Raw genomic sequence first — 144,179 nt, forward strand, 5'->3', positions numbered from 1 at the left:
TTAAAGAACTCTGCATTGATTCCTTATCTTGACTGTATTCAAATATTTTGACACAAAACTAAAAATGCAAAAACAACTGACTGCATTCTGGTGCTTTATGCAATGATAACATTTATTATGATGCATACTGTTTTACACGCTGATGTTATTGACATACTGTAACCGTGGGAGCTTGTTTCCACCACAGGATAAAAATAAAGGTAACTGCAATTTCTTTATCTCACAATTCTGCCTTTTTTCCTTGTATTTCTGAGAAAAAAGTTGGTATTGTGAGATATAAACTTAGAATTTTGAAATATAAACTCAAAATTCCAGATACAAACTCAAAATTGCAAGATATAAACTCAGAAATATTGAGATATAAACTCAAGAATTGAGAGATATAAATTAAGAGATTTTGAGAAATACAAAGTTTGAATTGTAAGAGAAAAAGTCGCAGTTACCTTTTTTAATGTTTTTATTCAGTGCTGGACGCAAACTTCGATACAAAACAATATTTCTTCCTGTAAAGCTGCTTTGAAATGATGCATATTATGAAAAGCGCTTTACAAATAAATTTGATTTGATTTGACTGTCTGTTTCTAATGAATCTGTAGGCAGTCAATTCTGTTTAAAATTCAATTAGCAATGAACTAGTATTTCATTACGAAGGCAGCGAGTGATTTTTTGACATCATTCACACACGCAGCATTACCTCGACGCTCCCTCCGGCGATCTGAAGCCGTCCTGCGCCGCTCTATTATTACAAGAGCGACAGAATAAAAATACGCTGAATTACGGCGGTCCGCAGGCACCAATCACAGATCACAATCTCAACTATTACAAACATCCCGATGATTTCCAACCTCCACGGCCGAAACGCTGCGGCCCCAGTGTTTTTCTATAATATCAGGTTACTAGGAACAGCTAACCAAAATAACATATTTCATATCGACTAACATTGACCTTGGACACGAAGCAGATTTAGCTGTGGAGCGCAAGCGTGTGTTAGGAGAGTCCTGAAGGACCACGCCACAATTACAGCAAACCCGGTCTGAAACCAACAGCAGCATGAATGCAGAAACAATAAAGAGCCAGACAGAGCCACAGAGACTACAGCAGGACCGGCACTTTCTCTGAGATGCTTTAAAGAACCGCATAAACATCACGCTACAGGGTAAACATTTACAGTAGTACTACGGTACACACCGAATTACCAGTGTATTCCAGCACACAAACAAACTAACCAGTTATGTGCAACAATAAAATCACCTAAGGACAAGTTTCTTATTTGTAATGAGACCAACAACCTCCTGGAGACCTTACATGCAATATCAAAATATAGAGTATAAAAATTAAGGGGGGAATAAAACTAACCAAAGTATAATCATCAAAAACATTTACTAAGCTATTTTAGTATTTTCACTATCATTTAAATAAAAGTTCCAAAATAAAAGTTTTTGTTTACTTAATATATGTGTGTGTACTGTGTTTATTTATTATGTATATATAAAGACACACACATACAGTAAATATTTAGAAAATATTTACATGTATTTGCATGTATATATTTATATTCATATAATTTAAAAGGATTGAGGTTGGTAAAATTATTATTATTTTTTTTAAAAGACGTCTCTTATGCTCATCAAAGCTGCATTTCTTTGATACTACAGAAAAAAATTACAATTTAAAACAGTACACATACAGTTTTCTATGTGAATATATTGTAAAATGTAATTTATTTCTGAAAATTCAAAGTTGAATTTTCAGCATCATTACTCCAGTCTTCAGAGTCACATGATCTTCAGAAATCATTATAATATGCTGATTTGCTGCTCAACAAACATTTCTGATTATTATCAATGTTGAAAACAGTTGTGCTGCACAATATTTTTGTGGAAACCATGATACATTTGATTTTTCTGGATTCACAGATGAATAAAGAGTTCAAAATAACAGCATTTATTTGAAATAGAAACCTTTTGTAGCATTATACATGTCTTATATATATATATATATATATATATATATATATATGTGTATGTGTGTTTGATATATTATATATTACCCATTAATAAAATATATAAAATATTATGCATTTAGCAGAGTAAGCACTTCATTTCCCAGAATGCATTAAATGTATTAAAATTTGTACACATTGCGATTTGGTAAATTGCTCATTCTGTCAATTCACATCTTAATTAAACTCCCTTAGTTCAGTGAAAGGTGTGAGGTGAGGCATTTACAAGAGTAAAATCTCAAACTCTGCTCAGATCCGACCTGCAAATTACAATCAGTCCTAATGACGTGGGCGTGTTTGTAGCATTAGCTGATTTGCATGAATGAATCTGGTGCTAAAACAACACCGATGCAAATAAACACCGCTGCCTCATTCTGAGCGAATCCCTCGCTGTTTATTTCGCCGCTACACGATCATCAATATCCATCTAAACCAGTGTGAAAACACAGCTAAAGCTCTCATCACACTCTCAGCTCCACGGCCCTTCAGGGGCCCCGTTAACACACATTCACCAGATCAGACAGAAGCTGTTTTATGATATTTAGGAAAGCTGGAACGCTTTAAATAACCCCAGCGTTCAGCGGCCGGTGAGAGGGAGGCAGAGGCGACGCACCGCTAATGTATCCTTGGCAGACGCACTGTTTTCCTTTCTTAACATTTTTAGGCAGTCGACACTCCAGACGCTCTCAGACACATTCTTGGGTTTTCTGCACAGCACAGACGGATTCATTAGTGTATCAGAGTACAATTCATTTACTGCTCCATCTGAGTCATGACGAGCAAAACCTCTACGTGACTGACCGCAAACACTGAGATAAAACAATCAACAACAGCCTCTGCAAGATGATAAAAGAAAAACATGATGCATTTCCAAAGGGTTTAAAGAGCAGTTCACTCACAGGTCGTTCCAAACTGCGCACATTTTGTTACACACAGTCATTTTTAACTAGAAAAGCAATGTTCAAAGGTCTTGAAATCGTATTGTTTTATTTTGCACAACAACAAGAAGGAAATGCTTCTGATTAAAATAGTAATTATAAATGGGGTCAGTATGATTTTTCTTTTTCTTTGAAGAAATTAGTATTTTTATTCAGCGAGGATGCATTAGATTGATCAAAGTCTTCAAAATGTTCAAAAGCCTTGACATTTTTATCATTTTATTTTGCACAACAACCAGAAGGAAATGCTGCTGATTAAAATAGTAATTAAAAATGGGGTCAGTAAGATTTTTTATTTTTATTTTTTTTTGGCATTATTTATTTTATTCAGCAACAATGCATTAAACTGATCAAAGGTGATTTTTATTAAGTTTTTTCATCTTGTTTTCCAGTACAAATATCTAAACATTCATAAAATCAACTTGTTTTCTGAAAAAAACTAATATATATATATATATAAATAAATAAATAAAACACACAAGTAAAGTGAGTTTTTGCTTAAAAGCAAAAACTAATATCTGCCAATGGATGGAGTCAGAAAAAGTCACTAAAATCAAAGGGAAAACAAGTTTATTTTTCTGAGTCCTCTGTCAGATATTTGTTTTAAGCAAAAACTCACTTCTCTCAGAAAACAAGACTTAATATCTCATGTCATTTTGCCTTATCCAATAAATGTATTTTGATTTAATAATGTTTAAACATTTGTATTGGAAAACAAAAATATTAAATTAAATTTTTTTGCAGTGTATAATGTTACAAAATATTTCTATTTCAAATAAATGCTGTTCTTTTGAACTTTCTATTCATCTGTGAATCCTGAAAAATAAAATGTATCAGTTTCCACAAAAAATATTCAGCCGCACAACTGTTTTCAACATTGATGATAATCAGAAATGTTTCTTGAGCAGTAAATCAGCATATTAGAATGATTTCTGAAGATCATGTGACACTGAAGACTGCAGTAATGATGCTGAAAATACAGCTGCGCATCACAGAAATAAATTACAGTTTAACAGATATTCACACAGAAAACAGCTGTTTGAAACTGTAATAATATTTCACATTTTGTTTACTGTATTATTAATCAGATAAATGCAGATTTGGTGAGAAGAAGAGACTTACTTAAAAAAATTAAATAAAATAACATTTTTACCAACCCTAAACTTTTGTATGTTCACTAAATTTTTATATTTCCTAAAAATTTTGGACCAACATGACGGTGCGTAAATGATGAACTTTACACTGTATTACACTCAGATTTCATCAACAGAACTGTGTGTCATCATCTAATGAGAGGAAATCTGCAGTGATTTCTGCCAAACCAGAGGAAACTCATCACACACTCACATCGTGCTTCTTAATATCAGAGCTCACAGTGTGTTTTCTCACCGTCTCAGGCTGAAGTACAGTATGAGATCACGCGGTTATTTCCATCTGTTACTGCGCTGCCCTGCAGGTCTTCAGACTGTCATTTCACATTAATGATGACAGACATCTCAGCATGTTTGACGGATGTCCTCCAGTGACTCTCTCCAAAACTACACCCAAACATCAAGAGAGCGGATGTGAAATATTGATGAAGAAGCAGCGCTGAGTTCAGTGAGAGACCGCACCACTGAACATCACTGCCATTTATCTTACTGTACTTCAGAGTTCAATTTAACATTTAGAGAAATCCCTTCATTTCTTCTGTCAAACACACGTGAAAATGTTTAGTAAAATGTTTATGCTGTTCTAACCTAACATTACTTCTAAAGTCTTATGAAATCATATTTTATTTTATTGTCAGGTGGTGACAAATATAAACTTAGTTCTTAAGTCTTAAAGTAAAATAAATAAATAATTTGGAATAATTAAGATTTTTTTAAATGTTTTTGAAAAGTCTCTTCTGCTCACCAAGGCTGCATTTATTTAATCAAAAATACAGTTAAAAATGTGAAATATTATTACAATTTGAAATAGCCATTTTCTATGTTAATATCTGTTAAACTGTAATTTATTTCTAAAGCTGATCCTTTTTGCCGTTCAGTTATCATTAATTATTATTGCTCAGTTATTAATGGTAATGTATGACGGTTTCCACAAAAAGATAAGGCAGGACAACTGTTTACAACATTGATAAAAATCTGAAATGATATATTTTATAATATATTCACATAAAAACAGCTATTTTAAATTATAATAATATTTCGCCATTTTTACTGTATTTTTAAACAAATAAATGCAGCCTTTGTGAACATAAGAGACTTTTCAAAAACATTTTAAAAAGAAAAAAAAAATCATAATTACTGCAAACTTTTGATGTATATTTAAAGGGAAACAAGTGAAAAATGCAAGCAAAAATATTTTGTTCTAATATTAAGAAAGACAATCTTGACAGATCAGTCTGTCTTTTGTGTGACTGATATCAGACTGAAATCAGTCCTCGATTCATATATCTGAGAATCAGAACTCCTGGCTATAAAAACTGACTCTGAATCACTGAATCACACGAACTGACTCTGAATCATTGAATCATACCAACTTTTGTAGTAATAAAATAGTAATAATTTCAAACTTTTGACTGTTAGTGTAATTTGACATCAAGGTGGAGTTAAATTAGGGTTTTGGGGTTTGTCTTAATTATAAAAAAACTAGTAATAAGTGAATAGAAAATTATTTGCCAGCACCTGACCAATTAATACTAGCACTTACCTGTTCTATTCTATTCTATTGTATTTGAAAAATAAAACTCATGTTTGGTGGATATTTCACCTGGAAACTGCAGTAAAGTAAAGCAAACCTAATGTGTTTAATGTTTGCAAAAATGCATGCAGAGTTGTGTAAAGAGAAGAATTCAGAAAAACCCTAAAGACGAAATAAAAGAGAAGTGCGCTGGAGAACATCCTAAATCGATTCACATAAAAGAGGTTTCTTTTTTCTAATGAATGAAAGGACATGAATTAAACACGAGTATCTGCTCCGTCTGTTGCGCTTGCAGAGCGAAGCATCTGATGCTCGAGATGTTTAACGAGGGACTACTCTAAACACGTCTGAGGAGAAAAGAGGAGGCGTATGTGAGCTCCTGCGCGTTTATTTATCCTCCGCTCAGAAACAAAAGTCAGACAAGGGAAGTCAGCGCAGAATCACGAATGTCACGCTTCCTAGAGCAGGAAAAAGACTTCCTGAGCAAAACAAGCCACGGATCAACAGCAGCTGATGGAGGATTTCTGGAGGTTCAACACAACTGGAGTTCAATTTTAAGTCAGAAACCCTGAGTATAAGCTCGGTCACATGACTCCAAGGTCCGAAAACTCTTTCAGTCTTTATTTAAAAACATGAAAGTCTGAGTTAAAATAGTTTGCAAGAGCGTGATTATAAACTCACCGAGGCTGTGAAAGCGACTAGTTAGTAGATGAGCTCATCTGTTCAATGTCCAGACAACATGTTTATACACTTGTTTGCCTTTTTCAAGACAAATAAAACCTTCTTGTTCTTCTAAATATTACTGATGCATTTTATGTCACTGAATGCATGAATATACAGAAACTTCACAGCAACCCGACAAAATAAAAGTTTGGTCTGACTTGAAATCGTGACAGAATAAAATATATTTTAAAATTTTATATAAAATAATTATCAAGAATATAAATAAATAGGATGATCAATTTTAATAAAATGATTAGTAAAACGTTATTTTTAATGAATAATCACACTATTATTCTTTCATGTTTTAATTTTAACAGTAAACCACTTTTGTGCAACACTTTGCCAAAAAAAATTAAAGATTTGTTTAATTTTCATTTGATTAAAAGAGAAATTAAATTAACACTTTGTCTTCATTTGATTGCTAGAAAAATTAACAAAACAAAAAACATTTCACAGGGCACTGTTATTGTAAAAAAAAAAAAAAAAAAATGAAATGAAATAGAATCCAGAAAAATTAAAATTTGAAAACATAGAATTTGGTTAAAAAAAATAAAATAATAATAAATATTAATAATAATTTGTTTTTTGGTTAAACTTTTAATAAATTGTTGTTAAACTGTGTAAGTTTCATGATTTCAGTTAATTAGACATGCTTTTGGATTATTAAAAAGACTATAAAAATAAAAAAGGGGGGAAATGAAATTCAGTAAAATTAAAATAGAAAAAAAATTAATTTGGAATAAATAAATAAATAAAAATGATTTTGAGAGGGGAAAAAAAACGTCATAGGGCTCTACTTAAAAAAAAAAAAAAAAAAAACACTGAATTCAGGGCAGTGCAGCTGGAAATGTTAAAATACAATTAATTTCCAGGTTTTGGTCTACAAAAATACACCATCCCTGCTGCACTCTATGATGAATAGAATTATAGTGTATTGATGAAACTCTGAATTTACAATAATGGAGGTCTGGGAAAGATGCAGTGATCAACACGTGTGACACAAATGAAATCTCTCTAATATTTGAGCTTCTTTACCTAGACTCAAGGCAATTCATCAAAGAGCCAACATTAGTCATAACACACAATACTAGGTTTATTAGACAACTAGAGAAGCATCACTACCTTCACTAGTCCTTCACTATGTGCTACAACTCATCCAGTTTTGTCCACAAAACTCTTTTCAAGCATTTAAACACAAACCTTCAGGAGAAAATCAAACAGATCATGAGAAAGAAATGCAGCGAAGTGTCCAAACTTTGGACTTCTAGTGTAATTTCTCCCTCGTGGCCTGTGAAAGATGTTTGAATGGACTCAGAGGCTGAACATCGCTTTACGACTTTTGGCTCTTGAGCATTTGAGAACTAAACAACAAGTTTCTGAAGAAACTCTACAAGAGCTGTAAAAACACAAAAGCACCGAGAACATCTTCACTCCAGAAACATGTTTCAGTATTTACAGACGCAAAGCATTTCATTCCTCATTACAGAAGACAGCTTTCCAATCAGTAGAACCACTATAATTAATTCAAACAAGACTCGTATGTGTTAAAGTAATGCATAATACAAGCCCTCGCTGCAAACGCAGGTACACCGGAGAAAAACAGTCTGTGCAATTAAAAATGCATTAGCACTGGATTCCCCATAAATCACAATCAGTCTCCTCAGACTCAGTGCAGTGTCTCTACACGCTCCTTCAGTGCCTTTGCTTCTTCTTCAAGAAAGAACCTTTTTGTTGGTTTTTGGTGTTTCTTTACTGGTTCCTCAGATCTGTGTTTTGGAGTTCTTTTTATTTTATTTTTTTTATCTCATAGTCAATTTTATTTATTTATTTATTTTTGAAGCAATACTGGGGGATTGGGTTAATAGCAACTTTTTGTGTTTTTTTTTCCTCACAATTGTAAGTTTATATCTCACAGTATGGACTTTTTGGAGTTTACATTCGCATTTACGAGTTTATAACTCGCAATTATGAGAAAAAAAAAAAAAAGTCTGAATTTTGAGAATAAAAGTCTGAATGGAAAGATAAAAAGTTACAATTACCTATATATATATATATATATATATATATATATATATATATATATACATACACTGCTGTTCAAAAGTTTGGGATCAGTGAGATTATTTATGTTTTTAAGGATGTTTCTTATGCTCATCAAAGATGCATTTATTTGATCAAAAATACTGAAATAAAATTTTTTAAAAAGCTATATTGTGAAATAGTGCATGATATCATTTTGTCTTTCCTTTTTGGAAAAAAAATCAGCAAGGATGTGTTCAATTGTTTAAAATATATATATAGTAAAGACATATATTGTTAGAAAGGAATTCTATTTTAAATAAATGCTGCTCTTTTTAACTTTTTATTAAATCAAAGAATCCAGAAAAAGTATCACAGGATCAAAAAATAAATGAATAAATAAATAATAATAATAATTAATTAAGCAGCACAACTGTTTTCAACATTGATAGTAAGCATATTTCTGAAGGATCACGTGACACTGAAGACTGGAGTAATGATGCTGAAAATACAGCTTTGATCACAGCAATAAATTACATTTTAACATATATTCACATAGAAAACCATTATTATAAATTGTAATAATATTTCACAATATTACTGTATTTTTTTATCAAATAAATGCAGCTTTGATGAGAATAAGATACTTAAAATGAAAAATCTTACTGATCCCAAACTTTTGAACAGCAGTGTGTTTGTCCCTTGGCGGAAACAAGCGTTTCTCTGACATCAGACTGTAAAACTCTGTTTGGATTTAACTGTGACCTTATTTATTATTTTTAAGGCTGCACTATTCCAGTACTGTGGTGTTTCTTGCATGACTTTATTCCCTGGATTAATCACTTCTGCTCTCTCACTACGGATAAAAGCTTTTCCTTAATGAGTAAATGGAAATGTAAAAATAAATCTGCAGTATCTAAGTGATTCGTCTCTGATTTGTGCTCGGAGACATACTGAATACTGATGAGCAAAATAACATGACAGGGCAAAAAAACAATGCATCAATGCATAATCATCCATCACAAACCACTTATAAAACTTCTGACAATAAAATATCATAGAGGCCGGTGCTCACACTTTATTTGATGCGTCTATGTTGCATAAAGACACATATACAGTTCTAAAATTAATTATAAAAATAATAAAATATTACAATAAAATTATTTTAAATAAAATTATTTTTCCAGTTTTCCCAGTCATGATTACTGCATGAAGATAATAAAATATTACAATAAAATTACTTAAAATATATATTTTTTAAATTCCAGTTTACCCAGACATGATTACTGCATTAAGATTTAAAAAAATAAAAATAAAAATAAAAAATAATAATAATAATAATATTTTTTTTTTAAAAAGTCACAAAACACAATTTCTAGTCGATTTAATATTGTAAAGTTGAGACTAACTAGAAATGAATGAGTTTACTTACTTTTAATGAGTTTAATCCATGACTTTTCTATGAAGATTTGACTTAATTTAAATATTTTCTTGACTAAAATCCCCTGCCATTGATAATGAGAACATATTTAACAAAGTCACAGTGACAAGATCACTGAAGTAAAGTGTGAACACGCAGAGTTACTCACAGAGACACCGTGGTGTTGGGTAAAGAGCTGGGCTGCATGGTTTCCGTCAGGTCCGCATCATCACACACAACCTTCACGCGCACGCTCTGCCTGTTAAACTCCTTTGATCTCTCCGCGGTGCAGTGACAGCTGTCAATCATCAGCTCGGGACAGTATCTGCTGCCGCGCGCTACCGCGAACGCCGCGCACAGCGCGAGCAGCACTTTCATCGCGATCTGCTCTGTCACGTTACTTCCAGCCAATCTGGGATCAAATTATCGATCATCTCAGGGACGATCAAACACAGAGGACTAGCGGTCCCCAATCATCAGAGAAGCACCTGGAGAGGATGATGATGATGATGATGATGATGATGATGATGATGATGCGCAAAAACAAAACACACTATTCCCAATTCAAAGCCAGTCCTGCATTATACGCCAGTTTAGATCAGGTTTGCATCCTCACTGCAAGCGCTTCTCTTTATCCTTATTATCCAAAAGTGAGGAAAACTTCTGTCCCAGGGCGCTTCTCCGCGCATTAGCGCAGTTGGCGTGACTTGTGCAAGAGCGCTCTGCTGTCAACAGGTTGCTGTTGCTGGATGAAGTAACTTCTAGCGATGCGCGTCAAGTCTCACGCGTTTCTCCGCCCGGCGTCGCGTCCTATTACGCTGAAGGCCTGCCTTATGAATAACAATGACGCACCGTGTCGTTTCCCAATAAGGCGACCTGATTGGCTGACAGCGAACGCTGGTGAGCGGGAGCTAGTCAGCTGGCCAATTATTCAACTCTATGTGGCGAGTGGCTGAATCATGAATATTAATTAGGCTGAACGCTCCAGAAAGAATTCTAGTCAACGTCAGCACGCCTTCATTAATATTCACAAGCCATTTCTTCGCCATAGTAGGATATAAAACTGTCCCTCGCGGCTGATAAACTTTTCATTGGCTCAGAACTACACGACATGATTATTCATCCTAAAGAGGCCTGGAGATGAGAAATTACACACTATTTAATCATACATAAGTCAGATGATTTATATTAGCAGAGGTCTACATCTATGGATTTAGAAAATCTATCATTTTTCTTTTTATGATTAAAAAAATCTATATATTTTCACCTCAGCAAATTCTTGTTGGGTTTTGTCCCTCATACAAAAGCTATATTTTTTCTCAGATGATGGAACTTGAATGCACTGTTTTCCTGTAAAGAAAGAAAAACAAATAGTAAGAGATGTTCTTCTATAAAATTGTCTCTTTCTGTTACTAGGTTACTGTCTGAAAAAGCCACTCTGAGATGGACGTCAACTAGTTGCTTTGGTCATCAAAGACATAAAAGAGCAGCAGCAGCACATCTCGTCTTGAAATTGCAATGAAATGTTTAACCTTTTTTTTCTCATGTGCATAAATGATCTTCTTTATCCCTCGGCAACTGTTCAGATGACAAAATGACAGAACATCAACACAATCCAGCAGGATGAATAGAGTCCATCTGAACATAAACTGACCGAAGTTACATCCGGTTTACACAATTAACACCTGAAGAAGTGTGTGTTTTGGGGAGAAAACACCATGCAAGCACATAAAAATAAAATTCTTATATGTCACATGGAACTGAATTAAAATGCTGTCGACTTTAACGTCACATTCAGATTTGGTGCATAACATGCACTTAAAACATACAGTATATGAGAACCAATGGTGTTTGGCATCAATGATATAAAGAAATGTGTTGATGCACCATTTTTTATACAAAACCATGATCCGCACTCACATGAAACAGTCTTTTCTTTTCGTTTTATTCTACATTCACCATCAATAGGACAAGGACGCAAACGTTTCGGCTTTCCTCAGTGTGTTAAACCACACAAATCCTCCATCCACTTTTTAAATCACCAATTTGACGTCATCCTTCATTTACCAATGTTCATTCATTAAAAGCTTACGTACTCCATTTCAATATTCAACAACTTGCATTTAAATACCACACCCATATCATAACCACCATTGCATTACAATATACCTCTTATTCGACCATAAATTACCTCGGAATTAATGTGTATCACTCTTGTGTATACTAACAGTTCAAATAAACCATCAGCAGTCTTTACTTTTAACAATTCAGTGATTGAAATCAACAGACATTTCAAATCAATATGTAATATTTTGTGGAGTAGATCTCAAGCATTCAGTGTGAAAATAAGTGATTATTAATGACGACGCATGTCTGTTGATTTCAATCACTGAATTGTTAAAAGTAAAGACTGCTGATGGTTTATTTGAACTGTTAGTATACACAAGAGTGATACAAATTAATTCCGAGGTAATTTATGGTCGAATAAGAGGTATATTGTAATGCAATGGTAGTTATGATAATGGGTGTGGTATTTAAATGCAAGTTGTTGAATATTGAAATGGAGTACGTAAGCTTTTAATGAATGAACATTGGTAAATGAAGGATGACGTCAAATTGGTGATTTAAAAAGTGGATGGAGGATTTGTGTGGTTTAACACACTGAGGAAGGCCTTTGAGCCGAAACGTTTGCGTCCTTGTCCTATTGATGATGAATGTAGAATAAAACGAAAAGAAAAGACTGTTTCATGTGAGTGCGGATCATGGTTTTGTATAATAAGTGATTTAATGGATTGAAACGAAACGAAACGAAAGATCAAGCGACGGAAGAGCGTGGTGCAAACAACTTTTGTGGATGCACCATTTTTTAAATGTTCATGAGGCTTTGAGAGCTTTGATTTCAATCTGTTTCCCACCAAGAAGACAAAAGCTGAAACAAATCCATCAAGATGTTTTTATCTATATTACAAGTCCATAATCCATAATAACGCTTCCTCCAGTTAAAAAGTGCATCTCCTGTCGTCTCTCACATCAAAATCCAGACACATATTTGTTTAGAGCTGTTTTGCTTGATCTGCAGATTTCTCTCCTGATTCAGACCAGAACACCTTTTCACTGGAGAAAGCGTTATTATGGATTATGGACTCACATTTCAGTTAAAAACGTCTTAATGCTGGATTTGTTTCAGCTTTTGTCTTCTCCAGATGTTAACTGATGGACTGGAGTGGTGTGGATTATTGTGGTGTTTTTATCAGCTGTTTGGACTCTCATTCTGACGGCACCCATTCACTGCAGAGCATCCATTACTGAGACACTGATGCAGAGACACATTTCTACAAACCTGATGAAGAAACACACTCATCCTAATCTCGGATGGCATGAGGGTGAACACATTTTCATTTTTGCGTGTACTATTCCTTTAAGTGTGTTGAACGTGTATATACAGTGTATAGCGACAGAAGTCGGTGCAGCTGCTTTGCTCTTGTAGAGCCGAGAGCGAGACGAACTTCCACACTGAATGGGCTCTCATTATTTACACTGAAGGAGACAGAGAGAGGCTGACCAGCCCTGAGTTTCCCATATTTCACTGCATGACAGCCAAACATGAGGCAGCTCTTTCCCCCTCAACCGCCGACAATTTCTCATTATCTCTCCCTTCTTCTCTCTCTGGATCTCTGGGGAAAGGCAAGAAATAAAAACACGGTTGGGTTTTGCGTTCCTTTCAGGTTGCTGCTGGAGAGGTTGTTTAGACAGATGTAGCTTCACCTCGGCGCTGGAACGAGAGTCTTCCCTCGCGAGACCGAGCCGCGCCGTTCTGACATCATCATCTGAAATGATAAATCTCTAGACGGAGAATAAGAAGCAGGCGTGCAGATGCAGTCCGTCTCTCCTGTAATGAGAAGCAGAAAACTTCAGCAGCCTCTTGATACAGAGTAAATATTTTCTCAGTGGTAAAGAAAGAGCGTTCAAGCCTCCCTAAACACCAGAGCGATAAATAAACTCACTGAGGATTACAGACTGAGAGTCGTGTCTCAGATTAAACACATGTGGAGATCCACATCTGAGAAGCTAAAGCAGACACTGTGGCATCATGAAGGTAATTCAAGAAGATTATGAACAGTTACCTGCATCCCGGGTCAAAATTAACATTCCTCAACAAAACATTTGACCAAAACAAAAAAAGTGACCAATAATACATTTTACACATGCATACAATAACATATGCAGTGTACTGGTTTTTGTGGTTTACGGGGACAAAATTTGTATAATGATATGGGTATGACAGAGGTATTACAATTTAAAGGTGGTTTATGAGGACACTGCCTATGTCCCCGTAAAACAAAAGGCTTAAAAAACATACTAAATGGTGTTTTGTTTTTTTAATCTAAAAATGCAGTGTAAGGTGTAGGGTTGGTGCAGGACAATAGCACATACAGTAAGTACAGTATAAAAACCATTACGCCTGTGGAGAGTCCCCGTAAACCACTAAAACAAACGTGTGTGTGTGTGTGTGTACACACACACACATGCACACACGTACATACATACAAATCTGTATAATATAATGAATATTTAAAATATAATATGGAATATTGAATGTATGTGTATACATATATAAATATATGTACATAAACAATTATATTACATGTATAAAATATCATATTGAACAATAGTACACATTTAAATACATAAAACAGTATATTAAATAAATAGAAATGTATATTTACTAGTGCTGTCAAATGATTAATCGCAATTAATCACATCCAAAATAAAAGTTGTTGTTTACATAATATACAGGTAGGTGTGTATTTATTATGTATATATAAATACAAACAGTATATATTTTTAAAAATATTTACATGTATTTACATGCATATATTCATATTCATATAATTTATATTTAAATATATTTAATATAAAAACATAACATATTTTTCTTAAATATATACATGCATGTGTGTGTATTTATATATACATAATAAACATACACAGTACACACATATATTATGTAAACAAAAACTTTTATTTTGGATGTGATTCATCGCGATTAATCATTTCACAGCACTAATATTTATATAATATACATATGTGTGCATATATATATATATATATATATATATATATATATATATATATATATATATAAATCTATATCATTTACATATACTTCATATTAAATGAATAAATATATTGAATAACACAATTAATTATATTTTAAATAAATATTACAAATAATGAAATATATTAACATATTATAAACATTATTTTTATTATTAATAATAATAATAATACATAACTAATAATATTGCATATTATATTAACCAAAATAAAAAAATTATGGTCTGAATTTGTTTCCAGACAATGTTTTAAAACAATGATTGTAGATTTGTAGTCATGAAGGAAAATGAAAAGTTATTGCCTCCAATCTCCTTTACTAAACAGCCATCATATTCTTCTATTGCAGTTTACTGGATGAGAAAAATAATCTGTGATAATTACAAACCCTCATTATGATGAAATTAGGAGGCATTCACAGCAAATGAACAGGTAAACAGCCGTGTCGTCAGCGCAGTGTGGCGTCCTCCCGCGTGTGCACTAATGAGTGCACTTGTTCCTGATACGACACGACATGCACAGTACGTGTGCCAGCAGCGGCTCTGGCAGGAACACTGTGAGCAGAGCAGATGAGCAGCAGGACGTACAAGACTCCTGAACATCAAGAACATTAACCAAGGACAGACAGATTTCACAGTCAACAAGTGAGCTCATAATTCGAAACAAAAACAGATAAAAGTAGGAAAACTAGAGAAGCCTGAGTGTTTTCACTGGTTGAAGGCAGTAAATGTGCTGGTGAGGATGTGGTCCTGGTGCCAGCGACTGCAGCTCAGGACAGAACCAGACCTCAGTCTTCACGCATGCACTGTAAAACAGGGATGAAATAAGGATCACCTGTTTTCTAAATGCTTGTTATAGAGCTTAATGTGTACAATTCATGCATACATATATTTTATATTATGCATTTTGCATTATTACTTATGTTATGTTATTCATATTAATTTAATAATAATAATAATAATAATATATAGCTAATTATGTTTTATATATTATATGAAATAAAACATTTTAAATGGGGGAAACAACCTAGATGTGGCATTGAAACGTTTTGGTTTTCACTGTATTTATATCTCATTTGCCCAAATTTGCAATGGTGCGACTGGTTAAAATACAGATTCTCAATCTTTTTTTTATCAGCCAAACCCCTAAAGCTAATATATTTTCTTAAAGTCTCTCTTAGTGTTATTTTTAGTATTATTGAGATTACAATTTTTGTTAATATTTTGAAATTAGTTTATTAGATATTTACTATTTATTCTTTTGTTTGTTTGTTTGTTCTTTCAATTATTACGTTTGAATAATTTCGTATGTTTTTGCCATTAAAAAAATAAATATGTCTATATAGTTTTTATTAATCTATTTAGTTTAGTATACTAATCTATCTAGTTACTTTAGTAAACTAAAAGAAAATGAGCGAGCCTTGGCAACTAGCTGAAATAAAATACAAATAATAAAAAATATACAGTGGGGCAAAAAAGTATTTAGTCAGCCACCAATCGTGCAAGTTCTCCCACTTAAAAAGATGAGAGAGGCCTGTAATTTTCATCATAGGTATACCTCAACTATGAGAGACAAAATGAGAAAAAAAATCCAGAAAATCACATTGTAGGATTTTTAAAGAATTAATTGGTAAATTCCTCTGTAAAATAAGTATTTGGTCACCTACAAACAAGCAAGATCTCACCCCGTGGGGTCAAAATGATCACAAGAACTGTGAGCAAAAATCCCAGAACCACACGGGGGACCTAGTGAATGACCTGCAGAGAGCTGGGACCAAAGTAACAAAGACTACCATCAGTAACACACTGCGCCGCCAGGACTCAAATCCTGCAGTGCCAGGCGTGTCCCCTGCTTAAGCCAGTACATGTCCGGCCCGTCTGAAGTTTGCTAGAGAGCATTTGGATGATCCAGAAGAGGATTGGGAGAATGTCATATGGTCAGATGAAACCAAAATAGAACTTTTGGTAAAACTCAACTTGTCGTGTTTGGAGGAGAAAGAATGCTGAGTTGCATCCAAAGAACACCATACCTACTGTGAAGCATGGGGTGGAAACATCATGCTTTGGGGCTGTTTTTCTGCAAAGGGACCAGGACGACTGATCCGTGTAAGCGAAAGAATGAATGGGGCCATGTATCGTGAGATTTTGAGTGAAAACCTCCTTCCATCAGCAAGGGCATTGAAGATGAAAGCGTGGCTGGGTCTTTCAGCATGACAATGATCCCAAACACACCGCCCGGGCATCGAAGGAGTGACTTTGTAAGAAGCATTTCAAGGTCCTGGAGTGGCCTAGCCAGTGTCCAGATCTCAACCCGCTGTTGCCCAGCGACAGCCCCAACCATTGCACTATTGGTGGCTGACTAAATACTTTTTTGCCCCACTGTATATACACAAAAATGAAAAAAGTTTTTTCTGGCTTTAGTTTCAGGTAACTATATAACCCTGGTTCCCTCCTGAGATTTTAAAAGTTCATATTTCAATAATTTAACTACACGTTCACATTCTCTGATGTCAGTTAATGGTTCCAGCGCCATTAAGTAAACAAATAATCATATATATATATATATGTATACACACACACACACACACACGTGGTCAGAATTGTTGCTAGTGGCTGATGTGTTTCAGTCTTGTAAAGAAGCCCTTGTTTTTGTGCTCCTCACTGAAGTCAGCTGCTGTTCTGATGTGATTCTCATCAGGAGGATGAGTGTGATTTACAGAGCTGTGTGTGACTCTGAGCCGCTCCACAGCAGCCTTCAGCGGGACGTAACACGCTCAGATCCGGCCCGGATAATCAGATGCTGTCTGGACAGAGAGTCTCCCGTGAAGCAGATTTCATGGCATGTTACACAATCGTCTGAAGGTGAGGAGGGCGAGACAAACTCTATTATGAGGGCACACGAGATGAGATACGTCAGTTTCACAGCGTTTTATTCTGCTCTCCAGCTTTCCCATCACGGTGAAGAAACCTCCTTTGTTCAGTTCAGAAACCTCTTTTCTCCTCTGAACGCACTGTACGGAGACTTTCAAAGCCATACCTTAGCTGGAAATTGTTCTGTCAAAAAGATGTTCAGTAGAATTGTAACACCTTTTGTGCAAGTGTTACACGAAATGAGGGACCAAACAGACCAATCTTACTCATGAGTCAGGTGTATTAAATATAATCACCCAGAACATACGAATTCAATATGACAAACGATTGAGAGTTCAACAGTTAGGACCAGAGCATATTGGCTTGTAATCACTTAGACCTGTATACCTTGCTCAGTCTTTGTTGAAACATGAAGCGCAAAAAACAGTACTTGAATGCCAAGATGATTCCACAGCAGAGTTCAGCCAGAAAAGAGATGTTTGAAGTCCAGCGTTGCTTTTAAGCGGTGGATGTAAGTCAGTTCTCCGTTCCAGACTTCTCAGATGTTTAAGCCACCGATTAATCCATACATGCTCAGAACACAAACCCTCTGTAGACAAACATTTAAACAAACAAACCATAACCATGTGCTACAAACACTTATAACACAAAATATCACGCACAGTTACTTACAGGTGAGCTTAGGACTATAAAGAACGTTCACATTGTTTTTTCTATACAATAAAATGAATAAAGATGGTGTTGAGCTCCAAAACAGATATAAAGCATGCAATATATTATATGAAGTCTTCAGAAGTCATATGATAGATTTGCGAGGAACAGAACCAGATTTCAGTTATTCAATCAAATTATTATCGTTTTTTTACTCAAATCTCATCTGCACAAATTTGCAATGTTTAACAAATTTGCTAAAATACAGATTCCCAAACTTATCTGTCAGACAAACTCCTCTGAGCTAAAATATTTTCTTGAAGTCCCCTGAGATATTAAGTTAATATTTCAATGATTTAACAACATATTTGAATGTTTATGGTTCTCTGGTGTCAGTTAATGGTCACATGACTCTCAGGTAAACTATTAATCAAACATGATTTTCATAATTTTCTAGTGTTTTATTTTATTTTTATACTTTATATTATACCATACTTTAATGTTATATATTTTTTATATATTTTTACATTTTAACTAGTTTTGTTTAGATTTTATGTAATTATTTTTATTGAATTAATATTCAATAATTTAACACATCTACATGTTTACTGAAGCTGGTTAATGGTCTGTTATTTGTTGTTTGTTTATTACTTGTGGGTAAACTAATAAAACAAATAAAAATGTGACCATTTTTAGTGTTTAACTTAACACTTTAACTTTATAGTTCATCACATTAAGTATAAAATGAAGATTATTGGAGTATGTTTTACTCCAAGTCTTTCTAAATTAAAATGTCATGTTTAATTCAATGTGCTACTTCATGATTCTTTGTAATTTGTGAAATTTACTAGCAATTTCTGAGTGAAAATTCCAGTGCATGTTCCATTGTAATAAAATTAACATTAATTAAAATGAACTTTTTCAGCAGCAATTATTCCAGCTTTCTAACTGAACAGACATTTTCCTGAATTTACTGTTTCTGTTAGTATTATTCTTATTTGTGAGTCACTTCAGATAAAGTGATCCAAACAATTCAAATAAAAAACACATAAAAACCTACTGAATAAAAGTTCTGTGGTGACTTGTTTTACTTCATATGTTCACTTTGGACGTTTCTACTGTTGCTGTAGGGACTCAAATGTGGAAAATGTCATACTAAAGACTCCTGCACAGAAATAAGAGGAACTACTGTCTTGTACTAATAATTTCCTTCCTTTCCAGCACTAGATTTATTGTTTTATCATTACAAACGTAGCTCTGTGGGTTGAAGTCGTGTGTTTCCTCTGGTGTGTCATGAGCGCTCGCTGCGTCCCAGTGCTGTCTCTCACACACAGCTGGAGTCTGTCACTGGATCACAACCACAAGAGTCCCTCTGAACCTCCAGCACCACAGTAAACACAGCCGGCCTCGCAATCCCATAATGCAGCGCTGCTACTATAAACCTGCAGTCACACACACACACGTTTACATAGCTTTCTAAATGCTACCTAAATTCCATAGGCGTAATGCTTTTTCTACTGTACAAACCGTATATTCTATTGCCCTACACCAACCCTACACCTAAACCTACCCCTTACAGGAGACTGTGCATTTCAACTTTCCCCAAAAAAAACTCATTCTGAGTGATTTATAAGCGTTTTGAAAAGTGGGGACATGGGTCAATGTCCTGAGATGTCACCTTCAGCTTGTAATACCTGTCATACCTTTGTCATTATACACATCTATGTCCTGACTTTTCACAAAAACGCGCACACTCACACACACACACACACACACACACACACACACACTCTCACTCACTCACTCACACACACACATGAGCTGGAGGCCCAGCGGCTCTAGAGGACACTATAATAAACAGGGTGTGTGAGAGACGGAATCAAAACAAGTGAGGGTGTGGAAGAAATGTGCAAAGCAAACAGACTGAGCAGCAGTAGCGCCGGAGGAAAGAGCAGCTCCAGTGTGTTTGTGCTGAAATACACCTGCTGGACCACCAGAGCAACACACCTGCCTCAATACACCTGCAGGACGGGTCAAAACTAACACTCACACAGCACCAAATCAAGCACAAACCAGCTCTGGCCAGCAAATAAAACTACATGACTTGCCAGTTTATCAGTAACTTCACTAGCAACTGCAACATAATAAAAATATAAATAATACAAATATAATAAAAAGTCACTTTGTATATAAGCATAAATAAATACATGTAAATTTAGATGAAAAAAAACACGTATAATTGATATTGATAAAAAGAAAAACATTGTCAAAAATGGCTAAAACGCACTTTTTCCAGGGAGCACTTTACTGTAAAGTCAAGTAAAGTAAAGTAAAATAAATGCAAGTTATATGTTTTATCAGCTATTCCAGTCTTCTGCTAGTATTGCTGCCTTCTTTGGATTAATTGTTTCTGTTTGAATTATTCTCATTTCTGAGTCACTTTGGATAAAAGCATAAATGAATACATGTAAATTTAGATTTTAAAAACATACAATTAAAAATATAATATTTAAAAAAAAAAAAACCTACCGAATAAAAATTCTATGGTGACTTTTACTTGGGAAAAAAAAAGAAAAAAGAAAAGAAAAAGAAAGTAGACAAATGGAAAGCGATTATGTTCACGCCGGATGATTCTACCTGCAGAAAATGTGGAAAAATTGTCCTATTAGCCAAAACAAAATTACGAGGAACAAAACTGCCATGATGTCTGGTGTTTTTGTACTCTGTTCCACTCATTTCATATATACTACATACTTTTATTTTACCTGACAAGGAAAAATAATCATAAACACATTGCTTTGTAGCGCAAACAGTTGTACAATTTACTGCACCTTGTTTTTTTCTAGTTAATCACCTACAGCGGCTAATGAAAAGACTTGCATTCAAAGATAACAGCTCATCTCCGCATTGCAAAATAAGATGATAAAGCCTCAGATCATCTATTTCTGCAGTGTATAGCATGCATACTGTGCACAGTAACCAAGCTGACCGAATACCACAATAACACACTTCATTTGCCAAAACCACAGCCCTCAGTATCCCATAATGCAATGCAGTCAAGCCGACCATCCCTGTCCATTCTGAGTCCGGCTATCTCTTAATTACCTGGACGGACACAGAGGCATTATGGGAGTAAAGCGAACACAGCAGCACATCAATCAGCTGCCAGCTCACAGCCGAGGGAAAGACTTCATTCAGATGATGTGAATGAAACTCAGCGTGTGGATCACTCCGATGCACTGATTCATATTTATTCATTACTCACAGCTATTATCCTGAAAAAAACCCCGCTTGAATGAGGAAGAAAAATAATCAAATATAGCAGCGATGCAAGTTTCATTTTGATAAAGTGATTCAGTTCTGAGTCTGTCGTGTGCATTTATATCCATCCAGTCTAAACTGCTGCAAGTGACTTTTTAAGAAAAATTACACCTAAAATATCTCCAGTACCTGACAGATACACTGAAACAGGTGCGACAGACCTAAACTAACGAGATCCCTCAGACAAACACTGAACGAGTCAGACAACTTCTCACTTACCAGAAAACTGCTATTTCAAAATCTAATAATATTTCACAATATTACTGTTTTTATCATATATTTGATCAAAGAAATGCCACTTTGGTGAGCAGAAGAGACTTCATTAAAACATTTAAAAATCATGTTATAATCATGTCTATATATGCATCTTTATTAAAACTACATATATACACAAAATCTGTATTTTAAAATATGTTTTTGTAATAATGATTTTATGTTTATTTATTTACTATCAACATGTATTCATAGGTTTTAAAAATGTGTCAAAAAATGTTACATGTTTGTATATGGGCTAGATATATATGTTGATATAAGAAATTGCTCCAATAGGTTTCATATATGTTCATATTTTTATTTCATATTACAATTTATTACTTACATGACAACTGAATATATAAATACATAAACTACATTTGTGTATGAATCCTTAGTTTGCACTAAGGATTGTAATTTCAGTCCGGTTCTCTGTGGGTCTTTACAGACATGCATGGACCGAGATCCAGCTGTGTCAACATCTCTCACACACACACACACACACCTCTGACGCATGACAAAAAATATCATCCTAACTACATACGACCACAGCAGAACTGAAAAGAAAACAGAAAACCACCACGAGTCGTTGTAGTGGAAGTAGAAAGAGGATCTCTTATACTGTACTACATATACACAGCAACACTTCACTGAACAGTTCTAGTGTAATAAATAAGAGCTACTCTTCAAAAAACTCTTCTTCTCTGCTTTTACTGCTTCTTAAATCCCTCTTTTGTTTTAGCTTGTATAGATGATGTTTGAAACTTTAAATCGTGTTATCGCCTCCTTAAGATGAATCGCCTGCAGTATTTCTCATTTGTAAATCGATAAAAGCGTCTGCTAAATGAATAAATGTTAAATACTGCACAGCAGGGACTTGAAGAGGAATTGATTCATTTAAATGAACTATCCGAACATAGCCATTGAAATGAGACAGAAAAAAACTGTGAGCAAAGAGTTTGTTCATTATAATGTGTATGAAATTGTTTCTGTAGAGCATAATTAACCTTCGATGCAATGCAAGTCATTTTGAATGAGCTTTCCTGTAGCTCAAATAGTAGAGCATGGCGCTAGCAATGCCAAGATCATGGGTTCGATTCCCAGGGAAAGCAAGAGCTGATAAAATGTAAAAACTGTAACTTGAATGCAATGTAAGTCGCTTTGGATAAAAGCGTCTGCTAAATGCATAAATGTAAATGTAAAATGAATGAACGCGTCAAATGAATAAATGCTGTTTCAGATGTTCTCGGTTAGAAAAAGCAGCTTACACACTGCAAGCAATGATTTTCTTGCTCAGTATTTTTGACTTGTTTTTCAGTACAAAATACCTAAATATTCTTAAATTAAGACATATTTACCTGAGACACAAAATGGTTTTAGAGATTATGTCTTGTTTTCTGAACAATAAATCAGAAGTGAGTTTATACTTGGAACTAAAATAACTGCAAATAAACTCAGAAAGATTATTTTTATCTGACCCATTGGCAGATATTTAACCCATTTGAGTTAAAAATATTTTCTTGAAGTCTTACCGAGATATTAACTTAATATTTCATTAATTTAATAACACATTTGCATGTTCATGATTCTTTAATGCCAATTAATGGTCACATGACTTGCAGGTGCACAAATAAAATATTTATTAAATTTCTTTAAAAAATTATTAATTATCTATTAGTGTTTTATTATTTATTAATATTATATTTTTTATTTTATTTTAAATTTTTAACTTGTTTTGATTTAACTTGATGTAATTAAATTAAATTAAATTAATATTCAATAATTTAACAACATTTACACGTTTATTAAATTTGGTTAATGTCACATGACAGGTAAACAAATAAAATATAAATAAATATATTTTATATTTTATCATTTTTATAGTGTGCTTTTTTAACTTAAGACTTTGTATGTCGTTCATCACATTAAGTATAAAAAAAACAAAACATTTTCTGAAAAATCTGCAAATAGGCTCAAAAAAAACAAAACAAAACAAAAAAAACAAGAGGATTTTTTCTGACCCCATTGGCAGATATATCACTTAATTTCAATATTTTATTTATTATATTATTTATTTATTTACTTTAGAAAACAAGACTTAATATTTTATGCCATTTCACTTCTCGAGTAAATGCATCTTGATTTAAGAATGTTTAGAAGTTTTACTGAAAAACAAAACAGTAGAATAAGTACACTTTTTAAATTTGTAAAAATATATAAAAAGAAGAAGAAACCATCAGATTGAATGAGAAGAGACAGAAACGACGAGAATCCCTTCTCTGGAGTGTTTCTAAAGGAACGAAACCCTGTGCGCTTCTCTTTCCTCTTCCTCTCTGGCTGAAGCGTTTGGCCGTGCGCCTGGTGAATGCTGAGCTGATGCTGCAGACGTGGTTTGAGCTCAGGACAGCAGCTGTATGGATCTGATGGGTCGTCGCCTCACTGTAATAACACAACAGTTAACGTCCCGAGCACCAGCTCAATGTCACGAATAAAGCTGAGGGTCACGGTTTGGATGGACATCATGCACTAGTTAGAAAGTCTAAAGTAGGCTGTTTAAAAATAGCATTAGTTTCTACATCTGCATCATTTTATACTTACAACATTTGCACTCAACTGTATATGTGACCCTGGACCACAAAACCAGTCTTAAGTGTCAATTTTATGAAATTGAGATTTATACATCATCTGAAAGCTGAATAAATAATCTTTCCATTGATGTATGGTTTGTTAGGATAGGACAATATTTAATATCTTAATGATTTTTGGCATAAAAGAAAAAATGGATAATTTTGACCCACACAGTGTATTTTTGGCTATTGCTACAAATACGTGACCCTGGAGCACAAAACCAGTCTTAAGTTGCTGGGGTATATTTGTAGCATTGTATGGGTCAAAATGATCTATTTTTCTTTTATGCCAAAAATCATTAGGATATTAAGTAAATGTTCCATGAAGATATTTTGTAAATGTCTTACTGTAAATGTATCAAAACTTAATTTTTGATTAGTAATATGCATTGCTAAGAACTTCATTTGGACAACTTTAAAGGTGATTTTCTCAATATTTAGATTTTTTTGCACCCTCAGATTCCAGATTTTCAAACAGTTGTATCTCAGCCAAATATTGTCCGATCCTAACAAACCATACATCAATGGAAAGATTATTTATTCAGCTTTCAGATGATGTATAAATCTAAATTTCGAAAAATTGACACTTAAGACTGGTTTTGTGGTCCAGGGTCACATATACAGTAATGCATCAAAGTGTTTTGTTGCATGCGCATGTATTGCTGATGCTTTCACAAACCCTAAATGTGTTTATATTTAGAGCTGAGGTTCAGATTGGTGTGCATGGGCTTTTAGTGCACTGTCATTCTTCATCGGGGTCACGCAGCCATATACAAACACGGCATGCTGGGATATTTTTATCAGGAGACGTGCTTTCTGTCAGAGTGCTTCTCTCCTGAGCACTTTCGCTTTTACAGAAGAACAGACAAAAGCTTTGGATAAAAGAGAGTGGGCTAATATGTAGATGGCTTTGTTCCGAAACCTAGCGAGCTGCCGACTATTGTTCAAATGTTTGGGATTTTTTCTAAAAAGAAATTAATACTTTTATTTAGCAAGGTTGCATTAAATTGATCAAACATAATGTTATCAGACATAATGTTACAAAAGGTTTCTATCTCAAATAAATGCGGTTCTTTTGAACTTTGTATTCATTTGTGAATCCTGAAAAAATAAAACATATCACAGTTTCCACAAAAATATTGTGCAGCACGACTGTTTTCAACATTGATAATAATCAGAAATGTTTCTTGAGCAGCAAATCAGCATATTAGAATGATTTCTGAAGATCATGTGACACTGAAGACTGCAGTAATGATGCTGAAAATACAGCTGCGCATCACAGAAATAAATTACATTTTAACAGATATACACACAGAAAACAGCTGTTTTAAATTATATTTCACAATTTTACTGTATTTTTGAACAAATCTTTGTGAGCAGTAGAGACTTGTTTGAAAAAAAAAAACATTAAAACATCTTGCAGACCCAGTGTATTTATAATCAACATTTGAGTTATCTTGGGTTTCATCACAATGCATTTTGTTTTCTTGTAAAGCATCGACACATTATTACACGCTGTCTATGTAGGGCACTCACTAGGGTTTTGGACCGGAGCCTGTATTTGTGATTTACACAACATGAGTAAGTGCTGATAAGCCATAACATAATGCTCCAAACATCAGTTTGCCTTCATCTATAAATATTTAATTTGTCTGTCTGGTTTCCTCAATCGCTTTTAAAATACTCATGTGGCGCTTCCGCTCTGTGAATTACTGGATGTTCCCATCATTCCAGACGGAAGAGTAAACACACATCTATTACACATCTTCAGAGCCGCTCTGAATTCAAATGAACATCTCAAACTAAATCACTCAGACTGTAGAGATGTTCACCGCCGTCTAATGACTTTCTGTTGTGCCTCCAGCAAAGTGAACACGATCACACTCCCTCCAGTCTCATGTGTTTATACTGTATGTGTGTGAAAGGTCTGAATACTTAATGAGCTTTAAGAACCGCCCATTTAGACACGAGGAGTTTTAAAGCGGCCAATCAGAGCTCATGTGGTTTTTGCATGAGGTTTAGGGGCGGGATCATCTGAAATATATAAAACTCTGCAGATAGTTATTGATTTCAGCAGAATAAATGTAGCAATACAGCAGAATTTCTGTCTGTCCAAAAGTACCATCTAAATACACATTGATAATAATCAGAAATGCTTCTTGAGCAGCAAATCAGCATATTAGAATGATTTCTGAAGGATCACATGACACTGAAGACTGGAGTAATGATGCTGAAAATACAGCTGCGCATCACAGAAATAAATTACAGTTTAACAGATATTCACATAAAAAACAGCTACTTTATATTGTAATAATATTTCACAATTTTACTGTTTTTACTGCATTTTTATTTAAATAAATGCAACCTTGATAAGCATCTCTATTGTAGCACAATGACCACCAGAGGTCAAAGGTCAAACCAGGCAGTATGAGAGGTCACCAAAAGGTCACAGTATTATTCTCTGTGGAACACAAGAAGAATTTGTTTTCTAGAAGTTTTCTTTTTCTTCTCCAAACAATGGAAGTGAAGAGAGACTGAGGCTTTCAAGCTCTGAAAAGGACAAAAATTAGTATAAGGAATTGTGCTCAATAAGATCTATAACAGGGATTTATAAATTAGATGGGACAAATTTTCATTTGGACTTTAAATTGACGATATATTACCTAAAATGTGTTGAAATAAATATTACAGTCAGAGCTGGGTATATTACTTATAAAATGCAGTCCATTACGGATTACAAATTACAAGACAGTAACGTAATCCATTACATTACACGCTTCAGGTAATATAATCACAGTACTTTCTGATTACTCTTAGATTACTTTTGACTTAACTCGTTTATCGCATTGATTTAATATTGTACCATATTGATACATAAATACAAAGAGAAAGAAAATAAATTCCATTCGTCGGTATTAATGATATGAAGTGCATTAAATATCAATAAAAAATATATGAAATATTATACTTATCTGCATGTCATGTGATTAATATGTAATCATGTAATAAATAAAAAAGTAACTGTAGTCTGATTATGAGTAGTTTACAAAGTAATATAATCTAATTATGAATACTTAATTTTTGGAATCTGATTACACAATCCAGATGACATGTAATCAGTTACCACCCAGCACTGATTACAGTATATAAAATAGTGACATTTTTATGTGTATATATGTATAATGTATATGAAATGTGTACAAAATTTAAATACTATATAAAAATGGTCAAAATGTGCAACTTCCAAACTTTTTTGACTGTATCCTCATTAGTTGAAATATATTTCAAATGCATTTGTGTGCTTTATTGTGTTGTGAATTAAAAACTAGTAAGAAATGTTGTAACCCTAAATGCTCATGATTGCAATTTTGTAACTCTTTTACTCTGAGGCAAACTTTGCCTAAACGGGTGAACAAATTAATGCATTATGAATATCAGTGCTGGGATCTCTGAGGGTTATTTCCTAAAACATTTTGCATAAAATTTTAAATAAATAAAAGAGGCAGATTTTAGATTTACAATGCACTGTGAATGGCCTTTACAGGCCAGAATAAGCTGTAGTTCATGTAGAACTGTGTTGTGTGTTCATACTGTGATTTTTTTTGGATGTGTGTGCATCATGTGTTTCTCTGTGTGTGTAACATCATGTATGACTCATAGCATCGGTGTGTGACGTCACGCGGATCAAAGCCGCATCAATGATTTAGTGAAAGCGGCTGAAGTTCGCACGCTGTTTTCATGCTCTGAACTTGAATTGGAAACTTTTTTAAGTGACTTTAGTGTGCTTTAGGCACAAAACCACACCGAACTCCACCATCATCTTCATCAGCGTCATCCACAGCTCTGACCTCACACTTCCTCAGCTCTGAAATCAGCTTCTCCACAGGGATATTCTTTAATAAATAGCTGTAAGCCTTGAACCGAATCAGCTAGCACTGTGATGAATCTTTCATTTGAAGCAAAAACATACGAAAAAATCAGAAAAACAAGACGAACGTCATCAAATGCATTATTGAATGAGGAACTGCAGGACATCATAAAACTGTGAATGTAATTTCAATACCTTTTGGCCAAAATGATGGTTTTGTATTTTGCATGTTACCTTTTAAATTGTTGTTCCATGAATTTGTCTGTAATGTTGAGATTTCGCAGCCATTTACACAGATTAAAATGACATTTGCATTAAAACATTGAAATTGCATGGAAACGTTTTTTTTTTTTTTAAATGCCTCTAGTGTGCTTTTCAAACATTTTAAATGCGTGACGCACAGAAGTGAGATGTTGTGGAAGATGTTTCATTTCAAACAAAGCCTTTCCTCTCAAATCAGCATCTATAAACAGCAGGTTCCTATTGTGACAACTTACCCCACATACCTGGAGTGTGACAACATGCCTCTGCTTTGTGTTCATTAGCTGTTAGAATGCAAAGTTTGGGTATACTGATCTCTCTTAACTCGAAAAATACACCTTATTCAGAAAATGTTCAGTGGACTAAAAAACAAACTGTGACAAACACCCCCGGTCTCCCCATAATTCATACAGACAGACAGAAAACCTCCTTAATTTTGATCAAAATAATAATAATAATTATTATTATTATTAATTACATGAAATAATAATAATAATTAGATATGAAATAATAATAATTCTTATAATTACTTATACTAATAAATTATTGTTTTTTTTATACATTATACATGATTATACATTATAATTCCTTACATTTATATAGCGCTTTTCTAGGCACTCAAAGCGCTTTACATTGTGTGTGTGTGTGTGTGTGGGGGGTCTCCTCATCCACCACCAGTGTGCAGCCTCCACCTGGATGATACGACGGCAGCCATAATGCGCCAGAACGCCCCCCACACACCAGCTTATTGGTGGAGAGGAGACCGAGTGATGAAGCCAATCAGCAGATATGTGGATTGTTAGGAGGCCATGATGGTCAGAAGCCAATGGGTGAATTTGGCCAGGATGCCGAGGTCACACCTCTACTCTTTTCTAAAGACATCCTGGGATTTTTAATGACCACAGAGAGTCAGGACCTCGGTTTAACATCTCATCTGAAGGACGGTGCTTGTTGACAGTACAGTGTCCCCGTCACTATACTGGGGCGTTAGGACCCACACAGAACACAGGGTGAGCGCCCCCTGCTGAAACCTAGTTTTCCCAGGAGTCTCCCATCCAGCTACTGACCAGCTCAACCCTGCTTAGCTTCAGTGAGTGACCAGTCTTGGGCTGCAGGGTGATTGGCTGCCATGCCATGTTTGCCATTATTGATCCATCCATAGCATTCATGTTCAGCAGAGACATGGATTGTTATTAAATATATTAAAAAAACAATAATAATAATAACAATAATAATTAATATTATTATATTTAATCCTGAATGATCATTATTATTATTTAATGTTGAATTATTATTGTTATTTAATATCTATATTATTATTATTTTATACATTATTATGTTATATTATTATGATCATTTTTGTTATTTAATTCTGAATTATTATTATTATTATCACTATTATTATTATTATTATTTAATGTTAAAGTATTATTCATATTATTGTCATTATTTAATATCTAATTATTGTTGTTGATATTGTTATTTATTATTATTAGACCTCTACCTAGAGATGACCTCTACAGCCCTGAACGTCAGCGGAGACCAGGACACCTAGATGAGCTCCAGAGACAGATCCCCAGTGAAGACCTCGTCACCTAGACGACCATCAGGACAAGACCACGGGAACCAGAGGAGTCCTCTGCACAGTCTGCTGGTTCGTCTGACCCCCGACTGAGTCTGGTTTCTCTCAAGGTTTTTTCTCCATTCTGTCTCGGAGGGAGTTTTGGTTCCTTGCCGCTGTCGCCTCTGGCTTGCTCAGTTGGGGACACTTCATTTCCAGAGATATCTTCGTCTTTATTGCACATTTACTATTTAAACTGAACTGAGCTGGACGATGACATCATTGAACTCAATAATAAAATGCCTTGAACTGAAAATTGAGTGTTTAATCTTGTCATTTTACATTATTGACACACTGTTTTCCTATTTTGATATTGATATTATTATTGATCCATCCACAGTGAAGCAGTGCAGCAGTAACGTGGATGTTGCTCTCTGATCATTTCTCGTTATAATTAGTGAATCTGCATGTATGGGTCGTTTGAAGAGGATCTGAAAGCTTCGGCAGGATCCACAAAGAAACAGAAACGGCAGCACAGCTGGATCCTGGCGCAGACCTGCGGCATACGCTTCGTAATCCACACAGATGTGTCAAATAATCCCAACACGGATTTTAAGCAGCTTAAAATGTTGAGAGATGTTTCTCATGGTCTGACTGACTGCAGCATGTACAATCATGTTTCATAACAGCATTACTGAAGCCTGAGGAGTCAGTGAACTCTGAGTGAACAGCGCCGCCTGCTGGCTGCAGCAAACACTCCGTCTGGATGAATGTTTCTGTGTTACTGAGGTTAATTGTCTATTGATTTTATTTCCTGACCTGACTGCCATCCAGAAACACGTTTAAGCGCTTTGCCTGCTTTTCATTTTGTCCCGGAGTGGCCTGAACAGATTGAACATGAGCTGCTGAGATTATCATCAGTATCAGAGACGTACAAAACCATTCAAACATTTCAGTTTTAGTTCAGTTTATTTACTTCCAGGCAGTAAATTTAGTGCAACATTATTTGAACTTATTTAAACTATTTTTATTTCAAACTTTTGTTTAGTTTAAGTTTTGATCTATTTTATTTAATTTGGTTATTTTATTTTATATTTCTTTCTTTCTTTCTTTTTTCATTTCAGTTAATGATCATAACCCTGTTGTTAATATTTCACTGTATGAACATGAGAAACCTAGGCATTTTGAATAATAATAATAATAATAATAATATATTTTAGTTCAGTTAGTGTTTTACTTCTTTTACTGTTTTACTGTTTTTTTTTTTTTACTTTAATTTAATTTAATTAATTTAGTTTAGTTTAACTTTTTCATTTATTTTATTTTTATTTCAGCCGTTTCAGTTAGTAGGAATGTTTTAGTTAAATATAACAACTACATTGTATGAAAATGAGAAGCAGTGTATTGTATAATAATAATAATAATAATAATAATAAATGTATATGTGTAATTTCTCATGAAACGATCTGAGCTGCTTTCCATATTCTCTGTACAGCTCTGTAAATCCCCTGAGTAATAAAAGAGCAATCAAACAAGCGTCCACACGTCTAAACGCCAGATTAATTAATTAACGCCAAAAGCAAGATCATCTGTCTTTATTCATTTCAGTGATGCTCACCGACAAATTCATAATTAAAATCCAGTAGAGGAATGATTCTTCAGGTGATGTTTGTCTACAATGTAATTAGGACATCAATAAATATCAACACCGAAGAATATCAAGAGTTTTCTGCTCATTATCAGGATGGTTATTCAATCTGTTAGTGTTTAATTAGGTCTAATGAGTAATGCTGCAGTCGTGCTCATCCCATTACAGTATACTGACACTCCTGACACACACACACTACACACACACGCACGCACATGCACACAAACACACAATATACACACACTATACACACGAACACACTACAGACGCACACACACACACACACACACACACACACACACTATACACACACACTACACACACACACACACACAAACACACAATATACACACACCATACACACGAACACACTACACACGCACACACACACACACACACACACACACACACTATACACACACGCACTCACACACTCTCTCGCTTTTATACTTGTGATTAATCGTGATTAATCGTTTGACAGCACTAATATATAATTATTTTTTTTTAACTCAGCATGAGAGCAAGTACACATCAATATGTTCTCTAAATGTAACACTTCACTTTAAATGTAACTTCCAACAGATATCTATTTTTCTTTAAATCAAGATATGTTTACTTGAGATGCAAAATAAAGATATGAAGTCTTGTGAAGCAACATGTAAAAGATAAATTGATGAAAATGAACAAAATTAAGTGAGTTTATGCTTAAAACAAAAGTTAAATAAGAAAACTTGTTTTCCTTTTGAATGAAGTTGATTGTTTTGAGCTCATATGAACTCACTTCATATTCACAAAACAAGACTTCATATCTTAATTTTGCATCTCAAGTAAATGTCCCTTGATACTTGTATCTTGGATATCTATCTGTATTGGAAAACAAGACAAAACTATTGAGGAAGAAGTTCTTTTTTCGAAACAAAGCAACATTTAAGACCTTTTAAGGCCTTGATTTGTGGAAGGGTGAATGCAGACTTTCTGAGACCTTTTTACAGTTTTTTACGATTGCTTAAGCACGATTTTAAAAACAAGGCTCTTTTTGTCAAAACACAACACACAACTCACACATCCGGACACACAAGTATCAAAACACATCAGATCTTTTGCAAAATGAAGCACTTCATTCAAAACTTTACAATAATTTAACAAAACCCAATTTTGGCACCGTATGACACACACATGGTTCATACAACCTGATTCTGTTTGAACCACTTACACACTGTGGTGCTCAATCTTAAACACATGTAACATTTCTACATTTTTCTAATGATATACTGTAGTCTGGGTTTGATTGTTTCAGAAATATTGTTAGAGTACAGTACATGATTGACCAAACACAACACACAAGACCAGCACTGTACATTGATGAAAATATTTATTTCTCTCCACATTGTAAAATCAGTCAATACATCCATGCATTTCCAAAGGTTGCATATTGCACTGAAAATCAGAACATATTCTAAATGCAATATAGAACATAAACAACAAAAAGATTTGTGGAGAGAAAAAGAAAGCATAAAAAATAAACAAAACAACCCTCAACATCATCTCCTCGCTGCATCTGGCCATAGCACTTCCTCCACATCCTCCAAGACAGTGAGGGAAGAATCGTCTTGAGTGGCGAATGCATCCGTGCACAGACCCTGAATCAATCAGGTCACAGGCCTCCTCCATGGCTTGAATGAGGGATATCCTGACATAGGGCTGGAGATCGCCATGCCAAAAAACAAGGGGGTATGGTGCGAGGTATTGGAGTGAAAATTGTGGACACTTATGAAACCAGTTTTGGACCACAGCAGATCAGTGGAAAGATACATTGTCATCTGGGCTCATCTGCTCTGCATCCATTTGGTCTTCTGCTGTGACAATATTGTGTAGTCTGTCTAAAAATGTGAATATGTGCAACATTGCAATCTTACTGCAACATTGCCTTCCATTTTTGAAGACACAAACTCATATTTTGCCTTTTTATAGTGCTTGCACCTGATTGTTGAGTTTACAGTTAACCACCTAAGTGTCTGCACACCTGAGGGCTGTGTTTGATCAACTGGTTTATAGGGGTGGTATTTTGGAAAGCAGTGTCTTGAAATGGCAAAGAAGTGACATCATGTTAGATTTCTGTGTCTAATGTAAAGAAGTGCGTTTAGTGTCTTGCAAAACACTGTGTGTAGAGTTTTGCAAAAAGTGTGAGGCTGAGAATGTGCTTATAGTTCTGCAGATCTGGACTGAGGTTTTGCTCCTTGAGTGTAAGGTTTCACTAACTGTGTGTTCTTTTTCATTTTAGAGTGTAAGCAATCGTAAAAAACTGTAAAGCATACCTTTGGCTGCTTAACTCAAAAGTAAGATGTTCCCAGATGCACTTGAAGGCAGCGTGGCTCTTGACCTCAGTATTCCTCAATCTACGCTTCATGAATGCAAACGAACTATCCTAGGTGTTAATAAAGTGCAGTAATCACGTGACTTACATGCTGATGATTTTCCTGTTGCTTCATTATTCGTCTGCTGCTCGTCGTCAGGAAACCTCGTACTCGTGTTCACGCTGCTGTTTCGTCTCTCAGCTTCAATCCATTAGTGCTGGAGGAGTCAAATACTGCTGGGAACCTGTACAACTTGTGTTAGAGTAATTAAGGTATTGTAATTTGAATCTGTTTGCGCTTCACTGGCTGACCTTAAACTTTATGATGCATGATGATTCACATCAGGAACAGTCTAATTGTTTCCTTGATCTTTGGAAAGTTCAGTGTACTATGAAATCACTGTAACTTTTTGCAGAGCTCAAAACTTCTTGTCAGTCCATAAAGAGCTGCAAAACGACTCGCTCTGTTCAGAAACCCAAGTATATGGGCGCATGACTGCACACATTTACATGTTAATCCATATTCAGCAGACTGAAGGAGACGAGACACTATTACTGCTCAACACTGAAAGCATGAAAGCAGAACTGTTACTTCAGATGTGGTACAAAATATAGTAAAAAAAAAAAAAAAAAAACATTGTGCAAGCTTTCCAAGTCAGTGTTATTTTAGTATTATTTTCATATTTATTAAAAAATATGTATTATTTATACTGTTTGGTTTTTATTATTTACATTATTTAGTTTTATACTATTAGTAACATTTTTAATTTTCATTCAGTTTACGTTTTTCATCTGATATTTATGTTTTAATTTTATTTTATTTCAGCTTTATTCCAATTAACAAAAATGTTTTAGTTTTTGCTTTAGTTAACGATAATAACCCAACTTCATATGTTTCAGTGTATGAAAATGAGAATCCCAGGCATTTTGATTAATAAAACAAAAATAAAATGTTATTTTATTTTATAAAACATAATAAAAAATCATACAATTTCATCAATATATTATAAAATATATTTAAACAATTTAATAAAATCAATATGAAAGTGAAGGTATATGTCAATATGTTTTGTTTTTAAGTGAACCATCCCTTTAATGGCCTTTCATTTTATGGCTGCATATATTCAAATAACTTAGGCTTTACATTTTATGTCTGTGATTCATTTCATAAGAAACGTGATTAGAATACAGTATCTTACCTACTAAGGTTGAAAGTTCCTGAAGGGAGTGATCGGTTAGCGTTCACATTCATCTCAATGGAAGTTTCTTGGCTGCTTCATGAAGTACACAACCTGAAGTCTGAAGATGGAGAAAAATGAGTCCATTTCACCGCCTAAAAAACAATCGGTCCACTATAATATATTAAAATACTTGCAGCTTATATATTGCTTTGAAATAGGGTTATTTCATCAAAATACATGTTTATTTCATCTTATAGACTACTTTTGACTGTCCATAATAACAGTGTAATTCCAGCATCTACCAGCAGGTGCTTGTGAGCCTGTTCCTGACCTTTGACCTTACCATTCCTGAAGAGGTCAGAGGTCAAGCCATAGGTCATCTGCATATACTGCCATGAAACTGTGATGCAATGTTGAAATCACAAACAAAGGCCTGAGAAAATGATAATCAGAATCACACAATAAACGGTTTAAAGCCTTCAAGCTTGAGAAAGAGTACAATGAAAGCAAATTAATAATTGGTAGAGGCACTCTGAACAAACACTCAAATAATTTGTCGAGTTATTCATGTATATTTACACAAAGTACAAACATTCTTTGCCCACCGGTGATTGACGCACAAAATAAGCTGTTTTCTGGTTGTTTAGGGGTTTAACATTCATCTGAATAGAGCCATTGTGGCCTGTTTGACACGAAACAGACTGTTGCATTTTCTCTCAGCTCTTGGGTTTTGTTAGCGTATACTCGTTAAAATATGATGACAAGCTTATTATAGCGCTGTCATGATCTACTTCTGACTGTGACACAGAGGTTTATGTTCTTTAATGATTTATTGTATATGCAATTTCCATCCATTATTGAGCCGCACTTTGAGCAGGAAGGAAAATATCACTCACAGACTCTTATTTAAGTCTTTTTTTTTATTGGAATTATGATTGTTAGTTTCATTATTAGCATCATTAGTATAAGCTTAAGTAAACATCAAGTAAACATGCAATATTTACAGTCCTTTAATTCCCCTCCATCATCGATATGCAAATGTTACATTATACACACATATTCACATCAGGATGATCGAGAGCTTCAGAAACCAACATAAACAGTCTGGATCTGAGAGATCAGCCCCAAAACAGCGTCTGAAATTCACTGGGTGATCGATAACACGACAATGATGGAACTATATAAATAATGGGAAAGTAAGGGAAGACATAGATAGCCTTGCCATCAAATACGGGTCAGTTTGCAGGTTAGAATTGAAACAGAAGAGCTTAACAAACAGGTTATTGATCAGGTAATTGTGGTCTGTTTTAGGTGGATTTCTAGACATATGAAGTCTTTGGCTTACATGTTTGGCACTGTCATCAGCATACTCTCATCATCCTATTCGCGGGAACAGAGATTATTTATTAGAAATGCATGACGATTTCACATGGAGTGTGTTAAGCTGCTTTCTAATATTGGTGTAAACATAATTAAACCTTACAGGGATGCTAATAAAATCATGTCATTGTGTCATACAATGGGAATTATAAAAAAAAAAATGTGATCTATTAATTCTGAATATGCATCAGTGTTATTTTAGTATCAATGAGACACTATTATATTTTTAATAATATTTAGAATTTGTTGTTATATTTTCAATTTTCATTTTTATAAAAGTTTTAGTGATTTTAGTTTTTATCATTTTATTAATGTCTATATAGTTTTTTTTTATTTAATACATTTCATATTTATTTGAGTTATTTTAGGACATCAAGTCAAACTAAATGAAAATAATACATGTTTTTAGCTGCAATAAACTTTTTATTTAAATTTTTTTATTTCATTTTAATGTTTATTTTAAGTACTACTTTAGTTTTAGTTAATGGCAATAAGCCTGATATATGCATATACAGTAAATGAAGAATTATTGCATTAATTCTCAACTTTAAAAAACAACCTAAGAGTAAACACAAAGAAGTCCCATAAATATAAATGTACATGTCAATATTAATGTATTATTACACTGAATATTACCCTAAAGTGGTAAATAAACATGCATTAAATTGAAAATCAAGCACTTTGTAGTTTTAAATTTTGAACGGAAGGCATTCGACGTGAAATTAAGGATCCGACTGCATGCCGACGGCAAACCCTCAAAACATCTAAATGAAGCCAATTAAAAGTTACAAAAATAGCAGATCCATTTGAGAGCATCGACAATCCCAAATTAAAAACAGTTTCAAAAACCTAAACGAGGTCCAGAAAGGAAAATCCATCCATTCATCTGATCATTATGACATCAAACGCTCATAAAAACCCAATCGCAAATAAAAGATGAGCTTTCACAGCTTAGAAAAGAGATCTGGATTGTGTCAGAAGGGGACAATAGTGTGGCGCTGCCTGTGCTAATTTCACCTGTTTTAAACAAATCACAAGCGTAATTTCATAACATACATCAGTTTAATACTAGAGTTAAAACCATAACCCAAAGTGTTCAATCCAGTTTAGTATGGACCGTAATCCATCCGATGAGAGCTTTAAAGCACAGATGCACGTCCCAAAAAATTCACTGTATTCCAGATAATTTAGCATCAGTCGCCACATGCAGTCTGTGGCCTTTGGTCCGGTCCGTATCCGTCCCGTATAGAGTCCACAAACACCTCTGAATCATTATAGCCAAGTCACATAAAGAGTTTACACGGCCCCTGCGATCCATCGATCCCGCAATGTGCAAGACAGCGCCAAGGCCGGAGGATTTATGGAAGCAATAAACGGGGAGCAATGGCTTCTGTCTGCCCTCAACACCGTAACTCAAACTCGAGAACCACAGATATGCAAGGAAGACGCATTAGAGGCATTACAGTGTGGAAAACACAGACACGAGTGAATAAAAACAGACTGTGATGGACTGAAGGAGAGCAGTCGGTGTGCTTAAAGGGATAGTTCACCTAAAAATCACTATTTACTGACCCTCATGTATCCAGCAGCTCTAGAATCTCATTCACACTTGTGTATAATTCAAATATGACAAGTTGTGCCGGACTAAATCTCAACTAGGGCTGCAACACACACTTATTTTGATACAAAGATTCATTGACTAATCATTGATTATCTCACAGATTAATCAGTAGTCTTTGATCGATTATTCACTAAAATACTGAGTTATACTGTACATATTCATATACATATAGAGCTGCTTGATAGCAGAAAATCAAGTTGTAATTCTAACTGAAAGCAACACTGACACTGTTTTTTCATGTTTAATACTGTGAAGCTGCTTGCTTTAAAGCAGTCTATTGTAAGTGTTATAAATAAAGGCGACAAATAAACAATAAATGCGCACTACAATCAGATGCTTTCTTAACTGCTGTTTTCTCATGTCTGTTTATTTTGTTATTGAAAAGAAATGCACAGCATATATTTACATATTCATCTAAACGCCACTCTCAGCTAACAATAAAGTACTGCTTGTGTATATAAAATGTATTTTTACACCTAAGTGAAGAATGCAAAAGAACTTGGGGTCTTTACACATGACATAATTTTTTGTTTGTAGTTTTGTAAAACATTTCCACACTCTACTGGTTCCGTTTCGATTGAACGTTTCGAGGAACTACAGCGCCACACTGGTTAAACTGCGCTATTGCAGGCCCTTATATTAGGTCAAGAGATCAAATGACTATTCGAGAACTAAAATATTTTATTGTCGATGTTGTCGATAATATCAACTAATCATTTCAGCCCTAACGTCAAGAACGAGACATATTATGTAAAACCTGCTGTCATATTTGAATTGACTGCAAACAGAAGTGAGATTCGAACAGTCATACAGGTTTTCAGTGGACGTGAGGGTGAGTAAACAACATTGTTTTCCTCTTTGAACGAACTACACCTTTAGGATATCAACTTGTTAGGCCCTTTTTGATAATATTTTACTGCATTGTACTGTTTCAATGACTCCCAGCCAATGATGATGAACACTCACACACACAAATGCACATAAGAGATGTGAAAACTGACAGTTTCTAACAATCACATTCACACAACTTCAAATAGTAACATTTTCCCCTATTTTTTCTCTTGTGATAAAACCTACAGTGATTTGGGGATGTTAAAGTCAACAAAGTCCCAGCGATGGTGCTTCTTTATCAAATCCATCATTATTTGCTATTATTGCTGTAACCTCTATTACATTAACATTTACCAGCATTAAACGACTCTGTTAATTATGACCAATATTTCAGAAAGGCTGCATTAGCTACAACAGCAGTCTAAAACAATGACTAAATAGTTACTTGATTACTGGTTAAGATTAACATGATCTAATAGCCCACAGCCAAGATGATTTCAATGGAAAAGTTTACTGAATTTTGATTTCGCGTTGATTTTGAGATCTAGTCTGCTCATTATCCTTAGCCACATGTGAAGCCAAACTCAGATTTCCAGTAATCTGATGCTAAAATTCACGTGCATTTTCCTCAATTTTTCTTTAGTTATTCAGGGGATTTAATCATGGGAGCCACTGTGGAGATCCAGGGTCAAACATCCACCATCAGCCAAAACAAACGCCAAACCTGACGCAGACACTATCAGTGAGATTCATATATGGGACAATACGGATACTGAACACGTCTCCTCATTATTAAACAGGTTGTGTTCAATGCAAGTTAATCTCTGTCAACAGCATCTATAGCACATTAAAGCTGGTAAACACTCCAAATTTCAAACAATAATCAATCAGTCAGACCATATCCATGCAGAAAAAGCGACTCACAGGAATTATGTTGCTAGTTTTATCCACCTAGAAAAGTAATCCACTGCAAGAATGACAATAATAGGGATTTACTGAATAATCCAAAAAGCTGACATTTCTGCTTTTACGTGCTGCTTTGTTTACTGCCATTGTAAGTGCTATGTTAAATGTAGTAATGGAGATTATAGCACAAATGATAATTATAGCTCTATAGTATCAGTAGATATCATTCTGAATAATCGTTATCGGTATTTGTATAGGTATCAGCAGATATCATTCTGAATAATTGGCTGCCAGTATCTGTATCGGCAGGCATCATTCTGAATAATCGGTTAGTGGTATCGGTATCTGTATCAGCAGACATTATTCTGAATAATCGTATCGGTAGATATCATTGTGAATAATCTGCTATCGGTAGCGTCAGATATCATTCTAAATAATCTGCTATCGGTACCAGCAGATATCATTCTGAATAATCGCCTATCGATATCGACAGGTATCATTCTGAATAATCACTATTGGTATCGGCAGATATTCTGAATAATTGTATGAGCATATATCATTCTGAGTAATAAGCAATTGGTATAGGCAGATATTATTCTGAATAATAACTATTGGTATCGGCAGATATCATTCTGAATAATCAGCTATCGGTATTGGCAAACATCACTCTCCATAATTGGCGAATGGTATTGGCTGAGAAATTTAATATCGGTGCAACCTTAATCATTCTCCTTCTCTGCTGTGTCACTACTGGTCTTTCAGACACACGCACACACACTATCGTACTTGCTAACACACAGAAATTATTCAACATGATGCGCTGGTTAAAAGTACAGGTAGTAGGTCCAGTAGAGCAGATTAACGATGATGAACGACAGCGGGAAGGTTAACCGTGAGTAGTTGTCTATATAATGTGGGTTTTCCACATGACAGCAGTTAATGGATCTCAGGATCTTCCTCAGGGCGGAGATGTTTTTGGCACAGCGGCTAAAGAGCTCTGCTGGGGCCTCGGCAGTCTTGGGTTCACTGGTGGTTGGGCTGGAGGGCGCGAGGCCAGGCTCTCCGTCAGCGGCATGCGTGGGTGCCAGAGCCGGAGAGTCTTTGCGCCGCTTTAGCCGTGAAGAATTGCTGGCGATGGTGGTGACAATGCCGTTCATCTCCTCCTCGCACTCATGCATGTGATGACCGTACTGACAGAAAGAAACACAGAGGCGAGACAAAATGAGCTATGAAATTCATCCTAAAAATTAATAAGACCAAAAGTATGATGACATGATGTCAACAATAAATGATTATAATGATGATGATGACGATAACGATGAGTATAATTTACATTTTAAGAAATTGTGAGTGGTTCTTACCCAGGCAAAAGTCACATTAAAAGAATAGTTTACCAAAAATTTTAATTTGCTGTTAATTTACTCACCCTCAGGCCATCCAAGATGTAGGTGACTTTTATCTTTAGTAGAACAGTAAGGAAGATTTTTATCTGAAACCGTGGTCCTCTGTGATTCAAAAAATGCAAGTTAGTGGCTGCCCATCTTTGAGAATAGAATTAACGCAAAATTAATCCCTGTGGCTCCTGACAATATATTGAGGTCTTATAAAGAGAAATGATTTGTCTGTGCAAGAAACTGAACATTATTTACAACATTATTATCTGTAATCCAGAGACTAAGGCAATCGTGTGTCCGGAGTGATGTCCGGTTCATGAACGAATCATTATTTTGAACTGATTCTTTTTAGTGAACTAGTTGAACTGATGAGCCGCTGATATGAGCATGTGTGAACCAAACACTTGAATGAAGGGGCCAAATAAAAGTTTTCATGGTTTCTCATTGTTTACGTGAAATTCTGAGCTGATGAAGACAAGTTCATTCACTTTATTTGCTTTAGACATGTAGAAAAACATGAGTTTCATATCACAGTTGGGTGCTTTAATAATATAACAGCGTATACATGATGTCATTGCATGATTATGTAAAAAAACTAGTGAATTCATTGAAACTAATTGTCCGAAAGAATCAGTTCGTGGAAAAGAATCAGATTTCATCTTTTGCCTGCGGCTCTGGAATACAGGCAATAATGATGTAAATAATGATCAGTTTCTTGCACAGACTGATCGTTTTGCTTCATGAGACCTCTATATATTGTCAGGAGCCACTGAGATTCATTCATATGCTTTTTTATTCTCAAAGATGAGCAGCCAAAGACTTGCATTTTCTGAATCAGCAAGGCAAATGATTTCAGCTAGTAATCTTCTTTATTGTTCTACTCAAGAAAAAAAGTCACCTGCATCTTGGGTGAACTATTCTTTTAAGACTCAAAGTACAGTATGAGCAATAATGATGCTTACCTTAGAAAACAGCACAGATGACGATGAACACACTATGATGTTGACGATGATGATGTTCCTCTCTTACCATTAGCAAGTTGTTGCAGTCGGGGTGGTTTAGCGTGCAGAAGTGGGCCACAGCATACTCTATTAGCGCTCCAAAGATGAAACTGAAGCAGATGCCCAGGTACACGTCGATGGCCTTGATGAAGCAGTTGGCATTAGGCAGAGATGTCCGCGCACCCATCATCAGTGTGGTCATCGTCAGGACAGTCGTCACACCTGTAACACGCACCAATAACCAGAGCTGAGTATAACGCTTTACTGTAATCGAATTACTTTTCCTGGTAACGCAGTAAAGTAATGTGTTACATTTTAAATTTATGTAATTTGATTACAGTTACTAATGTCAATAAAATTACATTACTTAAGTTGCAAATGCAGTGTTAAAAATATGAAGTAAAAATCATGTTTTGCGCGTCAGTATGCCCTTCAATAAATCTGCGGAGAATGCGAGCTAAAATGCAGACAAGTCCTACAACATTTAGATGCAATGAAAGGTTTCCTATCATATTTCAAAATGTCGCACTCGATTTCACATATTTTAGTCTGGCATTATAGTTTGGGAAAAGTTCAACAAGTGAATGTGTACAAGTTTATGTCACAGTAACACTGATATAAGTCAAAATAAATGACTCATAAGAATGAGATCCTCCGCTGGATTAAGCCTAAGCCACGTTGCATCGCATTCTTCTTCTGAGGTAAATTCAAGGCTTATTCCTCACAGTGCATCTTCTTCCAAAAACGAAAAGTGGCCGAGATGAACTTGAATCTTTCTTTGTTTACGGAGGCGATGTGAACATTTACTGTACATGTTCACACATCTCAAGCCCGGTTTCGTGTGGATGATTATCTTATAATCTTATATTATCTTAGTAGTCTTAAAGTTTCATACGGATTATTTTATCAGACAATATTTTTTTTTGACATGACTTACTTCATTTAATAATAGACTAGTGCTGTCAATCGATTAAAAAATGTAATCGCGTTAATCACAGTCGTGTACTGTGATTAATCATAATTAATCACACCTTATGAAGTATTATGACAAAATGCATTATGAAGAAGACCTGTTCTGCAGGTGCATTAGAGCTAACATTAGCATCATGCTACATAAGATTAATAGTACACTTTTACTCAGAACTCACTTCAAACCATCATCGAGTGTTTGTAATAACTTCCTTTTGCGATCACATGTGGAATTTGGTCGTTTACTGTTGTTAAAATATGCTATTTATAGCCTTTTATATCGCTGCACAAATTTGCATTTCAGACGTACACATTAATTAAAAAAAAAAATCACATACAGACCATATCTATCGTAATCATGTGTTTATTATCTTATATAATCTATAGTGGCTGTTGTCATGTTTATTTCTGCTGTGTAAAAGCCTTAACATATGCTCTGCTAAAACTCACGTTGTTTGTGATGTTACCGCCTCTCCGTTCTTAAGTTGCCAGGTATACATTCCAAGTATAATACACATTAGTAAAATGATCTATTTTAATTTTTATTTGTCTATATACACTTTGGGCGGCCGCGGTACATTATAAAAGTAGCCCAAAAAAACGCAAACCACGGCTCTGTAATTTTTCCCGCGACTGTATTTTCAAAATAGCCCACTTGTGCCGCTATCATTACCCTGGCAACACTGGTTCGCTGTACCCTCATCACACAATGATAGATGACCTTCCACGCTGCGATGACGGGAAGTTGGGGTCAAACCTTATCAAACGATTAATCTGCCTTAAAAAAATATTAACGCGTTAAATATTTTTGATTAATCGCATGCGTTAACGCGTTAACATTTTACAGTAGTGACTCATTTCAGGAAGATATTCACGGAGACTGAGAATGCAGAGAGCGCACCCTATTTGTTTTCTTTATTTTACAAAACCAAAAAAATTTTTTGTTGATATTGGGAGTGTATACAAATAACACTTATGTAATTTTTCAGTCAATTTTAAATAAATGAAAGAACTATGAGTTTCTTTCTTTGTAGTGCATTTTTTAGGTTTGATAACTTGAAAAGTCAAGTAAACTTGAAAGTAACTTGAAAGTAAAGTAATTAGTAATCTGATTACTTTTTTAAATGCAGTAATCAGTAATGTAATCAAATTACAATTTTAAAGAATTAGTAATTTGTAGTGGATTACTTTTCTTGAGTAACTTAACCAATACTGCCAATAACACACACAGAGTAAGATGAGACACTTGTCTGCTCAGTTCTGAATAGGGCTGAAACGATTAGTCGATATTATTGGCAATAAAAAATTGTCAACAAATACTTTTGTTGTCAAATAATCATTTGATCTCATATGACCTAATGTAAGAGCCTGCAATAATGCGGTTTGACCAGTGCGGCGCTGTGTTCGGTCACATCACATTTATTTATATAGTACTCCATGCAGAAAAATCAATCAAAGATTAACCAGTGAAATAATCGACAATTTATCAATTAATCGTTCTAATAATGTAATAATTATGAACTGTTGAGTATTTATGAGTCATAACACAATCAGCTTTTGCTGTTATTATATTGTAATGTGTGGTTGTTAGGATGTTCTGTGTAGTTACTACACTGAAAAAAATGGTGTAGATTTACTATGAAACTATTTTCACTGAAAATTGAAAATTACTGAAATTGTCAGTAAATGTTACTGGAAAGTAGCACAGTGAATGTGATGAAGATTAAATTTTGAAGTAGAAAGCCTGAAATAGTGTTTTCTTATAAAACCAATAATCTTTGTTTTATTGTATCCATTCAATCGCCATATAAAATGTCTTAGTATAAGGACCTAAATTATGTTTTATCTACACATCTTTCTTCAGTGTAACATTCTAGTGGAATAGTTTGAGCATGTCTCAACATATTTTATTTTTCATTAAAAAAAAATTGCACAGCCAATGCAACGCATTACGGTACCTATGCATATGCGAGCGGGGACGGATGACTGGCTGATCCAGAAAGAGACCCAGGACAGCACCACCAGCAGGCTGGATGGCACGTACGTCTCCAGGATGAAGTACAAGATGCTCCTCTTCAGCTCAAAATGAAAGATCAGCTTGGGATAATTTCCTGGGAAGAGATTCAAAGTAGTTATGTAAAACATTAATGCTCTCCGCCCAAGTAAAAAATCTTCAAGACCATCAACAAATCAGAGATTAAGATGTTGTTGGAGTGGTTTCTATGGCCAAGTACCACTGTTGACAGAGGAGTCATATTTGTTTAGGTTTTAAAGGCTACTTAGCAGAGTGCGCTCTTTAATGGTTGCCATGTCCACTTACTATAAGCAACGCTTATCAAGAATCTGTGGGTTTATTGTTTGAGCTTGGCTCCATAAGTGATCCACTGATAGCCTATGCCACGCTTAAAATAACAGGAATGATGGTCGTTTTGAAATATGAGAGCAAATTATTGTTCTGGAGTCACTGCTGAACTCACAGAGCAATAATCTGCCAAAAACAAGAACCATGGCCATTTCAGTGTCATTTCTGATGAAACGGGTGTTATTATCTGGCGTTGTTTAATAATCTGCTCCACAGACATTAGATGTGTAACTGCGGTGTGTTTGTGGCGTTGTGTACCCGTCTCATATACGGCCTCAGATTCTGAGGTGTAATGATCCTCTATGGTGTACTGAGCCAGTCTCAGCGTGTCCAAACCGCTCACAGAGTCGTTCCCACGTGCCCAGTAAAACATCACGTCATTGACGTTATAACCCCCTGTGAACAGATAAACAGCATCAACAGCACATGTAAAAATCACACTTCCATACGTGGGAAATAAATCAGATGTCTCGTCATATACAACAATATTGCATGCTCAATTTACCCTTGAATCATACGATACAACGACAATTTATTAATTGCACTATATACTGTAAGTATTGCACTGAAATGGGCAAAAATATACACTACCGGCCAAAAGCTTGGGGTTGGTAAGATTTTTGAATGTTTTTGAAAGAGTCTCTTCTGCTCACCAGGGCTGCATTGATTTGATACTGTAAAATTGTGAAATGTTATTACAGTTTAAAATAACTGTTTTCTATGTTAATATGTGTTAAAATGTAATTGATTTCTGTGATCAAAGCTGTATTTTCAGCATCATTACTCCAGTCTTCAGTGTCACACTATCCTTCAGAAATCATTCTAATATGTTGATTTGCTGCTCAAGAAACATTTCTGATTATCATCAATGTTGAAAATAGTTGTGCTGCCCAATATTTTTGTGGAAACTGTGATACATTTTATTTTTCAGGATTCACAGATGAATGGAAAGTAAAAAATATATATATATACTATTATTTGAAATAGAAATATTTTGTAACATTGTAAATATCTTTACTGTCACTTTTGATCAATTTAATGCATCATTGATGAATAAAAGTATTAATTTCTTTACAAAAATTTAAATAATAATAATCCCAAACTTTTGAACACTAGTGTATTTGTTTTAACATTTATCAATTATCACACTTACTTTGATCAGTGAAAACAAAAATTAAAATGTTAATGCTTAAGCAAAGATGCAAGACTAGAAGACCGATATTTTTGTAGTTTCATATAAACATAACATTTTAAAAACAACAGATTAAATAATATTAATACATTTTCTTATGACGTTATTATGAACAAGAAAAGATAATTTGATGCATGCAAGTCAGTTCTAGAGTGATCTGATAAGGGACACATCGTGAACAAATTGTGAATGCAGTCTAAAGCATTAGATTTCATATTTTGATGTGTAGTGACTATCAGATAAATGTCCACATGTATGGGTGTGTAATATCAGTATGTGTGCTCTTGGTGGCACTGTGTGACAGTAATCAGATACTGAGCGTCTGTGAGATGTGTTTTCTGGATCTGTGTGACGTTCATTAATGTGAGTTCACTCAGACTCCCTGAGGACAGGAACAGCACGTGACGGAGGAAGACAGTAGTGTTTCTAATCACACACACAACTGTGAGCCACTGCCATCTCACATGATATATCTGTACAGTAAATCGTGATTTAGACTTTGCAATTGAGACATTCAATATGCTGCACTGCAGGGAACGGGTTCTGTCTTGATGTGGTTCACTGCATAGCACGCGAATATAACATCTAGATGAAAGGCCATGATTTAAAGAGACTTTAAAAACTCATTTGAAACAAAGCCTCCTTTGAACATCTCAATACACCACTTCTGCATATGAAACCATCAGGCAGAGAATCTTTCATTGTGCCGGTTTCACGATTTCTGTCAAACGTCATATAAATATTTGAGTTCAATTTCAGAAGCGTTTGACCTGTACGTCGACATGAAGCTGAATACTGTATATTTCCAAAAATATATTTTTTTGGAGGAAGTCAGATTGCATGTAATGTCTGCTAAATGCATAGATTGGTTTAATGTTCAAAATATGCCATGTGTTCAGACAAGTGATGTGCAACTTCAGGAAGAAATCTGCGACAGTCTGCTGGATACTGTGTCACGTGACGGTATTTACTTCATGCTGCCGTTTTTTCTTTAAAATGCACAAAGAAACTGAAGAGATCAGTGAGCAAAAGCCATTATTTCTAAATTAAACTATGTTAAGATAAAAGATTGTGCAAATAATTCTCATTGGAAAATTTGTGCATAAAACATCTGGCCTTCTACAATTTGGGACAAAATGTACTTAAATCATCATTTCATAAAAAAATAAATAAACTTAAATGAAAAAGAACTGCACATTATGTTCTTGTGAAGAACTGTGTAAATAAATTTGTGCAAAATAATCTGGCCTTTCAGAATTTGGGAGAAAATGTGCTTAAATAATATTTTCATGTAAAATACATTTAAAAATTGCAAAACAAAACAAACAATAAAAAAACAAACAACTAAATAAAATCGTGGGTAAAAAATATGAAAGGGTGAGTAAATAATTAACTTTGAAAAATCTCTGCAAGAAAAACTGGACGTTCTGAGTTTTTGAGAAAATGGGCTTAAATCGTCATTTCATGAAAAATTCTGTTTGTAAATTTAATAATTATGAATTATGTTCATATGATTGTTCAAACAATTCAATAATGTGACAAATCTAGCCTTTTTTAGCAAAATGTGCATAAATCATATTTTTATGAAAAAAAATATATAGCAAAATAACTTCATATTATGTTTATATAAAATGCTTTGCTAATAATTTTCTTTGGAAAACCTGTGTAAAAAAATTACAATTTGGAGCAAAATTGTCATTAAAATAATGTCACAATGCAAAAACAAAACAACAAAAACAATAAGGTTAATTAGTTAATATTAGCGAACTACATTAATTTAACATGAACTAAGAATGAACAATAGTTCTACAGCATTTATTAATCTTAGTTAATGTTCATTTCAGCATTTACTAATGCATTATTAAAATCACAAGTTGTGTTTTTTAACATTAGTTAATGCACTGTGAACTAACATGAACAAACAATGAACGACTGTATTTTTATTAACTAACATTAACAAAGATGAATACATAGTTTAATAAATGTATTGTTCATTGTTTGTTCATGATAGTTAATATATTAATTAATGTTAACAAATTACAACTTATTGTAAAGTGTTACCAAAAAAACAGGTTGTGGTTTGTACATGTAAAATGCATTACGAAATCTTATTTTGTCTTCAGATTTTTGGAGTGCGTTACGACCCAGACATTTCTTGAAATTCACCCATGGGTGGCTGCAAGCAGCTCTCCGTCGTTTCATTAGAGAAAGACTGTGCGGTTTGTGGGTGACAGACTGTGAGACTTCAGAAGCTCCTCTAACTCTCCTACTCTTTATGCTCTGCTCTTATATAAGCACCAGCAGAAGACGTGGAAGAGATCCACATCCAAAACTCACAGGCGGCTAGAGAAGAACGAGAAGATCAGAGAACGGCAGACGGGGGGAGAGAGATGAAGAGAGAAAGATAAAGTCAGCAAGAAGAGAAAGCAGCTTTAGGGGCCAAATGAAAGCAAATCAGGTTCCATGGGAAACTAAATTGACCCAAATCTAGTGGCTGTCACACACACTTCAATACAGGATCATCTTGGACTGATTTCTGCCTGTATGTAATATGTATTTATATAAATGATCTTATGCAACCACACATCAGAGATCTGCATTGCATGCAAGTGCATGGAAAGTAAACAGATGTAATGTGGCGTGTTTAGATGCAACCATAACATGTTCTTATAAAATATGAAACAGCATGAATATGAAACATTCTGCAGTTATACGAGTACAGATGTCACAAACAAGAGCCTAAAAACGTCAGCTTGTTGCCAGAGCAACACTTTGAGGAAGCAAAAGCTGGAAATGCGTGTGTATTCTTACAGCTCTCCAGTTGTAAGGTGCATGTCTGTTTGTCCATGGGATATTTGGTCAGATCCATGTTACAGGCCACAGTCGTGGTGATCCTACAGAGAAAAACATAAACACTCATAAACACTGACATGTTCTCATCATGAAAGGTAAAGAGGCACAGACTGCAAAACATCCCATCTGTAATCAGTATTTTAGTCTTGCTTTCCAGTAGAAATATCTAAAAGCACTAAACCGAGCAATTAAAAAAAATCCAGGTTTTCTGTGCTTGTTTGTAGAGCTGCACAATTTAATCAAAATGTTTGTTATTTATTATTTCTAAATAAAAACAACTAAATAAACATTCTCTAAATATTTAAATAAGATGCAAAACTGAATTCAGACTTATTTATTCTGATATTTTATTAATAATTTTAAACAAGAATGTTTTTTTATTATTATTGTTATTCATTATTTCTAAATTAAAAACAAAAAGGTTTGAATTGAATATTATTATTATTATTATTGTTGTTATAATCAATACTGCTACTACTACTACTACTAATAATAATAATAACAATACCTACTTATATTATTATATATTTTCATTATTAATTATTAATAATATAAAAATATATAAATTAATAACAATACATGCTTTTTAAAAATAATTTTATTTATTATTATTATTATTATAAAATAAAATATATTGATAATAACAATAATAATATTTTAAATGTTGTTGATGATGATTATTATTGTTATCACTAAATAAAAAATATAAAGATTACTAACTGCATTCAGACTAAATATCAGTACAGCTCAAGCAGATTCACAGCTATATATATATATATATATATATATATATATATATATATATATATAGACCAGATAAAGTCTCACCGGAGCGCATAGAGAACGGTTCCGTTGGGAAAGATCCGGATCAGCCGGTTCTCCACTGTGATGTCGTGGAGGAAGGACTTCTTGGAGTCCACTATAAAGGTGTCTGGGACCCACAGCAGCTCCACCAGTCGCCCGTCCAGACTTAAGCTTTTATTGCCTTCAAACACCAGCCGCTCGTCTGTCCAGCGCTGCCGGAGGAAGATGGTGGCTGTGTAGTCCTGCCCATTCAAGAAAGGAATGAGGTACTTATAATACTACAGCAGAGCATCCGACATGATTTAGCAAACAATGCAAAAATACATTTTCACATTTTATGATCAGAACAACATAAACTGTGTGAGATGAGCCAAAGTTTAATACTTGAGGTTAAGAATATGAAAAAACCCTTAACTTTAAGTACAAGCAATAATAATAATAATAATAATAATAATAATAATAATAATACATATTTTATATTTAATATATTTTGAATTATTATTATTTTGAATTATTAATAATTATAATTGTTATAATATTTTTAAATATTATTGTTTAATTTTATTATCATTATTATTATTATTTGTTTTAAATTATTATTATCATTACTAATCATGTAAAACAAACTTAAGAATATTTTTGTTATTATTTAAAAAACAATAATAATAATAATACAATACTACTACTACTACTACTACTACTACTACTACTAATACTAATAATAATGCTTTTGAACATGAATTTTAATTATTTATTATCATTTAAAAATATATCATCACGGTTACACTTTATTTTACAGTACATGTACTTACATTGTGCTAACAGGAAAGTACTGGGCAGTACAAGGTAACTACATGGTTTAAGCTTGCATGAGGTTAAGAATTATGTATTAAGTATGAGCAGTAAAATATTAAATAACACTCACTAACAAGCACACAAGTTATTATTCATGTAAACTATAAAATACTATACATTTATAAGATATTTTAACTTCAATCCCAGGTGTGGTGTGTGTTTCTCACCATGTTGATCTCTGAAATGGTATCAATGCTGGCAATGTCTAAACTCATGCCGACCGTGACAGGACCATCTGCAGAACGGAGACGGAGAGATGCCATGTAAACATTCACAAACATTCACAGCTTTGCAATCCATCATAATTCAGAGAATCGCTGCTAAAGACAGAAACCTTGCGAGCGAAACTGCTCATTAAAGCCGACAAAGCATGTGTTTTATTTCTCAAAAAAAATCTTTACAACAGCGAGTCAGAATCATGTAGATGATTGGGGTCAAATTAGTGAAAAATAGCAACGACTTCAGTGGAACGCAACAGGATTTTGAATATCTAATCCAACAAGTTCTCCTCATAGTTTTCCTGCGGCTATTTTTACACCTGGTTTGACGGTTTGAGCTGCTGTCCACACGTCTCTTTTCACATTATTGTGTCATCAACACGACTCTCTCAGCTGTTTATCGTTGAAACAATGACTCAGGAGGAGACACTGTTATTGAAGTATTTGTCCCTTTGGATTCGTCAGTAGAACTTCACACGCTTGCGTTTGTCTGCCGAGAGATGTGAGTGGAAAGGCAATGTACTCTGAGACGAGCAGCTGTGAGAAATGCATTATGCTGTAAACTGTGCGACGGGGAGCAATGCAAAGATGCAAACAATTGGACCTCAACAGCGGATTGATTTCATACCAACTATTGGAGTTAACTGCAGTTTTGTCTCATTAAACAGCTCTTACATTCATGCATTTGTCAGGCGCTTTGACTTGCATTGCATTCAAAGTTTAAAGTCAATTATTTGTGCATTCTTTAGAAATAAAAGCTTTATTTTTTTAAAGAACATTTGTAGGGGTGGGAGAAAAAATGTATTCTCCGGTGCATCGCGATTCTCTCTTCAACGATTCTGAATCGATTCTGAATATTTCACGGTATATTCACGATATTGAAATTTAGTTGCAAAAAAAAAAATGTTGCCATATTACAGTATAACAGGTTTAATAACTTTTTTCTTATAACAAAAATATCAGAACATTTAAATACAATAAAGCAATACACAAAAAATGTATAAAGTTAAACATTTTACACAGATTAAAGTGCAAAATAATTAAAAGACCAATAGGTATCACTTTACAGTAAGATCTCATTAGTTAACCTTAGTTAATGCATTAACATTATCAATGAGCAAAAGCTACATTTACTACAGAAGTTATTCATCTTTGTTAAAAATAATACAACTCTTAGTTCATGTTAGCTTGGGTTCATTAAAAAAAACAAAAAAAAAAAACAGTTTATAATATACAGTTCATAATTATTTTGATTTTAACAATGTGCTATTAAATATTTAAATGACTGATTAATGAACGTTTAGAAGAATTTTTCATTGGGAGTTTATGTTAACTAATTAATTAACCAATGTTAACCAATGAAGCCCTAATGTAAAGTATGGCCGAACAATAAAGAATCAAAACATTTTCAAACAATATCTCTAGGGCATGTTGTAGTCTAGATTAAAATGTAAAAAAGTTTTAAAATAAATCTTTGACGACGCACGCAGCGGTGTTGTGCATTTAACCATTTAATGGGAAAAGTATTCTCAAAATGCATTTAAAATTCTGAATAATTTTGAATAACCAATTATTTTCGGTATTTTTAAGTGCCCACAATAGCAATACCGTGCATATTCATTATCGTGATATATCACATTACCGAATACCGGCACACGTTTACTGCGCACTAGAGATGCGGCGGGCTTCATTGCACAGAATTTGCACTGTGAGACACGCAGGGGCGGATTTAACCAATAAGCGAGGTAAGCGGCCGCTTAGGGCCCCGTGGAATCAGGGGGCCCCATCTGATATTGGCGAAACATATCTGCAGCGTTGAGCAGTGTAGTCGTTCACAGACATGTGCGCTGATTTCTTGAACGCTGTGACCAGAAGTGTTTAAGTTAGAATCCACTTACCGATCAAAATGCAGATAAGATAAGGTTTTTGCACAAAAAAAAAAAAAAAATCATAAACAAAAACATAAAATTAAAGTAAAAATATTGCAATTGAAACAAGGAAAAAACGTTTTTTTTTCTATATAACCTTTAACAAATTTTCTTACATTTCTGTAAAATTGTTTTTGCACTTTATTTCAATTAAGATATTTTACTGTATTATTACAATTTTTGTTTGGCAGCCATAGCTGCCAGTCATTTGAAGGTTTTTTTTTTTTTTAACATCGTAAAACCCTTATTTCACAGATTTTTCCTTGTTTCAATTATGATATTTTACTTTAATTTTTCGGTTTTTGTTTGGCAGTCATTTGAATGTTTTTTTACAACTTTTTTTTTTTTTTTTTACAGTGTAATGTTTGCGAATATTTTTTTTATTCAAAATTGATAAAATTAAATTTTGCCAAAACATTACATTTGAATGAATCGATACAATCTGAAAAAAAATCACCCAGCCCTAGTCTAGCTAACTCAAAAGGGTAACTTAATGGTAGTTTGACTAATTTAGGTTAAAACCAGCTTAAGTTATGAGTTGACAAGCTACAGTTTTAAAGTAGCTTCCTCGACACAGAAACAGTGGAGTAGAGAGTGAAGCTACAGAAGTCCTCAACTCATCAATAATTTACAGCAGGAGCAACAGTAGGACAGACACACTGACAGAAAGCAATGGGTTTACTGCGTTTCTCTGACCTGTGTGTGCTGCTGATTTATTAAAGCCATTAGTCTTGACCTCTGTAGGGTCTCAGATTTATCTTGTGTGTGAAAAAGTTATTATCATTAACTACAACTATAAAAAAAAACATTAAAATAATTTTCATCACTTAAAAAATAACAAAAAAATAATAATTTTTTACTTGTTTTATTTCAGCTAGTTGCCAAGGCAACATGTCATTTTCTTTTAGTTTGAGTCGGTGTACTAAAATATGGAAGATTGTTTCTGCCATGAGATAAAAAGGTAATTGCAACATTTTATCTTACAATTCAGATTTTTTTTTCTCACAATTCTGAGCTTAGATCTCACAATTCAGAATCGTTTCTCAGAAATGTGATATATATGGCATAAATAAATCTTAAAAAAAAGAAAAAAAGAAAAAGAAATGTGATATATAAACAAACATGTGATTGCGAGAACAAATGTCAGAATTGTGAGATAAGTATTTTATTTTTTATTCGCTGGGGGAAACAAAACAAAACAGAATTGCGAGATGTACACTCAAAATTGTGAGAAAGTCCAAATTCTGAGTTTATATCTCGCAATTCTGAAAAAATAAAATAAAATAAAAATTGTGAGTTAAAAAGTCGTAATTACCTTTTTTATGCTATGGCCGAAACAAGCTTCCATACTAAAATAACTCAAATTAAATTAACTAGAACTAAAACTGTAAAAGGCAAAAACACACAACAAAGTTATTAAAACTTTAACTAAAATTGAAATGAAAACAGAATATAAAAATAAAATCTAATTCAAAATATTAACAAAAAACTATAATAGTATCTCAATTGTACTAATACAACACATGAGCATGCATGTGTGTTTGGGGCAACGCAGGCTCGATGGCATGTTATTGCATTTTGTAATGTCTCAGAAATACCACAAGGGGTGCAATAGTGCAAATTCAAATAAAAAGTCAGTTTTCTGTCAGCTCGACTGTGGTCACGGTGGAGAAACATTTTTAAAGAGAATCGTGCTGAGAAGGTTAGTTAAACTCTTGACATGTTTATGTTCAACGAAACTGTATCTTTATTGACTTCTGAGCATCTTTCTCTCACTTTCTGATGATACTGTGGCTCAGTCACATTTAGATTCTCATTTTAATGTGTAGCATAACCAAGCATCAAACAATCTGTTTTAAATGAAAATGTGGTAGTAAATCACCGTTCAGCCCACAAATACACGCACATGCATTAAACATCCATTACGTCCTTACTGTCAAAGAAAGGCCGCAGGTATTTGTTGTATCCTTTCATCAGCTTCTGGATGGTCGGAGGAAGAATCTCTCCCTCTTTCACCTCAGCGCTGAGCAGAGAGTTCTCCAGAAACCTGTGGGAGAAAAACGGAGGAATATGAATGAAGAGAAAGGAGGTTTCGCTTCCTCTGCACTCTTATTATTTCCAGGCAGATCGCTGATGAACGGTTTGGTTTCAGTGTAAAATCAGCGGCCCACACTGATAACAGTGTTCAGATCCCACAACAACTTTTCATTAAAGACAGAGAGAGCGAGAGAGAGAGTGAGAGGGAGAGAGGGAAAAAAATAAGCTCATTTTCATAATTGGATTACTTTGATCCGTCAGTGTGAAGGACCTGAAAACATACCATCAGCACTCGGATTTCATCACGTTTCGCTTTTACACACAACAGCAAAAATACGTCTGCACCTTCAGCAGATACTAAAGCGCATTTATGATGCCATCAAAGATTTGTGCATGTGTGTGACATGTACAGTAAATACAGCAAAGCACTGAGACGTGCTAAAAACTGGCAAAAAAAAAAAAAAAAAAGAACCGTGCTTGTTAGTTTCATAATCTGAGAATGTGTATTTGATTTGAATTTAAAGTTTATTTAAAGGTAAACATTTCTAGGACTAGGGCTGCACAATTTTCTTCTGATAAAAATCTGTGCTTGTTTGTAGAGCTGCACAGTTTGGCTGAGATGTGATTATATATTATTATGGCTATAATAATAATAATAATAATAATAATAATAATAAGGAACAAAAATAAGAAATCTTATTGCTATTTTAATATTTCACTATAAAAAAAAAATGTAAAAAAAAAGTATTTAAACAATTTGGCCAAAATGTAGGATTTTATATTAATTTGACATTAATAATAAAAATAATAATAATAATTATTATTATTATAAAATATTCATATTATTAATAAATAAGATTTGAAAAAGAAAATAAGAAATATTATTATTATTTTAATATTTGACCGTAAAAATATTATTATTATTATTATTATTATTATTATTATTGAAACAAATAAGTAATATTATTACTATTTTAATATTTCACTTTAACATAATAACAAAAATAGTATTTAAGACAAATAGGATCATCATCATTATATTTTACATGACAACTATAAACAAAATAATAATTTATGGCTCTTAATTGGCTGTCTTAATTTCTTCATTTTCAAACGTTAAAGGGGTCATATGACGTTGCTAAAAAGAACATTATTTGGTGTATGTGGTGTAATGCAATGTGTTTATCATCGCGCTGCATAAACATTACCATGTCTGCATTTGTGATCGTAGAAACGACAAACAACAAGCGCTACTCTACACAGCTCAGAACTCATGTTTGAATAGTCAGTAGCAGAAACATACTTACAGGCTGTGAGTCAGAAGCGCCAGACTGTCCTTGCAAAGTTGGAATTGCCCCACTTTATAGAAACAGTCTTTGAGCACAGCTGGCATTATAGGCTACACCCAGGCTCAGGAAACAGTCCTCCGTAAAAAGCGCTGCACACACTCTAATATTCGGGTTGAACTGTTCTGGAACAGTGTTGTAAATACAACTAAACCACTGATTTCTAGGTGTGTCCAAACAAAGTGCTTTCGCTTTCACAACGAAACACAGCGTCTCCAGGACATGGCACCGGTGGCAGCAACAATACTACAGCGAGAATAATAGTTCCGTCCTCTTTCTTTGCGTATACGTTTGGGCGGTGTTATGCAAATGTTTAAATGAGACGTTTTAAGAGGGCGTGGACAAAGAATATCTCTTTGGTTTCGAGACTTTAGTCTTTGCAACTTCAGGGATCTTATCTATGCATGAACAGAGAGACACGCCAAAGAGAAAGAAAACTTGAAATCGCATCATATGACCCCTTTAAACAATCAAAATTAGACCTTAAAGCTTCTCTTTTTGTAGATAAGAGCTTCTCATTACAAGTTTGGGAAGATGGTTGGAGCTCACGTGTCAAACACAGCGCCACACTTCACTCTGAAACACGCACTGCATATTTTTATTTCATGAACTCACAGCCTTTGCGATTTGAATTTTTTTTAATCAAAGCATGATAAAGATACTGCAGATAAAGATATGGCTTAATGCGTTTAAGTTGCTGTTATCAAAAATAATCCATGTGATCGTGCTGACGGCCTGAGGGATGAAGGAAAAAAAAGCGTATTTCAGAGCGTATGAAGAGAAAACAGGCCATTGGCTGAACTCAAACATTTATATTTGTTCCAAGATCAAAACATTACTTACTGTACTCATTTGTGTCTATATTTAATAATTCCAAAGAGAAATTTCAGGACAAACATCTGAGAAAGTTGAAACATAAATGACAACTCCATCGAGCTGTGGAAGAGCAACATCTGAGAAACAGAGAATTTCCCGTTGTGCAGATAAATACTGACTGAAAATAAAGTAGGACAGTGTACAAACAGCCAAGAGACACAATCCACACTGCTCTCATTACAAAACTAACCCTCGCTTGCTCTAGAATGCTCCTCCGCCTCGTTATTCAGGTGTTTAACGGGTGTGACACCTGACAATCCATCCACAGCAGTGTTCAGATGGATCTGTGTGTGTGTGAATGAGTGACAGTGGATACGGAGTGTGTTTTATCACACGCACAGGAGTGTTTGTGTCTGTGTGTTTCTCTGCCAGGCCTGTGGGTTGTGTGTGGGATCAGAAGAACCTCTGCGGCTCTGTTTCTGACAGCGATTTGCTTTCATTACACAGTCAAGAAGAAAGAAAGATCGAAAGATGGGAGAAAATATCGATTCTACGATGCATCGCGATTCTCTCTTCAAATCAACGATTCTTGAATCGATTCTGAGCTTGGTTTCTACTTTAGATATGCTTCATTTATGCCGTTTGGAAAGCAGTACATATTAAATGGTTACATGCACTTGCATCTCCGAATACTTTTATGACACGAAATTGATGTAAACACAGTCAGTTATGTTTTCAGAGCATCTGATGTGTCCAAGTAGATCTGTGCATTAGTGTGAATGCATCCTATTAAAGCTGCCACTGTCTATGATCTCATCAGTAATAATCAAACGGCAATAATGCTGAGGAAAAAAGAAAAACCCATAACTATGATTGTCTGTAAACTGTAAACTTAAATCACTCTCAGATACTGAAAGTACTTTTTGTTTATCACTTGTAATGGTCTTTTTCCTCCTTAATTGCTTGTATGTTTTGAAGCTCTATTTAATTGGTTAAATCTTTAACGATTGTTTTGATTTATTATTAATTTGTACTAAAAAGTAGACTTATATAATTAGTTATATAAGTTATAAAAGTTAGTTATAAAAGTTAGCTTATATAATTTAATAAAAATGCACAAAATAACTTTGATATCAAATGAATATGAAAATGTAGCCATGTGCCATGATATTGAAAATTGAGGATGCAACGCATCGTGATATCGAACCGAATTGAATCGTTGACATGATTGTTGTAATCAAATCGATTTGTGAAACCAGTGAAGATTCACACCCCTAGTCAAGACGAGAAAACACAACATAAATACTTTCCCCACATCATGGTAAACCTAACAAAAACATCCAGGCCAGGCCACAAGTAATATGAATAATACAATTTAAAAAATGCATTTATATTTATATATAAAAAAAAAAAAAAATTAATCAGAAAAATGAAGCCTATTTGGCATCAAAAGATTTTTCATTTATTTATTTGTTTGTATTGTTTGTATTGGATTTTTTTTTTTTACTTTAGATGGTGTTTACACTTTTAGACAATTTAGATATCAAAAATAAAGCCACAATGTAGAAAAATCCTAATGGTCCTAAAATAGTCTATTTCCTCAAGATAAAAACTTTTGCTTTTGATTTTGGGTAAAATATGAGCCAGACTTCATGACAGTTTTTTTTTAGATGCACTCATTAAAAATAAACAGCAGCACTTCTAAAAGACAATCTGACAGTTCTAGTTTCTTAACTATTAAATTTAGAAAAGAGGGGGATGCAAAAGAGAAACAGCCGATAACTTCAGACATGAAGGAGCATTTTTTCTAAATTAGACTTAAGTCATGCAGCAGTGAAATCAGCTCATATTAGCTCAAATCCGTCAGGATGATGAGATTCTGTGATTGACAGCCGCTCATCTGAGGATTTGACTGTATGATCACGCTGCAGGATCAATGCAATGCCTTCACTTCTACTGTTAATGCCATCTGAGCATCTCAGGTCATACAGGGTCACTTTCACATGTAATTGGAACGAAGGAGGATTCATTTCTCCAGAACCTGTTGGAATGATTTGGCAGACGACTTTAAGTAGATGCATGCATTTCTATTTGCATAGAAATAAACCTGCCAAAAACAGGGCAGTATGGATGCACTGCAAAAAATGGATCCCTACAGTAAATCACTTCAGGAAATGTTTAATATATAATGGAGGAATGCATTGATTCTCCACATCTGACCTGAACGTACAGTATTTCTCCAGCACAGACATGTAAAACAGAGCCTCATCCTCCTCGCATCATTAGTCTCTTTCATCCCTTCTAGCTTACAGTCTTCGTCTTACAGGCTGGTTTGATGTTGGAGGTGCTGAGGAGGTCATGAGCATCAGCAGCGACACACTGACAGCCCTTTAAAAACACCTGCGACACGGCATTTCACACAGAAACCTCAAAACCTGGGGTGCATGAGGTGTATGTTTTTCTTTAACAGATGTCTCTGGTAAATTAGAATTATATATATATATATATATATATATATATATATATATATATATATATATATATCAGTGTTTCCCATACGTTGATTTATTTGTGGCGACCCGCCACAATATCCACATCGACCGCCACAAATCCCCGCCGCCCCCTGCCATCAGCTCCCACGTCTCTCATACACGAGCGCGACTTTAGCACTATATTTAGTAACTTTCACACCCTTTTAGCGTCTTTTTTCCATAAAAGGTACATACTGACAAACCTAGTGACTTTTTTGAAAAAACCTTAGCTTTCATTCAGCTGGAAGATGTCTCCAGTACTGCCCCGCGAGCGCAAGGTCTGACTCCCGGCGCAGTGTCGCCTCTCTCAATCCTGTGTGTATGTATATGTATATATGAAGAGTTAATAACGATAAACAGCACTTCAAAAAAAAAAAAGATTGACGTGCATTATTCTCCACATATAGCGCGATCTGAACCCTAAACATGTTTTGTCAAAAAAGCCAGTATTGTCCACTTTCAAGACTTCGCAAGTTCACGTTGAGTTCACGACAGGCGCCCTTGTTGTTTGTGAACAGAAGCCGATAAGTCCATTTTAGCGAATCAGCGCACTGTATTCAGGTCAGGTGACAAGGCTACTTTCACTTTGAAAAGACGTGCTAGCTGAGAGGAGTTTCGTCAAAGCTGACTAAAAGTGATCGAGGATGGATAATTTCGATGAACTTGATGAACCTGTGATATCTTCTTCGGGGCTTAAAGGAAAATAAAAGCTGAAACGTTTTCACGGAACCTTGCAAAAGCAGCGCGTTACAACGGTGAGGGAAAAAACATACTTTCAATGAACTAAATTTTGCAAATTACCCGTATTTGTTTAAGTCATTAAACAAATCAAAACAACCCAACTGCAGTTTGATTGATATTACTTGGAATGCGCAATAATAATAATAAAAAAACAACCACGTGATTTCTGAAAAGAATAAAAATAGAGTTATCGGTTTTGCAAATGAACTCTTCATATGTGTGAGTGTGTCATGACAAAACCAGATAACAAAATTAATTAATAATTAAAAATAAATAAATGTCATTATGTTTTACTTTGTTATTTTAAGTTAAACTGAACTAATAGTGACCCCGAATAGTCGAAGATTTGATGCTTCGATAGGAGGAGCCTGATTCAACTCCCAATCTCACAGGCGAATATTCGCAGGGTGTTGATCATGCCATTTTGGCTATATGGGGGTGCTCAAATGTCTAAATTCACATAGAACTTTAACAAGACTCAAACTGACACAGGCAGAGTGAAAGGATTTTTTCGGTCAGGTAAGGTACAAGTGATTTCAAAATATTTCCCCCGGTTTATATATCGTGTATATATTATTTATCTTGTATCGGATACATTTGGTTGAGTTGCGCCGCAGTAAAGCGCTTCATTGTAGTACTACGGTGATTATCTCGTCAGCATGCAGCGCGAGCAGGACAAACAACAATGCAGAATATTAATAACTATGACTGGGACTGTCATATACATAACATTATAATGAGAACACTATTATAATAATAAACTGTGAATTTTTAGAGTTTAGTTGCTGTGTTTCTGCACGTTGTTGCGTGAAGAAAGCGTCCACAAAAGGAGTTCATTCAGAGCCGCGCAGACACGTTCACTTGTGCATTCAAGGCATTTTGTGCAGATAGCCTATAAGTCATAATATTAGCGTTATGTTGTGTAGATAACGAAGCGTATTCTATATGAAATAGCCTAAATGATGAGTTAAATCCCATTGATAAAACCTGCTATCAAATGCTTCACTCTACTGGTCATCTTTATCGCACGCAGCTCAAATGCAGAACACTGTCATATACAGTACATAACATTATAATGAGAGCACTGTTGTAAAAAAAAAAGGGTTTCGCTGAAGTTTAATGTTAACTATCTTTTAATTAAAACATAAAACATTATTTTTGTATCTGCTAGGTGTCCGTTACACATTTTCCCTGTGTTAACGTCAGTAATTATGACTGTCCAATGTCTGACTTGACTCTCTTGGTATTTTGCCCCGCCCCCAAACATATGATTCGATTATCAGTCGACTATCGGCAAGATTCGAAAAAGTCGAGGACAGCCCTACTTTATTTTATTTCAAGTAACAACTTTTTTATGGTTTTATTTTAAGTTCTGTTTTAGGTTTAAGTATTATATACATGCACTTTGCATTTTTATGGCCACTGAATTAAGACACAAACACACACACAAAATCTTACCATGGTAAAATACCAATTCATTTACTGTTACTACTGTAAAATCATCATAAACTTATGTCAATAATTAAACACCGTCTATATTACTGAAGGCTTACACAGAATGAGATCGTGTTTGATGGCAGTAAAAGCTAGTTTTAAATGACCTCGTTTTTTTCTGCAGTGACAACAACTGCGGTACATATTTCAGCAGAAATTGATTACCATTGTAGATGTTTGTAAGGAAAACAAACACTTCAAAGTCGCATGACTTACTGATACAAAAAAAAAACACACCCAATAATGTCTATATATGACCTGGAGAAAAGCTTTAGGCCAGTATTTCCATTCATCTCAATAGAAGAAGCTCGTCTGGGGTTTCAAAAAGAAAGAAAAGGCAGCATTAAAGAACTGTATGAGGAACAAACCGCAGCTTCAGCCTTTACAAACCACACATTCACTGTCATTATTCAATAAAAACATTATTCAAACTGTTCCACAGAGAATTCTCTGTACAAATCGAGTTTGATGTCACAGAAGCATGCTTAAATGTTGTAATCTGGCATATCTGACAGCGTATATTAGACAGGAGGAAGGGTCAAACAATACAAAAATCTTCTACAACTCAAGTGTTTTCTCTCATCCTCTTCCTCTCCCATCATTCATCTGATTCACTACAGAAAGCACACGACTCCGTCTGATTTTCACTGTTCTCAGCAGATTCCCTCGTCCATGAAGAGGACGATGCTTGCATTTTCTCGTGATTCCTTTCAGATCTGAACGAGTCTCATGTTCCTGTGGTTCTGGATGGAAGGATCTGATGAGAACAGCTAATCAATGTAGAGCTGAAGATTTAATCCCACCTGCAGTTTACGCTTCACAGACCCTGAATTACAGACCGCAGGCTCTTCTGCCATCACATTATTGACATAAAACAGCCATTAATACTGCTCATTAGGGTGATATATCATTTCATATTCATCCCTGTTGACCTTGAGGATGTTTTACATCCATCTATCCTCCCACCTATCCATCCAGCCGTTGCTCATTAGATTTGCAGTGGTTTTGCAAGTCTTTGGTTTTACACACTGAAAGTCAACTACAAACCCAAAATAAAAGTTTAAATGTTTGGTTTAACCTGAAGAAATTATGATAAGTGTATTACTATTGTACAGTAGAATGTAGTGTTGTCAAAAGACCCGGTACTTCGGTACCAAGTCGGTACTAAAAAAATGAAAACGTCACGGTACCAGGTTTTTTTAAGCACCGGTGGTACCGAGTACCCGGTCAACCCGGTTCTTGACGCGTATGGACCTATGATTTTTATATACACTGATTTATTCATTAATGTGTAATATGTTATATTTTTTAAACAAATTATGAGCTCTAAAAGATTTTTTTAATTTTTACAACTCTTTTGCTTTAGACCATTTACAAATGTTAAATCTTAAAATAAAATGTTAATATTACTACTGCATCTTTCTGAAAAAAAAAATGCAGCGATTGATATATAGTTTATTTATAGTTATTTTCAAAGCTTCAATGTACTTTCATTATAAAATAACTTCATTATTGTTTATTTAATTCTAACAAATACAATTAAAAAAATAATTTGCTTATAATTTCCACACAGGAGAGACTTGATGTTGTTTCCAAACAAAAGGAAATATATCGGTATCGGCATCGGATATCGGCCAAAAAGAGTTGAAAATATCGGATATCGACAAAAATCCAATATCGTGCATCCCTAGCTCAAAGCAATAACGATATATATGTATGTATATATATGTGTGTGTGTGTGTGTGTGTGTGTGTGTGTGTGTGTGTGTGAAAGAGAGAGAGAGAGATATTATAAAAACAAAGTTTTAAGGAACACAATTTTTCACACGTGTGGTCATTTATGATCCCCACACATGTGATCTGAACATCTACAGCTCAGATCTCTGCTGTATAACGAACACTCTCAGGACATGCGCTCAAGAGTGATTCTGTAAGTCAACAGGCTCAGAAACATCTCTCAAGGGCGACAGCTATGAAATTAAATCTGAATGGCCTGGAATCAAGTGAACAAACAGACACAGATAAGAATACACCTGCTGCGAATGCACTCAGACAGCTGCAGTGGATTGATTACGCCTCGTATGTGCATTCTGATGTTTGTGAGCTGTTTGCAGACGCCCTCGCATTTGCCTGTGCTGTCGTTATCCTCCAATACCATTCAGACTTGCAGATTAGAGAAGATTACTGTCGCTCCTCTAGAGCGGCTAAAACCACTGACAAACCATGTGAAGCGTTCAGCATGTCACTTCATTCTCATCTGTCCGTTTGTTCTGGATTTGATAAATGTCTCTTACTGTCATGTATTTTAATCTGAACATCTCGTTTTGTGTCTCTCTGAGCAGCTCAATATAAACATGTGGCTGCAAACCTTCAGACATTTAGATGAGAATCAGCAGCATCAGTGTTTTACATGACAGTGATTCTCAACAGAAATGGAGTACATAGTCCGAAAACACAGACGGAAATAACCCCCATAGTAAATCTATATTAAATCATAAAACACAGAATCTAGAATTGAAATTTGGAAATTTGGGAAACAAAATTTCTGAGAAAACAAAAACAAAAAAACAATCAGGGTGCTACTATTTTTTAAAAATGTAAAAAAAATATTAAAATGTTACAATTTACATTTAATTAAACCATAAAAACTTAATCCAAAATTAAAGCAGAAAACATGGAATTTGGGGAAAAAAACATAGAATACTATTTTTTTAACATAGTAATAAATTATTAAATTGTTAAAGTTTAGACATCACTTTTGATTGTTAATATTTAATTACACCATACAAAACTGAGTCTAGAAAATTAAAATGGATAGGGAATTAGTACAATTTTGTAAATTCAGTTGATTAGACATCTTATTGATGATCACATTTTAATTAAACTGAATAAATTGAAAACGTAATTAAAATCAATTGAACCAATTTAAACGGAAAACATGAAATTTAGGGAAAAAATAAAACAGATAAGGCCCTAGGCACTTCTTATTCGATCATAATTTGATTAAAGCAGCGGTCCCAGATTAATGCACTTAAATCTCCTCTAGTGGCACCAAACAAAACTATGATAACTAAAGGTAGAGAAGAGTTTAGAGTGTTTGGCTTTTCAGAGAGATTCATCTCTAATGTCTCTCCATTTACAGTGAGGTTAGAATAAAACATAAGGAGAATAAAACATGAGTGATGAGCGAGTGTGAGTTCCTGCCTGTTTCTCCCAGCGTGTAAGAGCTTCTCGGACTGTGTGGGAATCCAGCGCTTCTGCTGATGGCCGAGACGTGTCACCTGCAATATTATACATGTCCTCGAGGACACAGACAGCCAGTGCAGGAATGAGACGGCTCCTCAGGACAGTGAAGAGCAGGAAGACTCTCAAATCTGCTGGGAATTATCTAAAAATTGTATTCGGTAGACGAATAATGACACAGCATGAAGTCTTGAAGCAATATTGTGTGGATTGACCTACTTAAGTACAGGTATCACCTCACTTCTGATTTGCTGTACTTAGTAGTGCTGTAGGCTAAGGAAAACATCACTATATTACTATTGCTTATTAGGGCTGGGATGATAAATCAATGCAGAATCGAATCCTGGATCGATTCTGAGATTTTCCGAACGCATCGCGATTCCTCTGGAATCGATTCTGAGCTTAGTTTTGAACAGCAGATGGTGCTGCATGCTTCAGAAACAGCTGTACTCTGCTTGATTCCAAATCCTTACACATACTTGAACCTAAAATAATCATTCATAAAATTTGAAAAGGTTGAAGCGAATTACAAGGGTGTTCACAGTGGGCTGTGTTTACATTAAACTCGTGTCATAAAAGCATTCTGAGCAGAGGTGAAATTACAGACTCTTCTGCGCTCTTCTTCATGAGTATTTCAATGTGCAGATAAAAAATAGATTAGAGTGCCATCTGCTGTTAAAGTCTAAGCTCAGAATCGATTCCAGAGGAATCGTGATGCATTCGGAAAATCTCAGAATCGATCCAGGAATCGATTCTGCATCGATTTATTGTCCCAGCACTATTGCTTATGTTATAAACAAATGTGAAAAAATATCAAATTGATCATGCAACAATCCAGAGTAGGGCTGTAGCTATTGAATATTTTAGTAATCGAGTATTCTACTGAAAATTCTATCGATTAATCGAGTAATCGGATAAGAATAACTTTTTCTTTATTAAAGAGCAATACTAAATATACAAGAGAAAATAAGACAGGTCTCTTAAAATGAACAAGTAATTTGTTTCCTTTTTAGAAAAATTTACATTTTTATTGCTGAATTTGCGTATATTAATAACTGTGAAAACTAAACCCATTTAGTGCATTTAATTGCCATATTACATTCAAAATGCAAATACAAATATATAAAAATCAATTTCAAATTACTTTAAAAAAGGTAAAATGGCACAACCTAAAACTAAGACATATATCAAAATAATAGTAATACAAAAATAATAATAATAAAACCTAAACATTGTGCAACTTAACTTTCAAGTTTCAGCCTAACTACAGCTCAAGCATGACATGAGCCTTTACTGTCTTCTTACAAGGCTTTGTGGCTTTTGTAAGAGGCAAAAAGTAGTGGGTAGGAAGCTAACGTGCAACAAAACCAAGAGTCCATACACACAACATTTATTAACACATTTTTTCAGCAACATGAATTTAAAGTTATTTGGAGAATAAACCCTCTTAAATGTCTCTCTGCATACTGGTGTGTGTGTGTGTAATCCTTTAAAGGAGCATGTGGTTGCAAACACAGTGTGGTTGCAGTTACAGGGATGCACCGAAACCGAGAATTCTGGATGTGCTTGGTCGAAACCGAAACTGCTTTGTAATAATTATTTATTTTATTCAATAATATAAAGTAGTTTTGTAATACTTTTTAATTTAACTAAATTTTAATGACACATAATTTAAAAAACACAAGCCAATAAAATAACCACACTTTTATTGAAAGAAAATTGGACAGAAAATATATTAATATTAAATATCAATGTATTATTTTTATTCAGTTCTATGCAACAGAGTCAGACATAACTGTTGTCGTTGTTTTTGACTAATTATCCAAATAATGTATAGTCCTGCAAACAGGGTTTTTCCTTTCTCAAAATGCGGCGGAGGTGGTACCATCCTGATCATGTGCACACAATGTACCCACCCTTCAAGTGGATGAAACAAACACTTTTTACATGCTTATAATAACACCTTTTATATTTTAGGTGTTATTATAATTATAGCTATGATTACAGAAAATGACAATTATAAAGTTATGCTTTATTTTCTCTCATCTAATATTTTATTGTTATTTATTCTTAAAATAGCCTTATGAAATGTTTTACTTTTCCTCAGAAATTCTGTGTTGTGTATCTGGTTATCAAACGAAGGCATAAAACATTAATTTTATTTTTATTTAAATTATTGAAAATTAAACTTTTTGGCAAACAAAGGGGATTTACTATTAAGAAATGTTGTGTGATCATTTCTTAAAAAATAAAGTTTTCATAATTTTAGTAGTAGCAGTATGTACATTCTGCTGAACAATAGTAATATATTTCTGCTGCAATGTCTTCAAATAAAACCGGACTTTTATTTTGACGGGTTGCCGTGAATACCTTTACATTTCTGTGTAAATATGATATGACGCTAGTTTTACTCAAATAAAACGCTCATAAAGTGACTCTCAGAGCAGTTCTGGAGATGTTGTTCGTGTGTTTATGTCCTCATTGAGACGGCAGACGCTGAAATCACTGCGAGCATCACAATCATAATTTCTATTAATTTCCCACTGATTTATCTGATGAGCATTAACTCATATTACACGATCATATCTCTGTATGAATGAATGGCAGAGACGCGCGTTTTCCTTTACCACACACACACACTGAAGCGTGCGTCTCTGCCATTCATTCATACAGAGATATGATCATGTAATATGAGTTAATGCTCATCAGATAAATCAGTGGGAAATGAATAGAAATTATGATTCTGTGTACAGAAATATCAAGTAAACGTGTAAAAATATAAAAACCCTGGCAAAGCTATTATTATCAGCGCATGTGATGTGAGCAGAGCATAGCGGGGAGCAGATCAGTGAAGGAGATTTTACCAGCGTTTCCCAGTACAGCTACAGCAAGTCACCGCACGGTAACGCTACTGCAATCAGGAACAAGTATACGACATAGAAATTTCTTGTCGGTGCGTTATTTGAGTGGGCTTAGCTTTTCCGGTGAGCATGAGCAGTAAATGAGAAGAATGCACAGTGACAGAGCAGGATATTAAACGGAGCGTCACACGGCGCAGTGATGAGAGTGAAACCTGAACACTGCTGTGCGGCGCGGCATATATTTTCGGCGGCCGAAAATTCAGTGCATCCCTAGTAAATAGACTAAAACGATTCTTCGAAGCACAGGAATTTGCCTCAATGATTTTTTGTATTCGAGTTACTCGAGGAATCGTTTCAGCCCTAATCCAGTGTACAGCAACATCCAAAAAACACACATGCAACACTTCAGCAACGCACTGACAACCACTTCATGAAAATCTAGCGTAGGATGTACAACACAGACAGCATTCAACCTCCAAATGACATTTTTTGGTTAAGGAATATCACACAATTTTTCTTCTACGTTTTATTTTGTTTGCCAATAAATGAAAGTAATTGTTTACATTTCATTTAAATACATTTTAAAAGATAAATTAAATTGTTATGCGTTCATATTTATGCACTTTTGATTATTAACATTTGATAAAACTATAAAAATACTAAATCTAGAAAAATTCTAGAAATTTTTCAAACAATTTCTGAAATAAATAAATTTCATTGATTAGACATTGATTAGATTAATTGTTAAAAATAATTTAAAAATGTATGAATTCCATTGATTCGGCATCCTTTTAGAATATAAAAATTTAAATAAACCATTAAGAACTGAATCTAGAAAAAAGAAACGAAAAATTGGAATTTGGGAAAAAAACAGAATAGAAACAGAATTTCAACAAAAATTAATTAAATAAAACATTACATATGGCATTATTATTTTAAAAAACACAATACATTAATATTCAATCAATTGATTAGACATCCTTTTTTTTTTTTAACATTTGATCAAACCATAAAAAAAAACTAGATCTAGAAAATATAGGAACACCAAATTTCTGAGGGGAAAAAAATATGGCAGTATTATTGATAAAATTGTAATACATTTTAGGGATGTCACTAACGATTATTTTGGCAATCGATGTAATCGGTCGATTATTCTGATGATTAATCGAGTAATCAGATAATTTTTTGTGATAGTAAATATAGACCTACACGAACAATAGACTTTAAAATGACTTTTAAATAATAGCAATGAGGCAAAAATAATTGGTTCAAATAAAATATAAAAAGCAAGTAATCATACGGTTTCACTGAACAAAACAGTTAAAATACATAATGTAATAATATAATTATAACTTATTTACATTATGTATTATATCAAATGCCTGTGTCAATGGCCTAACAATTGTTTTTACACTTTACAGCGTAATCTAACCCTTGTTTAGTACTGACTAAACAACATTTAATTGTCCATTTAATCGGTAATATTTGGCCACTTCTTTATGATAGAAATGCTACAGCCACAGTCACTGGTGGGATGTATGCAACCTCCAAATCACATTTACTACAAGTAGTGAATAAAAAAAAAAAAAACAATGCAATCAAGACGCTCTGTTAGTGAGCATTCAGTTAAAAGTCTATTAAGCGAACCCAGCAGGAGTGTGACGCAAAAAATCCCTTTGTGATTCACAATATAGGAAACAATAGCCGCCTGAATGCGTTTCTGAACACGCTGAGAGCGCCGGGTTTGGACACACTGACAGCTGGTTTTTACAGGGGCAAATGAAAGATGGTGTGCAAGAGAGGTCAAGCATTCAGTAGGAATATTTTCTGCTTATTAATTCAGCAATAACTGCCTCCTTTATGTCAGTAAGTGCTCCTGAGAGAAATCATTACTACATTCAGCAGTGTAAATATCCGCCGAGCGCTGTTCATAGGGGAAAACGGCTGACGATTTGTCTTTATGGTTGGACTGCATTTGTGAGTTTATTAACGGATTTGCTTCTGGGAAGTTTTGCTCAAATGATGTGGAGAAACAGTTGTGGTGGTACACAAAAATATGGATTACCTATATATATATATATATATATATATATATATATATATATATATATATATATATACACGCACTAAACATCTAAAATATTTAAAATATACAATACATAATATATACATTTATATTTATAATATATAAAATACATAAATAATGTACATATAATAAATGAATTAAAAAATGACAAATAATTAGAAAGATATATTTTTAACAAGTATTTTATTTTGAAGAAAGTATTTTTATTATTTTGTTTTTGCTATATGCAAGTGGAAAATGGCTGCAACGATTTTCAGACCTGGACTGGACGCTCGGCGTGTTTCATGCTGTTTGTTTTGTCAGATTATGGTTAACCATCCGGAAAATCACCATACCTGCAAAATTACTAATTCAGTTTTCTCTGCAAGAGTAAATGAGGTAAATAAACAAGAATCATTAATCAGCATGACACAAAACTAACAGCACATCACTGCGATCGCAATACAACCCTGAAACGAGCATCCACAGCGGTGAAAACACGCCACACCTCGTCCTCTTTTCACACCATCTGCTTTAAGAAATCACAGAAAAATAATAATAACAGCATCTTGAGTGAGTAAATGAGAACTATCTATGTTTGGCTGCATTTGTGCAGTGCATTAGAATCCCTCAGGATGGTTGCTATGGCAACTGCTCTCATTTTAAAAGTTTCTGAGGGGAAAAAAGTTACATATTTGAGGATCATTTATAGAAACGGGAGCTTGGAACGGTTCGGATCAATTTGGTACAACCTCGCAGAAACAGGCAATTAAGTTAGCATCGTTTGCCAAGCCAAGCTTCACTGTTACTGACTAACGCTCATACTGAGAGTTAGGTTTCAATGTGTAAAACTTCTGTATAAAGTTCATCAGGTATAATTAGTACCAGAATCATCAGATGACATCAGCACCAAAATGCTAATTAATTGTGATTTTAAATCTTTGTCACTGTGCTTCAAAGCACTAGGTTTTAGCTATTTGTCAGAAATATTTTAATTATTTAAAATATGATTAAAATTTAGGATGAGCACTTATTCTTTTATATGTTTTATTAAGTAAGGTCAGAAAAAGAATGTTATTTCATTTTACATAAATATATCTGTTGCACTGAATGACGATGGAACATTTTTTCTCCCATATTTTGACATTTAAATTTCACAAAAGGTATTTGAAACATTAAAACAGACACTTTACTTGATTTATTATGCTTTCTATGTATATAAAATCACTTTTGTAAATTTGATTTGATGTCTTGTCTTTGACCTGTTTACATGCATTAATAATATATGATCATTTTTAAATGTTATTATATGTAACAATCATATACAATACATTCTCTGCATCTTTAGCAAAACAACACATATACAAAATACAGTATGCTTATGTTATATATATATATATATATATATATATTTTTTTTTTTTTTTTTTTTAATCTTTATATGTAGTACACTTGCAAATGAGTCCCTTCATAAAATGTTCAAATAACACACAGATGATTTTCTGAAGAGCTTAATATAAGAATGCAGAGGTTTTGCAGGTCAAAATGTGATGAAAACCTATTGCATCATGAAACCCTGTGAGAAGGAAACACTAGTAACAATAAACCATCATGTTTAATTTCAGAGAGCACCTTCATGCAAAGCCATATGAGTTTCACTTTAATAAGCCTGTTTAAACTTCTCAAAGTGCCTATAGAAATTAGTTTCTGGTTAATTTAAGACTTCTGTAAGAGGGTCAAATTCTGCTAATCTAGTGAAGAGCTTCACGTCTCAGAGGTTAATCCATGACTTCATGTGTGCAGTGAATTGAGACGCTCTCATGTGCGTATGCTCGTATGTTCATGTCTTTGTGTGTTACGCCGCACATGAGTAGCTTTTAAGATTTCATTTCACATTAATCCACCTTATCTTTGGCAGCGCATGTCTGAATCCCTCGCTGAGGCCGCAGGCAGTATTTGAGAAGCTCGTTCTCAGCCTGCGGGGAAACTCGCTCATGACATTCTTCGCTCTCATTTAACAAGTTTGGTTTTACAATGTTCATGATTTTACTGTGCCAACGATAATGTATGACAAAAATCAGCTGACTGTAGCACTGAAGGAGATGTAGTTAAAAATATTAATTTTCTACTGAGAATAAAACATTCGTCTGCGGCCACCAAGCCATGGTATCCATGTTCAACTATTACATTTATTCACATTCATAACGACTTACATAAGAGAAACAAAAGCAATTCATGCTAATCTAGTAATACAGCTGGTGCTAAAAAATCAAATAAACCTGTAAAACCTGAAAATAATTCAAACTTATTTTCACTAAAATTTTAAATAAAAAAAGAAAAGTAATCAATCAAGTGTTGTGTAACCAAAACTAAGTTTAATTCATATAAATCATATCATTCCTTCTAAACTACTATTCAAAGGTTTGGGGTCAGTAAGATTTTTTAAGAAACTTACACTCATTAAATTAATAAAGTGTCAGTACATATATGTATAATGTTACAAAAGATTTATATTTCAAATAAATTCTGTTCTTTTGAACTCTCTATTCATCTGTGAATCCTGAAAAAAAAAAAATGCATCATGTTTTCCACAAAAATATTGTGTAGCACAACTGTTTTCAACATTGATAATAATCAGAAATGTTTGTTGAGCAGCAAATCAGCATATTAGAATGATTTCTGAAGATCATGTGACACTGAAGACTGCAGTAATGATGCTGAAAATTCAGCTTTGATCACAGAAATAAATTACAGTTTAACAGATATTCACATAGAAAACAGCTGTTTTAAATTGTAATAATATTTCACAATTTTTTCCAGGTGGTGGAGGAAGAGATCCCCCCCCCCATCACAATGTAAAGTGCTTTGAGTGCCTAGAAAAGTGCTATATATATATATATATATATATATATATATATATATATATATATGTAATGAATTCAATTCCTGTATTTTTGATCAAATAAATGCAGCCTTGATGAGCAGAAGAGACTTCTTTCAAAAACTGAAAAATAAAAATCTTACCCCAGAGTTTTGGGCCTTGCATATGCTGTAACTGCATCACAACCCATTATAAATGAAAGTTTCTTAAAGTGAAAAGTTTCTGAAAGTGTTTTACCCAATGTAAAATTCCACACGGTTATAAACACAGCATATACCATGGCAGGCCTACCACTACAAACCCACACCACACATGAGACCTATATAAAATGTTCTACACACTATTTCACACAGTTCTCATGTTTTCTAGTTTGTCGTGTGGTTGCATCTGTCTGGGTGTTTTAAACAAGACTGTGTGTTGTGACGAGAGTTTCTGCTACTCTTGGATCTTCTCTTGCTTTGTTCTTTCCCAGCAAATGGAAAGTGGGAGATGAAAAGAAGGAAAAATGTATCATTCTGTCCCAGAAGAGTGAGAGAGGGAGACGTAAAACAAGACACAGGCATGTTACTCAAGGACAGCCTCCATAACCTCTATATACATACACACGCAAGACTGAACGCCTCTCACACCAAAACTATCGGTTATCTGCTGAAGAGTCTATCTGAAATAAATTCCGTTTAGTTGCAGCCATCACTATATTGACAATATAACACAACACAACACAAGGGATAGTCCTGAATCTACATTTAACACCAGCTTAAAAGTAGCATTTAATCAAAACAATGTAAACTGCAAAACAACTAAAAATAATGTAAACAGCAAAAACAGTTCACTGTAAACATGATCATCCATGTCAATGAATTCACAGCACACTAAGTCTTCTTTGTGTTGTAGGATGTAAACGATGTGCAGGATAAGTGAGATACTAATGCTTTTCTTTGAGAGTCTTTCTCTGTTTAGCACCCAAATCAACTGGCAAATGATGCAAGACGTGCTGAAGATAAAAGACGCCTGTTTCTTTAATCTCACGCTGCCTTTTTCTGATAATCAGCGGATGAAATGGCACACGCAGCTCAGTTTCTGTTTTTGTCTGCATGCATGTCCATAATATATTTTCCAGCAATACGCGGCACCACAACAAAACACACAAGGCTGTATTTCATTAGCGTTGAGACCTGATGGTCTGAAGAGATTGTAATGAGATAAATAAGAATGAATAAACAGTTTTTTCTATTGCATTGTGCTTTGTTTTTGCATGCAAGTACAGGTATATTTATAAATATGTAAATAAATAAAATAAATATGTAAATAAATAAATATATTTAAAAATAAATATATAAATAAATATTGGATACATGTTAACCCTTTAAAATCCTGAGAAAATAGTAGAAAATTTTGTTGTTGTTGTTGTTTTTATACATTTATATAGAAATAAATGGTCCATAATTTCAATATGAATATTGTTTAGTACCAGGAAGTCACCTCAAAATAAGCAATTATTAAAAAAGAAACATTACTAAAATTAAACATAGTACATACATTTCATAAAAATATTTTTTTTTTATGATTATGGTCTCCAGTTTGTTTTGACCAAGAGTGTGACTCCTAAACGAACAATCCCAGAAGGTTAAATTATAGTTCTTTAAAGTTAATAATCACATTAGACTCATTTAATCATGTTCATGATTCCTTCCCCAAATTTAAAACCTCTTTAAAATGATAATGAAGATGTTTGTTTTACAATTTAAGATATTTAAGACTTTTTGAATACCTGCAGTGATTTGGTTCACTCGCACACAGGCACCTAAAAATCTTTTGCATCTATTTTTAGTCTGAAATGCGAGTGAAATGCTTGCACTGTCATGTTGATACTTAGGCTTGTGATGTGGCTGAATTATGTGTGATGCATGTGTGTGTACAGAAGATCTCGTAAGGCCACCGCATGTGAAGACGTGCCTACGCTCACTCGTCTCCATTATTGATGATAATCAGAGGAGCCGCTGGAGTCTGGAGCTCAGGGAGCGACAGGCACACGAGCCATGAAAGCGTCTGATTCAAAGCGCTGCAGGAACGAGGCGAGTGTCAGAATACATCAATCTCTCCCTTACTGTATCGGGCCCAGAGACGATTACATGCGCCGCGAGCTCATGCACATGTATGTTTGCGTGCGTGGGTATATGTTCATCACAGCAGGCACTTTTCAGGAAGCAGATTGTGAAAACGCTCCCATCATTTTCACTGCTTGCGTCAGTTCACAAAACACATTTACAGAGTTCACTGACACCAACATCCATCTGGAATAAATAATAAGCCTTTGTTTCTGTCTACATTTCCAGTAATAAATCCACACCATAGACTGCACTAAGGTTTCACGATAAATCAAAATAAAACCAAAATCTCAATAAGGGCTTACTGCAATTCTCAAATCAAAACTCTGCAATATAAGTTTATAGATTCTACAGTGAATATAACAATAGTAATATTTTCTGAGACTGAGATTATTTAACACATTTACTCACTGACTTTGGAGATGTAATGCAAAAATAAAAATAAATTTAAAACAATCAGTGGATTTCCTTGAGCATGAAAAATTAAATATAACAAAAAATGTTTTCATTTATTTATTTGTTTGTTTATTTTATTATTATTATTATTATTATTATTATTATATAATTATTATTTCATTCCATAATATACAATCTAAACACAATTTAGCACAATTGTGCATCCCTAGAAACAGAGCAAACGTAGATGTTTTTAAAATTGCAAATTAAAATCACAACAACAAATCTTTTTGATTTTTTTTACAGTGAAATATTAGTTTTTAAATAAAATTTCCATATTTTAGTAAGAGTATTATTATTATTGTTGTTATTATTATGCCATAGCCATATTGATACTTTATATATAATCACAACATTTTGGTCAAATTGTGCAGCCCTAAAAAAAAAAACCTAAGCAAGCCTTTTTTTTAACGCAATTGCAATATTTATCAGAAAAATCACAATTCGATTTTTCCCCCCAAAACATGCAGCCATAAATTGCACTATACAGTTTATATGTGTTTAAATACTAATATCCAAACATCCTTCTATTCTTTTTATTGGTTCCCAGACTCTTTACAAACATTTCACATGAGGAATAGTTCTCCCAAAGTCAGATATCAAAATATGCCTTTCTTTCTTGAAATGAAACACCAAAAGAAATGTGGGTGAATATACGACAATTAACTATTCCTTTAATGAAATGTTGAATAATTACACCATTTAACTGTAAACGTAGTATTCACCACAGTCTGATTCAGAAGCATCAAACATGATTTAGTGAGTTCTGGATGCAATCCTCTTACCTGCTGATGAAGAGGATGGCAAATAAAGAGCTGAAGAAGGTCATGGTGAGACGGTGAGAGCTTCAGTCCGCTGGAGTTTATCTGGAGGAGAACAGAAGCAGGTCATTGAAACGGGTCAAGATACGCTTTGGCAGCAGAACGACTGTAAAAGGGTCTTTTGAACTACTGAAGCTTTGGCTATTTGACCGTCAGTGTGCTTATAGCTGCTGGATGCGTAGAGGGCTCATACCATACATTTGATTCATATATCACTTTATTTTTTATATTATAAGGTCCACTTATATTGTCAAGATTTATTGTGGCTATAATGTCATTTTTATATATTACATTTAATATTAGAATTAAATAGGGATGGTCATTTTTAGTAGTTTTGTCAGACAACCACATATAACACTTAATTTCAACATTTACTCTCTTAATCTAGCCATATGCAAAGCATGCTGGGAACTAACAATGCTCTGCCCGGTTTCAGTTAATTAACTGCGAAAAAAATGATTCAGGTCATCCCAACACGAATGGGTTAAATAAACTTCTATTTTACATATTTAAGTAGATTCAACATAATAAAATTAGGTAGTGACAGATTGATCAGCAATTGTGTTACTTTTTCTTATTTTAATTAAATACATTGTGGAATCAGCAAAAATTATTATTTCAGTGTCGATCCAAAGCTGCTTCATTATTACAAAAAAACAAAACAAAACAACATATGACTATGATTGAGATTAATACTAAGACTCATTATTTAACACAATTACACACTCTAAAAAAAAAGTGGATTTCTTTAAACATTAAATATAATTCAACTAGAAAACAAACAGAAATGTAAATAAATAAATACAAACTTTTTAACAGTAGATTTTCTTGAAAGGTAAATATAATTCAATTGAAAAACAAATGTAAAATTAATTAATTAATTAATTAAATAAATAAACAAAGTAAATAAAATCTCAGTGGATTTCCAGAATTCAACTGAAAAAAGTAAAAATGTAAAATAATAATAATAAATGAAATTTCTACTTTATTTATTTTTTTTAAATTCAACTGAAAAACAAATAAAAACAATTAAAACAAAACCTTTAAAAAAATTCCTTGAACACTACATATAATTCAACTGAAAAAAGGCAAATAAATAATATATACATGCATACAAACATTTAAATAATGTAAAAATAAAATAAAATATATATATATATATATATATATATATATATATATATATAAATTAGATATAAATAAGATCAACTATGATGTAGAAGAACTTAACACTTAGGGAAGCATGAAAGTGCACCGCTGTAAAGGACGAAATGTGCTGGATTCATAACACAAAACAAAACTACAGCATCACTGTGAAACAGAATTCGACACAATGGTTTTCTCTCAATCACTGTATCTTGTATTCACAATCACTGAAAGCCAAAATCGTAACTGAAACAGTAACAGTGTATGAGATGCAATAATTCATCAGATCAAATGAGATCAGATCATCAACTTCAATGAGAGTTCAGACGCATGATTGTACAGCTTTTAGAAGATTTCCTACATATGGAACAATTGGCTGAAAACCAGTGAAACCAATTCAGAAACTTCTCATGTACCGTTTCCAAACTTTCTCTCCCAGCAGGCATCACAGATGGCATCAGTCGCCTGTGGCCTGTCTTCTTCAGATAAAATACTCAGTGTTTGAGGGAACTACTCGCTCTTGAGAGAAACAGACATATTATTTATGCTCCAGGCCAGTGAAATCTGCTCACCTTATAAACAGCAGCCTATCAATCCAGATACAAACACAAGTTATTCCCAATCAAGCCCAAGTCATTCCATCATAATGAAACACTCCCAGAAACACTAACCTTCAGATTAAGGTAATTAAAATAAATCGTATTTCTAGCTTTGCGAGACCGCTGCCTTGCACTAGATTCGTTTTCTCTTTTTTCGAATGCACCTCGCTGGGAGGATGAAAGCACTAGAAACGTCTTCAGAGATATCAAACATCCAGATGGTTCATCCAGAAGGGTTCGGCTCTTGCTGTTTGTCAACTAGGGAAGCAAAACGCTCCTTACGACATACTGAGCGAGCAGCAGAAATCTGCTAAATAAAGATATGCTATGATATGACCACAGAATACAGAACATATATGGCTGGGGATCCTTCGAGATCTCATAGGGCTGAGCGATAAAATTTTTCATATCAGCTGATATCCATAATTATCACTACCAATGTCAAATCTTTATTTCTTTCAAGTTTAAAGGCAGATTTTTGCTCCTTAGTGAAAAGTGTAGAAACCAGGTAAATATTTTGTCTCTTAATTAGGGATTCTCCGATTGATCGGCATCGGCCAATAATCACATTTTATGACTTGATCGTTACTCATACATTTGGCTGATCTCACGTACCGATCGCAATTTGATGACGTCAATGCGTGAGGACGTACATGTTGCGTGGGGACATAAATGATTTGGCGCCACAGTCATGTCATTGCCGGTGTGAAAATGTTTTGAGAAACAATGAAAAATTTTATTTTATGTTTTGCATGATGATTGAATGGATATTTCAAGTTTTTAACAGCAGATTCATTGATGTTAGCGCTGATCTGCGCATCACGGAACCGGAGCTGATCGCGGCTGCAGTCAGTGCTTGTGTTTATATCAGCCACGGCGCGGCACGTTTCTGAAGCGGCTCTCCGCGCTGATTGGCTAAACATAGTCTTTTGTGAGTTGTCACAGCGTGGAGGACGAAACAAAACCTCGGAGCCGTTAAGGGGTAACGGTAACATAATACGTTGATCGTGGGCTGCTTTTAACGGAACAGTTATTTATAAAACAAAAATATCTTCTTTGGCCATATTAGCCCACTCAATAGCATTAACACAGGCTTTACTCCTTTCAAACTTTATCTGGAATGTCACCGTTTCTGTCACTGCAACTTCCTGATCAGTCAAAAACACACAAATTAAGTCGTCTGCCTGATGAAAAATGTATTTTAAAAAATTTGTTAATATATGCATCATTTATGATTTATTTTATCCACCCGCAAATAATCAGAATGCATTTTTTTATTATCTGACCCGCAGATTATCTGTATCGCCCGTCGATAAACCGTGATCGAACTACTCCGTTCTGTTCTTTCAGTAGTTTACATGTTTTTTATTGGACAGTATTAAACCTTATGAGTTACATTAGACTTCTCCATGTTGGAGTTTAAATGTTTCTGTGTATGTGTCTAACATACATAACATGGATAATCAAAATGTTCTCATCTTGAGCAGAAAAGAAATATAACAGTTTCAAAGTTTAAATTTCAACCTAGCCATCTAACAACAATTATATATATATATATATATATATATATACATATATATATATATATATTTAAATGTTCTTAGCCTACAGATTAATAACGCTAAATGTAGAGTCATTGGTTAGATAGATAAATATAGATAGAAAGAAAAATAACTATTTATGCATAAACACCATTTTAAATGAATATTAAAATGTTCACTGTATAAGGAATAATTTTTGTGGTTATTTATATCGCATTATTACATATGTTATATGAAGCTTGGAGCATCAGAATCGGCATCGGTATCGGCCGATTACCATGACAAGAAATCGGTATCGGCTGCAAAAATCCTGATCGGAGCATCCCTACCCTAATGTTTTGTCTCTTAAAAATGATCATTTGACAGTGGATGCAAATGCAAATTCATCTTCATTAACAAAAACAGTAACCTCTGTAAAATGTATAACAACCTCATTTTTATAGGGTAAAATTGAAATCTTCTGACTGTGAGTTAGCATTAAATTAATGTTCTATAATATTTAGATCACTTGATAAAACCACGCACTGTACCTCACTACCATGGTAAAAAAGTAACTATATTGATTTTTTTTTTAATGAAAACTGTAGCCTAAAGTATTTAGTATAATAAAAATTTGTATAATAGAAATAGGGTAAACGTACCTATTAAGCTCACCAAAATCTACATTGAGACATTTTTAGTGCACAAGATATCAGTGCAAAAAGTTATGTTAAAATAAAATATTAATCTCTCACACAAAAATATTTAATTTTATTTTAAATGACAAACGCATTTCAATTAAGACACACATCATTAAATTCAAAAAGTCCAGCTGTGCTTAATGGGTACATTTTTGTACCCTTTAAGCACACCCCTGTGCCCATTAAGCTCACATCATGTTTTATTTAAAAATCTTGTTTATTTTAAGGACAATTTTTACAGAATAATTGTAAATATATATATTTTTTGAAGGTACAAAGTCAATCACAAAAAAAACAGAACACTAAAATCAAGCAACAAGGCATCAAGGCATTCAAGTCGATCAGTTAAATATTCATAATGAAGTGTCATCTAAGCACATTGCAACATCTAGACTAGTCCACATTCAGCTAAGTAACACATTCAAAAATCAGATAAAACAAACCAATAAAACATTTTCTTCATGGGGATGAACACAGAAACTTGCCTCATTATGAAACCTACACAATTTTTGCCCCGATTTTCCACAGATTTACAGTCTGGAGAAGTTGATGCTAGATGCCAAAGATCAGAGCCAGTCTGCAGATTTGAGTCGACAGAATTCATAGAAAATCCATTAACTTAACTTAAAGTGACAACCATCAGTTAATATTTAAAGTCTGTTTATGAAGTATTTACATAGAACGTTGAATGTGGAAGAGCTTAAAGAGAGCACACTGAGCTTAATTGGAGCAGCAACAATTTTTAATAAATTTCATGTAATATTTATTAAAATGACAGGATTTTGCTAAATAAATAGTCTTTGTCATGTATTAAGTTCATATATATTTGCGCATGACACTAATCTGACACTAATCTGCAGTGATTGGTCGATTTCATTTAAAGCAGAGAGCAGTGCTGCTTTGTGTACAGGCGTTACCGGGGAAACAAAAGCACACCTAGTGGCAACATGTGGGCCGGCAATATGCTAATGTTTCATGTTGACGTCAACATGAAACGGCTTAAGATTCGTTTTAAAAACGACTCGTTTCAATGATTCGGAGTCGACTCTTTCTTTTGAGAGACAATAACTCAGCACTTTCAGATTTAAAACTTTGTAGGATGTTTTCATTCACTTAGAGCTGTGTTACACAATGCATGAAAGCTCATTTACAAAAATCCATAATAGGGGCACTTTAATATGAACAACTATTATTAACAATATATGAAATTATACTTTTTCTTATTGATGTCACACTGAAGCTGTGTGATTTTCATAGTAGTGCCCCCTTTAAGCTCACCTTAAAATAATATGAAATCTTTAAAAATTACAGCAGTGCAAAACCACAAACCAGCAATAAACTGTCAATTTATAATATTATGGATGTAAGAGTACAAGCCAATAATGCCTGTGAAGTAATATGTTAGCGTAGCACACAATCTTATACAGCTAGTCAGCTAACTGTGTTCTGTAGCATCTGCGCTATGTTGCTAAAACTATCTTTTGGATCTAATCTAATTATTTCCCACATCCAAGTTCCAGGTTATAATATGCAATAGTCTGAACATTAATCTCTTAATTTTACAATAAGTACCCAAAATAAAGGCTTAAACATCTAAAAAAATGCACATTTAAAGGGCTCCTCTTTTGGTGAAAGTTTTTAGACAGCTTTCAAAATGGCCGCCAGACAGTGTGAACACATGGAGACTCATATCTCAGCGTGCAATGATCTGATTGACTTCAAATTACAGGAGGCATATAGTAACAAACATATAAATTGGTTAAGACATCAAGTAGAATAATAAATAATTTTTCTCTGATCTCAAAAATGGAAGTGTGCTTAACCCTTTTAAACCGGCTGTGTCGGCGCCGACACATCAGACCAAGCTGTATTCATGTTACCATAACTCTTCTACCGTTTGCACTATCAAAATAATTCTAATTGCTCCTGACAGCAGACAACATGCACTTTTCGGCAATATATGGCGTATTACGGTAATTTCTTGCGCTCCGTCAACAAATGACGGCAGATTTCCGGGAGAGCGGGAAGGGAGAATTTGAGTGGAGTTTTGGATTGCATAAAATAATAAACAAAATGAACAAAAACATGGTGAAGGAGGAGTAAACAGCACAAGAGTCAATTAGGATGATTTTTGATGAGACTTTGGGAGCAGGCTGAGTGAGACTTTTTCACATGTGGTGTGTGCGTCGCTATAATGAGTCCGCGCATGTAAATGAATGGGTGTATGCATGTGAATGCATGTGTAAATGTGTGCGTGTATGAACAAAAAAACCTCCTGAATGAAAACTGTGCAACCCAGTGTCCCAAAAATACTTGTATATATGTATTATAGTTGAATTTTGAAGTAAGAAGTGTCGGATTATTTCGAACATGATTTTTCTCTTTTTTTTCTAAATAAAAAACAGAAAAATTATTCCTGTTTTTTTTATTTTTGTCTATTTAAATTGTGTTTACAAATTCAACACACAAGATTAATGGTCAAAAACTGTACTTTTTTGAAAGCCATTTGGTTTCTGAAAAAAATGACACCTTGCACTTGAAAATAGCACATTCTGTTTTTTTTTTACAGTCAAATAAACAAAATATGTGAAAATGGTTTTAAAGGGTTAACGGGTACGTGAGCTTAATAGGTACGTTTACTCTACACAAAACTGCTATAGCTTATTAAAATAAGATACTGTAATTATATTCCATTTATCCTGTAATTCATATGTCTACATTAAAAACAATCACATTTTGCCAATACCATGGTTAGTGTTTCTGTTACTATGGTAAATCTGTGGTAAATGTTGGTGATTTGTGGATTGACAAAGCTTCTGGAACTGGAACTGAACATTTTTCTCCTGTTTTCTGTCAGTTTCATCAAACTAGTCTTAATCACCAAGACATAGTTAGTTAGCAAGTTGGCAAATGAGCGGTCTGAACATATTTACAGAGTGCATTTTTTATTTTGGTCACGTATGCGCACCACTTCTGTGCACCCCTGTATATGTCCAATCCATGTCATTAACCTCATGAATATCCAAAACATTAAAACAGGGTTTATGAATATAAATTGTTAAAATCTTAACACTCAGAATTAAGTAACCCAGAGTTAAATATGAACAATTTAACCTTTTTTTTTTCTTCATTTTAACCATTTTAAATGTGAAAAGGCCAAGTAATTCTATATCTCCTCTTAGTTACAAGCATGACGACCGCACAATATGAATCATAATCCATGACTTCAAAGAACTGTATTCCACATCCTCAAACACTCTCTCATATCAATATGTTTGTTCCAGATGAAATCAAAAAACACTCAGGAATCATTGAAGCATAACCTGATGAAGTGCATCATTATGGTATATATGCAAAACAAAATGATAAAGCAGAAATAGATAATACTGTACATAAGTTGGCATTTTTTGCATATCTTTTCTAATTATTTTATAAATGTTATTCAGAAGCTTTTAAAATACAGTGTGAATCCAAAAGGAAATAATTAGGTGCCTGGTATACTGACAGTCATTCCCGAGTAATGGAGTTTGGTTACAGGCACAAAAATGTGATCTTCAGATGATGATGCACTGAGCTGTTGCTATTTCCTGTTAAAATGGGCCATTCATTGGAACACTTCCTGTGTGGAGCATCTGCTTGTACATCTTGATGTGTTATCAGTCACACACATGATCTTTTCCAAATTCTGACTTGCCTACACTGATAACATTATAAAGCATCATATGAACACTCCTGATGCAAAGGCTGTTTAGTTAGACAGGCAGTCACTTTGTCTTCTAAGATCCTTTATTTTAGCCTAATTCAAAAGTAGCATCACATATATCTTTATGCAGAAAATACAATTGTGACAAGTTCCAAAAACCATTTATCCATAAGATACTGCATAAATTGCATTAAAATTATTTTCATTAAAATTACGTTTAAATATTTTTACACATTATTTTTACTTTTTATTGTAATTTTATTTCTTATGCATCTTATTATGATCATTTTCTGATCATTTTAATATTTTTGTCATGTAAATCACTTTGAATTACCATTGTGTATGAAATGTGCCTCAGTATATAAATAAGCTTGCCTTGCCTAAATGATCTATTTCATTCAATACCAAAAAGCATCAATTAAATTACAAACAATAAAAAAAATAATAATAATTACTACACAGAGCCGCTGTTAACTGACAAGCTTCGCAAATCCATGTTCATTATCAGTGTGGATTTGCGCAGCTTGTCAGTGAACATCGGCTCTGTGTAGTAAATGCTGCTCCATGTGAAATCACGCACGTGATGGAAATTACCGCTGATTACAGAACTGGCTTTACTGACAAGATGCACATTAAATATTGCATGCGATATATCATGCAGCCCTAAAATATATATATATATATATATATATATATATAATTTTTTTTTTTTTTTTTTTTTCAGTCTTTACTTAAAGATTTCAAGTTTAATTAGTTAAAATGTGCTACTGGCTAATTCTTTGTAAATATTTCTGAAATTTACTAGCTATTTCTGAGAGAAAATTTCACTGTAATAAAAATTATTTAAAGATTCACCCATACAGGAGTTAATAATCCATAGAATCCATAGAATTCCTCCAGCGAAAAAGTGTTCTGGTCTGAATCAGGAGAGAAATCTGCACAGATCAAGCAGCGTTTACAAGCAAAAACAGCTCTAAACAAATATGTGGCTGGATTTTGATGTGAGAGACAACAGCAGATGCACTTTTTCACTGGAGGAAGCGTTATTATGGATTATGGACTCGTATTTTAGTTAGTTAATGCTGGATTTGTTTCATCTTTTGTCTTCTCCAGATGTTAACTGATGGACTGGAGTGCTGTGGATTATTGTGATGTTTTTATCAGCTGTTTGGACTCTCATTCTGACGGCACCCATTCACTGCAGAGCATCCATTACTGAGACACTGATGCAATAAGATATTTCTCCAAATCTGATGAAGAAACAAGCTCATCCTAATCTTGGATGGCCTGAGTTCACTATTCCTTTAATCTATTATATGTGTGTAATGCATATTGTTAGCTCTGCTACATGTGAATGTCAAACTCTACTAAGCCAATTGTGAATTGATTCTACTTGCTACACATAACGAGCACTATTTGTGTGGCATGTAGAGTTGCTGCCTACGCAGAGCGTTTCAAATCAGTCACAACTGTAATTTCTTATGCAGACATAGAGCAAAAAGTGTTTGGGAACAGAGCTAGAGAGCCTCATTATCACACCCACATACACACAGACAGACACAGTGAGGCCGATCTGATGCACAGATGCAGCAGATACTGGCAGTGAAAGTCACCATATGTCTCTGTGGTCATCTAGCCAGAAGCTCCACATATAGATAGCGCAGAAATCCTGCCATATCTGCGTCCTCGGACACAATCACACACAGTAATCAGATCCAGGCTGATATGCGTCTGTCTGGCTCACCAGGAGTTTGCAGCGGATTGCAGCCAGTGCCTGAGGAAATTGGATTGGTGCAAGTGTGACTTTTGAGTTTGAGTCAACATGAAAAGGGCGAAAGGAGGGAAAAAGTGTGGCATCATGTGACACGGTTTGATCTAATGTCCTGTCGTCTTCTTTTCATCACTTTCTTGCCTTAAAGAGCAAGTGAATATGACTCACGCCATTACACTTCTACACTTAAGCACACACAGTCCAGAAAACCAAGCACATTTCTCCATGAGCTTTGACCGGCACCTGTCTAGCTCATGCGGCTGGGTGCAGAAATGGCAGAATAGATACTCGTCTGGTTTTCAAGCCCAAAACAGATGCTCGGTCTTCAAAATTTTAACGTGAGTAACTAAACCGTGCGCAACATGCAGAACAGAAGTAATGCATCCCAGTCCAATTAATGTGTGTGAGGTGAGAATAATTACAACTTTTTGTACCTTTATCATAAACCGTTGATATTTGTAAAAATTCATGGTTATTGATAAAGTTCATATTAATATTAACAAGCAAAACACAGACCAGAGTAGGTGTATTCCAATCAAAGTTATAGTTAACTAAAAAAAAAAAGAATAAATAAATAAAATAAATAAATAAAAACTTTAACTGAAATAAAATAAAATGTGTGGTGTTGTGTATGTGTGTACATACAGTCATGGCCAAAAATATCGGCACCCTTGGTAAATATGAACGAAGAAGGCTGTGAAAATTAATCTGCATTGTTTGTTATCAACATTTTTTATTTTTCATACATAACATCCAAAATAAAAAATAAAATAAAAAACAAAATAAAAAACACAACAACAACAACAGACACATACTCAATATCTCAAAGTCCAGTCAAAGGGAGGGAGAGAGGGAAGGACAAGAAAAACACAAAAGTCACTCCTTTATACAGTCACGTATATCAAAGAGAAAGCACTGCCAAGCATCAATGGTAGAAGGCTTGGCCCCATTGATTCGTGCTGTTGTACATTCACAAGTCACTATTTGCAGGAGGCTACGGATCCAATATGTTTTTCCACACATGTGCGGTGTAAACCAGTTTTGTATTATTGTCTTCTTCGCAGCTGTAAAACCAGCAAACAACATTCTCTTTTGCATTGAACTTATACAGAGACCAGAATCATCATTAAGAAGACACAAACTGGGATTAACAGACCAATCAATATGCAGTAAGGATGATAAGACCAGGTTTACATGTGTCCATAGACTGATTTTTTTTTTTTGTTATCAACATTTTTTTTTTTCATACATAACATCAAAAAAAAAAAAAAAGGCTGTGAAAATAAATCTGGATTGTTAATCCTTTTGATCTTTTATTTAAAACTAAAAACACAAAAATCTAATCTTTCATTGGATAATAAGAATTTAAAATGGGGGGAAATATCATTATGAAATAAATGTTTTTCTCTAATACACATTGGACACAATTATTAGCACCCCTAGAAATTCTTATGAGTAAAATATCGCTGAAGTATATTCCCATTCATATTCACAATTTTGAGCTCTCCAGGGTGATTATGAACATGAAATTATCCAGCCATGGCTTCCTGTTTCACAGAAATATAAATAGGAGGGAAAACAAAGCTCAAATTCCCTTAATCATCCATCACAATGAGAAAAAACAAAGAATATATTTCTGATGTGCAGCAAAAGATAATTGAGCTTCACAAATTAGTGAAGCGGCTTTAAGAAAAGAGCTAGAGCAGTGAAAATTCACATTTCCACCATCAGGGCAATAATTAAGAATTTCCAATCAACATAAAATGTTAGGAAACTGCCTGGAATATGTGTGTCTATATCGTCCTAATGCACGGTGAGAAGGAGAGTTTGAGCGGCTAAAGACTCTCCAAGGACCACAGCTGGAGAATTGCAGAAAATAGTTGAGTCTCGGGGTCAGAAAACCTTAAAAAAAATTGTCAAACAGCACCTACATCACCACATGTTGTTTGGGAGGGTTTCAAGAAAAATTCTCCTCACTCATCCAAAAACAAACTCCAGCATATTCAGTTATCAGACACGACTGGAACTTCAAATGGTCAGCTTCTATGGTCAGATGAAACTAAAAAATGAGCTTTTTAGCAGCAAACACTCAAGATGGGTTTGGTGAACACAGGGATAAAAAGTACCCCATGTGTACAATGAAATATACTGCTGTATTTTTGATGTTGTGGGCCTATATTTCTGCTGGAGGTCCTGAACATCTTGTTTAGACACACAGCATCATGGATTCTATCAAATACCAACAGATAAAAAATCAATAAGTGACTGACTCTGTTAGAAATCTTATAATGGGCCATGTTTGGATCTTCCAACCGTACAATAATCCAAAAACAAACCTCAAAATCAACACAAAAATTGGGTCACTGAGCACAAAACCAAGCTTCTGCTGGCCTTTCCAGTCCTCTGACCTGAACCCTGTAGAACATGAGTGAACTGAAGAGAAGAAGCACCAACATGGAGCTGTGAATCTAAAGGGTCTGGAGTGATTCTGGATGAAGGAATGGTCTCTGATCTCTTGTCAGGTGTCTCTAACCTCATCAGGCATTATAGGAGAACATTTAAAGCTGTTAAACTGGCAAATGGAGGTTTCAAAAAGTATTGAATAAAAGGGTACCGTTAACTGTGGCCAATGTTTATTAGAGAAAAACATTTATTTCATAATGATATTTCCCCCCATTTTAAATTCTTATTATCCAATGAAAGGTTAGATTTTTATAAATCAAAAGGATTAACAATGCAAATTAATTTTCACAGCCTTCTTTGATCATATTTGCCAAGGGTGTCGATAGTTTTGGCCATGACTGTACATATAAAATTTTAGTTAAAGTTTTTTAAATATTTATTATTATTATTTTACATAAATAGATTTTAATTTAAGCTAGTTGCCAAAGCAGTATTTCTCATTTTCATTTAGTTCAACCTGATAACTAACACTAAAACTGAAATGTATTTATTAATTAATAACAACTATAAAGACATATTTTAAAAAGCCAAGTAAAATAAAAAACACCGCAAAACTATTTTAAACAAAAAATATTTAAATAAAAACTAATTCAATATATTAATATGAGGAGAGAATAATTAATTATTTTTTATTGATCATACATGCTTATAAAGTAAAAAATGTAGACTATAAATCAACTTATATTAAGTACAGAAATATATAGACAAAAGAACATTAATTAAAAATAGAACTTAAAATAAAGATTTCCATTTATGCATTTGGCAGACATTTTTTATCCAAAGCAATTTACTTTCCATTTAAGGTGTACAAAACAAATACTATGTATTTTCTATACTTAGAAATGTACAGCACTTTTACAATTAAACATTAACTGCCTGGACTGGTATATCTGACATACATATCAAAAAATTGTATCCACTAAAAACAAACAATATCTGTTTCTGAATCAACAGCACCATGGCCAAAAGAGATAAACACTGACCAGCACTTATATTTTAACTAACACTTAAACCTCATTCATCTAGTCAGACATGAGTCTGGTCTAACACATCACTTTGGCTGATGGTTTCTGCACATCAAAAGAAAATTTTAATATTCATTAGGTCAATTCTTACCAAGGCAGTTACTCACTGGCTTCGGTCACCCGGCATTTTCTAAAATGACCCCAATGTGACTAATTTAAGTTTCTCTCCACTAGAGATCAGCTCTACTTATGACTCTAGGGTCACAAACACACTGCAAACCAAGAACGACAACCACATTTATCTATGGCAGGGGTGGGCAATTAATTTCCCAAGAGGCCACATGAGAAACTTGGGCGGTTGCAGAGGGCCGGACTTCTGCTCTTAACTCAGTTCTACCCAATATATTTTATATCTCTTTATATAAAACAGTATATGAAACACTACAATCATACAATAAAAATGGTGAGCACACAATTATATCACTATTTAATGAACTATTTGAAATCACTATACTCTTTTTTTTTTTTTTTTTTTGCAGTGTTTCAAAAACTACCATCACAACTTTGTACAAAAAATCAAATATTTCAAAGATTATGGACGTAACATTCGCAGTCAAAACCTGAAACATAAATTCTCATAGAATGTATTCATTACCAATATATTGAACCATCTCTTTATATTTTTCTAAACCCCTGAAAGTACAGTCCAGACATCAGTAAAGTATCAGTCTATAAACGTATTTTATTAGATGAGGAAAATACACATGCGTTACGGACATGACGAAAAAAAAAAAGACAGAGTTTTTGGGAGACAACGTATTTTGTAGACTTTCTGTGATTTACAATGCACAGCCCAGAGGCAACAATAGTTGCCGAATGGAAAGGGTTGACTATTCACAAAACGTAAAATATACATATTTCAATATATTAGTTTTTGTGTTTCAGAGGAAAAATCAATGTTACGGACGGACATTCTTCGCTACGGACGAGACAGTTCTGAAAGTGGAATTAATCAGACTATGGAAACGCATAGCTATAAAATGCTTTAAAAACTTTAACAGAGATGTCTAGTGGGTATTAGGGCTGGGCGGTATATCGAGTTTGTACGATATATCGATATATTCTTTATAAGCGATACGGTATGAGGCAATACCGTTTATATCGATATACAGTAGTTTGATACAAGCGCATCTGAAAAATATAGCAGATGACACAGACTTGTGAATTGAGATATTCATAATTCATAATTCTATCTGTCGTCCTAATCTTGGCCTATGTGACAGTATCTTAATCTTGGCCTATGTGACAGTAATTTCCATTAGTTTTAATTTACAGTGCAGTGCAAATGAAGCCATAAAACATTAATTTTATTTATCTTTTAATCAAATGAGAGTTAAACTCTATTTTTTGGCAAACAAATGGGTTTACCATTAAAATTAAAACATGGAAGAAATATCGTATTGTGTGATTATTCTTTTAAACAAAAGTTGTAATTGTTGTAGTAGTATTAGTAGATAAACCAAACTTTTATTTTGATGGGTTGCCATGAGGACCTCTTAAGGTGCAAAAGAAGCTTAATTTTCTTAAAGCTCTTAATTTTATCGGCACATCGGTTTTGAAAATGACCGATACCGATAATCATAAAAATGCTTAAGATCGGCGCCGATAGTCGGCTTGGCCGATAATCAGCCAGGCCAATAATCGGTCGACCCCTAGAATGTGTCGAGAAAAAAGGAGATATTTGAATTACTTATTACCGTATTGACCCGAATATAAGACGACCCCCCTTTTTCCAGATGTACCAAATCTTGTTTTTTTTCTCAGTAAAACACTTTTTTTTTTTTCTTAAATTATTTTCATATTGCATATTTTTCCTATTAAAATTTTTGTTTTGAAGGTATGGTAAATACTGGTAAAATGTACCAACATTCATATTTTAAAAAAATACACTTTTTGATATACCATAAAAATAAGAGGTAGCTCATCTGATTTATATAACATTTAGGCTATCCATCTCATAATAGCCTACAAAAATTATATTAACAGTAGAAGTGAAATCTTATTGTAGTCTTCTAATCTGGGTACTGTCTTCTATTTTAAAATCACTTACAGAGGAAGTTCGGTCCCATCAGTCACATGACAGTCACGACTCTGCAGCTAGGGCTGCACAATTATGACAAAAATCATAATTGTCGATTATTCCCTTGAGATTGTATCTGTGATTATTAATAACGATTGTTTTGAACAGATGTATGCCATTGTTTGAAGCTGCATGCCATATATATATATTTTTTTTTTTTGCATAAAATATATATTTTAAAATAGGCTGAAAACACTCTTCCTGAACTTTCAAATTACAGTAACATTTTACAGTACAATTTATATTATCAGGGCTCCAGACTAACATTCGAGAGCAGTGGCACCAGCACCTGATTTGGTAGCACTGAACATGTAATATTACAAGTTTTGTCTCTTACAAATGCACATTAGAACAGGAGCTTGAGTTCAGAGGAGCAGGAGCTTGAGTTGGGATGCAGATGAACATTTGACAGTACCATTGTGAAAACTGCAACAGCCTCATCTTTTATACATAACCAAAAGTGCAGCACCTCATTACCATGGTAAAAAAGTAGCCTAACTATATGGTTTCTATGGTGTTTCCATTGAATAACAGTAGCCTAAAGACATTCAGTCAATTACAAATCCACATCAACTGATAGAATAATTAACAAAATAATGTAAATATATTCCATTACTCCTTTAACATATTTAGTATATTACTATATAATAATACTCAATATGAATATCCTACTTTTCTGCCACTGTACCATTGTTACCATTAGTGGTACTACAGTAAAACTATGGTAAATGAGGGTGATTTGTGGATTGAAACGTCTTCTAACTGGATCGTTGTTGCACTGTTTCTGCTGCTTTCTGCATCACTGTTGATGAGAATAACAGCTCCGATTTATTTGGCTTTAAACTAGTTTAAATTAAAGAGACGTGATTTGTACTGGAGAACTCTTGCGTTGGATTTCTTACTGGATTTCACAGCGTTGTTTATTTAGCATGTGATCGCGACTGGTCGCTGTAATAAACGCATGCGCTCTAAGCTCACGCTGCGCTGTTTTCTTTTGAGGCGAGCGGATAAAAGGTCCGTGTGGTGCACAGTTCACGTTTGCCGTTTAACATATCTATCATGCGCAACAGAGTGACAACGACTATCAGTTAGACAAAATGTATTTTATCCAGTGTGTTTGAGTTTGTTAAACCCCGCTCTGCAAACACCTCTTAAGCACACAGAATAATGCAAGTGGGCATTTTTAATTATTTATTTTTGTAATCGCGGCTTTGAACGCTTATGTAATCGTGGCATCCATAATCGTAATCGCGATTAGAAATTCGATTAATTGTGCAGCCCTATCTGTCGCTATAAGCTTTTCTTTTTCTTTTGTTTTCACTCGCGATCTTTACAACACACATTACATTATGTATTTCATGGCACACTTATTTTACGCGTATTTGGCGCCACCTATTGTTGTGGGTGTATTATTGACATGTCAAAGTCTAGACCCTGAATATAAGACGACCGGGTTTTTCACATGTATTTCCAAGAAAAAAAGATTGTCTTATATTCGGGTCAATACGGTAATAAACTAGTGTTTATGAGTCCTTGTCGGCTGCAAAGATGAAATGCACAATAATAAATAATGTCCATACTGGACGCGCCTTTAGAAAGAAATGCAACCTACATACAGATTGCAATAATCAGGGAATATTTGTTTTTGAATTGGTTTGTTTAAAAGTTTTTAAAACGTTCTATAGATATATTTCACATGTCTGTGAGGCAGCCATACGCTTCGGGGAGTTTCGGGGGGTTTTTTGTAACACGCTCCAAATTCAGAGATGGCAGAAAGCGCGTCCTGTTTGTTTTCATTATTTTACAAAGTAATGTTTTGTTGTTATTATGAGTTTACAGAAATATAATCAGTTCTGAACTCATTTTAAATTGTTTCATTGTCACAAATGCAACTCATTGCGCGGGCGCCTCCTTGCATACAGGTGCTTCCATACGCCGCACAAACAGGTTTATTAAAATAAATCTTCACCAGTCTACATCCGAGACAGACGCAGTTATAACCTATAAATCGAAGGCTATTTGACGTTTTAAAATGATCTAACGGACCTGCTCCAATTCATTGATCATTATTGTTTATTGTTGATCATTCATTGTAATTGTCAAAATTAAACGAATGTCACTCTTATAAAAAACCTGTTTTAATGACTAATTTATGGATTAAATAATTAAGATACAAAACAGGTTAAGTAAAATACGCTGAATATATAAGATCTTAGAAATATTTATAAAAATGCTAGCTTAGACTGCAGTTTCACATTTTGCATCTGCATAGCAAAGTAAATTAGGTTATTTTCAACATACAATAATATGAAATAAGACCAAACAAGATGTGTAATGAAGAAAAATATTTAGACAAAAATAAGAAATTCTTTACATTAGCTAGCATATTTAAGGGCTAACGGCAAACTCACATTTTTTGAAAGCTGTCCTACATGGACGCAAACATATTTGAGATACGGTCACACGAACGGACGTATAGGCCATGTAAATTAAATAATAACAACAACAATAATAATATTAATAATACCAATAGGGCCTAATAATAATAGCTGTTGCCTTGAAAATAAAAGCAGCGTGGTTGTATTGCGTGCACTTAATTACATCTATTTGAGATTGACGTTTAATTCACGAATTACCTCATGCGGGCCGGTGAAGGATAGCCAGAGGGCCAGATGTGGCCCGGGAGCCGTACAATGCCCAGGTCTGATCTATGGGAATGATTCCCCAAATATTCATGAATACACAAAAACACACAAGATACACAAGACACTCCTGCAACCCTGAACATGCAGTGATTGATACAGTGATACTCAAAGCACAACTCGCATGACTGTAAACATAAATTACAACAGTTTATGCCGTTTGTGTTAGATTAGACTTAACTAACATTAGCAAAAATCACCAAATCACCAAAATCTGATTCAACTCAGGTACACTGTGACTTCAAATATGATGAAGAAATGTGACAAAAGTGAAGAAAAAAAATGATAAAATGACATTTAGAATTCACTTAAAAATGGTAATGAAATCATTATTTATTCATCCTCACATGGTTTTAAACCTGTATTAGTTTTTTTTTTTTCTTCTTCTTTTGCACAACACAGAAGATTCTTTAAAGAACGTTGAGAAACAAACAACATGCACTTCCAAAATTGACTTCCACTGAATGGGCAAAAAACAATGATTTCTTAAAATGTCTTTCCTGTTCCGCAGAAGAAAGAAAGTCATACAGGTTTGGAACAACATGAAGGCGAGTAAATTATTTTTTAATGAGCTATTCATTTAAGCATCCAAATACATGCAATAGATGGATTCTCATCGCCAACAAAAGTGTGGACAGTGATGAGCAGTAATACATGTTTATGTGAAAGGATATCATTAACAAACATTATTTGTTTGTGTGCTTAATCTGCACATTAAGAACTACAGACTAATTTAAGATTTAAGTCTGAGCAAGCATCATATCAGTGTTTGCATTCACCCTAAAGACCTACACACAGATCTACAGATACAGCCTGAACTCTCATCTATCACGACGCACACATTCACCACCGTATATGAATGAAAATGCAACAGGATACAGAGATGAGCCAGGATCAAATATGACAGCACTGACTCCAAATCCCATAATGCACTTGTGCCAGGGAGCACATCAGTTTTAATCAGTCAGAGCAAACGAGCCACCTGCTGCTTCATCTATAATGTGCCCATCTGCTGGCATCTGGAAACAGCAGCGAGACGCAGGGGTTAGGGCTGGGCGATATGGGCAAAAATTAATATCTCTGTATTTTTTGGCCAATTTGCGATATACGTTATGTATCTCGGTATTTTCGTTTTTTTATTTGGATTTTTTTTTTATTTTTATTTAATATATATATATTTCACCGCCCAATGTTGTCCAACAAAACAATACATATTAAAGGCTATGAAAACAAATAAAGTGAATGTAACCATGTAAGCCTTTATACTGCTTATAAAGAAAATATCGATATATATCGTACAAACTCAATATACCGCCCAGCCCTAGCAGGGGTCACAGTTACCTTGACCGTATAAATTAGCAGAACACTTCACAGAATGCAAACAACAAATATGCATACACATGGACACAAATAAGTATGCAGGCTCTATGATTTTCAGAATGAGCCACAGAATAAGTCATAAAAATGCAATTTACAGTATAAATGTCATAGAATTTGGATGAATAAATCAAAAGTAGGGCCCACCAAAATTAAATATATGACAAGTAAAAAAAAAACTAAAATTAAACATAAGTGAAATTAAGGAACAGCACAATCAAGAAATGTTTTCATCCATTTTATAATGTATATACTAACCTGTTGTGCAGATTGATTGAGTTGATTAAATAGACTGTAATGAATTAATGTAATTACCACGATTTTCAACGATACATGTGCATTAAGACCAGGGGAATTAAAACAAACAACAGAGAATTTGGGAAAAAATTAAAACTGATTTCAAAGGCCCCTCTTATTGTTCAAGTTTTAATAAATTATAAAGTGGCAAAAGTTTAATGAATGTAATTAATTAAACACGTTTCAATTAATAAAAATGAATTAAGCCATTAAAAACAGAATCCAGAAAAATAAAAATTTAAAAAACAAAAAGAAAAACCAGATAACCAGATTTTAAAGGTCCCTCTTATTGTTAAAGTTTGAATAAATATTAAAATTGTAAAAGTGTAATGAATTTAATTGTTTAGGAATATGTTTTGATGATTAAAAATGAATTAAGCCATTAAAAATGTAATCCAGAAAAATAAAACAAAAAACACAGAATTTGGGAAAAAAATGAGATTTCAAAGGCCGCTCTTGAAAGTTTTAATAAATTATAAAATTTAGTGTAATGAATTTAATTGATTAGCAATGTGGTTTGATTAAGTCATTAAAAATTGAATCCAGAAACATTTCAATGGAAAACACAGAATTTGGGGGTAAAAATCAAATGGAATTTGCGGGTAAAAAAAACCCCCGATTTCAAGAAAACTGGAACTCTTACATTTAGACATCATTGCCCTCTTAGGATTTATAACAAAATAATCACCAAAAATCTGAGCCAATCTGTATTATTTCTCAGTTGTCATCTTCACAGATTTACGGTAACTCCGACCTGATGGATGGGAACACCTCAATCCAGAAACTTAGCTTCTTCCAACAGTGCAAAATCCCAGAGGATCTTTCATTCAAGTGAGGGCTTATACACAGGGGAGGACGTATGAGGAGAAATAATGGATCGGCTGTCACACTTTCTGCTAGATTTGTCACTCAAGTTTGCAAAGAACCCAAAGGTCAAGACAGAGGAGCTAGAAAACTGAAATCAAGATGAGTCCCACACAGCTAAAAATGGAGAAAGAGCCAAAGAGATTCATCCTCTGCTCGGTGAGATACGGAGGGATGGTCACGTAGAGCAACATGACAACCTCCCACCGAGCCGTCCGGAGAAGACGTGATTGATGGCCAATCAAGCCTGTAAGACTGATGGAGTTAGTGCTGTTCAGAGGCCATCAATGATGATAGCCCGTGTCCCTGCGGTGGCTTCATTGTTACCTTGTTCCTGACCTTCAGTAGGACAGAATACGGCCATCATTCAACACAACTGTTACTCAGGATTTAGTTATGACTTTACTAGAGTGCTGGTTTGCCCTATGACACCCCAGCAGGTAAAAATGCTGTAATTAGATTGCCAAGCATCACTCTATTCAATATTAATATTTAAGGGTTACAGTATAATAAACTGCTCCAGACATGAATGATTCCTGAAATCATGGGTTTTGTTGAGTATCAGGTGTGCTGGTGCTTTACCAAGAGATGAGATGCACTTTGCTGGACAATTAACAATTAAAAGGTGAAAATCATTAATCCTACCACTTAAATGGCCTTCAAGTGGAGTCAGAAATATTGTACGTTTTAAAAATACTGAACTAAATAATTAAATAATAATTATCTCGATATTATTTTCCTCGATAAAACAATATCAAGAGTTAGATAAATGTTCAATATAATGTTTATGTGCAACAAGCGGAACGAAACAGCGTGACTCATTTGAATCGCGGTGCCACACAAACCATTTATCCGCTCGGCTCAAAGTTCAAACGGCAGCGCAGCGGTTGCGAGCTCAATAGAGCAGATACGTTTACTCGCTGATGAGTCTCGGTCACGCAAGCAGTAAACAGCGCTGTGAGACCCAGTGTGAAGCGCTTGAATTCAGCGAACAACACAAATGACTCGGTCATTTAAACTAGTTTAAAGCCAGATGAAACCGTGCTGACAAACAGGAGAAACACTGTGCGCAACGAGGCTTTTCAATCTACAGATCACCATCATTTACCAAGAATTTTCTGTAGTAACACTAACTGCACCATGGTATTGTGGCAGAAATTTTGAATATTCATAGTGAATTTTAGAATAGTATTAATGTATGCATGTATTAAATCTGTGCTGAAGAGATGCATCATCAAAGTCAGGCAACAAAAGCCCGTTTCATGATTTGAAACAATATCACTCATTACAACATGAAGAAAAATAAGAAACAATTTTTTTCTATTAAGATATTTATTTTAAGGAAAAATGACTGGAAATGTGTAAAGAATTAAGAAACATGAAGTGTTGTCATGTACTGACCATAAAGAGTTGTTTAAAACCACAATTAACCGTCTGGTTTCTACAACTTTCACTTAGGAGCAAAAATCTGCCTTTAAACTTTGAGCTTCAAAACAGCTCAAAACAAATAATTGGGTGGATTGGTTTTGATGTGTGACACCACAGGAGATGGACTTTTTCACTGGAGGAAGTGCTTTAAGGATTATGGACTTGTATTTTAGTTAAAAACGCCTTGATGGATTTGTTTAAGTTTTTGTCTTCTCAAGACATTAACTGATGGACTGGAGTGGTGTGGATTATTGTGATATTTTTATCAGCTGTTTGGACTCTCATTCTGACGGTGCCCATTCACTGCAGAGCATCCATTTCTCCAAATCTGATGGAGAAACAAACTCATCTACATCTTGGATGACCTACATGTTCAGTAAATTTTCATTTTTGGCTGAACTATTCCTTTAATAGTTGCACTAAAGTATGAGCAAAACTCTACTAAATGTATATATATATATATATATATATATATATATATACACCACTGCCCTGATTCAAACTAACTCTATATATAAATCTCTACATGATCCACTTTTTCCAGAAGTAGTAAAGCCAGGTCCAATATGAGAATTCAGCAATTTTCTTAGAGCCTGATCAACCTCTCCATCCTCTCACAGTCAATCTCTCCGGATGTGACGGGGGAATGTGACACTCTCAAAATCCCAGTTCTGGAATTTTGATGATAAGTTGAGACGATGTTCCCCATAACTCAAAAAAAAAACATCATTTATGTTAATCCTGTTCATTCCCACTCCTACATTTGCTCTGCATGTCATGCTTGACTCAAGAGCCGCTGAGGGACCGACTTCAGCACATACAACATGACTATAACACTATATCATATCTTATGGCCATATACTAATACAAACCATGTGATCTGCTAAATTATAGGATGAACTGCTCCTTGCCAATTTTGGAGAGAGAGAAAATCTGTCCCAAAAGCAATGGAAATGTACAAATAATTTATATTTAGGCAGAACGCATTATCTGTCGACATGCAAGATTAGCACTTCACACAGTGCAATTACAATAACATGAAATGCACTAAAAGATAATAACACAAGAAAACCAATCACATTATCCAAATCTAATGAAACAATCAACTGCATAATGTGCCATTAAAGTGAATTTGCCCATGACTATAACAAGAAAGCATGAACATATGCCAGCCAAACCGCTCTAACGCCCAAATGAACAAGTTTCTTTCTGCTTTAATATCTACATAACATAAGGCATGTGACACATAGGCATATTTACATTGTATAACAATATACAGCAACATATGGACACATATGTTCACATGTATTCAGTCTGAAATGGATAACCGAATAAAACTGCGATTTACATAGATTAAACTGCTCAAACTGTTGTGTGAATTCAATATTACACATTCTTGTTTACGTTGGATAAGACTAACTTACTCAAGCCATCAAAACATATCAGGATTTGACAAGAACAAAGCTTCATTCGAATATGTTTTTAATTTAATTTCATTTAGGAATATGTAATTTGCTTATTCTAATTAAAAACGTACTATTTTTAACGGTAAAAGTAACTGCGTAACGCACAACCATGCGTAACAGAAATCCAGTCAGAATCTCAAGCGCTTCTCTTACCTGTGGATCCGTGTATAAACGGGCATTTCTCAGAAATATCAGGATGAGCTGACCAACCGAGTCCACAGAGGCATTGAGCTTCACTTAACATCCAATAAAAGTAGATAAAAGCAGTATTTTACTCCGGTTTCGGGACGCGCGTTTGGAGCCAGCTTCTGTGCAGCAGCAGCGTGAGAGCAACTGAATCCCCCGCGCGCGCTCTGAGCTGGAGAGATTTGCGCTAATCACGCGCCTCCTGCTTTTTTCCGACGCTTCACGAGAGATCCGTTCAGTCGGTGTTTGTGATTGACAGCACAGCCGTGTTTACTATCAAGTGTGACTACTTGAACACAAGAGCGGGTGCTGTCTATGATGAGCAGGTAACCAAGTTAACGCCTGTAACCATAGTGACAGATAGAACCATAGTAAATATCTGTATTGTTATTGAAAGGAATGCAATTATATTTCAAACTATTGAGATTTAGAGCAACCCCTGCTGCTTTCATCATCTGAATGTGTTCAAAAACTCTGTATACATGTGAAGGTTGACAGGAGTGAAACTAGTTGTCAGTTCATAACCCACCCAACAAGGAAGTTCTCAAAATTATTAACAAACTAACCCTAACCCTGCCAGAAATTTTAATAGAACGTTTTATTAATGTTATCTACCGTTTACTAATTCTCAAAACAATAGCACAACAAAAATATCTATATTGTCTATGGAATGTTTCATTTATGAAAGGTTTTAGTGTGATGTGTTCCTTTAACGTTTGTTTTATTTATTTATTTTATGTTTCAGAATGTTCAGAGAAGTAATATCCCTTAACGTTTACATAACAAAAACTGTTTTTAAAAAACTGAACATTTTGTACATTCATAGAACATTCAGAAATGTTTTCATAACTTAATGGGAACTTTGGCAAAACATTCCTAGAATATATTTTTGTCATCACACATCAGCCAAAATCACTCTCAAAATGTGTTTTTATCTCCTAAACATTCAGGTAGTCACGTTTAGTTATAGAATATGTTTGTCTTTTGTAACCAAACTGTGTGTGAACATCTATTTCTTTAGTTCAACATTAGATCATAAAGCAACACCAAGGTCATGGGTTCAACACTGTAAAAAAAAAAAAAAAAGTTGAGCCAACTTAAAATTTTAAGGCAACCAGCTTCAGCAGATTTTTGAGTTTTCTCAACTTGTCGTTTTAAGTTTATACAACAAAAATTTGAGAATATCCCACAAAAATAAGTTGAGCAAACTCAAAAATCTGCTGAAGCTGGTTGCCTTAATTTTTATTTAATTTTTTTTTTTTAATTTTTTTTTTTTACAGTGCAGGGAATGTGTGAACTGATCAAATTGTTTACCTTAAATTGAGTGCAAGTCGCTTTTGATAAAAGTTTCTACCAAATGCACTGAAAATTGTATCTGCTGTTGTGTAAACATGATGATGCAGATTCTTCAGATTTAGTTTTCTTAAAATGTGTCCTTCATGCATTATAGAAGAAAACTTTCGATACTCTAAATATATTTATCATTTGATTTCAGTAAATGTCAAACTTATAAATGAAAGCAAGGCTGTGAGAGATATACGTACAGTATGTTCAGTGAGTTGTAATGTTTTCTCTCTCTCACTCTCTCTCGTCCACACACACCCTATCATTAATCAAACTGTAACCTTAATTAATGAATTGAGATTCATGCAGGAATTGAAACTCACTCTGCGCTTCCTTTGTGGTTTCTGATTACTTCTTAACAATGTCCATGAGTCTTCAGGCATGTTTAATTTAAGCGGTATGTTTTGACATTATACGTAGATAAATGATGGTTTATTGTCACCGTTGCTGTCTAATGAAGTGTTTGCAATCAGTGTTGTTTTGTTATTACTCTGAGGTTAATCAAGTGACATTAATTCTGTCGTTGTGTGTTTAACGCTTAACAGAAGCTCTGGAAATTATTATTTAAGCACAAACGTGGATGAGCAAGAAATTAGCGTCTTTTCAATGCTTTAGTTACAGTTTCTTCTTACACATGTTCCACAGATAATCCTTTCCTAAATTGATGTAAAGCAAAAACACACGTTTTTACGTGCTATTTGCATTACTATTAAATTTTTACTGCAAAATAGAATAATAGGCATGACTATTTTGAATTAGGCTAGTAAATTGAATCCATAAATGCAGGTTTCAAACAATATTAAAGCGAGAACAAAATGTCAAAGCTGGTGGTCTCTGTGCTGTATTCAATGCATATTCAGCCTTAGTTTGCACACAGCATGAATATGAAGATTCCTTTGTCACTGATAAATACATCACATCCGATCCAGTCCCACGCACTAATCCGGACTGTATCCCCCTCACTCTCTCGACAGACTAGTCCTCTTTATCCCCAGGCACAAGGCATCCCTATGCATTAAACATCAAAGACACTTGAGATCTCTGCTCAGATGCTGCTAAGAGGAAATTTTGGGGGGAAAGGCAGAAAATGAAGCGTCTACCCTCCATCTGGCATCTGCCTCTGCTGTGACAAGAGTTTCATGAATTCAACATCACACCGTATCCACCACAACAACAGCAGCCGCCGCGCTCTGAAGACCTTATAATGTCTAAATCTAGTAGCGCTGAATTATGCAGCACTTAAAGGAATCTGCTTTTATTGATAGAGGAGAAGCTGGTAAAAATCAAGTGCTGGTGACTGACCTTGCATAGATGTTCATAATTAGCTGCTATCATGCGAAATTGAAAAAGTAAAAGTTGTAATATAAACGATATAATATGGGTTTAAGTAATGCTTGACTGATGAGGATTTTAGTTCATTCATCATGGTTGCTTCTGTTCATCTGCTTACCTCCAGATGTAATTTCATGTCTGAATGATGTGTTACATCTATGCAATGTTACATTCTATTCTCCTAGATCATAAAAGTTCATAACACCATTGTTGATGATATAATGTCGATATGTAAAATACAATATCATGGTAGCAAATGCGACATATGCAAAATAATCTCAAGATCTCACTAATGCATCATTCTTGAAAAGCATGTTTCATGTTTAAAATAATAGCTCAAGCAAAAAAATAATAATTTGTTAAAATGTGATCACTCTCAGGCCATCCTGGATGTAGATGAGTTTGTTTCTTCATCAGATTTGTAGAAATGTGTCGCTGCATCAGTGTCTCAGCAATTTTTGAGTCAGACCAGGCCACTTTTTCACTGGAGGAACCGTTATTATGGATTGTGGACTCAAATTTTTGCTGAAAATAAAGCTTTGAAATTATAAATGTCTTAATGCTGGATTTGGCCTGAGGGTGAGTGCATTTTCAGCGAATTTCCATTTTTGGCTGAACTATTCCTTTAAGATGTTTCATCTGTCTGAAAATTGTAATATAAAGATATGACTAGAGATATAAATATGACTTCCTCAAGTTAAAAAAAAAAAAAAAAGGATCGGTTATATGCGAAAGACTGCAGCGGACGCGAAGTCTTCCCCTGAGAGTGATGATTGTGAAGTTCTTGGACTACAGAGACAAGGAGCGCGTGATGCAAGCGGCCAGAGCAAAGAAAGATGTACTGTTCCAAAATCACCAAATCATGTTCTTTCCAGACCTTTCTGCTGAAGTAAACGAGCAACGGAGGCAATTTGACAAAGTCAAGAAGAAGCTGCGAGCTTTCAAAGTCCATCGGAAGTTGACGACTTTCTAATGAACATGTAAGCTGGTGCTGTTTTCTCAGTGCTTGTTCACTTTCAAGAAAATTGCGTATAAGCAATGAACAATAAATCAATAGACTTTATTTCTTATAAGGAGATTATGTAAATTGCTCAGCGGGGCTCGAGTGCGATGCGATTTATCTTACGTTTTTTTCCCCCTTTAAACTGGGTTGATCTAGTTCAGGAAGTTAGAAGTAGTGAAGGGTTTGAATTTGATGATGTTTTTAATCATGTTGTTTATTTTAGTTCTAGTTTGTTTTATGTTTTATCTTCATAAGGTACAGGTGACTTTCCGTTTTAAAATATGGGAGAGTGTTGGATTATCTCACAATGTAGAAGAAAATGATGGAAAACATTGGGGTTAAATTTGTTTCTTGCAACTGTAGGGGGCTACATACTCTTTCCAAAATCAAACAAGTGATGTCTAGGTTAAAACAACTTCAGTCTAAAATTGTTTTTCTTCAAGAAACACACTTAATGCCCAAAGACATATGTAGAATACGAAATAGATGGCCTGGGCAGGTATTTGCATCTTCATTTAGTTCATTTAGGGGTAATCACAATGATTCACAAATCAATTCCATTTCAGATGGATAGGATAATACAGGATCCTTCAGGTAGATACCTCATTGTTCAAGGGACTTTATTAACAAAACCATTGAATCTTGTTAATATTTATGGACCTAATGATGACATCCCCAAATTCTATAGTAACCTCTTTCTAACTTTATCCGCCTTTTCTGGGTTTTATGTGATGGGAGGAGATTTCAATTGTACATTGGATCCGATTAGAGATCGTTCATCTGGCCTTGACCAGTCTCACAAACAGACCAGAAAGACCCTGTATTATTTTACAAAATATTTAAACCTTGTTGAAATATGGAGACAATTACACCCTAAGGATATCCAGTATTCTTGCTTCTCCAGAACACACCAGTCTTATTCCAGAATTGATTACTTTCTTATTTCAGCAACAATTATGTCATATATCACTGATTGTTCTTATGATTCTATAGTAATTTCAGATCATGCCCCTATATTACTTACTTACATTGATCCTAAATTACTAGGAAATCCTCCAAAATGAATATTTCATCCTAAATGGCTCCTAGATGATCAATTTAACAATCATATTAAACAACAGATAGATATGTACTTTGATATTAATACAACACAAACTTCAGCTAGTATCAGATGGGAAGCTTTTAAAGTCTTCATTAGAGGTGTTATTCTAAGTGTCACAAGTAGTAAATCCAAAAGCTATAAGAAAGAATTGACAGAACTGGATACTAAAATTAAACTTCTAGAAAAGACCTTATCATATAATAATGGCTCAGCTCTTCACCAGGAACTGCTGAGCCTTAGAACTAAATATAACTATCTGCCAAAAAAGCAGCAGCTAGTCTAATGATGTTAAGACAAAATTATTATGACAATAAGACAAATTGCTAGCTTGGAGAATTAAACAAAAACAATCTGAAAGAACAATAAATTCTATTGAAGATAATAGTTGTAGTATTACAGTAGACCCAGTAAAGATAAATAACACTTTTAAATCCTTTTTTAAGACTTTATATTATTTCACAAACAACCTTTCTTATCAGTTTATCTATACCAACTATCTCTGAAGAGACAAAAAGATCTCTAGACATAGACATAACAGAAGAAGAAATCACAGAGGCTATTGATGATTTAACAGCAGGTCGAACACCGGGGCCAGATGGCCTTAATGTATATTTTTACAAGAATTTTAAAAGAGAACTTGCCCGACCAATTTTAGATATGTTTAAAGAATCCTTTGCAAATGGTGTGCTCCCAGAATCTTTAAGATACGCTCTCATTACATTAATACCTAAGCCTAATAAAATAAATACAAAATGTGAATCCTTCCGACCAATTTCATTAGTTAATACAGATGTTAAAATACTGAGTAAAATTTTAGCTAGGAGGTTGGAAGCACTTCTCCCTAAGATAATACACCAAGACCAAACGGATTTATTAAGGGCAGGCAAGGTTTTGATAATGTTAGAACCTTGCTTAATGTTTTATATTTCAAAAGGGGGACTGGTGATGCTGAAAAAGCTTTCGACAGGGTGGAATGGCCGTATCTATTTGAGGTTCTTAAAAGATTTGGGTTTGGAGAAACTTTCTGTAAGTGGATTAAGATACTTTATATGCATCCTATGGCTGAAATGCTTACTACTAGTATAATTTCCAACGCTTTTAATATTCAAAGGGATACTCGTCAAGGGTGCCCTCTTTCACCCCTTCTTTTTATTTTAGCAATCGAACCACTTGCCATTGCAGTAAGGTCTCATAGTAATAGGCATCAGATCAGACAAAATAGATTTGCGTATTTCTTTGTATGCAGATGATGTAATTATATATTTGACAAATTTGGCTCATTCCATCCCGTCTTTCACTCTTTGGAAATTTTTCTGGTTATAAAATAAACCAATCTAAATCATGTATCCTATTAATGAATAATGACGATAGTCAATTACCAGCTGTAACACAATTTAACGTAGTAGATTCCTTCAAAATAATGTCTAATATAGATCATATATCTTCAGCTAATTACCAGCCTCTTTTAAACACTATCTCTAAATTTATTGAAAGATGGAAAAGTTTACCTATATCGCTAATCGGACGTGTAAATACGATACAAATGAGTGTACTGCCTAAAATATTGGTAACACTTTACAATAAGGTTCATTACTTAACATTAGTTAACTACATTAGCTAACATTAACTAAGATTGAGCAATACCTCAACAGCATTTATTAATCTTAGTTCATGTTCATTTCAGCATTTACTAATGCATTATTAAAATCACAAGTTGTGTTTGTTAACATTAGTTAATGCACTGTGAGCTAACATGAACAAACAATGAACGACTGTATTTTTATTAACTAACATTAACAAAGATAATAAATACTGTAATAAATGTGTTGATCATTGTTCGTTCATGTTAGTTAATACATTAACTAATGTTCACAAATGACACCTTATTGTAAAGTGTTACCAAAATATTATATCTGTTTCAAAATATCCCACTCTGCCCTCCATCCTCCTTTTTTACAACACTTCGGAGATTATTGTTCGTGATTTTATCTGGAATAATAAATGAGCTCGTGTTCGTCTATCATTATTATACTTACCTTACAATAGGGGTGGTCTCCAGTTTCCCAATCTACAGTGGTACTACTGGGCAGCACAGTTATGATCTGCTTCATATTATTTTTCTTCTGAAACACATACATCTTGGTTGGACATTGAATCTTTCTTTATAAAATCAAAATTACCCCTTAATCTCTACCTTTATTCGGCAGATATTAAATCTCTCAGAAAAGACAAAGATATTGTATCTTTTAATCCTATCCTTATTAATACAATTAATGTCTGGTGTGATGTATATAAATATTTAGGTCAGTCCGATACTTTATCGTGTTTTACTCCGATATGGGGGAACAAGTTCAAACCAGCTAGATCAGACCCAGGATTTAAGATGTGGTTTGATAAAGGCCTGCGAAAAATTGAGGATTTCTATAAAGGAAAAGATCTAATGTCCTTTGCACAAATTGTAGCGCAATTTGATATTCCAAAAAAAAAAAAAAACATTTCTTTAAATTCCTTCAATTTAGGAGCTATGTTTCTTCTTATAAAGGTGCAAAGCTTACCAAACCTAATAAAACACCTCTTGTAGACCTGTTATCAAAACCTGCCCAATCTAAAGGTTTAATATTGATGTTTTATAAAATGTTGGAATTTAAATTGGCCTCTTGGAGAGAAGATTTAAATGTAAACATTCACCTGGATGTATGGGAAGAAATATGTATGAAAGCTCAATTACAAACAGTTAATAGTAATCTCAAATTAATACAGTACAACTGGATTATGAGAACGCATATTACTCCAGTTAGGTTAAATAAAAATGTAAAGTGGCTTTTTTCATTTTTCAGATGGTACCTATAAACAATGAAACCAGACATTTTTATTTTAGGAATTATTCCAGAGAACATTGTACACCATGGCAGCACTCTTGTTGTAAACTTGTTGATACTAGTATACTTCAAGCAAAGCGTCTAATAGCTTTGTACTGGAAGAAAGTGGAAAAGCCATCTATCGTACAGTGGATCAATAACATGTCCTTCTGTTTAGCGATGGAAAAGATAACCTGTTAAAAGGTAAACTTTCTTCTTTTGAAAATATTTGGACACCATTTATATCATTTATCTCAAATTCAGATTTTGGCAATGTACTGAATGAGACAAGAGAAGACGATATAGTCTGACACTTGACCTATCCCATCATCCCCCTTCACAGATGTGCATAAATTAACCATTGTTGATCCATTAGTTGTATGCCTGCGTGCATGTTTTGTATTCTCAAATTCCCATATCATGTCACTACCTGAAACAACGTGCCGTTTTATTGTTTTACTTTTCTTCTTCCTTTTTGTTGTTTTTCGTTGTTGTTTGTTTGTTTTGATTTTTTCCCCTGGCTTTCATATGTTAAAAGATGTAACTACAATATTATTGTATTATATATCATTACATCTCAATAAAGAGACTGTTAAAAAAAAAAAAGAAAAAAAAGAATACAAGATTATTCTCCTTTGACCATAAACACTTTTTTAAATAGTTATTTAAAAACAAAAATCACAATTAGAGTTAATTGTGTGTAGTTTATTTCAGTGAAGAAATACATTCTAGTTTGCTAGTTTAATGTGCAGAGTCACTATAGCTTGGGCAACACTGACACAAATCACGGCGAAACAGAAATTAAAGCATGATATAATATTCAAATGGGCAATTCGTTAATGTGATACAAGACTCACAAGTCCAGTTGCCAATAACAGCAGCAGTTCTTTAAATACGGTTGAGAAAACCTCAGCGAGGCCCAAACAGAGAGCACCAGGACTAATGGAGAAGCTGCACTGCATAATGCAGACACACTTTCCACCGAGAGTGTTTGCCACATAATTGGCTCCACATTGTCAATTGCCTGTGTTTTTTCGATTCGATCTCCTCCATCTCTCGCGCTCTGTTCTCCCTGGCTTCTTTTATTGATGATTAATCTTCCATATCTGCTTCTCCCCTTCTCATCATCCTCTCCGAATCACTTGCACCTCTTTGGTTCTTCCTCTCTGTTTCTGTCTCTCCCTGTTATAAATTCTATTTTCTCTCTCCTCTGCATCCTCCTTTATCCCTGTGTTTGTTTTCCAATCTCTCGCTCTCTGTGACACCGTCTCAGTCCCCGAGGTTAAGAGGTTTGTCATTCTCTGTCGAAGAATTGGAGTTCATTGCATCCTGCGGCCTCACATGCTCCAAAGATACCGATAGATTAACAAAGAGACACAGAAGTACAAACAGTTCTTTGTGTGAGACGATTGTCGACACAGCAGAAAAGCTGAAATGTAGTTTAATATCCTCAATTACAGCATCTGTTTGTTAGCAGGGAACTGATGTCATTCAGAAGAGTTACAAAAAACTACATAGATATAGAGTACAAGACTGTTTCAGAGGCCTTTGTTCAAGAAGTTTTTCACACAGAGGTTTCAAAAAGTTTTCATTAAACCAATATGAACCAAATCAACCAGCTACGCGGTGAATCACATTACAAAAAAGACTGCTTAACAGCTTTAATTGAGAATAACAATCAAATTACAAACTATTGATTTAAAGAAACTATATGTTACATACTATATAAATTATTGTTTAAATCCCCTATACGTGACCCTGGACCACAAAACCAGTTATAAGGGTGAATTTATACCTTATGGTTTGTTAGGATCGGACAATATTTGGCTGAGATACAACTATTTGAAAATCTGGAATCTGAGGGAGCAAAAAAAGAAAAGAAAAATTGAGAAAATCGCTTTTAAAGTTGTCCAAATGAAGTTCTTAGCAATGCATATTACTAATCAAAAATTAACTTTTGATATATTTACGGTAGGAAATTCACAAAATATCTTCATGGAACATGATCTTTACTTAATATCCTAATGATTTTTGGCATAAAGGAAAAATGGATCATTTTGACCCATACAATGTATTCTTGGCTATTGCTACAAATATACCTGTGCTGCTTATGACTGCTTTTGTGCTGCAGGGTCACATATTAAAAATAAAATGTCTTCATTGGAAGGTGGTTCCATGAAGAACCTTTAACATTAATGAAACCTTTCCATTCCACATAAGGTTCTTTGGTGGAAAAAGATTCTTTAGATTATTAAAATGTACTTCACACTAAAAAAAGTGTTTCTCTTAAGAATTGATCACTGAAAGGTTCTTTGGGGAATCAAAAATGCCATCGCTGCAAAAAAACCTTTGAATAAAAAAAAACGTTAATTATTTTTAAGCATTCTGGAACCCAACTTTCGCTGTTTCAAAACCTGTAGTGAGCTGTTTTGTGGTCTGCTGTCTACATAGGCAGCACCCTAATGAAATGGACCTCACCTCATATGTGACTGATTTGAAACAATCTCCATAGACAGCCTCTCTGAGCGCACTGACTTCCCCTGTTGCTAAGCTCAAAATGCCATTTTTATTCATAATGAATTTCTGTTCTTTTTAAATGATACTATTAAGTTTTTAACATTTATTGCAGTATAAGGAGAGATGGAAAGCAATGGGCAGGAGTCGGGACATGAACTCGAGTCACCCGAGGCACAGATGCACCATATGTCAGAGCAAACAAGAGTCTGACATCATCTCTAATTTAGGACCTTCCGCTGATATTCTTCTCTCTTTATAGGCTCAGTGTTATTTTAGTATCATTGAGATACTATCATTTTTTTATTAATAATTTGATTAGTTAAAGTTTTAGAATCTTTTGATGTGTTTTTGTTAGTTTTTGCACACATTTGAGGGCATTTACTTGCTCAGGCATGTGGTTGAGTTTGTAGTTGATTGTACCTTGTTTTACTGCTGTTTTGTGTTTTAAATTGTATCTTGTTGGGTATTTCATAACTTTTGGATTTTGTTAGTCAAGCTGTTGTCGTTTCAATGGCCAACTCTAGTTGTATTTAAATGTGCTATACAAATTCAATTTAGCTATTTTAGTACAGCATTTTATTTATTATAAAATAATATTTTATTTAATATTCCAATAATTAAATTAAGATGAGATTTTATGTAATATTTAAAAAAAAAAAAAATTATATATTTATTTCAAGTAACAATCTTTTTAAGCTACTTTGTTTTTTTTGTTTTTTTCTTTTTTACTCTTGGCTCTTATGTGTCTAAAATGAAAAGATAGAGAGACCATTACTGGTATTTGCTATTTGACTTCTGTCTTCATGAGAAGAGACCTCTGTCTGAAAACAGCTGAATCCTAAAATCTGGCATTTTAAAGACACTTACTCATCATCCCTCTGGAAATGTTTCAGCCTCATTCAGATTGGCATAAAAACAGAGCGCTGTGCCTGTGAGAACAATTTATTTAAAAATATTTGATCAAAGCCCATATTTTTTCAGATTTGTATTCATTACTCATCACCTTATTTAATTTTTTTGTTGTTGTTGTTATTTGTTACTGTTATGTTGTACATCTTTTTCTTGGCATTACTTGTTTTGTGTGAAATGTACTTTATGTAAACACAATCATGCCAATAAAATATTTTAAAATTGAAATTGAAAACTGTATTAAAGTTAAAATAATGTGTTGACTTAAGACACCTACAGTAAAGCCACTCAAAACACCTTTGCAACTCGCTACAGCGTCATCAGCCTTCTTTGACCACAATAACAGATCTGTGAAGAATTATTGACTAGATTTGAGTGTTAATAGGCAATTAGCAGAAGCCTTTCATCCACAGCACTGCATGCCTCATTGAATGCACAGACTCTCTGAAGTAACCTGAGGTTAATTGTCTTTCTGCGCTCACAGAGCAGTGTTGATCAGTAACTTCATAGATCATTCCCAACAAGCTCGCATCCTTAACCATCTGATCACCAATGCATCTCTGTCTGATCATCACAATCCACCAATCAAATAATTTTAGACTACATTGTGACTGTTGAACACAAGATATTTTGAAGAATGTTGAGAACCAAACAGTTTTCGGTAGCCACTGATGTCCATAGTAAAGAAAAAAATACTATGGAAGGTAATGGGGACCATTATTCTTCAAAATATTATCTTTTGTGTTCAGCAGAAGAAATAACTATTCCTTTAACCTTTTTTTAAAGTGAAAATTGTGGTGAAAAAACCTTCTAAATGGACAATTATATATAAATCATATTCACAAGGGTCATTGTTAGAGGAATCTTTAACTGAAGCATAAAATGTCTGAAATATGAAGCAAAACGTATTATTGATGCTACGACTAAGAATCCACCAGAGCATTGCCACAACATCAATAAAAGCCCTTACAGACTAATTATACTCTATTTTAAGAACAGTTCATTTTGAAGGGAACTTGTGGAGAAAGAAATCCATAGAATAGAGGCAGAAAATGAGCTTAGGAGGAGGACAGGAGTCAGATAGCAGCCATAAACGCCTCTGTTGTCTTTCTTCAGAAGAGTTTCGCTCCTGTGTTCATCTGATGCATGTGTTACATAAGCAGTGACATTTCAAAGCTCTCTGACGACTCATTAGGGGCAAAACCTGGAGCAGGACTCTGTGTCGTCTGATGTGAGAGGCCACGGGAGACACGCTTTCCCAGACGATCTGTTTCTGACGCTCTGTTTACAGGGTTTCCTCGCGCTTTGACCAAGACATTACCAGCACTTTAACCTGGTTTATGAGTACTGATGAAGATACTTAATCAAAACATATTCGCTAATGAATCATTCAGACTGAGTCCCCATATGGCAAAACTATATATATTTGAAAAATACACAAAACACAGCCAAAATTTTTATATTTGCTAAAATGTATTTCAAAATATATTTATGTTTTCTACCAAAATATTTTTGGGCATTAAAATATTCATACAAATTTTCTTGCTCCTGAAATAAATTTTAAAATATAATTTGGTATATGACGGTTAAAACTAAATATATTTTCAATTTCAGAAATATAATTCATTGAGCTTTTTGCCATATGAGCTGTTCATTTTTTTTCTTAGTATTTTTGTATTGTTTTCCAGTACAAATATCTAAACATTATTAAATTGAGATTCAATTAATGAAAGGTATCAAAAGTAATTGAGTTTGTGAAAAATAATAATAAAAAATAATTGTGTAAACATTAGAATTACAATTATTTTTGTAACCCACAGAGGGATTTTCTTTCTTGTTTTAAGCATAAACTCACTTAATTTTTATATGTTTCTGAAAAAAAATAAAAGAAACGTAATTTTGCTTTTTAAATATATGTTGGTTTAAGAATATTTTTATATTCGTACTGGAAAACAACAAAAATACTGTGTAAAAACATAATTTTTGTAATGTGATCTTGACAAGAAACAATACAAAAATCTATTTGCACACAAATTAATATAAAATGCCTTATTTTACTACATCCAATGAAATACTCTTGTCCTAGGCTGGAAAACATCATTTTAAAATTCCATGATATTTTTAGGGTTTCTATGCAAAAAAAAAAAAAAATCTACACACTAAAACTCACACAGGTAATGTCAGATGAAGTTGGAAATAAAGATTATTCCAGGTTACAAAAAAATATTTTTCAGTCTACTTCAAAATTTCACATTTAATTCAGTGTGTTGCTTGTCATTTCTTTAATTATATTTGCATTTACTAGCAATTTCTGTGTGGAAACTGTTTCAAAGTAAAACCTACAGCATTTATTTAGTGTACTACATCAGACAGTTCTGTTTAATGTGTTCAACACAAAACAACTTCTAATCAATTCATCTTGAGATATTACAGTCATCAAACACGATGCAGTGATGGACAGATTTGATGGACAGTTGAGAACCTTTCCCAAAAAAACCTAATCCTGTAAATGAATGGAGTCTGTCCTGTATGCCGCGCTCTGCACAAGAGCCTGCTGGGTAATATCAGATCTATTTGGTTTGGGGGCTGTAATGAGGACATTTGCATCAGTGCCGTCGCTCCAGCAAGAGGAGCATCATGGGAACTCAGTCAGGTCTCTGGCAGCTCCTAGCGAGCACCTGCACAAACCATCACAGAGCTGTCAATCACTCACACAACACATCTGCACTTAAACAACTCGCGTGATCAGATCTTCATATATATGGTTCATGATGAGATTTTTCTTTATATACGGATCTCTGACAAATATATATTGCTTTAATACTTCACTAAAACAACCAGAAAGTACTGTGGTAGTACTACAGAATTCTTAGACATACCATACAAATGCTACAGGGATATGATAAATATTCAGAGCAATGGTTTGCCATTAGATCCTTTTCCTGTACTATAGTACTGCCACTAAATATAAGGGTTTGTTATTAAAATGCATATATATATATATGTATATATATATATGTGTGTGTGTGTGTGTGTATATATATATATATATTGCACACACACACACACACACACACATCTATAACTGTAATTTATTTTATATATATATATATATATATATATATATATATATGTGTGTGTGTGTGTGTGTGTGTGTGTGTGTAATATTTGTCAAATGAATATATTATAAATTAAATATATATATATATATATATATATTTAAATGTACTTTATTTATTTAATTTAAAATGGCGATCTGTGTAATCCAAAAATTAAGACATTATAATTAATTAAAATGTATTTAAAATGAATCAAATTAAAATGAGCATAAAACATATCTTCAGTTAAAAAATAATAACATTATCTGTAATTAAAAAATAATAAGATAATAAGAAACCTATATATATATATATATATATGTATCCAATGTGCTTCTGAAACTAAACAAATGTCTGGCGATTTGTTGAAAGGATGAAAATTGTGTCTGATCAGTTAAAAGAAGAGAATTAATCCATAAATGTCTACTATTTAAACACTGTAGTCATTAAATAGTTGTTTGGTTATCTCTGAACCAGAGAAACACGTTCAGTTCAGTCAGGCAGCTCTCTGTGGTTTCAGATCAAAAAGAACATGCAAGTTCATTTATAACAATGACAAAATCATTCATATGTAAGATCATCAGTGTAAATGATACAAGAGTCCGGCAGATTATCAAAATGAGACTCAGAAACGAACACACTGATCTCCGGTAATATCATGAACAATGTGTTCATCAGTCCGTCTGTAATGAAGCTCTTGTTCATAAAGTGACCCGGCTCTCTTATCTCACTAAATGAGATTATTTCTCTACGACACAAACACTTTCAGCAGGAATCCTGCAGATCTTCTTAGTATGCAGCGAGAGGCAGCGTTTAACTCACGGCCAGATTCAATCAGCTCAAGTCTTGTGTTTCATTTAATTACTGTCCCGATACCTTGAAGGATCTGAGAGACGACAGCTTTCCATCTCACAGCTGAAACAAAAGACTGAAAGCACAACCACTAAATACTTGATTTAGCAAAGTCACTTCATGAAAGTCTTGGACTGAAAGTTCTTAAGTTCTGGTCAGATTCTTAAAGGTCTACAAATGATATCTTTAATATCTCACTTGTTTCTTTAGGAACAAACATTTGTTAATAGAATGTTCATTCAAAGTTCTGGTCTTTAATAATCCATACAGAATAAATAAATAAATAAAAATAAAATCTATGAAATTCTATGAATATGTGTTAGTTTAAATTTTTTTTAAGCATTTAAAAAATATATTTGTCCTTCATATATTTAAATTCTACAAAATGCATTCACATATTGCACATTTGAATAAAATTCAGCAAGGGAAATACTATACAATGTAAATATATATATATATATATAATATTACAATATATTAAACAATTAAATATTATTAAGTCTTTACAATTCTAATTTTGGTTATTCCATCCATATTTGCATTTAACCCAAATATAGGGATGGAAATTTATTTTCTTGCACCTGAAATACATTTTTAAATATATTATGAAGGTTGAAAAAATATATATTTTCTATTTCAAAAATATATAGTTTTACTGTTTACAACATATATTTATTTATTTATTTTATTTTTTGCTGAATGGGGATGTTCTCAAAACGTTAGTATAAAAACAATTATTATGTTGCAACATATTTGAGTTCATCTAACAATTTTAAATGTTCAGAGAACATTTAAATGTAACATTACCATAATTATGAAATGGAATGTTCCCTTGACATTTGCGTAACCAAGAATAAAATGTTTTTAAAATACTAGAAGTTCACAGAACATTTAGAAATAATGTTTTTATAACTTAATGGGAATGTTAGCAAAATGTGCTTCAAACTTATTTTTGTGTTTTTGGATAAAGTGTATTTAAAAGTCCAATTCTTCTGAGATTGAATTATATGAGTTGCTGTCCAAACTCATTTTACAGCTTTAGATGTCCGTTTCTATTTCCCCTCAGGATTTTTGGGTGAAACTTTCAAAACACAGTTCAGTGGAGCTTCAGTATATCTGAGAACTCCATTAAGCTTCTTCTGGGTATAAATATGGAGAGCGCAGGCTTTTATCGGTCGGTCTCACACTCGCTGGATCTGTGCTAAAGAGTGCGACCGGAGGATCCTCAGGGAACGACGCTGCTCTCACCTTTAACAAGTGAAGTTCACATCACTCCCAATCTTCGTCTAGCTTTGACCTTCTCCTTTGCCCTTACAGGGACACACACACCTTTACGTTATATTAGTCAGTGTTAAAGAGACACACAAACACGCTTAATCACGTGTATTTTCTGTGGCTCAAATACTAGAGTGGATGCTCTGCAGTGAATGGGTGCCGTCAGAATGAGAGTCCAAACAGCTGATAAAAACATCACAATAATCCACAGCACTCCAGTCCATCAGTTAACATCTGGAGAAGACAAAAGCTGAAACAAATCCAGCATTAAGACATTTTTAACTAAAATCCAAGTCCATAATCCATAATAAAGCTTCTTCCAGTGAAAAAGTGCATCTCCTGTTGTCTCTCACATCAAAATCCAGCCACATATTTGTTTAGAGCTGTTTTGGCTTGTAAACGGTGCTTGATCTGTGCAGATTTCTCTCCTGATTCAGACCAGAACACTTCAATTATAATTGAAAAGTGTTGGTATAATAAGCAAAGGCTTCAGCTCATAACACTTTCAGACCATTTGGAGAAGATCAGAGGACATTCAGTTTTTGCATGCTAATGTCTAGATGGAGCAAAACAGAATATATATATATATATATATATATATATATATATATATGTAGTGAGTGGGTGACGTAGACGTCACTCATTGGTTATGTCCAATTAGGAAAAGCGTATTTAAATAGGCTGTGCCGTGTTGTGATGTAATCGGTTGTAACATCCGCTCTATTGTGTTGTCATTCCGGCTCTACGTGCTGCAGGAAAAAGGTATTTGTAAGCGTTTATGGGTGATTTATTTTCCTAGGATATGACTACTAAATATTCTCTGTTGGTGCTGGTATAGACTGGGAGTTAGCAAGCAAATCAGTGGGACCTTTTGATACAGGAGCCGATAGGAGGGAGTTGGCTGGCTGTTTATTCAGGTGAGTGGCGTTCACGTGGGCTTAATGTTGGTGTGCGTGCGTTTATAATGTGTATCATTGCAGCGTTTTGTGGCGCGGGTTGTTAGTGGCGTCCGTGCAGCAGCTGCAGTTCACCTAAGTGAACAGAATTATCATCTTCGGCGTCCGTGCACCAGTTATAGTTCACCGAGGTAAACAGAATCGTCATCGTCGGTATGTATTGAACATTTATTCCATTAGCATTTATTTTACTATATTCTGACCCTTGGTATCTTCGTGTTGGATAGGTTGGGCATGACGTGCTGCAATATGTGGCAGTAGTGTGAGCGGCCCGGCCAGCGCTGTTGTCTCGCTTGGATTTTTGATTTTCTTTTCTTTTGTTTCCAGTTAATCTGGTTTGTCTGTCTGAAAGGTGAAATGGTGAATTGATGTGTAGTTTTCTTTTTTTCTCTTGTCTTTAAGATATTTTGTCTGGTCGTTGTTGTATGTGTTTGTGACTTAAGTTGAGTTATTCTTTTGGTTTTTGTTAAAGACTAAAAGGAGTTATTCTCCTGTGTTCGTATATCCATTATTGTGATTTATTTCTTTATGTGATTTTCATGACATTATTGGGGACGCTGGATTTTAGGGCTGTGTAAGTCCAGCTAACTGTTCCATTCTGAACCCATTTATTGTTTTTGTATTAGTCTACACCGCTAGTGGTGTAAAATTGTTTATTGTATATTTGTATTCATTATTTTCTTGTATTTCCATACAGGAGCTGAGGGCCACTTACGAGGGTGTCCTGGGGCTGTGGTAGTGGGGTCTCCTGTGCACTTGAGTGCTTTACTTTCACTTGTGTGGTGTGGTGAGGTGTGAGTATGAAGTGAGCTTTTACTTTTTTTTTGCTTTTCTTATAGGCCACTCCCAGCCGGGGGTGCCCAACGTAGATGTCCTCCAGCCCTGTATGGTCACGTTGATGAATGTGTTGATCTCTGTTGTAATTTACCGTTGCTGGTATTGACATCTCAGCCTTTCAACTCATTTCTTTGTAATTTATTGTAGGTATGTTGAATTAGTGTTTGTCTAATGCTCCATTGAGGGTGGTTTTTAGAGTGTGACTGAGGCTTGTTATAATAAAATATCCTTTTGTAGAACCCATGACTCTGCCCAGTTACTTGCTGATAACGAACCTGTGTGCTCTGAGTAGATAAAAGCCGGTGGCTTGTAATATATTCTTAGGGTGCAAGTCCCTAAGTGGCGTAGTCGACAACCAAAAATTATATCAAGAATCATTCTTTAGGTTAGGCTGACTCCCGCCTGGTCTGTAACCGTTCGGTCACAATTGGCGTAGTCGGCAGGGTTCCGGCAGTCTTGGCAGAGACGTGGGTTCTAGTGTGTGTGGTGATATAACAAGGGTGAGTTTGTTTTTGTTTTTTTTGTTTTTTGTTTTGGTTTTTGCGTTTTTACAGGGGCGAGGCAGCAGCGCTGTGCGGGCTAGAGAGTGGATATTCGGTTCTTCTCCCTTGATATTGGTTTTGCAGCCCTCTTTTTCGTATTGGGTAAGTGATGGAGGAAGAAGTGCAAGAACTTCGAGGGCTAATTGCCCAGCTTAAAGCAGATAATGAGAAGTTACGACAGGAGCGAGTGGTGGCTGCTGGGCATGGTGCTGCTAGTGCAGTGGACCCTGCACCCACCATTCCTCCTGAGCGGGGTGGTGGTAGTGCCCCAGTGACGGATCGTCTTGTTTTGATACCTAGGGATAGGAGATGTCTAAAATTCAGTGGTAAGTCAGGGATAGGTATCGACGAGTGGGTGGAAGAGGCTGAGGCCTGTATGCGTGCTCGATACCTTACCCCAGCCGATCAGGCGTTCTTTTTGGTCGATCATCTAGAGGGGGAAGCAAGGGAGGAGATTCGATATCGCTCAGAGCAAGAACGTGGTGATCCCAGTAAGCAGCTGGTGCGCCGACAGGCTACTATTAGTTTTCTGGACATTCGTGGGGAGGCTATTCGCTGGGAGCGTGAAGGGATGTCAGGTGCAGTAAGGACCCGTAGTCAGTCTGTCCCATTGATTTACGGTACCCAGTATGGGGTGCAGGGGGAGCCGCATGCTGAAGTCCGTAGCCTCACCCAAAGTTCTGAATTTAAAGAGTTAAGGGAGATGCTGAGGTTGCAACAAGAACAGATAACCCAGCTTGTTCAAACTGTGGCTAATTTACGCCGCCCGGAAGTGCGCGGTCATTCGCCTCATAGGGCACCGGTGATATGTCGGAGGTGTCAGAGACCTGGCCATTTTGCCCGGGAGTGTGATGGGTTGCAGGTTCCCCATCGCACTCAACCTTCAATTGCTTTAGGGTCAGTAGTAGATCGGAATAGCCAGCCACCTCCTTCTGGTCTGTCGGGAAACTAATTCCCTCCGAGCCGCAGAGTCAAGGCTCGGGAGGAATTTATTGGCTCAGTATTAAGTGGTCCTGTGCTAAGATCTCGTCTAATGTCGTCATGTCCCTATCTCGTTGTCTCAATTGGAGATATCTCAGTGTCGTGTCTAATAGACACGGGGTCTATGGTATCTACCATCACGGAGAGTTGTTTCCTGCAGCACTTTGAGCCAATGGGTCGGGAGAAGTTGCAGTCTTGTCAGTGGCTGCAGCTTCGAGCGGCCAATGGCCTTCCTATTCCTTATATTGGGTATATGGAGTTGGATATTGTATTATGCGGGCGATTGGTCCCAGGGTGCGGGGTTCTTGTTGTCAGGGATCCTCCCAATGGGTTACGTGACCAAGCACCGGGTGTTTTAGGGATGAATGTCCTAAGCCGGTGTTATCAGGGACTCTTTGGACAGCATGGCCCTGCCCTCTTTGATTTGCCTGAGGTGTCTGAAGCCCCTTGTTTCTTGTCACAAGCATTGCAGGAGTGCCAGGCCGCTGCTGCCACCTCCCTTGGGGAAGATCATGAAGGAAGGGTGAGATTGCGGGGCCGCCAGTCATGTCGTATACCGGGGGGTACTATGAAGTTTGTTCCAGCTACCTGTTCAGGCCAGTTTGCAGACCAAGTAGTATTTTTCGAGCCTCCTGAGTCAGGGCTTCCTGCTGGGCTGTTGGCCCCTTTATCCTTGGTACAGGTGGTGAGAGGGACGGTGTATGTTCCAATTGTAAATGTTGGGGTTATTGATGTAATTCTTTACCCCGCTCTGTTATAGGTACCTTGACTGGCGCTTACGTTGTGAGCTGGCCGGGCGGGATTACTGAGGTGCCATCGATCGTGGCTACTGTTAATTCACAAGGTGTAGAGGATGACTTGGGGATACAAGAACGAATAGAGGCAGTGGATTTATCAAGCTTGCCTGTAGTGGAGCAAGGGCAAGTAAGGGCATTGCTCCACCGTTTTAGTTCTGTGTTTTCTAGCCATGACGGGGATCTAGGTTGTACTGATTTGATTTTGCATGAGATACCTCTTGAAGATGATACCCCGGTCCGTCAGCGCCATCGCCGGGTTCCTCCAACGGAGTACGAGGTAGTCAAGTCCCATATTAATCAGCTGTTGGAGGCGCGGGTTATAAGGGAAAGCTGTAGTCCTTATCGTCACCTATTGTGCTGGTCAGAAAAAGGACGGTGGTCTCCGCATGTGCGTGGACTACCGTCAGTTGAATGCAAAGACCAGGAAGGACGCTTTTCCTTTGCCCGCATTGAGGAGACCCTGGATTCTCTGGCAGGGGCCTGTTGGTTTTCCACACTGGACTTGGCCAGTGGGTACAATCAGGTCCCTGTCATGGAACGGGATCGCCCAAAGACTGCCTTTTGTACTCCGTTTGGATTGTTCGAGTGGAACCGGATGCCCTTTGGCCTCTGTAACGCCCCAAGCACTTTCCAGCGTTTAATGGAGAGGTTGTTTGGGGATCAGCAGTATCAGTCGCTGCTTCTGTATCTGGATGACGTGGTAGTGTTCTCTTCCTCTGTTGCTCAGCATGTAGAACGTCTAGAGGTGGTGCTAAGTCGCTTGGAACGTGAGGGACTGAAGGCTAAGTTGTCAAAGTGTGCATTCCTCCAGCGAGAGGTGAAGTATCTAGGGCATGTAATATCAGCTGCAGGGGTTTCCACTGACCCCGGTAAAATTGAAGCTGTGGAAAAGTGGCAGAGGCCAGGAACGGTGACCGAGCTACGTTCATTCTTGGGTTTTGCCAGTTACTATCGCCGGTTTGTGGAGGGTTTTGCCAAGTTGGCGGCCCCTCTACATAGGTTGGTGGCGGAGTGTACTAGGGTGGGGCCTGGGAAGCGAGCGAAGCAAAGGTTGGATGAGGCGTGGACAGAGCAGAGTGAGGCGAGCTTTGAGGGGTTAAAACGTAAGCTTACTACAACCCCAGTTTTGGCTTATGCTGACTTTTCACTCCCCTTTATTCTTGAGGTGGACGCTAGCCATGCGGGGTTGGGTGCAGTTTTATCTCAGGAACAGGAGGGGAGGGTACGACCAGTGGCGTATGCCAGCCGTAGCCTTAGGCCCACTGAGCGCAATATGAGCAATTATAGCTCTATGAAGTTAGAGTTTCTGGCGCTCAAGTGGGCCATGGCTGAAAAATTTCGGGAATACCTGCTCGGTAATCGGTGCACGGTGTTCACGGACAACAACCCCCTCAGCCACCTGGCTTCTGCAAAGTTGGGGGCAACAGAACAGAGGTGGGCCGCTCAGTTGGCCTCATTCGACTTTGAGGTGAGGTATCGTTCGGGTCGCAGTAACCAAAATGCTGATGCCCTTTCTAGGCAAAATCCAGTGTGGAACGTGGAGGGGGAACAGTTGACGGTGGGTAGTTGTATCCCGGCTCTAGTAAGAACTGCCACGAAGGTGGAGTTAACTGCACCTGCTTGCCTGGCTGCCATTATGGCTTTACCGGGTTATGAGGCTACCGACTTGCATGTGTTGCAAGAAGAAGACCCAGATATTCAGGTGGTGTTTAGGTGCTGGGGCCAAGAGGCACCATTGGCTGGAGGAGAGTGGCAACAGTTCTCTAGACCAAGTAGAATCCTATTGCGTCAGAAAGACCGGCTAGTGATGCGGGATGGGGTACTGTACCGTAGGGTGTTCCGCCCGGATGGAGGTGAGGAAAATTTACAGCTGATTTTACCAGCCGCTATGAGGGCTAAGGTCCTCACACAGCTCCATCAGCAACATGGGCATCAGGGCGTTGAGCGGACAACGGAACTGGTGCGACAAAGGTGCTACTGGCCGGGTATGTCGTCAGCGGTGGTGGAATGGTGTCGGCAATGTGAGCGCTGTCAGGTGGCTAAGGCCACTCAGCCATTAGCACGGGGGTTCATGGGTCATGTGTTGGCTGCTCGACCTAATGAAATGGTGGCCATTGATTTTACGGTGTTGGAGCCAGCTCGTTCAGGACATGAAAATGTTCTGGTTATGACTGATGTTTTTAGTAAATACACTCTAGCTGTGCCCACAAGAAATCAGCGGCGGAAACTGTAGCTCAGGTGCTGGTGGCTGAGTGGTTTTCAGGTTCGGGTACCAGCTCGGATTCATTCTGATCAGGGTCGGAACTTGAGTCGGCCCTTATACGACAGCTCTGTGGCCTTTATCAAGTTGAGAAATCTCGAACCACTCCAAATCACCCGCTGGCAATGGTCAGTGCGAGAGGTTTAATCGGACTCTCCATAACCTCTTGCGCACCTTGCCTGTCTCAAGGAAGCGTGACTGGGTTTCCTGCTTACCTCAGATGTTATTTTGTTATAATACCACCCCGCACCAATCTACAGGTGTATCGCCGCACTTCTTGATGTTTGGGCAGGAGCCACGTCTCCCGGTGGATTTTCTGCTGGGAAGGGTCCCAGAAGTCTCTGGAGGGGAAGTGCATGAGTGGGTGTTGGAGCACCAAACTAGGTTGCAGGTGGCCTTCGATGGGGCCCGTGAGCGGTTGCAGATTGAAGCAGGTAAACGCAAAGCTCAGCACGATAAGTGTGTCAGGGATGTCCCTTTGAGGGAGGGCCAATTGGTATACCTCAGGGATTATAATCGGAGAGGTCGGCAGAAGATCCAGGACCATTGGAGTTCTGTGGTATACCGGGTTGTCCATGCCCCCGGAGAAAATGGTACGGTTTATACCATTGCTCCAAGAGATGACCTCGGGAAGATAAAACGGGTGCATCGTTCATTACTGAAAGCTTGCTGGTGCAGGGACCCCCCCTTGGAAGATTCTTTCCCTGACTCCCTTCTCGGTAGTCTCATGATAGAACCGGAGGAGCTGCCTGGGGATGAGGAGGAAGACCTATGGGTTGTTGTGCCGCCTGCCCCACAGGTCAACATAGCCCCTGTAAGCGGCACTACTCCCCTCGGAGTGGGTGGATCAGTGACTGGGCAGGAGGGCTTGACATTCTCTGGACTGGATGGGATTGGTGTCACTGCAGAGTTAGGCCTTCCTGTTGTACCGATGACTGTATTACCAAGTCTAAGTATAGATAGAGAAGTGCGGCGCACTACACGGGCTACAGCGGGGCAGCATCCCAATCTTCATCGACTCCCTAGGGCAGTGGTGGTGGAGACTGGGGCCCCTGAGGTTCTTGGGACTACCAGTAGTGTTTCTGTCATGTTTAGACCGTGGGATTGAAAGCTTTTCCTCACCGTCGGGCCGACGATGCAAAAGATGGGGGAAGAATGTAGTGAGTGGGTGACGTAGACGTCAGTCATTGGTTATGTCCAATTAGGAAAAGCGTATTTAAATAGGCTGTGCCGTGTTGTGATGTAATCGGTTGTAACATCCGCTCTATTGTGTTGTCATTCCGGCTCTACGTGCTGCAGGAAAAAGGTATTTGTAAGCGTTTATGGGTGATTTATTTTCCTAGGATATGACTACTAAATATTCTCTGTTGGTGCTGGTATAGACTGGGAGTTAGCAAGCAAATCAGTGGGACCTTTTGATACAGGAGCCGATAGGAGGGAGTTGGCTGGCTGTTTATTCAGGTGAGTGGCGTTCACGTGGGCTTAATGTTGGTGTGCGTGCGTTTATAATGTGTATCATTGCAGCGTTTTGTGGCGCGGGTTGTTAGTGGCGTCCGTGCAGCAGCTGCAGTTCACCTAAGTGAACAGAATTATCATCTTCGCGGCGTCCGTGCACCAGTTATAGTTCACCGAGGTAAACAGAATCGTCATTGTCGGTATGTATTGAACATTTATTCCATTAGCATTTATTTTACTATATTCTGACCCTTGGTATCTTCGTGTTGGATAGGTTGGGCATGACGTGCTGCAATATGTGGCAGTAGTGTGAGCGGCCCGGCCAGCGCTGTTGTCTCGCTTGGATTTTTGATTTTCTTTTCTTTTGTTTCCAGTTAATCTGGTTTGTCTGTCTGAAAGGTGAAATGGTGAATTGATGTGTAGTTTTCTTTTTTCTCTTGTCTTTAAGATATTTTGTCTGGTCGTTGTTGTATGTGTTTGTGACTTAAGTTGAGTTATTCTTTTGGTTTTTGTTAAAGACTAAAAGGAGTTATTCTCCTGTGTTCGTATATCCATTATTGTGATTTATTTCTTTATGTGATTTTCATGACATTATTGGGGACGCTGGATTTTCGGGCTGTGTAAGTCCAGCTAACTGTTCCATTCTGAACCCATTTATTGTTTTTGTATTAGTCTACACCGCTAGTGGTGTAAAATTGTTTATTGTATATTTGTATTCATTATTTTCTTGTATTTCCATACAGGAGCTGAGGGCCACTTACGAGGGTGTCCTGGGGCTGTGGTAGTGGGGTCTCCTGTGCACTTGAGTGCTTTACTTTCACTTGTGTGGTGTGGTGAGGTGTGAGTATGAAGTGAGCTTTTACTTTTTGCTTTTCTTATAGGCCACTCCCAGCCGGGGTGCCCAACGTAGATGTCCTCCAGCCCTGTATGGTCACGTTGATGAATGTGTTGATCTCTGTTGTAATTTACCGTTGCTGGTATTGACATCTCAGCCTTTCAACTCATTTCTTTGTAATTTATTGTAGGTATGTTGAATTAGTGTTTGTCTAATGCTCCATTGAGGGTGGTTTTTAGAGTGTGACTGAGGCTTGTTATAATAAAATATCCTTTTGTAGAACCCATGACTCTGCCCAGTTACTTGCTGATAACGAACCTGTGTGCTCTGAGTAGATAAAAGCCGGTGGCTTGTAATATATTCTTAGGGTGCAAGTCCCTAAGTGGCGTAGTCGACAACCAAAAATTATATCAAGAATCATTCTTTAGGTTAGGCTGACTCCCGCCTGGTCTGTAACCGTTCGGTCACATATAGGAACACTGAATGAATGTTGATCACTCCTACAGAATGCCATTAGTATGAGAGTCCATGTCCAAGTAGTGTGTGTTTGTGCTCTTGCAGACTTATGATTGTTTTACTCCAGCAGCAAAACTCAAACTCCACCTGAGAGAGAAACAGAGAAAAGAGAAACACAGAGAATCTGTAAGAGACGCTCTTGAAGTCTCCTGTTCTCCGCTGGCACTCTGTGTAAATCGAGTTGTTCCCCCTCAACTTATTTGAGGCAAAGGGCAGAAGAGGAGAGCAACAATGACCGCCGGAGAAACAAGATGAGACAGAAAGGCTGTAAAACCTCTGCTGGAGGGATAGAGCATCTGCTTTAGTCTGAGACTCACAGAGAATGAGAGAAAGAAAGAGATTTACTCACAGTCACAGTAATGAGGACGATCGTGTGACACTGCAGATACAAGAGTTACCGCAGTTATTACAAACTAACCATACTGAAACTATGTAAGGAGTTTATAAGTGTATATATATATATACACACACACACACATTCAAAAGTCTGTGGGTTTCTGAAGTCTCTTCTGCTCACCAGAGGCTGCATTTAATTGATAAAAAAATACAGAAAAATATGTAAAAAATCTGACATTTTATTACAATTTAAAATAGCTGTTTTCTATATGAATTTCGGTTAAACGGTAATTGATTCCTGTGATCAAAGCTGTATTTTCAGCATCATTACTCCAGTCTTCAGAGTCACATGATCCTTCAGAAATCATTCTAATATGCTGATTTGCTGCTCAATAAACATTTCTGATTATTATCAATGTTGAAAACAGTTGAGCTGACGAATATTTTTGTGGAAACTGTGATACATTTTATTTTTTAGGATTCACAGATGAATAGAAAGTTCAAAAGAACAGCATTTATTTGAAATAGAAAACATTATAACATTATAAATGTCTTTACTGTCACTTTTGATCAATTTAATGCATCCTTGATGAATAAAAGTATTGATTTGAGTTAAAATTATTTTTGTGGTTTTTGTGTTAATTGACAGCTATTGAAATGATCTACAAAAGATGATGTTTTTTTTTTTTCATAATTTATTCACTAAAATGATTCAGACATTCCTAAGCTTCATATGAGAGCAGATCACTGGACTGTAAAGCTCTGAAGAAAACAGACACATTAACAGCTCATCATCTGAGAAAATGCTTTAAAAACAGAAAGTTGTCACAAAGTTTGTAGCGTTGCCACTTTTACTCATTTACCCACACATTTATTCAGTGTCATAGTTCATGTTATTTGTTTGATGCCTCTGTCAGTTTGAGTGTAAAACAACACAATGAGAGAACAGTCACTCAGAGATGTCTGTCGCCCAAATACATTTTCTCCAAAAACGAGAGGCTTGTAGAGAAGTGTGACAAAAGCTGTGTTAATGTTCTCTGTCATCTCTCATCTGTGTTTGCTTTGATCAGTCGCACCTCCAGCGTTAAACTGACACACCAGATCAGACGGAGAAGCTCTGAACGGGACCTTCATGACGGCGTGCCGTATCTGAGAACCTGCTATCAATAAAAACACAGATGGGTTTGCAATTGGAAGTTTTTAAAGCTGAACTACTTTTAACTTCACACAGCATCTTAAAAACTTTAGTTTAGCAAACAGCTGCTGATGAGGCTGTGATTCGGAGCTTATGTAAAACAACACTGTCTCTTTAAATGTGAATCAGTGACTCCTTTGAGCGCCATAATAATGCGCTTCTCCCATGATGCTTTAGTAAGTGGGTCAGGAAAGAGAAGAGGAGGAGAAGACTAGAAGATCCTCTCATGGTGACAGCGTCGTCTCTGATGATTAATGGATGCTGCGTGTCAAGGTGAATCTCAGACTCGTTTGGTAGATTATCTCAGTCAATTACCAACACACTCTCATGAAGAAACAAGACCAGCTCAAATCACTCTTTACACAGACTTAAAAACAGGAGCCAATAGACCAGAAGAAGAACCTGGGGAGTATCTAATGAAAGGAGACGCTGTGATCTTCAGGAGAATATAACAGTGTTTCAGCTGATCTCAGAACTGTCTAAGAGTTCAAGTACAGAACAAACATTTCCAATCCAGTTATATTGATAAGGGCTATTTTTTTTTTTTACTTTTATTTGTTGTTTTTGATATAGTTTCATTTATTGTATAGTTTACAGTATTTAAATGTGTTTTATAATTTATAATCTCATTATACAATACATTTTGTTTGTGGTTCTGTTTGTTTATTAATAAAGCAAAATTAAAACAACATAAAGTTTACCAATGCACTGTAATCACAATCACACAATACAATTACAAAAAAGACAACATTTTAAATGACAATACCATACATAACATAAAACAGACAATCAATGACTGAAACCTGTCATTGATGACTAACATTTTATATATAACATCTCATGAAGTTAAAATCAGTGATGAGCAAAAGTAATGGAAAAACAGGTTGCCATGACTTATTGATCATATAATTTTTACTTTAGAATATATTAGCTCTATAAATATCTAAAAATACAATACATTAACTTCATTAGCATTATATTAATTAGGTTGATTTATTTGATGTGTATATGTGTGTGTGTGTGTGTGTGTGTGTGTGTGTATAAATACAGTGGGTACGGAAAGTATTCAGACCCCCTTAAATTTTTCACTCTTTGTTGTATTGCAGCCATCTGCTAAAATCATTTAAGTTCATTTTTTTTCCTCATTAATGTACACACAGCACCCCATATTGACAGAAAAACACAGAATTGTTGACATTTTTGTAGTTTTATTAAAAAAGAAAAACTGAAATATCACATGGTCCTAAGTATTCAGACCCTTTGCTCAGTATTTAGTAGAAGCACCCTTTTGATCTAATACAGCCATGAGTCTTTTTGGGAAAGATGCAACAAGATGCTCTGCCATTCCTCCTTGCAGATCCTCTCCAGTTCTGTCAGGTTGGATGGTAAACGTTGGTGGACAGCCATTTTTAGGTCTCTCCAGAGATGCTCAATTGGGTTTAAGTCAGGGCTCTGGCTGGGCCATTCAAGAACAGTCACGGAGTTGTTGTGAAGCCACTCCTTCTTTATTTTAGCTGTGTCATTGTCTTGTTGGAAGGTAAACCTTCGGCCCAGTCTGAGGTCCTGAGCACTCTGGAGAAGGTTTTCGTCCAGGATATCCCTGTACTTGGCCGCATTCATCTTTCCCTCGATTGCAACCAGTCGTCCTGTCCCTGCAGCTGAAAACACCCCACAGCATGATGCTGCCACCACCATGCTTCACTGTTGGGACTGTATTGGACAGGTGATGAGCAGTGCCTGGTTTTCTCCACACATACCGCTTAGAATTAAGGCCAAAAAGTTCTATCTTGGTCTCATCAGACCAGAGAATCTTATTCAGGTGTTTTTTTAGCAAACTCCATGCGGGCTTTCATGTGTCTTGCACTGAGGAGAGGCTTCCGTCGGGCCACTCTGCCATAAAGCCCCGACTGGTGGAGGGCTGCAGTGATGGTTGACTTTCTACAACTTTCTCCCATCTCCCGACTGCATCTCTGGAGCTCAGCCACAGTGATCTTTGGGTTCTTCTTTACCTCTCTCACCAAGGCTCTTCTCCCCCGATTGCTCAGTTTGGCCGGATGGCCAGCTCTAGGAAGGGTTCTGGTCGTCCCAAACGTCTTCCATTTAAGGATTATGGAGGCCACTGTGCTCTTAGGAACCTTAAGTGCAGCAGAAATTTTTTTGTAACCTTGGCCAGATCTGTGCCTTGCCACAATTCTGTCTCTGAGCTCTTCAGGCAGTTCCTTTGACCTCATGATTCTCATTTGCTCTGACATGCACTGTGAGCTGTAAGGTCTTATATAGACAGGTGTGTGGCTTTCCTAATCAAGTCCAATCAGTATAATCAAACACAGCTGGACTCAAATCAAGGTGTAGAACCATCTCAAAACTATCTCAGGCTATTCCAGAAGGTGGGCAACCACATATGTTCTTCATGGAGAAAGTAAATCCAGAATGCATAGCAAATATTGATAAAATATTATCAATCTGCTAAATTATTAATATAATGATGTCAAACCCTGTTGGAATCAGCTGCATCCAATGCAGACAGCAAGACAGCTCTTTATTAGCTCATTGTGTCCTCAAATTACTTTGAGTCTAACTGCTAACTTTGCAAGAGTAGTTGAAGTAATTTAAATCACAAGCAGCTTAATATTTGATTCCTCAGCACCGCTGTGGCATTAATTCATGCTGTTGCACCAATTATACAAATTACACTGGATATGGTTCTGTGGTCCATTTTTAATTCATTAATCCCAAATATCATGCATATATTAAGAGAGAATAAAACAAGTGCTTATGTATTAATATGGATGCAATATATTGTCTGTTTTCTATGTTAGTGCTTCTCAACTGGTGGGTTGCTGGTCTGTTGTGATAAAATTGCATCATAAAAATAAAATGTGGAATAAAATTACATATTTTTGACCATTATGGCAATATTTATATGTTTTTTGTTTACTTTTTTTCATGATACCTCAAATCTGTCCTGAAGCAAAGGACTAAATGATAATGAGACTGAGGCAACACATTACAAATGTAAATAAAATAAAAAAGTAACTGATATCACCACACTTCTTCAGTTGATTAATCACAGTTCATAAAAGAAAATAGTTTCGTATTACAAGTTTTCTTTAGTGACGTTTAAATATGTAAATGAGGCATGATCTAATCAAATACGCACTATGTTCGAATACATTTACAGAAAATAAATCAGATTATTGGATAAAGCCAAGTTCAAAATTCTTGTTTGGTTTTGTTGACATATTAAAGTAAAAGGTTTTTACGAAGGGGATTTTGGGTTTGTCTTTTTGTTACTCCATAAATCAGAAAATACTGTCAGCAGACAGAAAAAATCTATTTTATATGATCAGGATTGAGTGAGTTTCAGCAGGCTTACAGGAATCCGTGAGTCAGTGTTATTTTGTTTCTGTAGTCCATCAGATGTCGGCGGTGTGGGACACTGATGTGCTTCACTGCCCTGGGTCTGTCTGGCTGCGTGTGCAACGGCATCATGGGAAGGATGGAGATGTTCTCTCTGATTCATACATCCTTCATGAATCAGTGTGATTACAGCAAACACATTCAGGTACTGCATGAACTTTCAACCCAGAATGCACTGCACACAAGAAAATAGATAAAGAGAAACCAACAGCATGTTGAAACTTTATCTTGCAAAGGGATAAGTATAAAATAGAGTGTTTTGAAAAAGTTGTTTGTTTCTTTGCTGAGACTAGTGTAAAGTAAATGACCTACTAAACCTTTCTGTGCAAAGTCACATACAAAGTTTTTCAATGTGCAAAAATGCCATTAAACAGCTAAAAAGGAGTCCATTTGGCTAGATAAGTAGACCAACATCAAAAAGGCAACAGATCAACATATTTTTGGGCTGAATAATTCATACGGTTTTTTTATATCAATATTTTTAATATATTTTAAACATTACCACTTGTTAGTTTCAGATGGTTTAGAGGACATTCAAAAGTAACAATCCTTTAATGTTTGAAAAATAAAATAAAATGAAATGGCATGTTACCTAGTGTTCTGTGTTCATCTGCTTCTCCCATTTGCTCTTTTTAGATTGACTGTCACTCTATATAGACTAATACAATCAGATTCAGCAATCATTTCTCTAATTTTTATTACGATATATACTGATAAATGCAACATTCACTGGTATGAGATAACTGAATGCTTTCAACTGAACTGTCAGCAACTGAACTGCAGCTCAATCTATTTAAAATCTAGTGAATTACGCTACAAACTCCATCATAATGCACAATGTTTCCATCTATTTTGAACTACTTTGATTCAGACTTTGATCATTCAATTCAAGCGATTCACTAACAAAAAAACAGATCAAAAGAGCCATTCATTTTCAAATTTTGACATCGCTTGTAATGGTTTTAAAAAGCACGTAGTGATGAGTGAAACAGAGCTTTTTGAAACTCCGAACCAGCGCTGCAAAATGATTCACTGTTTCAAAGTGCTCCAGTCGGATTGTGAATCATTAGAATCAGATTGGGATTTCACAACGCATATCGCAAATCATTTAATTCAGATCAGGACTTCGAAGCGTGGATCACGAATCACTTGATATAGCTAGATCAGAACTTCGGAGCAGGTTCCCGAATCTTTTGATTCATACTGGGACTTCAGAGCAAACATTTGATTCAGATTGGGAAATCGGTGTGCGGATTTAGATCGTCAGTCAAATCAAATCAAATCATTTGATTCAGATCAGGGATTTTGGATTGCGAATCATTTGATTTAGATTGGAACCTCAGACCGGCTTCACAAATCTTTTGATTCAGATCAGTACTTCGGAGGACGAATCATTTGATTCAGATCGGGATTTTGGAAAGCAAATTGTGAATCATTTGATTTAGACAGGAACTTTGGAGCAGGTTCACAAATCTTTTGATTCAGATTGGGACTTCTGAGCACGTATCACATATCTTTTATCTGATTTCTTTTTTTTTTTTTTTTAAATAAACAGTACAGTACAGTTACATCGCTTGTTATGATTTAATGCTGTCTTTTACATTCATATAACCAAGATTTTTCTTTATTTATTTTATATATTCAAAAAACTGGATGTTTTGAACATTCAAAGAACATTCAGAAATAATGTTTTTGTAACTTAATGGGAATGTTAACAAAACTAACATATTTTTGTTAGTTGAGAAACTACGTTGTTGGTCACTGTGCTATTATTAACTAAAATTAAAAGCATGAAGTGTGTTCAGTCAGTCTTTGTGAAGTCGTGTGTTTGTCATACTGCAGATCGAAGCTGTGTATCCTGGTTTCTCCTGTGTTTTTGTTCTTGGTCTTGATTTCTTGCCTGTTTACCTGGATTACTCTGCTTGCCTCAGCCCTTTACCCTGTCAGTGTTTGGCCTGCTCATTGTGTTTGACTCCTTGACTCTGTTTATGTTTATTACCCTTCAATGAATGAACTTCACTTGGATCCTCAACCTTTGTGTCCCTGAGCAGTTCCTGACACCTACTAAAATAATGGTGTGTCAACAATATCAGCTTGTTTTCTGTCCATTTATACCCACAAATGAAAGAAAAGTTAAAAATAATTAATCAAGTTATTAATAATTAATTAATAATTAATAACTCAGTATTTACATAAATGCACATATATTCAGAAACCTACATAAGGAACTGCAGCACATGCAAATATGTACTGCATCCACTCTGAATATCTAATGTCACAGCATTTTCTCTGTAAGAAAAAGATTTCTTGCTGAATAAATGCGGTATATGTTGATTTGCATGCACCAGCGGTTTCATTAGTATCGGCTGTTATGTGACTATGTGAAGAACTAACAACACAGAGGCATTTGCTTAAAATATGCATGATTTTATAAGCAACACTATTTCACTGCTGCCATCGAGAAAAAACATGAAGATGAGGAGAAAAGAGTCCACGACGCCTGCGACCACTGTGAACAGAGAGAGCGAGAATGAAAGAGAGTAATCAAGCGCGTTCACACTGGTCTGAGATCAGCTGTGAGCAAACTGAGAAGTTAATGAAGAGACGCCGCACAGACTGTTCACAGAAAACATTTTTTCATGATTGGAAGAACTAAAAGAGACAGTTCACTCAAAAATGATCCTGTCATGTTCTTCCACAACCATATTTCTTTAGGAGAACTTTAGAAGTGTGAAAATCAATGTTTGTGTCACTGAATGGGTCTAAAGGCACTGTATTTAAAAAGCTATACTGCATGACTTGGTACTTCTATAGCAATCAGGAATATTATATTTAACTAAATCTAACATAATTTTTGTAACTTGATATAAATGTTAATATTTTAATAATATATTATTTATATTATATATAATATATTACACTTTAATATAAACATATATTGTATAATAAAATATATAATATATAAAACTGTATAAACTTATTTTCAGTAAGATGCCAAGGAAATATTTCTCGTTTTCATTTAGTTTAACTTAATGTACTAAAAAAACTAAAGCTAAATAAAATGAATAAATATGATATAGACATAACTTTGTCATACAAATGAAAAAAATAATTAATTAAAATTAAAAAATAAATTATATATATATATATATATATATATATATATATATTGGACTGAATAATTCATATAAGTACTTAAATATTTATAAATTAAATATGAGCTGGACATTTTTTGATTGTAAACCCATCAGAATATCTCATTGTGTCGACTTCCATTGTTATTTTGTTTTTATTTTCTCCTTTTGTGTTTCACAGAAAGAAAGTCATACGGGTTTGGAACGACATGAGGATAAATAAATGATGGCAGAATCTCTTTAAATTGCAGGACAGTGAATCTCATGTCTCTGTGTCTGTGAGCTGTGTTTGGGAGCATGACACACACACACACACACACACACACACTAATAAGGGCTGTTTGTCACTCTATTACCTGCCTGTGGGGCACAAAATGTGTCTTTTCTTAATACTTCACCATCATCTTTCTTTCTCTTGCTGTTTGTTTCATCTTTAGTCTTTTCCCCTCACACATCTCTTCCTGAAGGCCTACGGGAACATTTAATTGCTCAGATTTTGCTCTTTCATAACTCAGGAGATTTATGCTACGTTTACGTCATGTTGGGATTACCAGAGTTATGAGTTTCTGGCTAAGAACTGGAATGAGAAAATTTAAGGAACATTAAAGCTTTAACTCTTGTGATATCAAAACATTGGTTATACGTTCGTGTTTGCACTAAACCACTCAACAGTCAGTAGAATTCTCACTAAAGCTGCATATATTTAATCAAAAATGCAGTAAAATACTAAAATATTTTTACAATTTAAAATAACTGTTTTCTATGTAAATATCTGTTAAACTATAATTTATTTCTGTGATCAAAGTTGAATTTTCAGCATCATTACTCCAGTCTTCAGTGTTACATGATCCTTCAGAGATAATTCTAATATGCTGATTTGCTGCTCAAGAAACATTTCTGATTATTATCAATGTTGAAAACAGTTGTGCTGATGAATATTTTTGTGGAAACTGTGATACATTTTATTTTTTCAGGATTCACAAATGAATAGAAAGTAAACAACAGTAAAAACAACAGTAAAAACAACAGTATTTATTTGAAATAGAAATCTTTTGTAACATTATAAATGTCTTTACTGTCACTTTTGATCAATTTAATGCATCCTTGATGAATAAAAGCATTAATTTCTTAAAAATAAATAAATAAATAAAAAATTCTTACTGACCTCAAACTTTTAAAGTTTGAAACATCTCTTTAAAATGTCCATGTGCTCAAACTATAAGACCCAAATAACCTTCAGACTTCAGGGCCTTCTTCTGCTTTCACTCGGGCCTTTGTCTAGGTGGGTCTTGATGAACTTTCTTTCTCTCTTCTCTTCAGTCTTCATTATCTATTCTGTATGTTGTCTGAAAGGTCTCGGCCCCTCTCAAGTTTCAAAAGAATACTTGATCATATCTGCCTAAAACTTTCCATATCTGCATGATTAGCATTACGACCGGAGCCGTTCAATTCCCTGTGAAACTATAGGAGGAGATGTGAGATAGAGGAGTCACAGGTCACAAGATTCAGACAATAATAATGTGAAAGAGAGATGATTATACTGTTATCATCCAAAAAAATAATCAAACATATATGTAGATGCTATAATGTCAACACTTTAAATAACTTGCTCGATAAGACTGTCTTCAATCAGAATCAGAAAGAGCTTTTATTGCAAAGTATGCCAGCACAAGGAATTTGTTTTAGTGTCATAAGCTTCCAGTTCACAGAGACAACAACGACACACAGACATAAGATGAGAATAAAAAAATACACATAGTTAAATATAAATAAACAAAAAAAAATAAAAATAATTTGAAACATAAATGATTGTATGTACAGTTGTACTATAGATCAGTGTTTCCCAACCTTTTTACTGCCGCGGCACAGTTTTGACATGTAAAAAAATCCCACATTAAAAAAAAAAAAAAAAAAAAAAAAAAGATAGAAAGGGGAATTTGTTTTCCCCCAATAATTAAACATTGCGTCATCAGAGTCGGTATTTTTGCTTTATATATGATCAGACACTTGCATTTAATTTCTGAAAATCATACTCAAATGGAGTTAATAAGGTTTTTGACGACTGATTAACAGAGATCTGTGTTTTGTTCATCATTAGAACGACCGCATCTGAGGCAGTAAATAGCATCATGTTTTCATCCGTTTGCAGGTTATAACGTTTATTGTAGCTATATGGGCGCACAGTTTCTCTTGTTGTTTAATACATTTGGACGCAATCTCACAATATAAAAGACGATCCGCTATGAACAGAATATTTAAAACATACAAAAGTGTATTGGCTGTAACTAGACAGCAAATGCTAAGACTCTTCTCTACTCTTTAAACACACAAAAACATTAGCCTTTATAGACAGTGTTTCTTGAGTAAAGGAAACGTTGTCCTTATTCAAACATCAGTTCTTTATTTATCCTTGCATTGTGAAGAAGCAGACATCTGTCTTCAAACTGTGCATCGCCGCGCTTCATTCTGAATGGAGGTGGGTGGAGTTATGAGGTTTGACTGACAATTTGAGGATCCAATGGCGTTACGAGGTTTAGTCACAAGCTCTTTTGAATGCTTTTCATTGGTTAAATATTTGTAAAATCCTCAAACAGACATACTGATGACCAATAATAATAATGAGATATAATAGAGATAAGGAAGTTTTTGATAATTTTCCATGGCACACCCAACAACCTGTCATGGCACACTAGTGTGCCACGGCACAGTGGTTGGGAAGCACTGCTATAGATGACAGAATGGGATAGAATAGAAGGAGATGCAGGGATGTACTAAGATAGTAGCAAATAAGTATAAGGTTATTGCACATTGTTATTGCATAATGGGGGGGGGGGGGATTGCCTGGGTAAAGAAACTGTTCTTGTGCCTGGCTGTCCTGGTAATTGGGGCTCTGTAGTGCCGACCAGATGGCAAAAGTTCAAAAAGGGGATGACTTGGATGTGAGGGATCCAGAGTGATTTTCTGAGCACTTTTCCTCACTCTGGATGTATACATTTCTTGAAGGGTGAGCAGGGGGGCACCGATAATCCATTCAGCAGTCCAAACCGTTCTCTGTAGTCTTCTGATCTCTGATTTTGTAGCTGAGCCAAACCAGACAGTTATTGAAGTGCACAGGACATACTCAATGACGGCTGAGTAGAGCTGTTTCAGCAGCTCCTGTGGCGGGTTAAACTTCCTCAGCTGGTGAAGGAAGTACAACCTTTGTTGATGTGAGTGTCCCACTTCAAGCCCTGAGAGATGATGGATCCCAGGAACTTGAATGTCTCCACTGCAGTCACAGTGCTGTCTATGATGGTGAGTGGGGGGAGTACAGGGGGGTTTCTCCTGAAGTCCACGATCATATCCACTGTTTTGAGCGTGTTGAGCTCCAGGTTGTTTAGACTGCACCAGACAGCCAGCTGTTCAACCTCTTGTCTGTAAGAAGACTCATCACCGTCCTGTATGAGACCGATGACTGTAGTGTCGTCTGCAAACTTCAGGAGCTTGACAGAGAGGTCTTTGGAGGTGCAGTAGTTGGTGTACAGGGAGAAGAGCAGTGGGGAGAGAACACATCCCTGAGGGGCACCAGTGTTTGTGGAGCGGCTGTTTGACGTGGATTTCCCCAGTCTCACTAGTTGCTGCCTATCTTTCAGAAAGCTGGTGATCCACTTACAGACAGAGCTAGGGACAGAGAGCTGGGTTAGTTTGGTCTGGAGGAGTGTAGGGATGATGGTGTTGAAGGCCGAACTAAAGTCCACAAACAGGATCCTCACATAAGTCCCTGATTTGTCGAAGTGTTGCAGGATGTAATGCAGTCCCATGTTGACTGCCTCATCCAAGGACCTGTTTGCTTGGTAAGCAAACTGCAGGGGGTCCAGTAAGGGTTCAGTGATGTCCTTCAGATAAGCCAGAACCAGTTTTTCAAATGACTTCATGATGACAGACGTTAGAGCCACAGGTCTGTAGTCATTAAGTCCACGCCATCTGGGCCTGGTGCCTTCCTTCTCTTGTTCTTCCTGAAGACCTGGCACACATCTTCTTCGCTGATATGAAGTACAGGAGTGGGGGAGAGGGGGGTTGCTGGAGGTGTTAACGGTTGTGTAGAAAGATGATCAGGACGGGTGTGGGGGGTTTCAAATCTACAATAAAACTCATTCAGGTCTTCAGCAAGTTGTTGATTTACCTCAGTGCTAGGGGATGGTGTCCTGCACTTGGTGATGGCTTTCAGGCCTTTCCACACTGAAGCGGAGTCATAGGAAGTGAACTGATCTTCCAGCTTTTTAGCGTAGGTCCTTTTTGCTACTCTAATCTCCTTATTCAGTGTGTTCCTGGCCTGATTGTACAAGACTCTGTCCCCATTTCTGTAGGCGTCCTCTTTGGCCTGACGAAGGTGTCTGAGTTTTGCTGTAAACCATGGCTTATCATTGTTGAATGTTACATAAGTCCTGGTGGGAATGCATATATCCTCGCAGTAACTGATATATGTAGTTACAGTCTCTGTGAGCTCGTCCAGATTGGTGGCAGCAGCTTCAAAAACACTCCAATCAGTAAGGTTGAGACAGGCTTGTAAAACCCGCTCTGTCTCGTTGGTCCATCTCTTTACAGTCTTTACCACAGGTTTAGCAGATTTAAGTTTTTGCCTGTAGGTTGGTATAAGATGAACCAGGCAGTGATCATAGAGCCCCAAAGCTGCCCGTGGAACAGAGTGGTATGCATTATTTATTGTCGTGTAACAGTGATCCAATATATTTCTGTCTCTGGTGGGACATGTAACATGCTGTCAGTATTTTGGCAGTTCACGTGAGAGATTTGCTTGATTAAAGTCCCCAAGAATGATTAAAACAGAGTCTGGGTGTTGTTGTTCTGTGTCCGTGATCAGATCAGCGAGTTGATGTAGAAGCATGTCCCGCTGCCGCACGATTTCCCTGTTGATTCTGCGTCGCGATCTGCTCTGATCAGCTGAAAGCCCGGCAGATTGCTGTCTGGAATGGCGTCGTTCAGCAAGGTTTCCGTGAAACACAGAGCAGCACAGTTTGAGATTATCCTTATTTTAATCCTAGAAGGAGTTAGCTAGGCAGTGCTGTCCGAAATCCACGCTGTCTGAATTTCACAAGCGCACCGGTTCGCTTCCCCGTCTGTGTGTCCTGAAGCGTCTGAACAATGCCGCTGCTCCCCCGACTACTATGTCCAGCAAAACATCCGAATAATTGAAAACTGGTAGGAGATCTTGTGGTGTGTTCTGCCGAATGTTCAGCAGTTCTTCTCTGGTAAAACTGATCGTGTTTAAGAAACAAAAAACAGGAAAAACTAACAAAAACACTAAAACAACTGGATAGCAAAGCACCATGGCTGCCGTGAGCAGCGCCATCTTGATTCAAACTACAGTAGTTGATCTGAAAGAGAAAACTCTGTGGGAATTGCTTTTTAGACATATTGCAGAAGCAGCAACATGTGAAACTGATACATGCACTACTGTTTAAAAGTTTGAGGTCAGTAAGTTTTTTTTTTGAAGAACAAGAATTACATTTATAATGTAACAAAAGTTCAGTCAGGACCACTATCGTCAAAGATGATTGACAATTAGCATATAGTTTGGATTGGCGGTATGGTTCTGTTCTGGGCAAGAACTCCCTGCGCACCCATGCAGCCTAGCATGGATGAGAGCAGGGAGAGCAGTGATAACCCCCCAGGGTAAACAGAACAGAACCAACGAAAGTATGCAGATATCGTTAAAGTTCAGTAATTTTTGTACATTTTAGAATTAGTCTGATTCAAAGAAGAATCAGTAGGCTGGATCCTGACTGACAGAGGAGGAGTTGGGGATGGAGGAGGGTAATTAGCTATTGAGCACTGCGAAAACTGCTGATAAACTGAGGGACCTTATATATGGGTGCTTAGATAGGGGTCGTATCCCCATAGGTAGATGGGGATCAGCTGAGAGTCAGCTGATGCAACCTTGACTAACGTGACCTGCCAGAACTAACGCTACGCTTGATATCTCTATTTCAAATAAATGCAGTTCTTTGGAACTTTCTGTTCTTCTGTGAATCCTGAAAAATAAAATGTATCACAGTTTACACAAAAATATTGGGCAGCACAACTGTTTTCAACATTAATAATCAGAAATGTTTCTTGAGCAGCAAATCAGTATATTAGAATGATTTCTGAACTTGGATCATGTGACACTTCACACTGGAGTAATGATGCTGAAAATTCAGCTTTGATCACAGAAATCAATTACATTTTAACAGATATTAACAGTGATATTAGCTATTTCAAATTGTAATAATATTTTATATTTTTACTGTATTTTCGATCAAAGAAATGCAGCCTTGGTGAGCAAAAGAGACTTATTTAAAAAAAAAAAAAGTCTAACCATCTCCAAACTTTTAAACAATAGATAGGATGTTTCTGAGCATCTGCAGATGAAAGACTCGTCATGCTGCACAGACGGCATAATGATCACAGCACAGCAACATGATTTACTTTGCCATCATGCAAACAAACTGCCGTTTTTGTGTTGCTGTGTGACCTGGGTCACTTAAGCCGATTGGATGCAGCTTGCATGCTTTATTTAGCCGACGGCCAAGTCCTTTCGCTCTGTTATACCAGGCTTGTTGCATGTTGAGCCCTGAGTTTTATTGCATGTGATTTGTCATCAATAAAAATGACACACAGCTTCAATCACTAGAGTGCTGGAAACTCCACTAGAGAGCATTAAACTCCTGCTGCTTCAGTGTTTCAAGAGAGAAAAGGCTGTAAAACACATGTGTGAGTTGCCTCACATACATGGAGACACAGTTTGTCATGTTGCATACACAGTTTCTGCAGTTTCTGTTTGCACTTAATCAGTATAGCTGCTGTTAGTTAGTTAGTTAGTGCACTTGTTTTTCTAAGGTGAGAACAGTTAATGAGTGCTATGCAGAATAATCACTTCAGAATTCAGCCTTCGGGTTGTTCTTTAAAGCTGTGAAGTAATCAGCGAGAAACAAGCAATTAGAGTAGAGAAACAACGAGACACAATGCTCACGGTTACTTATTTTCCTCTTATAAGCAGATAAAAATGCAATATCACACTCACAATATGAATATCAGCAATACTTTGAATAAAGCCGCCTTTCCAACACAAAACACACAAAATAAATGACCGCCAGTATGTCTGAAAGAACAACATAGTACAATATCAATGTAAGTAAATATTTAACAATTCTAATTATTTCAGACATAATTATACATAACTTTTACAGAAATATATATATATATATATATATATATGTATATATGTATATGTATATATATTAAATAGTTTTAGTAGAAAAATATTGGTAATTCTCACATCGTGCTCATAGTTTTGATTAGAATATGTCACATAAGGTCTGACATTTGCATACTAACAGGAAACATTTTATGAACGTTGTGGCAAGGTTCTCTCAATGTTATGAACAGAGGTCTTCCAGTAACATCAATAGAACGTTTGTTCAAAGTTATCTAGGGTCAGCTGCATAAACTTAACCGGTATGTTAAAACAATTCCTTAAGAACTAGTCTGACCAACTAGCAGGTAGTCAAGGGGTAATCGGTCTTATTTTTTTGGATTGAACGTAGACTAATATACGTTTTTATGTAACTGCATTAAAAAAAAATATGACCAGTCTTAAAGAAAAACAATGAGATGACTAACTTGTAAGACCAGTCTAAATCGTCTATGCAACTCGCCCCTGGTCTTTAGTAACCATATGAAAATGTTAGCACAAAAACATGTTTTTCTGAAATGTTTTAGTTGAATGTTTTTTCAACATTAACAATTTTTTCAGACTGTTCAGAGAATATTCAAAAATAACGTTCCCATAATGTTTGGAAAATCATAAAATAAGTCATTAATGCTGTCCCTATCGTTCACATAGCCAAAAACATACTTTGAATATATATATATATATATATATATATATATATATATATATATATGCATATGATTAATTTTGCATAAATTATTTTTTCACTAAATGTAACTTGTATTAGGCTTAAGTTTCAATTCCAAATGGCCAGTAACTCCAAGCAAAAGTCCATTGTGGTGCTGTCAGCACTTCTTATCTCTGCCCCCTGTGTGAACATCCGCTTTGAACCCTGATCGCTCCACGCTGACTTGAGATCTGGCTTCTGAAGCATCTGTTGGACGTCTCTACACTCTGACAGCGCTGTAGTGACCAGTTAGGTCCGGCGCTGTGAATCAAACCATCTGCTGAAGTGAGAGTTCAGAGGCTCGAGTTTAACAGACGCTCTGATCTGGAGTAAAGACTGACACCATGCTGACTCTGACTCGCTGTCGAGGTGAAGTGCCAAAACCTGAGACCTGAAGAGACGATCAGCACAACATGACACATCCGACCTCTAAACAAGTCAATGAGAAGACAAACAGATCACATGGTGAAAGAGAGGAAAGATGCAGAAACAGAGCCTGAGCTTTGATTGGTGCCACACTTGAGTTTATTTTCACCAAGAATGATCAGGTACTGTTAACAGCCAATAAATAATAGGCTACAACAATAATGTGACAACCAGTAAAATTTTGCTTAACAGCAGAGGTGCAATTTCATGTCAGGCAAATAGCGGTGACTTTAGTTAATAAGACGCAATACACTGAAAAACACACTGTTTTCACACTATTTCCATTTTTTGATACTGTAAATCTGCTTTGACACAATCTGCTTCGTAAAAAGTGCTATATAAATAATGGTGACTTGACTTGAAAAAAATAACTGGTTTAGAAACTATTTTTACTCAGAAATTGCAAGTAAATTTCACAATTACAAAGAAACAACACGAAACACGTTGAATTAAATATGAAATTTAAAGTAGAAAAACATTTGTTTTACAGTGTAATTTGCTTAAAACAGGCACGTTCATGCCAAAATTAATTATGAAAAACTGAAATTGTATTTTCTTGTCAAATGCATTCCAGTAATCTTTGTTTTATATACATCTTCGAAAAAGCATGTTTACAGTGTAATTTCACAAATATTTACAAACAAATGGCAAGTAGCACTGAATTAAATGTGAAATATGAAGTAGAAAGATTTAAGTTGTATTTTCTTGTAAAACATATTCCAGTAATCTTTGTTCAAATCAAATTAAATCAGTTTTTACAGTTTTTACCAGAACAAGACTTTAATACCCAATAAGCAAATTCAGTGAATAATTAGTCAACAGTGATCATAATATAAACCTGATGCGATAATTAAAAAAAAAAAAATCAATTTAAAGCATTTTAAATTCCTTGTGTGATTGTTGTGATTATTTTTTGATTATTTTAATTCTTTTGATGTAAAGCACTTTGAATTACCATGGTGTATGAAATGTACTATATAAATAAACTTGCATTGCCTTGCCTTGTTTCCGAAATAAACCTGTGCTGCTTGACTCTATAATTGCATTGCAATCTGGCAGTGTGATTGGGATTTCCAGTTTTGAGAGCAATATACATCAGATGGTCAGGGAGTGTTTGAAACTGATACTAAATAGAAAGAGAAAATGCATGATGCTGAGGGGCAGGAGAAATAAACGAGGGGAGGAGATGGTCTCAATGTGATGAAGAACAAAAGAAGAAAAAGAGACGGCGCTCAAGGCAGCTAGAATAAAGAGCAGGAGTGACAGCGAGCCGAGAGAGAGAGAAGAGGGGGAAAGATAGCTGACACTGATATGATTTCTTGCCTCAGCAGAGGAGGATTTCAGGCCTGGAGTGGCCCATCTGCGGCCTTACATAAAGTGTTTTTCTCAAGTGGGGTTACAAATGTGAAAAAATTGTGTAATCTGTCACACTTAGTCCAGAGAGAGAGCCAGAGGTGGAGGAGATGTGAACCGTGAAACAGCCAGAGTCGCTCTGACATACAAGACAATCTCCACACCTCCGTCAGGACACATTCACATTCATATCTGTCTGTCTATCCATCCATCATCCATACGTACATCCATCTAGCCATACATCCATTCATCCTTCTATTCATAGATCCATCCATCCATCCATCCATCCTTCCATTCATAGATCCATCCATCCATCCATCCATCCATTCATTCATACATCCATCCATTCATCCTTCATCCTTCAATCCATCAAT

The 144,179-nt window shown here is 35.3% G+C and overlaps 2 protein-coding genes and 1 long non-coding RNA gene across 7 annotated transcripts in view; 1 reads left to right on the top strand and 2 right to left on the bottom strand.

Annotated features, from left to right (window-relative positions):
• The window catches only part of LOC131552126 (adhesion G protein-coupled receptor A3), a 166,645-nt gene extending 156,062 nt beyond the window's left edge, over positions 1 to 10,583 (bottom strand). For both annotated transcript variants that reach the window (XM_058795667.1, XM_058795666.1), the window contains exon 1: positions 9,957 to 10,583. In XM_058795667.1, coding sequence (XP_058651650.1) covers positions 9,957 to 10,165 — 209 coding nt within the window. In that variant the 5' untranslated portion in view covers positions 10,166 to 10,583. The remainder of the gene's footprint in view (positions 1 to 9,956) is intronic.
• Positions 10,584 to 36,410: 25,827 nt separating this feature from the next.
• Positions 36,411 to 100,662, bottom strand: LOC131552825 (gamma-aminobutyric acid receptor subunit pi). The gene is made up of 10 exons (XM_058796968.1): positions 100,503 to 100,662; positions 77,172 to 77,252; positions 55,744 to 55,856; positions 51,831 to 51,898; positions 50,833 to 51,050; positions 49,963 to 50,045; positions 46,218 to 46,355; positions 45,556 to 45,708; positions 42,657 to 42,850; positions 36,411 to 41,423 (listed from the first exon to the last, which is right to left on the bottom strand). Exons 2-10 carry the CDS (start codon positions 77,213 to 77,215, stop codon positions 41,058 to 41,060), a joined length of 1,377 nt encoding a protein of 458 aa, XP_058652951.1. The 5' UTR covers positions 77,216 to 77,252; positions 100,503 to 100,662; the 3' UTR covers positions 36,411 to 41,057.
• Positions 100,663 to 124,393: 23,731 nt separating this feature from the next.
• LOC131552421 (uncharacterized) lies at positions 124,394 to 125,475 on the top strand. 4 transcript variants are annotated; one of them, XR_009273964.1, is made up of 5 exons: positions 124,394 to 124,504; positions 124,581 to 124,659; positions 124,723 to 124,853; positions 124,928 to 125,273; positions 125,397 to 125,475. It is a non-coding gene; the product is annotated as an uncharacterized LOC131552421 (long non-coding RNA). The 4 variants fall into 4 exon arrangements; XR_009273962.1 differs by having other exon boundaries at positions 124,405 to 124,659; XR_009273961.1 differs by having other exon boundaries at positions 124,405 to 124,853.
• The last annotated feature ends 18,704 nt before the right edge of the window (positions 125,476 to 144,179 follow it).

Source organism: Onychostoma macrolepis, chromosome 13, assembly GCF_012432095.1.
Source record: "Onychostoma macrolepis isolate SWU-2019 chromosome 13, ASM1243209v1, whole genome shotgun sequence".
NCBI classification, from domain to species: domain Eukaryota; kingdom Metazoa; phylum Chordata; class Actinopteri; order Cypriniformes; family Cyprinidae; genus Onychostoma; species Onychostoma macrolepis.

Coding starts and splice junctions, on each gene's coding strand:
- LOC131552825 (XM_058796968.1), bottom strand. CDS start 77,215: ATGACCTTCTTCAGCTCTTTATTTGCCATCCTCTTCATCAGCAG. Junction 55,857..77,171: donor GCCATCCTCTTCATCAGCAG/GTAAGAGGATTG, acceptor TTTCTCCCACAG/GTTTCTGGAGAACTCTCTGC. Junction 51,899..55,743: donor CCTGCGGCCTTTCTTTGACA/GTAAGGACGTAA, acceptor TCCGTTCTGCAG/ATGGTCCTGTCACGGTCGGC.